The sequence below is a fragment of the Salvelinus alpinus genome, chromosome 3, assembly GCF_045679555.1.
Source record: "Salvelinus alpinus chromosome 3, SLU_Salpinus.1, whole genome shotgun sequence".
NCBI classification, from domain to species: Eukaryota; Metazoa; Chordata; class Actinopteri; order Salmoniformes; family Salmonidae; genus Salvelinus; species Salvelinus alpinus.
This window is the reverse complement of record NC_092088.1, coordinates 97,563,560-97,707,738: the sequence shown is the minus strand read 5'-3', so window position 1 is coordinate 97,707,738 and position 144,179 is coordinate 97,563,560. Positions and strand designations below refer to the sequence as shown.

Sequence of the window (144,179 nt, the reverse complement as noted above, 5' to 3'; positions counted from 1 at the left end):
AATGCTGTCATAGAGACTGAACCAGGGAGATACTGAACCAGGTAGAGACAGAATGCTGCCATAGAGACTGAACCAGGTAGAGACATAATGCTGTCATAGAGACTGAACCAGGTAGAGACATAATACTGTCATAGATACTGAACCAGGTAGAGACAGAATGCTGCCATAGAGACTGAACCAGGTTGCGACATAATGCTGCCATAGATACTGAACCAGGTAGAGACAAAATGCTGTCATAGAGACTGAACCAGGTAGAGACATAATGCTGTCATAGAGACTGAACCAGGTTGCGACATAATGCTGCCATAGAGACTGAACCAGGTAGAGACAGAATGCTGTCATAGAGACTGAACCAGGTAGAGACATAATGCTGTCATAGAGACTGAACCAGGTAGAGACATAATACTGTCATAGATACTGAACCAGGTAGAGACAGAATGCTGCCATAGAGACTGAACCAGGTTGCGACATAATGCTGCCATAGATACTGAACCAGGTAGAGACAGAATGCTGTCATAGAGACTGAACCAGGTAGAGACATAATGCTGCCATAGAGACTGAACCAGGTTGCGACATAATGCTGCCATAGAGACTGAACCAGGTAGAGACAGAATGCTGTCATAGAGACTGAACCAGGTAGAGACATAATGCTGTCATAGAGACTGAACCAGGTAGAGACAGAATGCTGTCATAGAGACTGAACCAGGTAGAGACAGAATGCTGCCATAGAGACTGAACCAGGTAGAGACTGAACCAGGTAGAGACCAGGTAGAGACTGAACCAGGTAGAGACATAATGCTGTCATAGAGACTGAACCAGGTAGAGACTGAATGCTGTCATAGAGACTGAACCAGGTAGAGACTGAACCAGGTAGAGACAGAATGCTGTCATAGAGACTGAACCAGGTAGAGACATAATGCTGTCATAGAGACTGAACCAGGTAGAGACATAATGCTGTCATAGAGACTGAACCAGGTAGAGACAGAATGCTGTCATAGAGACTGAACCAGGTAGAGACATAATGCTGTCATAGAGACTGAACCAGGTAGAGACATAATGCTGTCATAGAGACTGAACCAGGTAGAGACAGAATGCTGTCATAGAGACTGAACCAGGTAGAGACAGAATGCTGTCATAGAGACTGAACCAAGTAGAGACAGAATGCTGTCATAGAGACTGAACCAGGTAGAGACAGAATGCTGTCATAGAGACTGAACCAGGTAGAGACAGAATGCTGTCATAGAGACTGAACCAGGTAGAGACATAATGCTGTCATAGAGACTGAACCAGGTAGAGACAGAATGCTGCCATAGAGACTGAACCAGGGAGATACTGAACCAGGTAGAGACAGAATGCTGCCATAGAGACTGAACCAGGTAGAGACATAATGCTGTCATAGAGACTGAACCAGGTAGAGACATAATACTGTCATAGATACTGAACCAGGTAGAGACAGAATGCTGCCATAGAGACTGAACCAGGTTGCGACATAATGCTGCCATAGATACTGAACCAGGTAGAGACAGAATGCTGTCATAGAGACTGAACCAGGTAGAGACATAATGCTGTCATAGAGACTGAACCAGGTTGCGACATAATGCTGCCATAGAGACTGAACCAGGTAGAGACAGAATGCTGTCATAGAGACTGAACCAGGTAGAGACATAATGCTATCATAGAGACTGAACCAGGTAGAGACATAATACTGTCATAGATACTGAACCAGGTAGAGACAGAATGCTGCCATAGAGACTGAACCAGGTTGCGACATAATGCTGCCATAGATACTGAACCAGGTAGAGACAGAATACTGTCATAGAGACTGAACCAGGTAGAGACATAATGCTGTCATAGAGACTGAACCAGGTTGCGACATAATGCTGCCATAGAGACTGAACCAGGTAGAGACAGAATGCTGTCATAGAGACTGAACCAGGTAGAGACATAATGCTGTCATAGAGACTGAACCAGGTAGAGACAGAATGCTGTCATAGAGACTGAACCAGGTAGAGACAGAATGCTGCCATAGAGACTGAACCAGGTTGCGACATAATGCTGCCATAGATACTGAACCAGGTAGAGACAGAATACTGTCATAGAGACTGAACCAGGTAGAGACATAATGCTGTCATAGAGACTGAACCAGGTTGCGACATAATGCTGCCATAGAGTCTGAACCAGGTAGAGACAGAATGCTGTCATAGAGACTGAACCAGGTAGAGACATAATGCTGTCATAGAGACTGAACCAGGTAGAGACAGAATGCTGTCATAGAGACTGAACCAGGTAGAGACAGAATGCTGCCATAGAGACTGAACCAGGTAGAGACTGAACCAGGTAGAGACATAATGCAGCCCTAGAGACTGAACCAGGTAGAGACATAATGCTGTCATAGAGACTGAACCAGGTAGAGACAGAATGCTGCCATAGAGACTGAACCAGGTAGAGACTGAACCAGGTAGAGACTGAACCAGGTAGAGACAGAATGCTGTCATAGAGACTGAACCAGGTAGAGACATAATGCTGTCATAGAGACTGAACCAGGTAGAGACATAATGCTGTCATAGAGACTGAACCAGGTAGAGACAGAATGCTGTCATAGAGACTGAACCAGGTAGAGACATAATGCTGTCATAGAGACTGAACCAGGTAGAGACATAATGCTGTCATAGAGACTGAACCAGGTAGAGACAGAATGCTGTCATAGAGACTGAACCAGGTAGAGACAGAATGCTGTCATAGAGACTGAACCAAGTAGAGACAGAATGCTGTCATAAAGACTGAACCAGGTAGAGACAGAATGCTGTCATAGAGACTGAACCAGGTAGAGACAGAATGCTGCCATAGAGACTGAACCAGGTAGAGACTGAACCAGGTAGAGACATAATGCTGTCATAGAGACTGAACCAGGTAGAGACAGAATGCTGTCATAGAGACTGAACCAGGTAGAGACATAATGCTGTCATAGAGACTGAACCAGGTAGAGACAGAATGCTGTCATAGAGACTGAGCCAGGTAGAGACAGAATGCTGTCATAGAGACTGAACCAGGTTGCGACATAATGCTGCCATAGAGACTGAACCAGGTAGAGACATAATGCTGTCATAGAGACTGAACCAGGTAGAGACAGAATGCTGTCATAGACTGAACCAGGTAGAGACAGAATGCTGTCATATACACTGAACCAGGTAGAGACATAATGCTGTCATAGAGACTGAACCAGGTAGAGACTGAACCAGGTAGAGACAGAATGCTGTCATAGAGACTGATACAGGTAGAGACATAATGCTGTCATAGAGACTGAACCAGGTAGAGACAGAATGCTGTCATAGAGACTGAACCAGGTAGAGAAATAATGCTGTCATAGAGACTGAACCAGGTAGAGACATAATGCTGTCATAGAGACTGAACCAGGTAGAGACATAATGCTGTCATAGAGACTGAACCAGGTTGCGACATAATGCTGCCATAGAGACTGAACCAGGTAGAGACATAATGCTGTCATAGAGACTGAACCAGGTAGAGACATAATGCTGCCATAGAGACTGAACCAGGTAGAGACATAATGCTGTCATAGAGACTGAACCAGGTAGAGACAGAATGCTGCCATAGAGACTGAACCAGGTAGATACTGAACCAGGTAGAGACAGAATGCTGCCATAGAGACTGAACAAGGTTGAGACTGAACCAGGTAGAGACCGATGCTGCCCTGGAGACTGAACCAGGTAGAGACTGAACAAGGTAGATACTGAACCAGGTAGAGACAGAATGCTGCCATAGAGACTGAACAAGGTTGAGACTGAACCAGGTAGAGACTGAACCAGGTAGAGACAGAATGCTGCCCTGGAGACTGAACCAGGTAGAGACTGAACCAGGTAGAGACAGAATGCTGCCATAGAGACTGAACCAGGTAGAGACTGAACCAGGTAGAGACAGAATGCTGCCATAGAGACTGAACAAGGTTGAGACTGAACCAGGTAGAGACAGAATGCTGCCATAGAGACTGAACCAGGTAGAGACAGAACCAGGTAGAGACAGAATGCTGCCATAGAGACTGAACCAGGTAGAGACAGAATTCTTCCATAGAGACTGAACCAGGTAGAGACAGAATGCTGCCATAGAGACTGAACCAGGTAGAGACAGAATTCTTCCATAGATACTGAACCAGGTAGAGACAGAATGCTGCCATAGAGACTGAACCAGGTAGAGACTGAAACAGGTAGAGAAACATATTCTACTAGCATTGATTATCATTGTATATAACCAGTGAATGTTGTTCTCTTCACTCCACAGACAAGAGAACAGTTGCAAGCAGAGCTTATTCTCTACCAAACCAGAATACAGGACCTGGAGTGTGTTCTGTCCCAGCAAGGACAGGTGACTGGATCACACACACACAGACACACACACACACACACACACACACACACACACACACACACACACACACACACACACAGACACACACACACACACACACACACACACACACACACACACACACACACACACACACACACACACACACACACACACACACACACACACACACACACAGATACACACACACACACACACACACACACACACACACACACACACACAGACATAGACACACACAGACACAGACACAGACACACACACACACACACACACACACACACACACACACACACACACACACACACACACACACACACACACACACACACAGAGAGAGAGAGAGAGAGTTCTTTACCACTGATTCTCTGTGTGTTTGTAGGATATGAAGTGGATCGAGGAGAAACAAGCCCTGTATCAAAGAAATCAAGAACTCATAGAGAAGGTATAAAACTATTATCCATCATATTTACCTGAAGTCACATGTCATTCAGGTGTGATTGTGATTATATTTCCCCAGTGTATTTCTGTCTCTTAACAGATCAAGCGCATGGAAACAGAGGAGTCACGTTTAAAAAACGAATTTCAGGACGCCAGAGACCAGAATGAACTCCTGGAGTTCCGGATCCTTGAACTTGAAGTAAGAGCCATTTAACCCCTCACAACAACTGCTTCCACGGGCGTCGTGGTATGGCAGCCCCCCTGGCTCCATCCTCTCCATCCTCACGGGCGTCGTGGTATGGCAGCCCCCCTGGCTCCATCCTCTCCATCCCCACGGGCGTCGTGGTATGGCAGCCCCCCTGGCTCCATCCTCTCCATCCCCACGGGCGTCGTGGTATGGCAGCCCCCCTGGCTCCATCCTCTCCATCCTCACGGGCGTCTTGGTATGGCAGCCCCCCTGGCTCCATCCTCTCCATCCTCACGGGCGTCGTGGTATGGCAGCCCCCCTGGCTCCATCCTCTCCATCCTCACGGGCGTCGTGGTATGGCAGCCCCCCTGGCTCCATCCTCTCCATCCTCACGGGCTTCGTGGTATGGCAGCCCCCCTGGCTCCATCCTCTCCATCCTCACGGGCGTCGTGGTATGGCAGCCCCCCTGGCTCCATCCTCTCCATCCTCACGGGCGTCGTGGTATGGCAGCCCCCCTGGCTCCATCCTCTCCATCCTCACGGGCTTCATGGTATGGCAGCCCCCCTGGCTCCATCCTCTCCAATCTCTATGAGTTTCCACTGGACCTTGTATACAATTGCACAACAAAAATGTTTAATCTTAATGTTATTCGCGTTTTTGTAAATGTATTGTCAGTTGTAGCTGTACTCGTACATACTTTAGCTACTGAAAGACTACTGTAAGGCTTGATTAACTTGCCCATGGTCTCCAAGATGGGCCATCTAGTAATAATGTCTTCTATCACCGTCCAGGAGAGGGAGAGGAGATCTCCAGGAATCAACTTCCACCACATCCACTTCTGTGAAGGCATCAGTCCACTGCAGGTGTACTGTGAGGCCGAGGGAGTCACAGTGAGTCTATATCTATAATAATAATATCATATAAAAAGTGTTAGGGGGTAGAGGCTAGGAGCTAGGGGCTAGGAGAGTGTCTAGGGGCCTCAAATTCAAATATTGACCTCAAAGCCAGTTCCACTGCCTTTTTTCATTGTTCTCTTCTAATCAGGGGCTGATTTAGACCTGGGACACCAGGTGGGTGATAATAATGATCAGGGCCTGATTTAGACCTGTGACACCAGGTGGGTGATATTAATGATCAGGGCCTGATTTAGACCTGGGACACCAGGTGGGTGATATTAATGATCAGGGCCTGAATTAAACCTGAGACACCAGGTGGGTGATATTAATGATCAGGGCCTGATTTAGACCTGGGACACCAGGTGGGTGATATTAATGATCAGGGCCTGATTTAGACCTGGGACACCAGGTGGGTGATATTAATGATCAGGGCCTGATTTAGACCTGGGACACCAGGTGGGTGATATTAATGATCAGGGCCTGATTTAGACCTGGGACACCAGGTGGGTGATAATAATGATCAGGGCCTGATTTAGACCTGGGACATCAGGTGGGTGATATTAATGATCAGGGCCTGATTTAGACCTGGGACACCAGGTGGGTGATATTAATGATCAGGGCCTGATTTAGACCTGGGACACCAGGTGGGTGATATTAATGATCAGGGCCTGATTTAGACCTGGGACACCAGGTGGGTGATATTAATGATCAGGGCCTGATTTAGACCTGGGACACCAGGTGGGTGATATTAATGATCAGGGCCTGATTTAGACCTGGGACATCAGGTGGGTGATATTAATGATCAGGGCCTGATTTAGACCTGGGACACCAGGTGGGTGATATTAATGACCAGGGCCTGATTTAGACCTCGGACACCAGGTGGGTGATAATAATGATCAGGGCCTGATTTAGACCTGGGACACCAGGTGGGTGATATTAATGATCAGGGCCTGATTTAGACCTGGAACACCAGGCGGGTGATATTAATGATCAGGGCCTGATTTAGACCTGGGACATCAGGTGGGTGATATTAATGATCGGGGCCTGATTTAGACCTGGAACACCAGGTGGGTGATATTAATGATCGGGGCCTGATTTAGACCTGGGACACCAGGTGGGTGATATTAATGATCAGGGCCTGATTTAGACCTGGGACACCAGGTGGGTGATAATAATGATCAGGGCCTGATTTAGACCTGGGACACCAGGTGGGGTGATATTAATGATCAGGGCCTGATTTAGACCTGGGACACCAGGTGGGTGATATTAATGATCAGGGCCTGATTTAGACCTGGGACACCAGGTGGGTGATAATAATGATCAGGGCCTGATTTAGACCTGGGACACCAGGTGGGGTGATATTAATGATCAGGGCCTGATTTAGAGCTGGGACACCAGGTGGGTGATAATAATGATCAGGGACTGATTTAGACCTGGGACATCAGGTGGGTGATATTAATGACCAGGGCCTGATTTAGACCTGGGACACCAGGTGGGTGATATTAATGATCAGGGACTGATTTAGACCTGGGACACCAGGTGGGGTGATATTAATGATCAGGGCCTGATTTAGACCTGGGACACCAGGTGGGTGATATTAATGATCAGGGCCTGATTTAGACCTGGGACACCAGGTGGGTGATATTAATGATCAGGGCCTGATTTAGACCTGGGACACCAGGTGGGTGATATTAATGATCAGGGCCTGATTTAGACCTGGGACATCAGGTGGGTGATATTAATGATCAGGGCCTGATTTAGACCTGGGACACCAGGTGGGTGATATTAATGACCAGGGCCTGATTTAGACCTGGGACACCAGGTGGGTGATAATAATGATCAGGGCCTGATTTAGACCTGGGACACCAGGTGGGTGATATTAATGATCAGGGCCTGATTTAGACCTGGAACACCAGGCGGGTGATATTAATGATCAGGGCCTGATTTAGACCTGGGACATCAGGTGGGTGATATTAATGATCGGGGCCTGATTTAGACCTGGAACACCAGGTGGGTGATATTAATGATCGGGGCCTGATTTAGACCTGGGACACCAGGTGGGTGATATTAATGATCAGGGCCTGATTTAGACCTGGGACACCAGGTGGGTGATAATAATGATCAGGGCCTGATTTAGACCTGGGACACCAGGTGGGGTGATATTAATGATCAGGGCCTGATTTAGACCTGGGACACCAGGTGGGTGATATTAATGATCAGGGCCTGATTTAGACCTGGGACACCAGGTGGGTGATAACAATGATCAGGGCCTGATTTAGACCTGGGACACCAGGTGGGGTGATATTAATGATCAGGGCCTGATTTAGAGCTGGGACACCAGGTGGGTGATAATAATGATCAGGGCCTGATTTAGACCTGGGACATCAGGTGGGTGATATTAATGACCAGGGCCTGATTTAGACCTGGGACACCAGGTGGGTGATATTAATGACCAGGGCCTGATTTAGACCTGGGACACCAGGTGGGTGATATTAATGATCAGGGACTGATTTAGACCTGGGACACAAGGTGGGTGATAATAATGATCAGGGCCTGATTTAGACCTGGGACACCAGGTGGGGTGATATTAATGATCAGGGCCTGATTTAGACCTGGGACACCAGGTGGGTGATAATAATGATCAGGGCCTGATTTAGACCTGGGACACCAGGTGGGGTGATATTAATGATCAGGGCCTGATTTAGACCTGGGACACCAGGTGGGTGATAATAATGATCAGGGCCTGATTTAGACCTGGGACACCAGGTGGGGTGATATTAATGATCAGGGCCTGATTTAGACCTGGGACACCAGGTGGGGTGATATTAATGATCAGGGCCTGATTTAGAGCTGGGACACCAGGTGGGTGATAATAATGATCAGGGCCTGATTTAGACCTGGGACACCAGGTGGGTGATATTAATGACCAGGGCCTGATTTAGACCTGGGACACCAGGTGGGTGATAATAATGATCAGGGCCTGATTTAGACCTGGGACACCAGGTGGGTGATAATAATGATCAGGGCCTGATTTAGACCTGGGACATCAGGTGGGTGATATTAATGACCAGGGCCTGATTTAGACCTGGGACACCAGGTGGGTGATAATAATGATCAGGGCCTGATTTAGACCTGGGACACCAGGTGGGTGATATTAATGATCAGGGCCTTGATTTAGACCTGGGACACCCGGTGGGTGATATTAATGATCAGGGCCTGATTTAAATCTGGGACATCAGGTAGAACAGACACCCAGTAGTTGTCCTCGTAGGGTCAGAGTTGAATACCCTTGGTCTAGAGGGAGTGTTAAGGACTTTATTTGATTTGAAGTTTAACCTGATGTTCTTGTCTCTTCTCCCTGGCAGGACATCATCATCACAGAGCTAATGAAAAAGCTAGATATACTGGGGGATAATGCCGTAAGTGTATGTTCGTTTCCTATCTACATGTATGTACATGTATGTCTGCCTGTAGTAGGGTCCGCTCCAACCTCACTGGACTCATCACTCTGTCTATCAGTCTCCTCTGTGTTGATGGATCTGCTGTTTGCCTGTAGTAGGGTCCGCTCCAACCTCACCGGACTCATCACTCTGTCTATCAGTCTCCTCTGTGTTGATGGATCTGCTGTTTGCCTGTAGTAGGGTCCGCTCCAACCTCACCGGACTCATCACTCTGTCTATCAGTCTCCTCTGTGTTGATGGATCTGCTGTTTGCCTGTAGTAGGGTCCGCTCCAACCTCACCGGACTCATCACTCTGTCTATCAGTCTCCTCTGTGTTGATGGATCTGCTGTTTGCCTGTAGTAGGGTCCGCTCCAACCTCACCGGACTCATCACTCTGTCTATCAGTCTCCTCTGTGTTGATGGATCTGCTGTTTGCCTGTAGTAGGGTCCGCTCCAACCTCACCGGACTCATCACTCTGTCTATCAGTCTCCTCTGTGTTGATGGATCTGCTGTTTGCCTGTAGTAGGGTCCGCTCCAACCTCACCGGACTCATCACTCTGTCTATCTGTCTCCTCTGTGTTGATGGATCTGCTGTTTGCCTGTAGTAGGGTCCGCTCCAACCTCACCGGACTCATCACTCTGTCTATCAGTCTCCTCTGTGTTGATGGATCTGCTGTCTGCCTGTAGTAGGGTCCGCTCCAACCTCACCGGACTCATCACTCTGTCTATCAGTCTCCTCTGTGTTGATGGATCTGCTGTCTGCCTGTAGTAGGGTCCGCTCCAACCTCACTGGACTCATCACTCTGTCTATCAGTCTCCTCTGTGTTGATGGATCTGCTGTCTGCCTGTAGTAGGGTCCGCTCCAACCTCACCGGACTCATCACTCTGTCTATCAGTCTCCTCTGTGTTGATGGATCTGCTGTCTGCCTGTAGTAGGGTCCGCTCCAACCTCACTGGACTCATCACTCTGTCTATCAGTCTCCTCTGTGTTGATGGATCTGCTGTCTGCCTGTAGTAGGGTCCGCTCCAACCTCACCGGACTCATCACTCTGTCTATCAGTCTCCTCTGTGTTGATGGATCTGCTGTTTGCCTGTAGTAGGGTCCGCTCCAACCTCACCGGACTCATCACTCTGTCTATCTGTCTCCTCTGTGTTGATGGATCTGCTGTTTGCCTGTAGTAGGGTCCGCTCCAACCTCACCGGACTCATCACTCTGTCTATCAGTCTCCTCTGTGTTGATGGATCTGCTGTCTGCCTGTAGTAGGGTCCGCTCCAACCTCACCGGACTCATCACTCTGTCTATCTGTCTCCTCTGTGTTGATGGATCTGCTGTTTGCCTGTAGTAGGGTCCGCTCCAACCTCACCGGACTCATCACTCTGTCTATCTGTCTCCTCTGTGTTGATGGATCTGCTGTTTGCCTGTAGTAGGGTCCGCTCCAACCTCACCGGACTCATCACTCTGTCTATCTGTCTCCTCTGTGTTGATGGATCTGCTGTTTGCCTGTAGTAGGGTCCGCTCCAACCTCACTGGACTCATCACTCTGTCTATCTGTCTCCTCTGTGTTGATGGATCTGCTGTTTGCCTGTAGTAGGGTCCGCTCCAACCTCACCGGACTCATCACTCTGTCTATCTGTCTCCTCTGTGTTGATGGATCTGCTGTTTGCCTGTAGTAGGGTCCGCTCCAACCTCACCGGACTCATCACTCTGTCTATCAGTCTCCTCTGTGTTGATGGATCTGCTGTCTGCCTGTAGTAGGGTCCGCTCCAACCTCACCGGACTCATCACTCTGTCTATCTGTCTCCTCTGTGTTGATGGATCTGCTGTTTGCCTGTAGTAGGGTCCGCTCCAACCTCACTGGACTCATCACTCTGTCTATCAGTCTCCTCTGTGTTGATGGATCTGCTGTTTGCCTGTAGTAGGGTCCGCTCCAACCTCACCGGACTCATCACTCTGTCTATCTGTCTCCTCTGTGTTGATGGATCTGCTGTTTGCCTGTAGTAGGGTCCGCTCCAACCTCACTGGACTCATCACTCTGTCTATCAGTCTCCTCTGTGTTGATGGATCTGCTGTTTGCCTGTAGTAGGGTCCGCTCCAACCTCACTGGACTCATCACTCTGTCTATCTGTCTCCTCTGTGTTGATGGATCTGCTGTTTGCCTGTAGTAGGGTCCGCTCCAACCTCACTGGACTCATCACTCTGTCTATCAGTCTCCTCTGTGTTGATGGATCTGCTGTTTGTTTGATACGGAGTGTCTGAGTGTTGATGGATCTGCTGTCTGCTTGATACGGAGTGTCTGGGTGTTGATGGATCTGCTGTCTGCTTGATACTGAGTGTCTCAGTGTTGATGGATCTGCTGTCTGCTTGATACTGAGTGTTGATGGATCTGCTGTCTGCTTGATACTGAGTGTTGATGGATCTGTTGTCTGCTTGATACTGAGTGTCTCAGTGTTGATGGATCTGCTGTCTGCTTGATACTGAGTGTCTCAGTGTTGATGGATCTGCTGTCTGCTTGATACTGAGTGTTGATGGATCTGCTGTCTGCTTGATACTGAGTGTTGATGGATCTGCTGTCTGCTTGATACTGAGTGTCTCAGTGTTGATGGATCTGCTGTCTGCTTGTTACTGAGTGTCTCAGTGTTGATGGATCTGCTGTCTGCTTGATACTGAGTGTTGATGGATCTGCTGTCTGCTTGATACTGAGTGTCTGAGTGTTGATGGATCTGCTGTCTGCTTGATACTGAGTGTCTCAGTGTTGATGGATCTGCTGTCTGCTTGATACTGAGTGTTGATGGATCTGCTGTCTGCTTGATACTGAGTGTTGATGGATCTGCTGTCTGCTTGATACTGAGTGTTGATGGATCTGCTGTCTGCTTGATACTGAGTGTCTCAGTGTTGATGGATCTGCTGTCTCCTTGATACTGAGTGTCTGGGTGTTGATGGATCTGCTGTCTGCTTGATACTGAGTGTCTCAGTGTTGATGGATCTGCTGTCTGCTTGATACTGAGTGTTGATGGATCTGCTGTCTGCTTGATACTGAGTGTCTGAGTGTTGATGCATCTGCTGTCTGCTTGATACTGAGTGTCTGAGTGTTGATGGATCTGCTGTCTGCTTGATACTGAGTGTCTGGGTGTTGATGGATCTGCTGTCTGCTTGATACTGAGTGTCCCAGTGTTGATGGATCTGCTGTCTGCTTGATACTGAGTGTTGATGGATCTGCTGTCTGCTTGATACTGAGTGTCTGAGTGTTGATGGATCTGCTGTCTGCTTGATACTGAGTGTTGATGGATCTGCTGTCTGCTTGATACTGAGTGTCTGAGTGTTGATGGATCTGCTGTCTGCTTGATACTGAGTGTCTCAGTGTTGATGGATCTGCTGTCTGCTTGATACTGAGTGTTGATGGATCTTGTCTGCTTGATACGGAGTGTCTGAGTGTTGTGTTCTCCTTATGTGCCATGTACCACCCAGAACCTATCCAATGAGGAGCAGGTGGTGGTCATTCACGCCAGGACCGTCTTAACGCTAGCAGAGAGGGTATTTATATTTTCAGCAACTTACATTTCAAAAGGCTGTTCAATCTTTGTTTGTTTTGAATGCCAGCCTTGTCTTTGAATCCCTGTCGTACACTAGGCTTTGCATCATTGTGTTAATGAGATAAAATCATGTTTTATTCCCAGCTGAATATCCCAGTTTATTATCTTCTCCTTTCAGTGGCTTGAGAATATAGAGGTCACCAAAACAGCTTTAGCACAGAAAAGGATGGACATTGAAAGTGAGAAGGTAAATGGCTGATCTACATTTTATTTGAACCATTCTTATTTAGCATGTTGCTCAAGTTGTTTAATATGTTGCTGATGCATGGAAGTACGTGTTATATGTTTAAAGTGTATTGGCAACTGGCAATTTATTGTAGCCTGACCTACAGTATTTAACAGACATCTTATATGAATGAATGAATTAACAAATGAATGAATGAATGAAAGAAATAATGAATTATCAAATGAATGAATGAATGAAAGAAATAATGAATTAACAAACTAATTAATTAATTAAAGAAATGAATTAATTAATTAATTATCAAATGAATTAATGAAAGAGAGAGAATGAATGAATGAATGAATGAATGGTTTTATATGAATGAATGAATGAATGAATGAGTGGTATGAATGAATGAATGAATGGTTTTATATGAATGAATGAATGAATGGTTTTGTATGAATGAATGAATGAATGAATGAATGAATGGTTTTATATTAATGAATGAATGAATGAATGAATGGTTTTAAATGAATGAATGAATGAATGAATGGTTTTGTATGAATCTTCAGTAGGAGTTGGCTGGATGATCAGGATGTGTTGTGTGTTATGTGCAGCATGTGTTCAGTAAACAGAAAGGCTATCTGGATGAGGAGTTGGATTACAGGAAGCAGTCCATGGCTCAGGCTCACAAGGTGAGAACATTTCAAATGTTCCAGGAAATAAACTTGCCTTTGTAAAACTAACACTCTGGATAAAAGCATCCGTGCTTCTACACCTGCATTGCTTGCTGTTTTAGGCTGGGTTTCTGTACCGCACTTTGTGACATCAGCTGATGTAAGATGGGCTTTATAAATACATTTGATTGATATCTGCTAAATGACTAAAGTGAAAATATACACTGAGTGTACAAAACATTAAGAACACCTTCCAAATATTGAGTTGCACCCCCTTTTTGCCCTCAGGACAGACTCAATTCATCGGGGCAAGGTGTCAGAAGCGTTCCATAGGGATGCTGGCCCAATGCTTCCCATAGTTGTCAAGTTGGCTGGATGTCCTTTGGGCGGTGGACCATTCTTGATACACATGAAAAACCCGGCAGCGTTGTAGTTCTTGACTCAAACCGGTGCGCCTGGCACCTACTACCAGACCCCGTTCAAAGGCACTTAAATCTTTTGTCTTGCTTAAATCAATTGAGACGTGGATTGTGTATGGCACACGTACATAATCCATGTCTCAATTGTCTCAAGGCTTAAATCTTTCTTTAACCTGTCTCCTCCCCTTCATCTACACTGATTTGAAGTGGATTTAACAAGTGACATCAATAAGGGATCATAGCTTTCCCCTGGATTCACCTGGTCAGTCTATGTCATGGAAAGAGCAGGTGTTCTTAATGTTTTATATACTCAGTGTATATGTTTTTATAGAAAACATTGAGCCAGTGGATCACATTGTCCACCCACTGACTAGCTGCAGCTGTGCCCGCTTGTGGTTGTCAGGTGTAACACCAACTACCTTGCCATTCTCCTTCTTTCTCTCCCCTCTCTCACCATCCTTCCATCCCTCTCTCCCCTCCCTCCCTCCAGAGGATCTTGGAGCTAGAGGCGATGCTGTTTGATGCCCTGCAACAGGATGCGGGGGCCAAGATGTCGGAGATGCTGTCGGACGACGAGAGGGAGACACTGTGTCGGGCGGTGGAGCAGTGGAAGAGAGGGGTCATGATGGAGCTAAGAGAGAGGGACTCACAGATCCTCAGGGAGAGAATGGAAATGCTACAGCACTCACAGCAGGTGAGAGGATGGAGCTGGTAGAGGATGGAGGAGGATGGAGCTGGTAGAGGCTGGTGCTGGTAGAGGCTGGTGCTGGTAGAGGCTGGTGCTGGTAGAGGATGGAGCTGGTAGAGGATGGAGCTGGTAGAGGATGGAGCTGGTAGAGGATGGAGCTGGTTGAGGATGGAGCTGGTACTGGTAGAGGATGGAGCTGGTAGAGGGAGCTGGTAGAGGATGGAGCTGGTACTGGTAGAGGATGGAGCTGGTTGAGGATGGAGCTGGTACTGGTAGAGGATGGAGCTGGTACTGGTAGAGGATGGAGCTGGTAGAGGATGGAGCTGGTACTGGTAGAGGATGGAGCTGGTAGAGGATGGAGCTGGTACTGGTAGAGGATGGAGCTGGTAAAGGATGGCACTGGTAGAGGATGGAGCTGGTAGAGGATGGAGCTGGTAATGGTAGAGGATGGAGCTGGTAGAGGATGGAGCTGGTAGAGGATGGAGCTGGTACTGGTAGAGGATGGAGCTGGTACTGGTAGAGGATGGAGCTGGTAGAGGATGGAGCTGGTAGAGGATGGAGCTGGTAGAGGATGGAGCTGGTAGAGGATGGAGCTGGTAGAGGATGGAGCTGGTAGAGGATGGAGCTGGTAGAGGATGGAGCTGGTAGAGGATGGAGCTGGTAGAGGATGAAGCTGGTAGAGGATGGAGCTGGTAGAGGATGGAGCTGGTAGAGGATAGAGCTGGTAGAGGATGAAGCTGGTAGAGGATGAAGCTGGTAGAGGATGAAGCTGGTAGAGGATAGAGCTGGTAGAGGATGGAGCTGGTACTGGTAGAGGATGGAGCTGGTAAAGGATGGAGCTGGTACTGGTAGAGGATGGAGCTGGTAGAGGATGGAGCTGGTACTGGTAGAGGATGGAGCTGGTAGAGGATAGAGCTGGTACAACACACAGCAGGTGAGAGAAGAGACAGCTATCACTGTATCTACAGCCAGTAAAACAATGGACCATTACTGCTGAGTCTATTTAATACCAGGCAGAACAGGTGTGAGAAACAACGATTACTACTGTGTCAATCTATGACACACTGCAGGTAATGAGACAATATTGTTACTGTGTCTACCTACAGTATAACACATACTGCAGGTAATGAGACTGTCTACCTACAGTATAACACATACTGCAGGTAATGAGACTGTCTATCTACAGTATAACACATACTGCAGGTAATGAGACTGTCTATCTACAGTATAACACATACTGCAGGTAATGAGACTGTCTACCTACAGTATAACACATACTGCAGGTAATGAGACTGTCTACCTACAGTATAACACATACTGCAGGTAATGAGACTGTCTACCTACAGTATAACACATACTGCAGGTAATGAGACTGTCTACCTACAGTATAACACATACTGCAGGTAATGAGACTGTCTACCTACAGTATAACACATACTGCAGGTAATGAGACTGTCTACCTACAGTATAACACATACTGCAGGTAATGAGACTATGTCTATCTACAGTATAACACATACTGCAGGTAATGAGACTATGTTTTCCTACAGTATAACACATACTACAGGTAATGAGACAATATTGTTACTGTGTCTATCTACAGTATAACACATACTGCAGGTAATGAGACAATATTGTTACTGTGTCTATCTGCAGTATAACACATACCTGTCTAAAGGAGGTGAGAGAAAGGACCATTACTAGTGGGTCTCATTCCCCAGGGAGATTCTCCTTCCTCGGCTAACCTACAGTACATTCCCCAGGGAGATTCTCCTTCCTCAGCTACCCTACAGTACATTCCCCAGGGAGATTCTCCTTCCTCAGCTACCCTACAGTACATTCCCCAGGGAGATTCTCCTTCCTCAGCTACCCTACAGTACATTCCCCAGGGAGATTCCCTTCCTCAGCTACCCTACAGTACATTCCCCAGGGAGATCTCCTTCCTCGGCTACCCTACATTACATTCCCCAGGGAGATCTCCTTCCTCAGCTACCCTACAGTACATTCCCCAGGGAGATTATCCTTCCTCAGCTGCCCTACAGTACATTCCCCAGGGAGATTCTCCTTCCTCAGCTACCCTACAGTACATTCCCCAGGGAGATTCTCCTTCCTCACCTACCCTACAGTACATTCCCCAGGGAGATTCTCCCTCCTCACCTACCCTACAGTACATTCCCCAGGGAGATTCTCCTCCCTCAGCTGCCCTACAGTACATTCCCCAGGGAGATCTCCTTCCTCGGCTACCCTACAGTACATTCCCCAGGGAGATCTCCTTCCTCAGCTACCCTACAGTACATTCCCCAGAGAGATTATCCTTCCTCAGCTGCCATACAGTACATTCCCCAGGGAGATTCTCCTTCCTCAGCTACCCTACAGTACATTCCCCAGGGAGATTCTCCCTCCTCACCTACCCTACAGTACATTCCCCAGGGAGATTCTCCTTCCTCAGCTGCCCTACAGTACATTCCCCAGGGAGATTCTCCCTCCTCAGCTACCCTACAGTACATTCCCCAGGGAGATCTCCTTCCTCAGCTATCCTACAGTTCATTCCCCAGGGAGATTATCCTTCCTCATTTACCCTACAGTACATTCCCCACGGAGATTATCCTTCCTCATTTACCCTACAGTACATTCCCCAGGGAGATTCTCCTTCCTCACCCTACAGTACATTCCCCAGGGAGATTCTCCTTCCTCAGCTGCCCTACAGTACATTCCCCAGGGAGATTCTCCTTCCTCAGCTACCCTACAGTACATTCCCCAGGGAGATCTCCTTCCTCAGCTACCCTACAGTACATTCCCCAGGGAGATTATCCTTCCTCATTTACCCTACAGTACATTCCCCAGGGAGATTCTCCTTCCTCACCCTACAGTACATTCCCCAGGGAGATTCTCCTTCCTCAGCTACCATACAGTACATTCCCCAGGGAGATTCTCCTTCCTCAGCTACCCTACAGTACATTCCCCAGGGAGATCTCCTTCCTCAGCTACCCTACAGTACATTCCCCAGGGAGATTCTCCTTCCTCAGCTACCCTACAGTACATTCCCCAGGGAGATCTCCTTCCTCAGCTACCCTACAGTACATTCCCCAGGGAGATTCTCCTTCCTCAGCTACCCTACAGTACATTCCCCAGGGAGATCTCCTTCCTCAGCTACCCTACAGTACATTCCCCAGGGAGATCTCCTTCCTCAGCTACCCTACAGTACTTTCCCCAGGGAGATTCTCCTTCCTCAGCTACCCTACAGTACATTCCCCAGGGAGATTCTCCTTCCTCAGCTACAGTATAGCAATATTAAATATTTACTCTAATCTGATTCCACTTGTTCTCCACCTTATTGTTCATCCTGTTTTTCATGTCCAGAGAATCAAAGAGCTGGAGGAATGGATAGCAGCACAGAAAAGACAGATAAAGGAACTGGAAGAAAAGGTACATCCGGGTCAAATGGTCCCTTTAGAAACCAGTGACACTGTGTTGTATTGTTCCATTTATTTAGATGGAATCTGACATGGAGTATAAATGCTACAAATTGATGTTTTTTTCTGTCTGGCAAAAAAAATGACTCCTTTCTCTCTATTCTCTTCTTTTCAATTCGTTCAGTTTTTATTTTTATTTTTGTTTTTTTCTTTAGCCTTCATTCTTTGGTCATAGTTCTCCAGGGAAGCAAGAGCAAGTATGTATTTTTTTTATCTAAATGTCTGTTTTATTTAGCTATTCCAAATAATAAATGAGGCTATATACTGTGCATGATGTCATATTTTCATTTCAGTTCACAGGTTTCCAGAATGTCTTGTACATTGTGTTCAAGAGGACAGGATTTGGAATCCAAGATGGCTCCCAGAGTCCTGAAAGTCTTTTCGAAGACTTCTTCACACGAGAAACCAGTCAACTATGCTACAACACTGACTTTAGATAGAATACTATGACCGTGTTTTTTTTTAAAGACAAAAAAAACTGTTTTTTTTTAAAACTTCAGTAACCTTTTAAACCTGACTGCTGTCCCTCGTTAGTGATGATGATGTTGACGTCTCGATGGAAGACTCTATGGAGGACTTCCTCTCTATGGATGAAGACTTCAGTGGAATTGAAGAATTCTTAAATGGGAGTGTTTTGTGGGTTTTTTTCCCTGCTGAGCAGGTGGTGCTCTGGTCGCTTCCCTTTGGAAGCATGAAGAAGAAGAGTTTGATTGATTGATTGAAAACGAACTGTAGTGAAGTCAGGCGGTACTCCTGCTCGGGGCTTGAACCTGGATCTTTTCTGTCAACCCAACACTTTAGCCAAGAGATCCAAAACCTCTTGACGAGGTCACTAGGTGTTGGGTTATGTTAAACGACGGTGAAGTGAGACATTTTACCATAGTTCTTAACGTTCACACACACTCCACTGAAGCTGAGCGTTTCCTAAAATGGACACCATACCACTGTTTACACTATCTGACCACGCTGTTATTACACACACAGGGAGCTTGTCACAGAAAGAGGGCCCATCCCCGAACTTTAAAATGGTGAAAGCCTTCAATGATGCTGCCCACACTAAAACTGGCTTTGTGGCCAGTGTGTCCTCTATCTATCTCTATGGCCTCAGCCCTTCTCCTGTCTAGTCCAGACATGCTGTGGGACTCATTAACTCCTCAATCTCAGTGTTTGAAATGGAACCAGAAGCCAAACGGTGGTATTATTAGACATCATGTATTTTTGTATGTATGAAAAAAAAAAGGCAAAGATTTTAAAATACATTTCTCAAAAGAGGAATAAATAAAATGCTAAATTAGATTTTAAAAAATTGTTGATGAAGAATGAAGGAGCTTTCAATGATTTTAGAATTTTCCATTTGATCAGATTTATGTAAATCTGATCTTCCCCCTTGGTGCTTGGGAGAGGGTGTGTTTGTTTCAGATGGGGACCTTGGTTAGTTCTGTTTTGTCCTGATGGAGAGGGTGGGTTAGTTCTGTTATGTCCTGATGGAGAGGGTGGGTTTGTTCTGTTATGTCCTGATGGAGACAAATACCTCCCATTGAATCTTTATGACTCCATGTTAAAGCAGATTGTGTATGAAAGATGTATTTTATGCATTATGTTGCCATTAAATGGGATCAAGCCCCGCTTTTATGTACTACTGCACCTTCATAACCAAGCACACACACACACAGGAACGCAACGCACGCACACACACACACAGGAACGCAACGCACACACACACACACAGGAACGCAACGCAACGCACGCACACACACACCCACAGGAACACAACGCACGCACGCACACACACACCCACAGGAACACAACGCACACACACACCCACAGGAACACAACGCACACACACAGGAACGCAACGCAACGCACGCACACACACACCCACAGGAACACAACGCACGCACACACACACCCACAGGAACACAACGCACACACACAGGAACGCAACGCAACGCACGCACACACACACCCACAGGAACACAACGCACGCACACGCACACACACACCCACAGGAACACAACGCACACACACAGGAACGCAACGCACGCACGCACACACACACACACTCACACACAGAAGACTTGAAATGATAAACACTGGACATCACCAGCCATATCTGAATACTAGGATAGATGACATCTCTTCTGAAACCAAATAAGGAAAAGTCTCCACCACAAACTGAGGTAAGATTAATATTATATGAATGCTTTATGACACATCTGGAAATTGTTTCCCCTAGTGTAGATGCCATGTTTACCAGTGGTGCTGTTTCCCCTGGTGTAGATTCCATGTTTACCAGTGGTGCTGTTTCCCCTGGTGTAGATTCCATGTTTAACAGTGGTGCTGTTTCCCCTAGTGTAGATTCCATGTTTAACAGTGGTGCTGTTTCCCCTGGTGTAGATTCCATGTTTAACAGTGGTGCTGTTTCCCCTAGTGTAGATTCCATGTTTAACAGTGGTGCTGTTTCCCCTGGTGTAGATTCCATGTTTAACAGTGGTGCTGTTTCCCCTGGTGTAGATTCCATGTTTAACAGTGGTGCTGTTTCCCCTGGTGTAGATTCCATGTTTACCAGTGGTGCTGTTTCCCCTGGTGTAGATTCCATGTTTAACAGTGGTGCTGTTTCCCCTAGTGTAGATTCCATGTTTAACAGTGGTGCTGTTTCCCCTAGTGTAGATTCCATGTTTACCAGTGGTGCTGTTTCCCCTAGTGTAGATTCCATGTTTAACAGTGGTGCTGTTTCCCCTAGTGTAGATTCCATGTTTACCAGTGGTGCTGTTTCCCCTAGTGTAGATTCCATGTTTAACAGTGGTGCTGTTTCCCCTAGTGTAGATTCCATGTTTAACAGTGGTGCTGTTTCCCCTAGTGTAGATTCCATGTTTAACAGTGGTGCTGTTTCCCCTAGTGTAGATTCCATGTTTACCAGTGGTGCTGTTTCCCCTAGTGTAGATTCCATGTTTACCAGTGGTGCTGTTTCCCCTGGTGTAGATTCCATGTTTAACAGTGGTGCTGTTTCCCCTAGTGTAGATTCCATGTTTAACAGTGGTGCTGTTTCCCCTGGTGTAGATTCCATGTTTAACAGTGGTGCTGTTTCCCCTAGTGTAGATTCCATGTTTAACAGTGGTGCTGTTTCCCCTAGTGTAGATTCCATGTTTAACAGTGGTGCTGTTTCCCCTAGTGTAGATTCCATGTTTAACAGTGGTGCTGTTTCCCCTAGTGTAGATTCCATGTTTAACAGTGGTGCTGTTTCCCCTAGTGTAGATTCCATGTTTAACAGTGGTGCTGTTTCCCCTGGTGTAGATTCCATGTTTAACAGTGGTGCTGTTTCCCCTGGTGTAGATTCCATGTTTAACAGTGGTGCTGTTTCCCCTGGTGTAGATTCCATGTTTAACAGTGGTGCTGTTTCCCCTAGTGTAGATTCCATGTTTAACAGTGGTGCTGTTTCCTCTGGTGTAGATTCCATGTTTAACAGTGGTGCTGTTTCCTCTGGTGTAGATTCCATGTTTAACAGTGGTGCTGTTTCCTCTGGTGTAGATTCCATGTTTAACAGTGGTGCTGTTTCCTCTGGTGTAGATTCCATGTTTAACAGTGGTGCTGTTTCCTCTGGTGTAGATTCCATGTTTACCAGTGGTGCTGTTTCCCCTGGTGTAGATTCCATGTTTACCAGTGGTGCTGTTTCCTCTAGTGTAGATTCCATGTTTAACAGTGGTGCTGTTTCCCCTAGTGTAGATTCCATGTTTACCAGTGGTGCTGTTTCCCCTGGTGTAGATTCCATGTTTACCAGTGGTGCTGTTTCCCCTGGTGTAGATTCCATGTTTACCAGTGGTGCTGTTTCCCCTGGTGTAGATTCCATGTTTACCAGTGGTGCTGTTTCCCCTAGTGTAGATTCCATGTTTAACAGTGGTGCTGTTTCCCCTGGTGTAGATTCTATGTTTACCAGTGGTGCTGTTTCCCCTAGTGTAGATTCCATGTTTACCAGTGGTGCTGTTTCCCCTGGTGTAGATTCCATGTTTACCAGTGGTGCTGTTTCCCCTAGTGTAGATTCCATGTTTACCAGTGGTGCTGTTTCCCCTGGTGTAGATTCCATGTTTACCAGTGGTGCTGTTTCCCCTAGTGTAGATGCCATGTTTACCAGTGGTGCTGTTTCCCCTGGTGTAGATTCCATGTTTACCAGTGGTGCTGTTTCCCCTAGTGTAGATTCCATGTTTAACAGTGGTGCTGTTTCCCCTGGTGTAGATTCTATGTTTACCAGTGGTGCTGTTTCCCCTAGTGTAGATTCCATGTTTACCAGTGGTGCTGTTTCCCCTGGTGTAGATTCCATGTTTACCAGTGGTGCTGTTTCCCCTAGTGTAGATGCCATGTTTACCAGTGGTGCTGTTTCCCCTGGTGTAGATTCCATGTTTACCAGTGGTGCTGTTTCCCCTAGTGTAGATTCCATTCCAGATTACATGTTGCCATTAAATGGGATCAAGCCCCGCTTTTATGTACTACTGCACCTTCATAACCAAGCACACACACACACAGGAACGCAACGCACGCACACACACACACAGGAACGCAACGCACACACACACACACAGGAACGCAACGCAACGCACGCACACACACACCCACAGGAACACAACGCACGCACACACACACCCACAGGAACACAACGCACGCACACACACACCCACAGGAACACAACGCACACACACAGGAACGCAACGCAACGCACGCACACACACACCCACAGGAACACAACGCACGCACACACACACCCACAGGAACACAACGCACACACACAGGAACGCAACGCAACGCACGCACACACACACCCACAGGAACACAACGCACGCACACGCACACACACACCCACAGGAACACAACGCACACACACAGGAACGCAACGCACGCACGCACACACACACACACTCACACACAGAAGACTTGAAATGATAAACACTGGACATCACCAGCCATATCTGAATACTAGGATAGATGACATCTCTTCTGAAACCAAATAAGGAAAAGTCTCCACCACAAACTGAGGTAAGATTAATATTATATGAATGCTTTATGACACATCTGGAAATTGATTATTCTTATCAACCAATGTTCAATATTGTTTTATCATTTGATATATATATTTTTTTATATGCAAGTGTTATTGTTTGGTTGATTAAAGTTGAATGTGTAAAGTGAAGTGAGGCTCAGTTGTCTGTGCAGGATTTCAACAGTAGAGGGCGCTACGCTACAGAAAATGTCTGCCACAGACATGGCTGTTTCCATGCGTTTGTATGTGTTCCCAGTAGGAATAGACTATGGGGCCCTCAGCACTCTAGTCTGGATCGTTCCAATCTGGTTTGCTAAGGGTGAGCTAAATGTACGCTGAGCCTTCAAGTACCTGAAATACTTGATATTTAAGCACAAAAGTGTAAAAGTTCTCCATGCCACTCTTGGATATGATTATTAGAAGGCTGTAAAGTTCAATCCAAAACCATACACAACAGGGATTCATTTTGTAATCGTACTACAGTTGTAGAAAAGCAGAAGCTTCAAGCTAGAATCCTTAATGGTGAAACTGCGATATGATGTCATTAAACGCACATCAGAACAGCAGAAAATGTACAGCTTTTTTTTTTACCACGTTGCTCCTCACCTCCGCTTCCTCAACAAAACAATAACAACAGTGGTGGGGCGGACAGTGGTGCTGTTTCCCCTAGTGTAGATTCCATGTTTACCAGTGGTGCTGTTTCCCCTAGTGTAGATTCCATGTTTAACAGTGGTGCTGTTTCCCCTAGTGTAGATTCCATGTTTAACAGTGGTGCTGTTTCCTCTGGTGTAGATTCCATGTTTAACAGTGGTGCTGTTTCCTCTGGTGTAGATTCCATGTTTAACAGTGGTGCTGTTTCCTCTGGTGTAGATTCCATGTTTACCAGTGGTGCTGTTTCCCCTGGTGTAGATTCCATGTTTACCAGTGGTGCTGTTTCCTCTAGTGTAGATTCCATGTTTAACAGTGGTGCTGTTTCCCCTAGTGTAGATTCCATGTTTACCAGTGGTGCTGTTTCCCCTAGTGTAGATTCCATGTTTACCAGTGGTGCTGTTTCCCCTAGTGTAGATTCCATGTTTACCAGTGGTGCTGTTTCCCCTAGTGTAGATTCCATGTTTAACAGTGGTGCTGTTTCCCCTGGTGTAGATTCTATGTTTACCAGTGGTGCTGTTTCCCCTAGTGTAGATTCCATGTTTACCAGTGGTGCTGTTTCCCCTAGTGTAGATTCCATGTTTACCAGTGGTGCTGTTTCCCCTAGTGTAGATTCCATGTTTACCAGTGGTGCTGTTTCCCCTGGTGTAGATTCCATGTTTACCAGTGGTGCTGTTTCCCCTAGTGTAGATTCCATGTTTACCAGTGGTGCTGTTTCCCCTGGTGTAGATTCCATGTTTACCAGTGGTGCTGTTTCCCCTGGTGTAGATTCCATGTTTACCAGTGGTGCTGTTTCCCCTGGTGTAGATTCCATGTTTAACAGTGGTGCTGTTTCCCCTAGTGTAGATTCCATGTTTAACAGTGCTGTTTCCCCTAGTGTAGATTCCATGTTTACCAGTGGTGCTGTTTCCCCTGGTGTAGATTCCATGTTGAACAGTGGTGCTGTTTCCCCTGGTGTAGATTCCATGTTTAACAGTGCTGTTTCCCCTAGTGTAGATTCCATGTTTAACAGTGCTGTTTCCCCTAGTGTAGATTCCATGTTTACCAGTGGTGCTGTTTCCCCTAGTGTAGATTCCATGTTTACCAGTGGTGCTGTTTCCCCTAGTGTAGATTCCATGTTTACCAGTGGTGCTGTTTCCCCTAGTGTAGATTCCATGTTGAACAGTGGTGCTGTTTCCCCTGGTGTAGATTCCATGTTTAACAGTGCTGTTTCCCCTAGTGTAGATTCCATGTTTAACAGTGCTGTTTCCCCTAGTGTAGATTCCATGTTTACCAGTGGTGCTGTTTCCCCTGGTGTAGATTCCATGTTTACCAGTGGTGCTGTTTCCCCTAGTGTAGATTCCATGTTTACCAGTGGTGCTGTTTCCCCTAGTGTAGATTCCATGTTTACCAGTGGTACTGTTTCCCCTAGTGTAGATTCCATGTTTACCAGTGGTACTGTTTCCCCTGGTGTAGATTCCATGTTTAACAGTGGTGCTGTTTCCTCTAGTGTAGATTCCATGTTTACCAGTGGTGCTGTTTCCCCTAGTGTAGATTCCATATTTACCAGTGGTGCTGTTTCCCCTGGTGTAGATTCCATGTTTACCAGTGGTACTGTTTCCCCTAGTGTAGATTCCATATTTACCAGTGGTGCTGTTTCCTCTAGTGTAGATTCCATGTTTAACAGTGGTGCTGTTTCCTCTAGTGTAGATTCCATGTTTAACAGTGGTGCTGTTTCCCCTAGTGTAGATTCCATGTTTACCAGTGGTGCTGTTTCCTCTAGTGTAGATTCCATGTTTAACAGTGGTGCTGTTTCCCCTGGTGTAGATTCCATGTTTACCAGTGGTGCTGTTTCCCCTGGTGTAGATTCCATGTTTACCAGTGGTGCTGTTTCCCCTAGTGTAGATTCCATGTTTACCAGTGGTGCTGTTTCCCCTAGTGTAGATTCCATATTTACCAGTGGTGCTGTTTCCCCTAGTGTAGATTCCATGTTTACCAGTGGTGCTGTTTCCCCTAGTGTAGATTCCATGTTTACCAGTGGTGCTGTTTCCCCTGGTGTAGATTCCATGTTTACCAGTGGTGCTGTTTCCCCTAGTGTAGATTCCATGTTTACCAGTGGTGCTGTTTCCCCTGGTGTAGATTCCATCTCTATACCCTGATGAAGACAGCTTGTCTGGTCGAAACGTTGGATATCAGGTTATTCAATTATTACATCTGAGACCTTAAAGTGTGCGGCTCTCCTTTTAATTTTTCAACATTCCATCTTTAATTACAGGCCGTTAGCGGCATAGTGGGATGGAATCCACAGTACTAACACAGTACGTCCTCTAACATGAGAGAATCCACAGTCCTAACACAGTATGTCCTCTAACAGGAGAGAATCCACAGTCCTAACACAGTATGTCCTCTAATAGGAGAGAATCCACAGTCCTAACACAGTATGTCCTCTAATAGGAGAGAATCCACAGTCCTAACACAGTATGTCCTCTAACAGGAGAGAATCCACAGTCCTAACACAGTATGTCCTCTAACATGAGAGAATCCACAGTCCTAACACAGTATGTCCTCTAATAGGAGAGAATCCACAGTCCTAACACAGTATTACCTCTAACAGGAGAGAATCCACAGTCCTAACACAGTATGTCCTCTAACAGGAGATAATCCACAGTCCTAACACAGTATGTCCTCTACCAGGAGAGAATCCACAGTCCTAACACAGTATGTCCTCTACTATGAGAGAATCCACAGTCCTAACACAGTATGTCCTCTAACAGGAGTGAATCCACAGTCCTAACACAGTATGTCCTCTACCATGAGAGAATCCACAGTCCTAACACAGTATGTCCTCTAACAGGAGAGAAGCTAGTGGCGAGGAGGAGGAGGAGGAGGAGGAGTAGAGGGAGGCGGAGGAATGTTTTTGTTAAATGTAGGTCTCTGCCATAGGACATCTCAGAAACATGCAGACTCTCTCAGCCACACTGTGACCTCACATGCCCTAATGTCTAAGACTAATGTAGGTCTCTGCCATAGGGCATCTCAGAAACATGCAGACTCTCTCAGCCACACTGTGACCTCACATGCCCTAATGTCTAAGACTAATATGCAGTTACCCCACAGCCATGCCTGCTCTCTGTGATGTCTAAGACAAGGAAGTGTGTGTGTGTGCGTGTGTGTGTGCGTGCAGACATACGTCCATGCGTACGTGCGTGAAGGAGAAAATAAATAAATATTGAGCAATTACTGCCTGCCTTTTTTTGTTAGCTGTTGAGGCTGTGTCTACATGACTCTAACCCTCACCTTAGATGTTTGAATAGTTAGGTTGTTTACACAGGAATGCGAATTATCAAATAATGTTTGAATGTGGTATGTCAGGGATAGGCATCTTTGATGGGGGTGGGGCCACAAAGGTTGATATCAGGACGAATTAGCAACAGCAAGCTACAGTAACTAGCTAAATTGCCATAAATGTTTAATGCTTTTCGACCTGTCCATAAATGAATCTAATTGGTTCAGAGTTTGTTTTGATATTTCAACCTGCGTGTCCTGATCGTGTCTGGTGTGGATGGACAAAATTAACATGCGCGCGATGACGCACGCGTATGCGCCCGGTCTAGTCTGCATGTTAGACTTAAATTTGCTGCAATTCTACACTTTGCCATGGGGCATAGAGAAAATGTTGCAATCTTAAAGCAACTTTGCTGCAATTTTACATTGTTTCCCATGGGGCATTGAGAAGATTTAGCCATTTTATAACTCATTTCATGCAACTCTACTCATTTTGCTATTTGCAGAGAAAAATCTTTGCAGTTTAAAAAAATATATAATATCTGAGCGACTAACAAAATCAATGGTCGGTTATTTGACCATGATTACTAGAAGTTTAGATAGTCTAGCCAGCTAACTTAGTCTTTCATGTAAAACCAGTCATCCAGCGGGTCTACCACATTATAACTTCGTTCCCGGGCCACGGGGCAAAACACAACCTCATCCAGCGGGTCTACCACATTATAACTGCTCCCCGGGCCACGGGGCAAAACACAACCTCATTCAGCGTTAAGTGATCTGAGTGAGCATTCAAGTGTGTAGGCTAGCTACCCCCTCCCCCATTCTCAGACATTGGTGAATTATTATTCAACAAATGACAGTATGTCATCGTTTCCATTACAGTAATCAGCGTCTCGGTGTGGAAGTTGAAGAATCCCGATTGGATTCCACTGATGGCGATGAACCCATATGAACATTTCATGCCGATGTGAACAAGACCTCCCCTAGTTCCCTTAGTCGCCTGTCATATCTTTCTCCCAGTAAGAGTATTGTACTGTGGTTATTTCAGGACCACGCCCCAGTGGACAGCTCCTCTAGTCACTTGACTAACCAAGTCCTCTGCTATAGTAGGGCTTCTTAAAAGGGGAATTAACTCCTAGGTTTTACTTGGGTAGAAGTACCTTTTTCTTTGGTCTACTTTGGATATTTTTTCACAAACTTTTACATTTCTTTCTGAGAATAAGAATAGTTATTGGCCATGGCAGAGAGGAAACTTCTCCCAAGAGATAGTGACGATGAAGGGTCGTTGCTGTCTAGACTGGGGACAGACAGCCCGAAACCCAGAGTAAAATTCGGCGGCATGTTCTGCAACGTGGAAGGTGCTTATGAGAATAAAACTTTAAATTTTGAGTCGTACAACAGCAGCCCCCAGTCTGTGAGACGGCATGTTAAGATTAAGAACGAGGAGAAATGCTGGTCGGATACTTTCAGTGACACGGGGAGTGTGAGTAACTTCTCGTCAGTCAGTGAGACCAGACCAAGTGGAGACAGAGCTGTTGGGTCCGAAACCGGCTCCTCCCGGGGTCAAATCGTTTACCAGACAGTACCTGGACACAACCGTGAGCACAGTGGAAAACGGGAGGTAAATCCACGCCTCATAGATTTATTTTCCCCAGTGGAAGATCTTTTATATTGTGCGATGCCTAAATTGACAACATGTCAAAAGTCAATTTGCAAATCAGATATTTTTTTCTCTCCATGTTTTGAACGTATATCGTTATTGAGTAAGTTAACCTAACACAATTTAATTGATATGTAATTAATTGATAAAGTATAGGCCAGGCTATGTTCAGGTTATTCTACGCTAGATCAATGTTTTAGTCTATAGGAGCTGTCCCCAACGGGCATGGCTACTGAAATGACCATTATTCTGCCCATTGGTTGCCCATGGCCTAAAGAAAGATATCTCACGTTTGTATCTGTGATTTCAACACCTGGCTACTCCCACTGGTAATAGGCCCCGAGTTTTATCAAGAACACGAGTTTTAAGTGGCCACTAAATTATTGTGGCTGTGTAGGGCAAAAGCCTCCCTGCCTGCCTAGCCCCTATTAGCGGTAGGATGTGTGATGCCAGCCATTAGCCGGTAGGATGTGTGATGCCAGCCACGAGCCGGTAGGATGTAGTGTGTCTGGAATATTAAACGAGCAGATGGTGCGCGAGACAGCCGGATGTATTGTTGAAGGGAGGGCTCTGACTGGTGCGCGACAGCACTAACAAAGTAATAGTAACCTAGAGCATATTGTTTCTTTTATTTTGTATATTTCGATATTCACACGATCTGACCAGTAGGATAGTGTAAATTAGACTACAGAAATTGGCTCCGGTGGATCTTAAAGCGAGGAAATAGCGGTGATAAATCCGTTTCTCGTATTATTTGAAACGTCGGGAATCAAAGCTCTGCCTCCCAGTGAACCGCTACACCGGCCGGCATGTCTTACCAAGGCAAGAAGAATATCCCCCGTTTGTCGGTAGGCACTCCTCGTTCATCGGTAGGTATACATTGTTGCCCCACACACCGGTATTATTTATCGATTGCAACGACAAAATGGTAACTTAAATGGTGTGATAAATCGTATTTGAATCATCGTTCTTCTATACACCCTTCACACGCACGCAACAACCGGCTACTGCTTTAGCCTACAGACTTCACAATGTCAAAGCATCGAATATCTATTCCGTCCTGGTTATGTCATGACGTCGTATTGAACGCTACAAATAAACTGAAAACATACCGGCCATATAATGTAGGCTAACAATCAATTGTAGTGAATTGATCATGGCGGCGCCGGCTTCTATGGAATGATCAGAGAGCTGTCTGGCATTGTCGCATGTCCCCACATTTCAGTCAGTGATTATCAAATGACTGGCATGCAGAATTCGGCTAAATAATATATATTTGAATTGCATATAATATTGTCCAATAAATGTTTTCCATTGAAAAGACTCAACAAAGATCTCAAACGTCTCAGAGATGCATGTCTAAGTGCCCATGACAGCCTATATCGTTAACCATCAAACCATGGACATCTTGCAGCCTAAAGGGTCTGTCTGAGTCTCCGAAAGCCTCTATCTCTCCTGCTATTAAGGGGTTTCCCCTTGTCGTTAAAACGGGACAGATTCATCCATGCGGAGGAAGGGAGCACAGTTGAACGCTATAGCAACGGAGACAGGGCGTAGTTAGCGAGGTCACATTGAATCTTATTTTCCTCCGGGAAATTTGACACAGTGGTCTGACTGTTGCAAAGCCTACAGTACAGGGCCGCCCCTTTAACCAGCATGACCCACATTCTTCTCCTTTGGAATGATTCTCCCCGTTTTTGATGAGCAGCAGTTGAATATGAAGCCATTAGAAAGGCTACACGACTAAAATCAATACAGAGATGAAGACTGTCATAATTCCTAACTGAAACCAGGAGACCAGTGTGAGAGAAATTATAACTGTTCCCTGGTACGCTCTTTCTGTATGGGAGCCACTGATGGTAGCTTACTGTCTGTTCATCTGGGGCTGTGTCTGTCTGTCTGTCTGTCTGTCTCTGTCTGCCTGTCTATCTATCTATCTATCTATCTATCTATCTATCTATCTATCTATCTATCTATCTATCTATCTATCTATCTATCTATCTATCTATCTGTCTGTCTGTCTGTCTGTCTGTCTGTCTGTCTGTCTGTCTGTCTGTCTGTCTGTCTGTCTGTCTGTCTGTCTGTCTGTCTGTCTGTCTGTCTGTCTGTCTGTCTGTCTGTCTGTCTGTCTGTCTGTCTGTCTGTCTGCCTGCCTGCCTGCCTGCCTGCCTGCCTGCCTGCCTGCCTGCCTGCCTGCCTGCCTGCCTGTCTGTCTGTCTGTCTGTCTGTCTGTCTGTCTGTCTCTCTATCTGTCTCTCTATCTGTCTGTCGTTCTGTGTCTCTACCTGCCTGTCTGCATGTTTGCCTGTCTGCCCGTACGCCCATGTGTCTGTCCGTCTGTCCATCCGTCAGTCTGTCTACCAGCCACATTCTAAAAAAAATCTGCATTAAAAACAACACAGCACAGGGTAAAAATCAGACAATACACATGGTATTATTTTTGACCCAGCCAGTTGAGCACTTAGTTGGGTTATTGAGCTATGACCCACTGGGTCAGATCAGAAGACTGGAGGTATGGATTAGTAGGGGCGTGGCTTTCAGATAGTTATTTTAGGCCTCCCGTGAGAGTAAATGTCATTCCGATCAACTGTTCTGTTGTCTTGTCTACACGTATTTAGGTTAAGCACTGACACTTTTGTAGTTTAACGAGACAAACACAAAATGAGTGCCACAGGTGCATATGTATATCCCAATGTTGAAATAATCGTGTTATTAACTGTATATTAAAATATGTAATGTTAAAAAAATATTGAAGGACATTTTTTTATTAGCAGTGTACAAAACACAACATGATGAACAGGAATGACGTTTACTCCCACGGAATGGTCAACAAGACCTATCTGAAAGCAACGCCCCCAATAGGCCATACTTCCTGAAAATAGCATGACAATAAAAACCCAATCGATGTTTAAATTAACCCATGTTTAGGTAATCCAAAGGCATGGCCTATTAGGGGGGCATGGCTTTCAGAGTTATTTTTGGCCACCCGTAAATGTCATTCTTATTCGTCATGTTGAGTTTGTACACTGCAAATTTCAATTATCCTTCAATATTTTTGCCTATTACATATTTTATTATAAATTGAATTACATTATTACTTAAATATTTGAACAAGTCCGTAACAAGCCAGAGACACTTTAAGACCTCAGACGCTCTGGATAAGAGCGTCTGCTAAATGACCTAAATGTAAATGTAAATGTACTCTTGTGTAAGCCTTATTAAAGCCCGAGAAGTGTCAGTGCTCAACATTAACACGTGTTGACAAGACAACAGAACAGATGGACTGGAATGACATTTACTCTCCCAGTGTTCTGATCTGACCCGATGGATCACAGCTCAGGAACCCAGCATCAACAACCCAATCTGGTTCTTCTTAAAGAAAACAATTGGGTTTTTGTGACCCAACTGGCTGGGTCAAAATAACCCAAGGTGTGTTCTGTCCAATATTTACCCAATTTTAGTTGTTTTTATCCCAGCTATTTTTAGAGTGCAATGTTTTTTTTTGTCAACCAGCAGCAGCAGTAACTCTGAACCTAAACTGTGTAGTCCTAGAGTGTACTGTAGAGCCACATCCCTCTGGTGTCATGGCTCTCTGTTGATCTGTCACTTTACATTATGGCTTCACTGTTGTCTTTCCCTGCAGGGTCTCTCTGCCCCTAAACTCACTGAGAACATCCCTGTCTGTCTGTCTGGCTGGCTGGCTGTCTGGCTGTCTGTCTGTCTGGCTGGCTGTCTGGCTGTCTGTCTAAGCAGGGTCTCTCTACATCTAAACTCACTGAGAACCTCATTGTCAACAGGGTCTCTCTACATCTAAACTCACTGAGAACCTCATTGTCAACAGGGTCTCTCTGCCCCTAAACTCACTGAGAACCTCCCTGTCTGTCTGTCTGTCTGTCTGTCTGTCTGTCTGTCTGGCTGTCTGTCTGTCTGGCTGTCTGGCTGGCTTGCTTGACTATTGTCTTTCCAAGCAGGGTCTCTCTACATCTAAACTCACTGAGAACCTCATTGTCAACAGGGTCTCTCTACCTCTAAACTCATTGAGAACCTCATTGTCAACAGGGTCTCTCTACATCTAAACTCACTGAGAACCTCATTGTCAACAGGGTCTCTCTACATCTAAACTCACCGAGAACCTCATTGTCAACAGGGTCTCTCTACATCTAAACTCACCGAGAACCTCATTGTCAACAGGGTCTCTCTACCTCTAAACTCACTGAGAACCTCATTGTCAACAGGGTCTCTCTGCCCCTAAACTCATTGAGAACCTCATTGTTAACAGGGTCTCTCTACCTCTAAACTCACTGAGAACCTCATTGTCAACAGGGTCTCTCTGCCCCTAAACTCATTGAGAACCTCATTGTTAACAGGGTCTCTCTACATCTAAACTCACTGAGAACCTCATTGTCAACAGGGTCTCTCTACATCTAAACTCACCGAGAACCTCATTGTCAACAGGGTCTCTCTACATCTAAACTCACTGAGAACCTCATTGTTAACAGGGTCTCTCTACATCTAAACTCACTGAGAACCTCATTGTTAACAGGGTCTCTCTACATCTAAACTCACTGAGAACCTCATTGTTAACAGGGTCTCTCTACATCTAAACTCACTGAGAACCTCATTGTTAACAGGGTCTCTCTGCCCCTAAACTCATTGAGAACCTCATTGTTAACAGGGTCTCTCTACCTCTAAACTCACTGAGAACCTCATTGTCAACAGGGTCTCTCTGCCCCTAAACTCATTGAGAACCTCATTGTTAACAGGGTCTCTCTACATCTAAACTCACTGAGAACCTCATTGTCAACAGGGTCTCTCTGCCCCTAAACTCATTGAGAACCTCATTGTTAACAGGGTCTCTCTACATCTAAACTCACTGAGAACCTCATTGTTAACAGGGTCTCTCTACCTCTAAACTCACCGAGAACCTCATTGTCAACAGGGTCTCTCTACATCTAAACTCACTGAGAACCTCATTGTCAACAGGGTCTCTTTACCTCTAAACTCACTGAGAACCTCATTGTTAACAGGGTCTCTCTGCCCCTAAACTCACTGAGAACCTCATTGTCAACAGGGTCTCTCTGCCCCTAAACTCATTGAGAACCTCATTGTTAAACCCCCCTCTCTCCATCCACTGGTAAAGGATCCACCACTGCTAGGTCTATGGATCAGCTAGTTTACATCAGGCCTATATTATAATATTGTATTAGTGCTAACTAAAGCATTGTGCTACTGTTTATACACACTACGTTCACTCCCCGTTGACTTTGTCCTATGACTGATGTGATCATAGTGTAAACTGAGTGTCTGGTGGCAGCAGCAGAGGCAGTACTAGCTGGCAGAGGAACAGCCTTTAGAGAGGGCAATGTAGTTCCCCTCCCCTCATTTCAGATCCCCTTGCCAAGGGAGAGGAGAGAGGGGAGGGGAGAGAGTGACTAGGGCTAGAACTGGGGGAGAAGGGAGAGGAGAGAGGGGAGGGGAGAGAGTGACTAGGGCTAGAACTGGGGGAGAAGGGAGAGGAGAGATGAGAGAGGAGGGGAGAGAGTGACTGGGGGAGAAGGGAGAGGAGAGAGGGGAGGGGAGAGAGTGGGGTGGGGGTTTAGTGGGTCTGGTGGGTGGTGGGGGTCTGGTGGGTGGTGGAGGTCTGGTGGGTGGTGGAGGTCTGGTGGGTGGTGGAGGTATGGTGGGTGGTGGAGGTATGGTGGGTGGTGGAGGCTGGAGGTCTGGTGGGTGGTGGAGGTATGGTGGGTGGTGGAGGTCTGGTGGGTGGTGGAGGTCTGGTGGGTGGTGGAGGTCTGGTGGGTGGTGGAGGTCTGGTGGGTGGTGGGGGTCTGGTGGGTGGTGGAGGTCTGGTGGGTGGTGGGGGTCTGGTGGGTGGGTGGTGGTGGGAGGATGCTACTGATGATTGGTTATAATGAACTCAGCTGACTCCTGCAACATGCTGTTTTTTACTACCAGTGTAGCTTCTACAGTGTAGCTTCTACAGTGTAGCTTCTACAGTATGCAGTGTAGCTTCTGCAGTGTAGATTATACAGTGTAGCTTCTGCAGTGTTGCTTCTGCAGTGTAGCTTCTGCATTGTAGCGTTTGCAGTGTAGCTTATGCATTGTAGCTTCTGCAGTGTAGCTTCTATAGTGTAGCTTATGCAGTGTAGCATTTGCAGTGTCGCTTCTATAGTGTAGCTTATGCAGTGTAGCTTATGCAGTGTCACTTCTATAGTGTAGCGTATGCAGTGTGGCTTATGCAGTGTACGTATGCAGTGTCGCTTCTATAGTGTAGCTTATGCAGTGTAGCTTCTACAGTGTAGCTTATGCAGTGTAGCTTATGCAGTGTCACTTCTATAGTGTAGCGTATGCAGTGTGGCTTATGCAGTGTAGCGTATGCAGTGTCGCTTCTACAGTGTAGCTTATGCTGTGTAGCTTATGCAGTGTCGCTTCTATAGTGTAGCTTATGCAGTGTAGCTTCTACAGTGTAGCTTATGCAGTGTAGCTTATGCAGTGTCGCTTCTATAGTGTAGCTTATGCAGTGTAGCTTCTACAGTGTAGCTTATGCAGTGTAGCTTATGCGGTGTCGCTTCTATAGTGTAGCTTATGTAGTGTAGCTTCTACAGTGTAGCTTATGCAGTGTAGCTTCTATAGTGTAGCTTATGTAGTGTAGCTTCTACAGTATACTGTGTAGCTTCTGCGGTGTAGCTTCTATAGTGTAGCTTATGCAGTGTAGCTCATGCAGTGTAGCTTCTACAGTATACCGTGTAGCTTCTGCAGTGTAGCTTCTATAGTGTAGCTTATGCAGTGTAGCTTCTATAGTATACCGTGTAGCTTCTGCAGTGTAGCTTCTGCAGTGTACCCTACACTGTGTCATTTGTGTGTACAGTCAAATTCTGTACTCCCAGCACAGAGAGAAAAGCGTTATTTAACACTAACGACAGATGGAATTGATATGTGGCCAGTCAAACACAGATAACCCTGAGTCAAGTTGATGCTACGTCCCTTTGGATGTTACTGAATGCACTTTACATGTTATGCTGGGCAGCATTTCTCTCCTGGACTCATTGAACCCTCCATACGTACATGATAGCTGCTTTACTACACTGGTCTTGTCTTCGTAGCACTGTCCCTACTGATAGCTGCTTTATAACACTGGTCTTGTCTTCGTAGCACTGTCCCTACTGATAGCTGCTTTATTACACTGGTCTTGTCTTCGTAGCACTGTCCCTACTGATAGGTACTTTATTACACTGGTCTTGTCTTCGTAGCACTGTCCCTCCTGATAGCTGCTTTACTACACTGGTCTTGTCTTCGTAGCACTGTCCCTCCTGATAGCTGCTTTATTACACTGGTCTTGTCTTCGTAGCACTGTCCCTACTGATAGGTACTTTATTACACTGGTCTTGTCTTCGTAGCACTGTCCCTCCTGATAGCTGCTTTACTACACTGGTCTTGTCTTCGTAGCACTGTCCCTCCTGATAGCTGCTTTATTACACTGGTCTTGTCTTCGTAGCACTGTCCCTCCTGATAGCTGCTTTACTACACTGGTCTTGTCTTCATAGCACTGTCCCTACTGATAGCTGCTTTACTACACTGGTCTTGTCTTCGTAGCACTGTCCCTATTGATAGCTGCTTTATTACACTGGTCTTGTCTTCGTAGCACTGACCCTACTGATAGCTGCTTTATTACACTGGTCTTGTCTTCGTAGCACTGTCCCTACTGATAGCTGCTTTATTACACTGGTCTTGTCTTCGTAGCACTGTCCCTACTGATAGCTTCTTTATAACACTGGTCTTGTCTTCGTAGCACTGACCCTACTGATAACTGCTTTATTACACTGGTCTTGTCTTCGTAGCACTGTCCCTACTGATAGCTGCTTTACTACACTGGTCTTGTCTTCGTAGCACTGACCCTACTGATAGCTGCTTTATTACACTGGTCTTGTCTTCGTAGCACTGTCCCTACTGATAGCTGCTTTATAACACTGGTCTTGTCTTCGTAGCACTGACCCTACTGATAACTGCTTTATTACACTGGTCTTGTCTTCGTAGCACTGTCCCTACTGATAGCTGCTTTATTACACTGGTCTTGTCTTCGTAGCACTGTCCCTACTGATAGCTGCTTTATTACACTGGTCTTGTCTTCGTAGCACTGTCCCTACTGATAGCTGCTTTATTACACTGGTCTTGTCTTCGTAGCACTGACCCTACTGATAGCTGCTTTACTACACTGGTCTTGTCTTCGTAGCACTGTCCCTACTGATAACTGCTTTACTACACTGGTCTTCACTTCGTAGCACTGTCCCTACTGATAGCTGCTTTACTACACTGGTCTTGTCTTCGTAGCACTGTCCCTACTGATAACTGCTTTACTACACTGGTCTTGTCTTCGTAGCACTGTCCCTACTGATAGCTGCTTTATTACACTGGTCTTGTCTTCGTAGCACTGACCCTCCTGATAGCTGCTTTATTACACTGGTCTTGTCTTCGTAGCACTGTCCCTACTGATAACTGCTTTACTACACTGGTCTTGTCTTCGTAGCACTGTCCCTACTGATAGCTGCTTTACTACACTGGTCTTGTCTTCGTAGCACTGTCCCTACTGATAACTGCTTTACTACACTGGTCTTGTCTTCGTAGCACTGTCCCTACTGATAGCTGCTTTATTACACTGGTCTTGTCTTTGTAGCACTGACCCTCCTGATAGCTGCTTTATTACACTGGTCTTGTCTTCGTAGCACTGTCCCTACTGATAGCTGCTTTATTACACTGGTCTTGTCTTCGTAGCACTGTCCCTACTGATAGCTGCTTTATAACACTGGTCTTGTCTTCGTAGCACTGACCCTACTGATAACTGCTTTATTACACTGGTCTTGTCTTCGTAGCACTGTCCCTACTGATAGCTGCTTTACTACACTGGTCTTGTCTTCATAGCACTGACCCTACTGATAGCTGCTTTATTACACTGGTCTTGTCTTCGTAGCACTGTCTCTACTGATAGCTGCTTTACTACACTGGTCTTGTCTTCGTAGCACTGTCCCTCCTGATAGCTGCTTTATTACACTGGTCTTGTCTTCGTAGCACTGTCCCTACTGATAGCTGCTTTACTACACTGGTCTTGTCTTCGTAGCACTGTCCCTACTGATAACTGCTTTATTACACTGGTCTTGTCTTCGTAGCACTGTCCCTAATGATAGCTGCTTTATAACACTGGTCTTGTCTTCGTAGCACTGTCCCTACTGATAGCTGCTTTACTACACTGGTCTTGTCTTCGTAGCACTGTCCCTAATGATAGCTGCTTTATAACACTGGTCTTGTCTTCGTAGCACTGTCCCTACTGATAGCTGCTTTATTACACTGGTCTTGTCTTCGTAGCACTGTCCCTACTGATAGCTGCTTTACTACACTGGTCTTGTCTTCGTAGCACTGACCCTACTGATAACTGCTTTATTACACTGGTCTTGTCTTCGTAGCACTGTCCCTCCTGATAGCTGCTTTATTACACTGGTCTTGTCTTCGTAGCACTGTCCCTACTGATAGCTGCTTTATAACACTGGTCTTGTCTTCGTAGCACTGTCCCTACTGATAGCTGCTTTATTACACTGGTCTTGTGTTCGTAGCACTGTCCCTAATGAAAGCTGCTTTATTACACTGGTCTTGTCTTCGTAGCACTGTCCCTCCTGATAGCTGCTTTACTACACTGGTCTTGTCTTCGTAGCACTGTCCCTCCTGATAGCTGCTTTATAACACTGGTCTTGTCTTCGTAGCACTGTCCCTCCTGATAGCTGCTTTACTACACTGGTCTTGTCTTCGTAGCACTGTCCCTCCTGATAGCTGCTTTATTACACTGGTCTTGTCTTCATAGCACTGTCCCTACTGATAGCTGCTTTACTACACTGGTCTTGTCTTCGTAGCACTGTCCCTACTGATAACTGCTTTATTACACTGGTCTTGTCTTCGTAGCACTGTCCCTACTGATAGCTGCTTTACTACACTGGTCTTGTCTTCGTAGCACTGTCCCTACTGATAGCTGCTTTATTACACTGGTTTTGTCTTCGTAGCACTGACCCTCCTGATAGCTGCTTTATTACACTGGTCTTGTCTTCGTAGCACTGTCCCTACTGATAGCTGCTTTATTACACTGGTCTTGTCTTCGTAGCACTGTCCCTACTGATAGCTTCTTTATAACACTGGTCTTGTCTTCGTAGCACTGACCCTACTGATAACTGCTTTATTACACTGGTCTTGTCTTCGTAGCACTGTCCCTAATGATAGCTGCTTTACTACACTGGTCTTGTCTTCGTAGCACTGTCCCTACTGATAGCTGCTTTACTACACTGGTCTTGTCTTCGTAGCACTGTCCCTACTGATAGCTGCTTTATTACACTGGTCTTGTCTTCGTAGCACTGACCCTACTGATAGCTGCTTTATTACACTGGTCTTGTCTTCGTAGCACTGTCCCTACTGATAGCTGCTTTACTACACTGGTCTTGTCTTCATATCACTGTCCCTACTGATAGCTGCTTTATTACACTGGTCTTGTCTTCGTAGCACTGACCCTACTGATAGCTGCTTTATTACACTGGTCTTGTCTTCGTAGCACTGTCCCTACTGATAGCTGCTTTACTACACTGGTCTTGTCTTCATATCACTGTCCCTACTGATAGCTGCTTTATTACACTGGTCTTGTCTTCGTAGCACTGACCCTACTGATAGCTGCTTTATTACACTGGTCTTGTCTTCGTAGCACTGTCCCTACTGATAGCTGCTTTATTACACTGGTCTTGTCTTTGTAGCACTGACCCTCCTGATAGCTGCTTTATTACACTGGTCTTGTCTTCGTAGCACTGTCCCTACTGATAGCTGCTTTATTACACTGGTCTTGTCTTCGTAGCACTGTCCCTACTGATAGCTTCTTTATAACACTGGTCTTGTCTTCGTAGCACTGACCCTACTGATAACTGCTTTATTACACTGGTCTTGTCTTCGTAGCACTGTCCCTACTGATAGCTGCTTTACTACACTGGTCTTGTCTTCGTAGCACTGACCCTACTGATAGCTGCTTTATTACACTGGTCTTGTCTTCGTAGCACTGTCTCTACTGATAGCTGCTTTACTACACTGGTCTTGTCTTCGTAGCACTGTCCCTCCTGATAGCTGCTTTATTACACTGGTCTTGTCTTCGTAGCACTGTCCCTACTGATAGCTGCTTTACTACACTGGTCTTGTCTTCGTAGCACTGTCCCTACTGATAACTGCTTTATTACACTGGTCTTGTCTTCGTAGCACTGTCCCTAATGATAGCTGCTTTATAACACTGGTCTTGTCTTCGTAGCACTGTCCCTACTGATAGCTGCTTTACTACACTGGTCTTGTCTTCGTAGCACTGTCCCTAATGATAGCTGCTTTATAACACTGGTCTTGTCTTCGTAGCACTGTCCCTACTGATAGCTGCTTTATTACACTGGTCTTGTCTTCGTAGCACTGTCCCTACTGATAGCTGCTTTACTACACTGGTCTTGTCTTCGTAGCACTGACCCTACTGATAACTGCTTTATTACACTGGTCTTGTCTTCGTAGCACTGTCCCTCCTGATAGCTGCTTTATTACACTGGTCTTGTCTTCGTAGCACTGTCCCTACTGATAGCTGCTTTATAACACTGGTCTTGTCTTCGTAGCACTGTCCCTACTGATAGCTGCTTTATTACACTGGTCTTGTCTTCGTAGCACTGTCCCTAATGAAAGCTGCTTTATTACACTGGTCTTGTCTTCGTAGCACTGTCCCTCCTGATAGCTGCTTTACTACACTGGTCTTGTCTTCGTAGCACTGTCCCTCCTGATAGCTGCTTTATAACACTGGTCTTGTCTTCGTAGCACTGTCCCTCCTGATAGCTGCTTTACTACACTGGTCTTGTCTTCGTAGCACTGTCCCTCCTGATAGCTGCTTTATTACACTGGTCTTGTCTTCATAGCACTGTCCCTACTGATAGCTGCTTTACTACACTGGTCTTGTCTTCGTAGCACTGTCCCTACTGATAACTGCTTTATTACACTGGTCTTGTCTTCGTAGCACTGTCCCTACTGATAGCTGCTTTACTACACTGGTCTTGTCTTCGTAGCACTGTCCCTACTGATAGCTGCTTTATTACACTGGTCTTGTCTTCGTAGCACTGACCCTCCTGATAGCTGCTTTATTACACTGGTCTTGTCTTCGTAGCACTGTCCCTACTGATAGCTGCTTTATTACACTGGTCTTGTCTTCGTAGCACTGTCCCTACTGATAGCTTCTTTATAACACTGGTCTTGTCTTCGTAGCACTGACCCTACTGATAACTGCTTTATTACACTGGTCTTGTCTTCGTAGCACTGTCCCTAATGATAGCTGCTTTATAACACTGGTCTTGTCTTCGTAGCACTGTCCCTACTGATAGCTGCTTTACTACACTGGTCTTGTCTTCGTAGCACTGTCCCTACTGATAGCTGCTTTATTACACTGGTCTTGTCTTCGTAGCACTGACCCTACTGATAGCTGCTTTATTACACTGGTCTTGTCTTCATATCACTGTCCCTACTGATAGCTGCTTTATTACACTGGTCTTGTCTTCGTAGCACTGACCCTACTGATAGCTGCTTTATTACACTGGTCTTGTCTTCGTAGCACTGTCCCTACTGATAGCTGCTTTACTACACTGGTCTTGTCTTCATATCACTGTCCCTACTGATAGCTGCTTTATTACACTGGTCTTGTCTTCGTAGCACTGACCCTACTGATAGCTGCTTTATTACACTGGTCTTGTCTTCGTAGCACTGTCCCTACTGATAGCTGCTTTACTACACTGGTCTTGTCTTTGTAGCACTGTCCCTACTGATAACTGCTTTATTACACTGGTCTTGTCTTCGTAGCACTGTCCCTACTGATAACTGCTTTACTACACTGGTCTTGTCTTCGTAGCACTGTCCCTACTGATAACTGCTTTACTACACTGGTCTTGTCTTCGTAGCACTGTCCCTACTGATAACTGCTTTATTACACTGGTCTTGTCTTCGTAGCACTGTCCCTACTGATAGCTGCTTTACTACACTGGTCTTGTCTTCGTAGCACTGTCCCTACTGATAACTGCTTTACTACACTGGTCTTGTCTTCGTAGCACTGTCCCTACTGATAGCTGCTTTATTACACTGGTCTTGTCTTCGTAGCACTGACCCTCCTGATAGCTGCTTTATTACACTGGTCTTGTCTTCGTAGCACTGTCCCTACTGATAACTGCTTTACTACACTGGTCTTGTCTTCGTAGCACTGTCCCTACTGATAGCTGCTTTACTACACTGGTCTTGTCTTCGTAGCACTGTCCCTACTGATAGCTGCTTTATTACACTGGTCTTGTCTTCGTAGCACTGACCCTCCTGGTAGCTGCTTTATTACACTGGTCTTGTCTTCGTAGCACTGTCCCTACTGATAGCTGCTTTATTACACTGGTCTTGTCTTCGTAGCACTGTCCCTACTGATAGCTGCTTTATTACACTGGTCTTGTCTTCGTAGCACTGACCCTACTGATAACTGCTTTATTACACTGGTCTTGTCTTCGTAGCACTGTCCCTACTGATAGCTGCTTTACTACACTGGTCTTGTCTTCGTAGCACTGTCCCTACTGATAGCTGCTTTATTACACTGGTCTTGTCTTCATAGCACTGTCCCTACTGATAGCTGCTTTACTACACTGGTCTTGTCTTCGTAGCACTGACCCTACTGATAGCTGCTTTATTACACTGGTCTTGTCTTCGTAGCACTGACCCTACTGATAGCTGCTTTACTACACTGGTCTTGTCTTCGTAGCACTGACCCTACTGATAGCTGCTTTATTACACTGGTCTTGTCTTCATAGCACTGTCCCTACTGATAGCTGCTTTACTACACTGGTCTTGTCTTCGTAGCACTGTCCCTACTGATAGCTGCTTTATTACACTGGTCTTGTCTTCGTAGCACTGACCCTACTGATAGCTGCTTTATTACACTGGTCTTGTCTTCATAGCACTGTCCCTACTGATAACTGCTTTATTACACTGGTCTTGTCTTCGTAGCACTGTCCCTAATGATAGCTGCTTTATAACACTGGTCTTGTCTTCGTAGCACTGTCCCTACTGATAGCTGCTTTACTACACTGGTCTTGTCTTCGTAGCACTGTCCCTAATGATAGCTGCTTTATAACACTGGTCTTGTCTTCGTAGCACTGTCCCTACTGATAGCTGCTTTACTACACTGGTCTTGTCTTCGTAGCACTGTCCCTACTGATAGCTGCTTTACTACACTGGTCTTGTCTTCGTAGCACTGACCCTACTGATAACTGCTTTATTACACTGGTCTTGTCTTCGTAGCACTGTCCCTCCTGATAGCTGCTTTATTACACTGGTCTTGTCTTCGTAGCACTGTCCCTACTGATAGCTGCTTTATAACACTGGTCTTGTCTTCGTAGCACTGTCCCTACTGATAGCTGCTTTATTACACTGGTCTTGTGTTCGTAGCACTGTCCCTAATGATAGCTGCTTTATTACACTGGTCTTGTCTTCGTAGCACTGTCCCTCCTGATAGCTGCTTTACTACACTGGTCTTGTCTTCGTAGCACTGTCCCTCCTGATAGCTGCTTTATTACACTGGTCTTGTCTTCGTAGCACTGTCCCTCCTGATAGCTGCTTTACTACACTGGTCTTGTCTTCGTAGCACTGTCCCTCCTGATAGCTGCTTTATTACACTGGTCTTGTCTTCATAGCACTGTCCCTACTGATAACTGCTTTATTACACTGGTCTTGTCTTCGTAGCACTGTCCCTACTGATAGCTGCTTTACTACACTGGTCTTGTCTTCGTAGCACTGACCCTACTGATAGCTGCTTTATTACACTGGTCTTGTCTTCGTAGCACTGTCCCTACTGATAGCTGCTTTATTACACTGGTCTTGTCTTCGTAGCACTGACCCTCCTGATAGCTGCTTTATTACACTGGTCTTGTCTTCGTAGCACTGTCCCTAATGATAGCTGCTTTATAACACTGGTCTTGTCTTCGTAGCACTGTCCCTACTGATAGCTGCTTTACTACACTGGTCTTGTCTTCGTAGCACTGTCCCTACTGATAGCTGCTTTACTACACTGGTCTTGTCTTCATATCACTGTCCCTACTGATAGCTGCTTTATTACACTGGTCTTGTCTTCGTAGCACTGACCCTACTGATAGCTGCTTTATTACACTGGTCTTGTCTTCGTAGCACTGTCCCTACTGATAGCTGCTTTACTACACTGGTCTTGTCTTCATAGCACTGTCCCTACTGATAACTGCTTTATTACACTGGTCTTGTGTTCGTAGCACTGTCCCTACTGATAGCTGCTTTATTACACTGGTCTTGTCTTCGTAGCACTGTCCCTACTGATAGCTGCTTTATAACACTGGTCTTGTCTTCATAGCACTGTCCCTACTGATAGCTGCTTTATTACACTAGTCTTGTCTTCATAGCACTGTCCCTACTGATAGCTGCTTTATTACACTGGTCTTGTCTTCATAGCACTGTCCCTACTGATAGCTGCTTTATTACACTGGTCTTGTCTTCGTAGCACTGTCCCTACTGATAGCTGCTTTATTACACTGGTCTTGTCTTCGTAGCACTGTCATAACTGATAGCTGCTTTATTACACTGGTCTTGTCTTCATAGCACTGTCCCTACTGATAGCTGCTTTATTACACTGGTCTTGTCTTCATATCACTGTCCCTACTGATAGCTGCTTTATTACACTGGTCTTGTCTTCGTAGCACTGTCCCTACTGATAGCTGCTTTATTACACTGGTCTTGTCTTCGTAGCACTGTCCCTACTGATAGCTGCTTTATTACACTGGTCTTGTCTTCGTAGCACTGTCCCTACTGATAACTGCTTTATTACACTGGTCTTGTCTTCGTAGCACTGTCCCTACTGATAGCTGCTTTATTACACTGGTCTTGTCTTCGTAGCACTGTCCCTACTGATAGCTGCTTTATAACACTGGTCTTGTCTTAGTAGCACTGTCCCTACTGATAGCTGCTTTATTACACTGGTCTTGTCTTCGTAGCACTGTCCCTACTGATAGCTGCTTTATTACACTGGTCTTGTCTGCGTAGCACTGTCCCTACTGATAACTGCATTATTACACTGGTCTGGTCTTCGTAGCACTGTCCCTACTGATAGGTACTTTATTACACTGGTCTTGTCTTCGTAGCACTGTCCCTACTGATAGGTACTTTATTACACTGGTCTTGTCTTCATAGCACTGTCCCTACTGATAGCTGCTTTATTACACTGGTCTTGTCTTCATAGCACTGTCCCTACTGATAGCTGCTTTATTACACTGGTCTTGTCTTCGTAGCACTGTCCCTACTGATAGCTGCTTTATTACACTGGTCTTGTCTTCGTAGCACTGTCATAACTTATAGCTGCTTTATTACACTGGTCTTGTCTTCATAGCACTGTCCCTACTGATAGCTGCTTTATTACACTGGTCTTGTCTTCATATCACTGTCCCTACTGATAGCTGCTTTATTACACTGGTCTTGTCTTCGTAGCACTTTCCCTACTGATAGCTGCTTTATTACACTGGTCTTGTCTTCGTAGCACTGTCCCTACTGATAGCTGCTTTATTACACTGGTCTTGTCTTCGTAGCACTGTCCCTACTGATAACTGCTTTATTACACTGGTCTTGTCTTCGTAGCACTGTCCCTACTGATAGCTGCTTTATTACACTGGTCTTGTCTTCGTAGCACTGTCCCTACTGATAGCTGCTTTATAACACTGGTCTTGTCTTAGTAGCACTGTCCCTACTGATAGCTGCTTTATTACACTGGTCTTGTCTTCGTAGCACTGTCCCTACTGATAGCTGCTTTATTACACTGGTCTTGTCTGCGTAGCACTGTCCCTACTGATAACTGCTTTATTACACTGGTCTGGTCTTCGTAGCACTGTCCCTACTGATAGGTACTTTATTACACTGGTCTTGTCTTCGTAGCACTGTCCCTACTGATAGGTACTTTATTACACTGGTCTTGTCTTCGTAGCACTGTCCCTACTGATAACTGCTTTATTACACTGGTCTGGTCTGCGTAGCACTGTCCCTACTGATAGGTACTTTATTACACTGGTCTTGTCTTCGTAGCACTGTCCCTACTGATAGCTGCTTTATTACACTGGTCTTGTCTGCGTAGCACTGTCCCTACTGATAGGTACTTTATTACACTGGTCTTGTCTTCGTAGCACTGTCCCTACTGATAGCTGCTGTATTACACTGGTCTTGTCTTTGTAGCACTGTCCCTACTGATAACTGCTTTATTACACTGGTCTTGTCTTCGTAGCACTGTCCCTACTGATAGCTGCTTTATTACACTGGTCTTGTCTTCGTAGCACTGTCCCTACTGATAGCTGCTTTATAACACTGGTCTTGTCTTAGTAGCACTGTCCCTACTGATAGCTGCTTTATTACACTGGTCTTGTCTTCGTAGCACTGTCCCTACTGATAGCTGCTTTATTACACTGGTCTTGTCTGCGTAGCACTGTCCCTACTGATAACTGCATTATTACACTGGTCTGGTCTTCGTAGCACTGTCCCTACTGATAGGTACTTTATTACACTGGTCTTGTCTTCGTAGCACTGTCCCTACTGATAGGTACTTTATTACACTGGTCTTGTCTTCATAGCACTGTCCCTACTGATAGCTGCTTTATTACACTGGTCTTGTCTTCATAGCACTGTCCCTACTGATAGCTGCTTTATTACACTGGTCTTGTCTTCGTAGCACTGTCCCTACTGATAGCTGCTTTATTACACTGGTCTTGTCTTCGTAGCACTGTCATAACTTATAGCTGCTTTATTACACTGGTCTTGTCTTCATAGCACTGTCCCTACTGATAGCTGCTTTATTACACTGGTCTTGTCTTCATATCACTGTCCCTACTGATAGCTGCTTTATTACACTGGTCTTGTCTTCGTAGCACTTTCCCTACTGATAGCTGCTTTATTACACTGGTCTTGTCTTCGTAGCACTGTCCCTACTGATAGCTGCTTTATTACACTGGTCTTGTCTTCGTAGCACTGTCCCTACTGATAACTGCTTTATTACACTGGTCTTGTCTTCGTAGCACTGTCCCTACTGATAGCTGCTTTATTACACTGGTCTTGTCTTCGTAGCACTGTCCCTACTGATAGCTGCTTTATAACACTGGTCTTGTCTTAGTAGCACTGTCCCTACTGATAGCTGCTTTATTACACTGGTCTTGTCTTCGTAGCACTGTCCCTACTGATAGCTGCTTTATTACACTGGTCTTGTCTGCGTAGCACTGTCCCTACTGATAACTGCTTTATTACACTGGTCTGGTCTTCGTAGCACTGTCCCTACTGATAGGTACTTTATTACACTGGTCTTGTCTTCGTAGCACTGTCCCTACTGATAGGTACTTTATTACACTGGTCTTGTCTTCGTAGCACTGTCCCTACTGATAACTGCTTTATTACACTGGTCTGGTCTGCGTAGCACTGTCCCTACTGATAGGTACTTTATTACACTGGTCTTGTCTTCGTAGCACTGTCCCTACTGATAGCTGCTTTATTACACTGGTCTTGTCTGCGTAGCACTGTCCCTACTGATAGGTACTTTATTACACTGGTCTTGTCTTCGTAGCACTGTCCCTACTGATAGCTGCTGTATTACACTGGTCTTGTCTTTGTAGCACTGTCCCTACTGATAGCTGCTTTATTACACTGGTCTTGTCTGCGTAGCACTGTCCCTACTGATAGCTGCTTTATTACACTGGTCTTGTCTTCGTAGCACTGTCCCTACTGATAGCTGCTTTATTACACTGGTCTTGTCTTCTTAGCACTGTCCCTACTGATAGCTGCTTTATTACACTGGTCTTGTCTTCGTAGCACTGTCCCTACTGATAGCTGCTTTATTACACTGGTCTTGTCTTCGTAGCACTGTCCCTACTGATAGCTGCTTTATTACACTGGTCTTGTCTTCGTAGCACTGTCTCTACTGATAGCTGCTTTATTACACTGGTCTTGTCTTCGTAGCACTGTCCCTACTGATAGCTGCTTTATTACACTGGTCTGGTCTTCGTAGCACTGTCCCTACTGATAGCTGCTTTATTACACTGGTCTTGTCTTAGTAGCACTGTCCCTACTGATAGCTGCTTTATTACACTGGTCTTGTCTTCGTAGCACTGTCCCTACTGATAACTGCTTTATTACACTGGTCTTGTCTTCATTGCACTGTCCCTACTGATAGGTACTTTATTACACTGGTCTTGTCTTCGTAGCACTGTCCCTACTGATAGCTGCTTTATTACACTGGTCGTTATGTGACTGAGATATGTGGTTGTCTCCCCAAGCTACCTGAAGGTGATGGTACTAACTGTCCGTTCTTCTGGATAAGAGTGTCTGCTCAATGACTAACGTGTAAATGTGTATTTGTGTTCCTCACTGCTGTTGATGGTTCCTGTGTCTCCAGACTGATCGCCTCATTATCAAAGGAGGAAAGATCGTTAATGACGACCAGTCTTTCTACGCAGACATCTATGTGGAGGATGGCACCATCAAGTAAGATGTTACTGGTAACACACACACAGATACACAGACACACACACAGATACACACACACACACACACACACACACACACACACACACACACACACACACACACACACACACACACACACACACACACACACACACACACACACACACACACACACACACAGATACACAGACACACACACAGATACACAGACACACACACAGATACACACACACACACACACACACACACACACACACACACACACACACACACACACACACACACACACACACACACACAGATACACAGACACACACACAGATACACAGACACACACACAGATACACAGACACACACACACACACACACACACACACACACACACACACACACACACACACACACACACACACACACACACACACACACACACACACACACACACACACACAGATACACAGACACACACACAGATACACAGACACACACACAGATACACACAGATACACAGACACACACACAGACATACACAGACACACACACAGACACACACACACAGATACTCAGACACACACTCACAGATACACAGACACACACACAGATACACAGACAGATACACAGACACACACACAGACATACACAGACACACACACAGACACACACACACAGATACACAGACACACACACACAGATACACAGACACACACACAGATACACAGACAGATACACAGACACACACACAGATACACAGACACACACACACACAGACAGATGGACACACAGACAGACTGAAACACACACACAGACTGAAACACACACACAGACACACATACAGACAGATTGACACACACACAGACAGATAGATTGACACACATACATACAGACAAAGACACAGACAGAGACACAGAGGCAGACGGACATATAGACATAGGCAGACGGACATATAGACATAGGCAGACAGACAGGCAGACAGAGAGGCAGACAGAGGGGCAGACAGAGAGGCAGATGGACATATAGACACAGGCAGACAGACAGGCAGACGGAGAGGCAGACAGACATATAGACATAGGCAGACAGAGAGGCAGACAGACATATAGACACAGGCAGACAGACAGGCAGACAGAGAGGCAGACAGACATTTAGACACAGGCAGACAGAGAGGCGGACAGACATATAGACACAGGCAGATAGAGAGACAGGCAGACAGACAGGCAGACAGAGGGGCAGACAGAGAGGCAGACAGACATATAGACACAGGCAGACAGACAGGCAGACAGAGAGGCAGACAGACACACACACACACACACACACACACACAAACTGTTGTTGCTGTTAAAATGTGACCATTGTCCTGTACCATGGCCTGTGTCCTCCTCACCAGGCAGATCGGTGAGAACCTTTTAGTTCCAGGAGGGGTGAAGACGGTTGATGCCTACGGACACATCGTGATCCCCGGGGGCGTCGACGTGAACACCAGCCTCCAGACCTCCCAGCTGGGCATGACCCCTTCAGATGACTTCTACCACGGGACCAAGGCTGCCCTGGCAGGGGGCACCACCATGATCAGTAGGGTTCCTCTGTTATACTGCTGACCCTAACCTTAACTAACCTTAACTAACCATAACTAACCCTAACCCACCATGATCAGTAGGGTTCCTCTATTATACTGCTGACCCTAACCCTAACTAACCCTAACTAGCCTTAACCTTAACTAACCTTAACAAACCCTAACTAACCCCAACTAACCCTAACTAACCCTAACCCTAACTAACCTTAACTAACCCTAACTAGCCTTAACCCTAACTAACCTTTACTAACCCCAACTAACCCCAACTAACCTTAACTGGAGGAAGGTGGAACAGGGAGAGGGGTGGAGGGAGGTGGTACAGGGAGAGAGATGGAGGAGGTGGTACAGGGAGAGGGAGGGAGGGACGTGGTACAGGGAGAGAGATGGAGGAGGTGGTACAGGGAGAGGGGTGGAGGGAGGTGGTACAGGGAGAGAGATGGAGGAGGTGGTACAGGGAGAGGGAGGGAGGGACGTGGTACAGGGAGAGAGATGGAGGAGGTGGTACAGGGAGAGGGGTGGAGGGAGGTGGTACAGGGAGAGAGATGGAGGAGTTGGTACAGGGAGAGGGAGGGGGGGGGGGGTGGTACAGGGAGAGAGATGGAGGAGGTGGTACAGGAAGAGGGAGGGAGGGACGTGGTACAGGGAGAGAGATGGAGGAGGTGGTACAGGGAGAGGGGTGGAGGGAGGTGGTACAGGGAGAGAGATGGAGGAGGTGGTACAGGGAGAGAGAGGGGGGGGGGGGGTGGTACAGGGAGAGGGAGGGAGGGGGGTGGTACAGGGAGAGGGGTGGAGGGAGGTGGTACAGGGAGAGAGATGGATGAGGTGGTACAGGGAGAGGGAGGGGGGGGGTGGTACAGGGAGAGAGATGGAGGAGGTGGTACAGGGAGAGGGAGGGAGGGACGTGGTACAGGGAGAGAGATGGAGGAGGTGGTACAGGGAGAGGGGTGGAGGGAGGTGGTACAGGGAGAGAGATGGAGGAGGTGGTACAGGGAGAGGGAGGGGGGGGGGGGGGTGGTACAGGGAGAGGGATGGAGGAGGTGGTACAGGGAGAGGGATGGAGGAGGTGGTACAGGGAGAGGGAGGGGTAGGGCAGCTGCCTCTGGATCAGATCAGAGGGAGACAATTTGTGTTCCTTTGTGGCAGCGAGTGAGACAGGCTGAGAGGGAATCTCTCTGAGCGGTTAGAGACACGGGGGGAGAAACAGGGGGAGACGGAGGAGAGCTGGAGGAGAGGAGAGGATGTCTGAGTGCTGCAGTTAGATCATCTGAAACAGGGTCACGCTGTCCCAGCCTGTCAGAGAGACTTTACTCTGATCTCTTTACCCTCAAACCGTCCTCCAGCTTCTATTGGATCTGTCTAAACAGCAGCACAGACAGCCTCCAGCCTCCAGCTTCTATTGGATCTGTCTAAACAGCAGCACAGACAGCCTCCAGCCTCCAGCTTCTATTGGATCTGTCTAAACAGCAGCACAGACAGCCTCCAGCCTCTATTGGATCTGTGTAAACAGCAGCACAGACAGCCTCCAGCCTCTATTGGATCTGTGTAAACAGCAGCACAGACAGCCTCCAGCCTCCAGCCTCGATTGGATCTGTGTAAACAGCAGCACAGACAGCCTCCAGCCTCTATTGGATCTGTGTAAACAGCAGCACAGACAGCCTCCAGCCTCCAGCCTCTATTGGATCTGTGTAAACAGCAGCACAGACCCCCACAGGGCTGTTATGTGAGCTGTGATGTTAGGGATGTAACATTGGAGGTAATATCAGTCTGATGTTTTTAATGAATACTTCTGTGACTTTGCGTCGTCTACGTTATTCGTGGATCGTCTTCGATCTTGAAAGAGCGAAACTGAGTTGAAGTCCTCTGCTCAGTGTGTGTTTCCTCGCTCCCCTGTCAGTCCCATAGTTGACCTGGTCCTCTTCTTCTCTCCTGTCCTATAGTTGACCTGGTCCTCTTCTTCTCTCCTGTCCTATAGTTGACCTGGTCCTCTTCTTCTCTCCTGTCCTCTAGTTGACCTGGTCCTCTTCTTCTCTCCTGTCCTCTAGTTGACCTGGTCCTCTTCTTCGCTCCTGTCCTATAGTTGACCTGGTCTTCTTCTTCTCTCCTGTCCTCTAGTTGACCTGGTCCTCTTCTTCTCTCCTGTCCTATAGTTGACCTGGTCCTCTTCTTCTCTCCTGTCCTCTAGTTGATCTGGTCCTCTTCTTCTCTCCTGTCCTATAGTTGACCTGGTCTTCTTCTTCTCTCCTGTCCTATAGTTGACCTGGTCCTCTTCTTCTTCTCTCCTATAGTTGACCTGGTCCTCTTCTTCTCTCCTGTCCTATAGTTGACCTGGTCCTCTTCTTCTCTCCTGTCCTATAGTTGACCTGGTCCTCTTCTTCTCTCCTGTCCTATAGTTGACCTGGTCCTCTTCTTCTCTCCTGTCCTATAGTTGACCTGGTCCTCTTCTCTCCTGTCCTATAGTTGACCTGGTCCTCTTCTTCTCTCCTGTCCTATAGTTGACCTGGTCCTCTTCTTCTCTCCTGTCCCATAGTTGACCTGGTCCTCTTCTTCTCTCCTGTCCTATAGTTGACCTGGTCCTCTTCTTCTCGCCTGTCCTATAGTTGACCGGGTCCTCTTCTTCTCTCCTGTCCTATAGTTTATCTGGTCTTCTTCTTCTCTCCTGTCCTATAGTTGACCTGGTCCTCTTCTTCTCTCCTGTCCTATAGTTGACCTGGTCATCTTCTTCTCTCCTGTCCTATAGTTGACCTGGTCCTCTTCTTCTCTCCTGTCCTATAGTTGACCTGGTCCTCTTCTTCTCTCCTGTCCTATAGTTGACCTGGTCCTCTTCTTCTCTCCTGTCCTCTAGTTGACCTGGTCCTCTTCTTCTCTCCTGTCCTATAGTTGACCTGGTCCTCTTCTTCTCTCCTGTCCTATAGTTGACCTGGTCCTCTTCTTCTCTCCTGTCCTATAGTTCACCTGGTCCTCTTCTTCTCTCCTGTCCTATAGTTCACCTGGTCCTCTTCTTCTCTCCTGTCCTATAGTTCACCTGGTCCTCTTCTTCTCTCCTGTCCTATAGTTGACCATGTGGTCCCTGAGCATGGTGCCAGCCTCCTGGGGGCCTACGACCAGTGGAAGGACATAGCAGACAGGGGGTCCTGCTGTGATTACTCCCTCCACATGGACATCACCCGCTGGCACGACGGACTCTTTGAAGAGATGGAGCGTCTGGTGAAGGATAAAGGTATTGTTTCAGGATGTTCAGGATCTACCTGTGTTTGTCTTCAAATCTCAGTCTGTCTGACACAAAACCACCCAATATGACTCTTAAATCGTTTCCCTACCATATAACTACTAGATGAGAATACATCAGATGATATTACCAAAAATAACATTGAAAGAGGTCATGTCCAGCTGTTAATGGTGTTGTGATAATGTGTCTGATACTCTGTTGTGATAATGTGTCTGATACTCTGCTGTTAATGGTGTTGTGGTAATGTGTCTGATACTCTGCTGATAATGGTGTTGTGATAATGTGTCTGATACTCTGCTGATAATGGTGTTGTGATAATGAGTCTGATAGTCTGCTGTTAATGGTGTTGTGATAATGTGTCTGATACTCTGTTGTGATAATGTGTCTGATACTCTGCTGTTAATGGTGTTGTGATAATGTGTCTGATACTCTGCTGTTAATGGTGTTGTGATAATGTGTCTGATACTCTACTGTTAATGGTGTTTTGATAATGTGTCTGATACTCTGTTGTGATAATGTGTCTGATACTCTGCTGTTAATGGTGTTGTGATAATGTGTCTGATACTCTGCTGTTAATGTTGTTGTGATAATGTGTCTGATACTCGGCTGTTAATGGTGTTGTGATAATGTGTCTGATACTCTGTTGTTAATGGTGTTGTGATAATGTTTCTGATACTCTGCTGTTAATGGTGTTGTGATAATGTGTCTGATACTCTGCTGTTAATGGTGTTGTGATAATGTGTCTGATACTCTGCTGTTAATGGTGTTGTGATAATGTGTCTGATACTCTGCTGTTAATGGTGTTGTGATAATGTGTCTGATACTCTGCTGTGATAATGAGTCATATACTCTGCTGTTAATGGTGTTGTGATAATGTGTCTGATACTCTGCTGTTAATGGTGTTGTGATAATGTGTCTGATACTCTGCTGTTAATGGTGTTGTGATAATGTGTCTGATACTCTGCTGATAATGGTGTTGTGGTAATGTGTCTGATACTCTGCTGTTAATGGTGTTGGGATAATGTGTCTGATACTCTGCTGATAATGGTGTTGTGGTAATGTTTCTGATACTCTGCTGATAATGGTGTTGTGATAATGTGTCTGATACTCTGCTGATAATGGTGTTGTGGTAATGTTTCTGATACTCTGCTGTTAATGGTGTTGTGATAATGTGTCTGATACTCTGCTGATAATGGTGTTGTGATAATGCGTCTGATACTCTGCTGTTAATGGTGTTGTGATAATGTGTCTGATACTCTGCTGTTAATGGTGTTGTGATAATGTGTCTGATACTCTGCTGATAATGGTGTTGTGATAATGTGTCTGATACTCTGCTGTTAATGGTGTTGTGATAATGTGTCTGATACTCTGCAGATAATGGTGTTGTGATAATGTGTCTGATACTCTGCTGTGATAATGTGTCTGATACTCTGCTGATAGGAGAATACAGTGGTGTAGTTTTACTTTGAATTCCCCATGGGTCTCATGAAGAGCTGCTTTCTGCTGCTCTGCCTCTCACACACACACACACACACACACACACACACACACACACACACACACACACACACACACACACACACACACACACACACACACACACACACACACACACACACACACACACACACACACACACACACCTGTGTCCGTGCAGCTAGAGGATTACTGCAGGTGACAACACAACACTAGAGACACATACTGTACATGAGATGCTGCTCACACTCACTAGTCCATACAGACAGCCAGGCAGCCCACCAACTCTCTCTCACCCAGCTGAGCTACAGTCACTAATCCATACAGACAGCCAGGCAGCCCAATAACTCTCTCTCACCCAGCTGAGCTACAGTCACTAATCCATACAGACAGCCAGGCAGCCCACCAACTCTCTCTCACCCAGCTGAGCTACAGTCACTAATCCATACAGACAGCCAGGCAGCCCACCAATTCTCTCTCACCCAGCTGAGCTACAGTCACTAATCCATACAGACAGCCAGGCAGCCCACCAGCTCTCTCTCACCCAGCTGAGCTACACTCACTAATCCACACAGACAGCCAGTCAGCCCACCAGCTCTCTCTCACCCAGCTGAGCTACAGTCACTAATCCACACAGACAGCCAGGCAGCCCACCAGCTCTCTCTCACCCAGTTGCACTCTCAAACTCACTCATGCACTAACACACACACACACACAACCACACAACCATATGCACACACAGGAGTGCACAGACATATACACACATCTGCACATGCCTGTGATTTTCAAATGCGAGAAATTAAATTCCTTGAAATCGTTTGACATGTGTTACGTTTGAATTTTTCCAGGAGTCAATTCCTTCTTGATCTTCATGGCTTACAAGGACAAATTCCAGAGCTCAGATAGTCAGGTAAGTTTTATTTCTTCAAACTATTTATTCAGACGTCTCTAAAATGTAATGTAAACAATAACCTTGGGTGTTTCTCAATATGCATACTACCGTGCTCCGTACTCTCATGCTCCAAGTGTATTTTCCGAGGACGTTCTCTTGAGTAAAACATTCCATTTGGGCAGCACTCCCCCTACTGTATTACCTCATGCTGAGCAGGACTCCCCCTACTGTATTACCTCACGCTGAGCAGCACTCCCCCTACTGTAGTACCTCACGCTGAGCAGCACTCCCTCTACTGTATTACCTCACGCTGAGCAGCACTCCCCCTACTGTATTACCTCACGCTGAGCAGCACTCCCCCTACTGTATTACCTCACGCTGAGCAGGACTCCCCCTACTGTATTACCTCACGCTGAGCAGCACTCCCCCTACTGTAGTACCTCACGCTGAGCAGCACTCCCCCTACTGTATTACCTCACGCTGAGCAGGACTCCCCCTACTGTATTACCTCACGCTGAGCAGCACTCCCCCTACTGTATTACCTCACGCTGAGCAGGACTCCCCCTACTGTATTACCTCACGCTGAGCAGCACTCCCCCTACTGTAGTACCTCACGCTGAGCAGGACTCCCCCTACTGTATTACCTCACGCTGAGCAGCACTCCCTCTACTGTATTACCTCACGCTGAGCAGCACTCCCCCTACTGTATTACCTCACGCTGAGCAGCACTCCCCCTACTGTATTACCTCACGCTGAGCAGGACTCCCCCTACTGTATTACCTCACGCTGAGCAGCACTCCCCCTACTGTAGTACCTCACGCTGAGCAGCACTCCCCCTACTGTATTACCTCACGCTGAGCAGCACTCCCCCTACTGTATTACCTCACGCTGAGCAGCACTCCCCCTACTGTATTACCTCACGCTGAGCAGGACTCCCCCTACTGTATTACCTCACGCTGAGCAGCACTCCCCCTACTGTAGTACCTCACGCTGAGCAGCACTCCCTCTACTGTATTACCTCACGCTGAGCAGCACTCCCCCTACTGTATTACCTCACGCTGAGCAGGACTCCCCCTACTGTATTACCTCACGCTGAGCAGCACTCCCCCTACTGTAGTACCTCACGCTGAGCAGCACTCCCTCTACTGTATTACCTCACGCTGAGCAGCACTCCCCCTACTGTATTACCTCACGCTGAGCAGGACTCCCCCTACTGTATTACCTCACCCTGAGCAGCACTCCCTCTACTGTATTACCTCACGCTGAGCAGCACTCCCCCTACTGTATTACCTCACCCTGAGCAGCACTCCCCCTACTGTATTACCTCACGCTGAGCAGCACTCCCTCTACTGTATTACCTCACGCTGAGCAGCACTCCCCCTACTGTAGTACCTCACGCTGAGCAGCACTCCCCCTACTGTAGTACCTCACGCTGAGCAGCACTCCTCCTACTGTATTACCTCACGCTGAGCAGCACTCCCCCTACTGTATTACCTCACGCTGAGCAGCACTCCCCCTACTGTAGTACCTCACCCTGAGCAGCACTCCCCCTACTGTATTACCTCACGCTGAGCAGCACTCCCCTTACTGTATTACCTCACGCTGAGCAGCACTCCCCCTACTGTATTACCTCACGCTGAGCAGCACTCCCCCTACTGTATTACCTCACGCTGAGCAGGACTCCCCCTACTGTATTACCTCACGCTGAGCAGGACTCCCCCTACTGTATTACCTCACCCTGAGCAGCACTCCCCTTACTGTATTACCTCACGCTGAGCAGCACTCCCCCTACTGTATTACCTCACCCTGAGCAGCACTCCCCCTACTGTATTACCTCACGCTGAGCAGGACTCCCCCTACTGTATTACCTCACGCTGAGCAGCACTCCCCCTACTGTATTACCTCACGCTGAGCAGCACTCTCCCTACTGTATTACCTCACGCTGAGCAGCACTCCCCCTACTGTATTACCTCACGCTGAGCAGCACTCCCTCTACTGTATTACCTCACGCTGAGCAGGACTCCCCCTACTGTATTACCTCACGCTGAGAAGCACTCCCCCTACTGTATTACCTCACGCTGAGCAGCACTCCCCCTACTGTATTACCTCACGCTGAGCAGGACTCCCCCTACTGTATTACCTCATGCTGAGCAGCACTCCCCCTACTGTATTACCTCACGCTGTGCAGGACTCCCCCTACTGTATTACCTCACACTGAGCAGCACTCCCCCTACTGTATTACCTCACGCTGAGCAGGACTCCCCCTACTGTATTACCTCACGCTGAGCAGCACTCCCCCTACTGTATTACCTCATGCTGAGCAGGACTCCCCCTACTGTATTACCTCATGCTGAGCAGCACTCCCCCTACTGTATTACCTCACGCTGAGCAGGACTCCCCCTACTGTATTACCTCACGCTGAGCAGCACTCCCCCTACTGTATTACCTCATGCTGAGCAGCACTCCCCCTACTGTATTACCTCACGCTGAGCAGGACTCCCCCTACTGTATTACCTCACGCTGAGCAGCACTCCCCCTACTGTATTACCTCACGCTGAGCAGGACTCCCCCTACTGTATTACCTCACGCTGAGCAGCACTCCCCCTACTGTATTACCTCACGCTGAGCAGCACTCCCTCTACTGTATTACCTCACGCTGAGCAACACTCCCCCTACTGTATTACCTCACGCTGAGCAGCACTCCCTCTACTGTATTACCTCACGCTGAGCAACACTCCCCCTACTGTATTACCTCACGCTGAGCAGCACTCCTCCTACTGTATTACTTCACGCTGAGCAACACTCCCCCTACTGTATTACCTCACGCTGAGCAGCACTCCCTCTACTGTATTACCTCACGCTGAGCAACACTCCCCCTACTGTATTACCTCACGCTGAGCAGCACTCCCTCTACTGTATTACCTCACGCTGAGCAACACTCCCCCTACTGTATTACCTCACGCTGAGCAGCACTCCCCCTACTGTATTACCTCATGCTGAGCAGCACTCCCCCTACTGTATTACCTCACGCTGAGCAGCACTCCCCCTACTGTATTACCTCACGCTGAGCAGCACTCCCCCTACTGTATTACCTCACGCTGAGCAGGACTCCCCCTACTGTATTACCTCACGCTGAGCAGCACTCCCCCTACTGTATTACCTCACGCTGAGCAGCACTCCCTCTACTGTATTACCTCACGCTGAGCAACACTCCCCCTACTGTATTACCTCACGCTGAGCAGCACTCCCTCTACTGTATTACCTCACGCTGAGCAACACTCCCCCTACTGTATTACCTCACGCTGAGCAGCACTCCCCCTACTGTATTACCTCACGCTGAGCAACACTCCCCCTACTGTATTACCTCACGCTGAGCAGCACTCCCTCTACTGTATTACCTCACGCTGAGCAACACTCCCCCTACTGTATTACCTCACGCTGAGCAGCACTCCCTCTACTGTATTACCTCACGCTGAGCAACACTCCCCCTACTGTATTACCTCACGCTGAGCAGCACTCCCTCTACTGTATTACCTCACGCTGAGCAACACTCCCCCTACTGTATTACCTCACGCTGAGCAGCACTCCCCCTACTGTATTACCTCATGCTGAGCAGCACTCCCCCTACTGTATTACCTCACGCTGAGCAGCACTCCCCCTACTGTATTACCTCACGCTGAGCAGCACTCCCTCTACTGTATTACCTCACGCTGAGCAGCACTCCCCCTACTGTATTACCTCACTCTGCACCTCCACATTCACCGAACCTTCTTCCAGCCAGGACAATGGAAACCAAACAATAGAAACCAAACAAGAGAATGTACTCAAGAGAACGTACTCAAGAGAACGTACTAAAGAGAACGTACTCAAGAGAACGTACTCAAGAGAACGTACTCAAGAGAACGTACTCAAGAGAACGTACTCAAGAGAATGTACTCAAGAGAATGTACTCAAGAGAACGTACTCAAGAGAACGTACTCAAGAGAATGTACTCAAGAGAACGTACTCAAGAGAATGTACTCAAGAGAATGTACTCAAGAGAACGTACTCAAGAGAACGTACTCAAGAGAATGTACTCAAGAGAACGTACTCAAGAGAACGTACTCAAGAGAACGTACTCAAGAGAACGTACTCAAGAGAACGTACTCAAGAGAACGTACTCAAGAGAATGTACTCAAGAGAATGTACTCAAGAGAATGTACTCAAGAGAATGTACTCAAGAGAATGTACTCAAGAGAATGTACTCAAGAGAACGTACTCAAGAGAACGTACTCAAGAGAACGTACTCAAGAGAACGTACTCAAGAGAATGTACTCAAGAGAATGTACTCAAGAGAACGTACTCAAGAGAACGTACTCAAGAGAACGTACTCAAGAGAACGTACTCAAGAGAACGTACTCAAGAGAACGTACTCAAGAGAACGTACTCAAGAGAACGTACTCAAGAGAACGTACTCAAGAGAACGTACTCAAGAGAACGTACTCAAGAGAACGTACTCAAGAGAAGGTACTCAAGAGAATGTACTCAAGAGAATGTACTCAAGAGAATGTACTCAAGAGAATGTACTCAAGAGAATGTACTCAAGAGAACGTACTCAAGAGAACGTACTCAAGAGAATGTACTCAAGAGAATGTACTCAAGAGAATGTACTCAAGAGAACGTACTCAAGAGAACGTACTCAAGAGAACGTACTCAAGAGAATGTACTCAAGAGAACGTACTCAAGAGAACGTACTCAAGAGAACGTACTCAAGAGAACGTACTCAAGAGAACGTACTCAAGAGAACGTACTCAAGAGAACGTACTCAAGAGAATGTACTCAAGAGAACGTACTCAAGAGAACGTACTCAAGAGAAGGTACTCAAGAGAATGTACTCAAGAGAATGTACTCAAGAGAACGTACTCAAGAGAACGTACTCAAGAGAACGTACTCAAGAGAACGTACTCAAGAGAACGCATTTAGAGGAGGAGAGTGTGGAGCACGGTAGTATGCATTTTGAGAAACACTCATACTCCAACCTTCCCGTGCTCCAATTTGCGTCCTCGGAGCACGGTAGTATGCATTTTGAGAAACACCCCCTGTCTCTATCTCTTTCCCATGCCAGATGTATGAGATTTTTGGTGTCATTAGAGACCTGGGTGCCATCGCTCAGGTTCACGCTGAGAACGGAGACATCATTGACGAGGTAGGCTACTGTCCTGTTGACTTGAAAGACTTATTTTACTACTGGCCTTTGACAGTGACTGGGCATATCTCTCCTGGGCAAAGGACATCTTCAGTTGTCTTACCCCTTCTATCTATATAGGAGCAGAATAAACTTCTGTCTTTGGTTGCACCATGTGAAGTGTAGTTTCCGTCTTTCCCCTTCTATCTATATAGGAGCAGAAGCGACTACTGGAGCTGGGGATCACTGGGCCTGAGGGACATGTGCTGTGTCACCCAGAGGAGGTAGGGACTTCCTGTCTCTGTATAAACAATAGCCTCATTTACATGATCACACAACAGTATCTTGTTATGAGCCAGTGTAACTGTTAGTGCCAGAGTGGTTTGAAACCGGGAGACTAGACATGCCATCGCTTGTTGAAAATACCTTGTGGATGAATTTGCCACTCTCCCATTGATGCAATAATGGAAAGGAGACTGAATATTGTAATGTCAATCAATCAAATGTATTTTATTAAAGCCCTTTTTACATCAGCTGTAGTCACAAAGTACTAAACCCCAAACAGCAAGCAATGTTGATGTAGAGACACGGTGGCTAGGAAAAACCTTCTAGAAAGGCAGGAACCTAGGAAGAAACCTAGAGAGGATCCAGGCTCTGAGGAGTGGCCAGTCCTCTTTTTAATAAAAATAAATAAATCTTTATTTAACTAGGCAAGTCAGTTAGGAACATATTGTTATTAACAATGACCAGGCTGAGTATGTGTGTCCCGAGCCTTTCAGGTAGAGATTGACTTTACCATATTCCACCTACGTTAGGAGAGCCAAGGTCATGGTCTGAGCATTTTTATTAGTTGATTTAAAAAAATCTAACCTTTATTTAACTAGGCAAGTCAGTTAAGAACAAATTCTTATTTACAATGACAGCCTACCCCCGGCCAAACCACAGACAACACTGGGCCAATTGTGTACCGCCCTATGGGACACCCAATCATGGGCAGTTGTGATACAGTCTGGAATGGAACCAGAGTCTGTAGTGACGCCTCTAGTACTGAGATGCAGTGTCTTAGACCGCTGTGATACAGTCTGGAATGGAACCAGGGTGTCTGTAGTGATGCCTCTAACACTGAGATGCAGTGCCTTAGACCACTGTGATACAGCCTGGAATAGAACCAGGGTCTATAGTGACGCCTCTAACACTGAGATGCAGTGCCTTAGACCGCTGTGATACAGTCTGGAATGGAACCAGGGTCTGTAGTGACACCTCTAGTACTGAGATGCAGTGCCTTAGACCACTGCGCCTCTCGGGAGTGGTAGTGTTACCCAAGTGATTTGCGGTCGTCACTAGTTACCACAGCCACAAAGTCTTAAACTTATTTCTACCATTTCTCTTCTAAAAATCTGATTTTAAACCTAGGCCTACACTCTTGGAAAAAAAGGTGTTATCTAGAACCTTAAAGGGTTCTTCGGCTGTCCCGACTGCCGTGTAACTATTTTTGGTTCCAGGTAGAACATTTTTGGTTCCAGGTAGAACCCTTTTCGGTTCCAGGTAGAACCCGTTCTACAGAGGGTTTTACATGGAACCCAAAAGAGTTATACCTGGAACAAAAAAGGGTTCTACCTGGAATCAAAACTTAACAACACTGCAAACCTTATGCCTAAACCTAACCTTAAATAAATTTTAAAAAATCGACATAGTCATTTTTGACTTTGTGGCTGTTGTAACTAGTGGAAACCGTGATTTGGGGCGGCAGGTAGTCTCGTGGTTAGAGCGTTGGGCCAGTAACCGAAAGGTTGCTATATTGAATCCCCGAGCTGACAAGGTAAAAAATGAACTGCTGACAAGGCAGTTAACCCACTGTTCCTAGGCCGTCATTGTAATTAATAATTTGTTCTTTAACTGAAAAATATATAAAAAATTGTTGGTTGAGGTGCTACAGTAAGGTGTTTATATTTGTGACCACTAGGTGGAGACAGAGGCAGTGTACCGGGCCATCACCATCGCCAAGCAGGCCAACTGTCCTCTCTACATCACCAAGGTGATGAGCAAGTCGGCTGCTGATGTCATTGCCAACGCCAGGAAGAAGGGTGAGACTGGGTTTAGCGATTCAATATCAACTTTATTTTGGAAATCGTTTCTGTGTCATACATTCTTTGTTAACTTTGATGGCTGTAAACAACATTTGTTGTTGACCTGGCAAAAATGTTTCTGAAAAACTGATATTTCTTGTACAAATACCTCGTCTTTTTTCATTGGATGATTTTCAGGCATGGTGGTTTATGGCGAGCCAATCACAGCCAGCCTTGGGACAGACGGATCACACTATTGGAGTAAGAACTGGGCTAAGGCTGCAGCGTTCGTCATGTCCCCGCCCCTCAACCCAGACCCCAGCACCCCTGACTACCTCAACTCCCTGCTTTCCTGGTGAGAACACGTCATCTGTGTTTACACAGGCAGCGCCATTCTGATCTTTCCCATTTATTGACAAAAGATCTGATTTGATTGGTCAAAAATACAATTTTGTGGCAAAAGATCAGAATTGGGCTGCCTGTGTAAACGCAGCCATAGAGACACAGACACTAGAATGAAGACAGAACATTTCTGAATTATATCTGAATTACTTTGTCTGCATCTAGCACATACTTCAAAGCTCTCCCCCCGACCCTGTTCGACGCGCTCACGGACACCGTTGAAAGCTCTCACGGACACCGTTGAAAGCTCTCACGGACACCGTTCGACGTGCTCACGGACACGCTCTCACGGACACCGCTCGCTGCTTTCACAGACACCGTTCGACGTGCTCACGGACACGCTCTCACGGACACCGCTCGACGCTCTCACGGACACCGTTGAAAGCTCTCACGGACATTGTTCAACAAAGAAAAAGTGGATTCACCCTAAAACAACCAGAAAACAGATTATTAATTAGTGAATCAGCTTCTGTGGTCTCAGTCATCCCTGATGGTGACTCACTGTGCTGTTCCCTTAGTCATCCCTGATGGTGACTCACTGTGCTGTTCTCTTAGTCATCCCTGATGGTGACTCACTGTGCTGTTCTCTTAGTCATCCCTGATGATGACTCACTGTGCTGTTCTCTTAGCCATCCCTGATGATGACTCACTGTGCTGTTCTCTTAGCCATCCCTGATGATGACTCACTGTGCTGTTCTCTTAGCCATCCCTGATGGTGAGTCACTGTGCTCTTCTCTTAGCCATCCCTGATGATGACTCACTGTGCTGTTCTCTTAGTCATCCCTGATGGTGACTCACTGTGCTGTTCTCTTAGTCATCCCTGATGGTGACTCACTGTCCTGTTCTCTTAGTCATCCCTGATGGTGACTCACTGTGCTGTTCTCTTAGTCATCCCTGATGGTGACTCACTGTGCTGTTCTCTTAGTCATCCCTGATGGTGACTCACTGTGCTGTTCTCTTAGTCATCCCTGATGGTGACTCACTGTGCTCTTCTCTTAGCCATCCCTGATGATGACTCACTGTGCTGTTCTCTTAGTCATCCCTGATGGTGACTCACTGTCCTGTTCTCTTAGTCATCCCTGATGGTGACTCACTGTCCTGTTCTCTTAGTCATCCCTGATGGTGACTCACTGGCCTCTTCTCTTAGTCATCCCTGATGATGACTCACTGTGCTGTTCTCTTAGTCATCCCTGATGGTGACTCACTGTGCTGTTCTGTTGGTCCACAGTGGTCTGATTGTCCTATTCTCTTGGTCCACAGTGGTCTAACTGTCCTGTTCGCTTGGTCCACAGTGGTCTGACTGTCCTGTTCTCTTGGTCCACAGTGGTCTGACTGTCCTGTTCTCTTGGTCCACAGTGGTCTGACTGTCCTGTTCTCTTGGTCCACAGAGGTCTGATTGTCCTATTCTCTTGGTCCACAGTGGTCTAACTGTCCTGTTCGCTTGGTCCACAGTGGTCTGACTGTCCTGTTCTCTTGGTCCACAGTGGTCTAACTGTCCTGTTCTCTTGGTCCACAGTGGTCTGACTGTCCTGTTCTCTTGGTCCACAGTGGAGACCTTCAGGTGACGGCCAGTGGCCACAGCACCTTCTCGACGGCCCAGAAGGCTGTTGGGAAAGACAACTTCACCCTCATCCCCGAGGGAACTAACGGCATCGAGGAGAGGCTCGCCATCGTCTGGGAGAAGGCTGTGGTATGTTATCTTTTGTTGTTTCTTTTTTAAAGGTTTCTTTTTTGGGCGTTGTATGCTTTTACAGTGGGAAATAAAGAGTTTTTGCAGTTGGCCTGATTCAAAGCGATGCTGCAGCTGTATATATGATCTGGAGGCAGCAGTTTAGACAGCTAGACCACCGTGGGACACACCTGTTGTTGTTACTGTTGTTGCTTCTTCTTCTTCTTCACTGGTTTTCACAATGATGCGATATGTCCTTAACAGTAACGTCTTTGCATTGTTGTATAAAAGACAGCTCTTTCCTTGATCGTGAAGAGGTTGTTTTTGTTCCGTATTCCCCAGGCGACAGGCAAGATGGATGAGAATGAGTTTGTTGCGGTGACGAGCACCAACGCTGCCAAGCTGTTCAACCTGTATCCTCGTAAAGGAAGGATCGCCGTGGGGTCAGACGCAGACATCGTGATCTGGAACCCCAAGGAGACCAAGACCATCTCAGCCGCGACCCACGCACTGGTACACACACACACACACTGGTACACACACGCACTGGTACACACACACACACGCACTGGTACACACTAACGCACACGCACTGGTACACACACACACACACACACACACGCACTGGTACACACACACACACACACACTGGTACACACACTGGTACACACACACACGCACTGGTACACAACACACACGCACGCACGCACACACTGGTACACACACACACACGCACTGGTACACACACACACACACGCACTGGTACACACACACACACGCACACACGCACACACTGGTACACACACACACACGCACTGGTACACACACACACACACGCACTGGTACACACACACACACACGCACTGGTACACACACACACACACGCACTGGTACACACACACACACACGCACTGGTACACACACACGCACTGGTACACACACACACACACTGGTACAGACACACACACACGCACTGGTACACACGTACACGCACTGGTACACACACACGCACACACACACAACTCTCTTTCACAGTCAACCTCCAGACATAATTCAGACAACCCTCTCCAATGTGTCTGTCTGTCTATCTGCCTGTCTCTCTGTCAGGGAGGAGTTTTGTCCGTCTGTCTGTAAGGGAGGAGTTTTGTCCATCCGTCTGTCAGGGAGGAGTTTTGTCCGTCTGTCTGTCAGGGAGGAGTTTTGTCCGTCTGTCTGTCAGGGAGGAGTTTTGTCCGTCTGTCTGTCAGGGAGGAGTTTTGTCTGTCTGTCTGTCTGCCTGTCTCTCTGTCAGGGAGGAGTTTTGTCTTTCTCTCTGTCAGGGAGGAGTTTTGTCTGTCCGTCTGTCAGGGAGGAGTTTTGTCCGTCTGTCTGTCAGGGAGGAGTTTTGTCCGTCTGTCTGTCAGGGAGGAGTTTTGTCCTCCTCTCCACCCTCTCCGAGTTGGGCATCTCCGGCGCGGCCCACGCTTGGATTGCGTCCTACCTGACAGGTCGCTCCTACCAGGTGGCGTGGCGAGAATCTGTCTCCGCACCACGTGCTCTCACCACTGGTGTCCCCCAGGGCTCTGTTCTAGGCCCTCTCCTATTCTCGCTATACACCAAGTCACTTGGCTCTGTCATATCCTCACATGGTCTCTCCTATCATTGCTATGCAGACGACACACAATTAATCTTCTCCTTTCCCCCTTCTGATAACCAGGTGGCGAATCGCATCTCTGCATGTCTGGCAGACATATCAGTGTGGATGACGGATCACCACCTCAAGCTGAACCTCGGCAAGACGGAGCTGCTCTTCCTCCCGGGGAAGGACTGCCCGTTCCATGATCTTGCCATCACGCTTGACAACTCCATTGTGTCCTCCTCCCAGAGCGCTAAGAACCTTGGCGTGATCCTGGACAACACCCTGTCGTTCTCAACCAACATCAAGGCGGTGACCCGTTCCTGTAGGTTCATGCTCTACAACATTCGCAGAGTACGACCCTGCCTCACACAGGAAGCGGCGCAGGTCCTAATCCAGGCACTTGTCATCTCCCGTCTGGAGTACTGCAACTCGCTGTTGGCTGGGCTCCCTGCCTGTGCGATTAAACCCCTACAACTCATCCAGAACGCCGCAGCCCGTCTGGTGTTCAACCTTCCCAAGTTCTCTCACGTCACCCCGCTCCTCCGCTCTCTCCACTGGCTTCCAGTTGAAGCTCGCATCCGCTACAAGACCATGGTGCTTGCCTACGGAGCTGTGAGGGGAACGGCACCTCCGTACCTTCAGGCTCTGATCAGGCCCTACACCCAAACAAGGGCACTGCGTTCATCCACCTCTGGCCTGCTCGCCTCCCTACCTCTGAGGAAGTACAGCTCCCGCTCAGCCCAGTCAAAACTGTTCGCTGCTCTGGCACCCCAATGGTGGAACAAACTCCCCCACGACGCCAGGTCAGCGGAATCAATCACCACCTTCCGGAGACACCTGAAACCCCACCTCTTTAAGGAATACCTAGGATAGGATAAAGTAATCCTTCTAACCCCCCCCTCCCCCCTTAGAGTTAGATGCACTATTGTAAAGTGGTTGTTCCACTGGACATCATAAGGTGAATGCACCAACTTGTAAGTCGCTCTGGATAAGAGCGTCTGCTAAATGACTTAAATGTAATGTAAATGTAAATGTTTTGTCTGTCTGTCTGTCTGCCTGTCTCTCTGTCAGGGAGGAGTTTTGTCTTTCTCTCTGTCAGGGAGGAGTTTTGTCTTTCTCTCTGTCAGGGAGGAGTTTTGTCTGTCCGTCTGTCAGGGAGGAGTTTTGTCCGTCCGTCTGTCAGGGAGGAGTTTTGTCTGTCCGTCTGTCAGGGAGGAGTTTTGTCCGTCTGTCTGTAAGGGTGTGATGATGATGATGATGATGATGATATCATGTCTGAGCTGGATGTTCATTATTCTGTCCTTGTGTGTGTTTCCAGACAGTGGAGATGAACATCTTTGAGGGCATGGAGGTGCGGGGAGCCCCGGTGGTGGTGATCAGCCAGGGGAAGATCGTCCTGGAGGGGGGCAAGCTGAACGTCACAGAGGGCTCTGGACGCTTCGTACCCAGGAAAGCTTACCCTGACTACGTCTACAAGAGGATCAAAGCACGCAGCAAGGTAAGAGAAGAAAGATGAAGGCTAACCAGGGTAAGAGCTAGGGGCTAATGCTTGCAGGGTAAGAGCTAGGGCCTAATGCTTGCGGGGTAAAAGCACAGCAGGGTGGGAGCTAGCGGCTAATGCTATCAGGGTAAGAGCTAGTGGCTAATGCTAGCAGGGTAAGAGCTAGCGGCTAATGCTAGCAGGGTAAGAGCTAGGAGCTAATGCTAGCAGGATAAGAGCTAGGGGCTAATGCTTGCAGCGTAAGAGCTAGGGGCTAATGCTTGCAGGGTAGAAGCACAGCAGGGTGGGAGCTAGCTGCTAATGCTATCAGGGTAAGAGCTAGGGGCTAATGCTTGCAGGGTAAAAGCACAGCAGGGTAAGAGCTAGGGGCTAATGCTAGCAGGGTAAGCGCTAGGGGCTAATGCTTGCAGGGTAAAAGCACAGCAGGGTAAGAGCTAGGGGCTAATGCTAGCAGGGTAAGAGCTAGGGGCTAATGCTTGCAGCGTAAGAGCTAGGGGCTAATGCTTGCAGGGTAAAAGCACAGCAGGGTGGGAGCTAGCTGCTAATGCTATCAGGGTAAGAGCTAGGGGCTAATGCTTGCAGGGTAAAAGCACAGCAGGGTAAGAGCTAGGGTCTAATGCTATCAGGGTAAGAGCTAGGGGCCAATGCTAGCAGGGTAAGAGCTAGGGGCTAATGCTAGCAGGGTAAGAGCTAGGGGCTAATGCTAGCAGGGTAAGCGCTAGGGGCTAATGCTTGCAGGGTAAAAGCACAGCAGGGTAAGAGCTAGGGTCTAATGCTAGCAGGGTAAGAGCTAGGGGCCAATGCTAGCAGGGTAAGAGCTAGGGGCTAATGCTAACAGGGTAAGAGCTGATGAGAAAATTGACATACAGTACCAACAAAAAAGAGGAGCAGGTGGGATAAATTACAGAAGCAGGGTGAGAGCTAGGAGCTAACGGCTAATACAAATTAGATTGGATTAATGTAGCGCCTTTTTACCTACTGAGGTACTCAAAGAGCTTTACATAGTAAGGGAGAACTCACCTCATCCACCACCAATGTGTGGCATCCACTTAAGTAGTTCATGTGACCATTTTGTGCCAAAAGGTTTACCAATCATCAGCTAACATGGTGTAGTGGTGAGGAGTGATATACCCCAATTAGGAACGAAGGGGATGATTAGGTGGCCATGATGGAATGGGGCCAGGTTGGGAATTGAATGGGCTATTGAGGACACAGATGTTCTGTCCAAAAAGAGGAGCAGTAGGGGTGTTAAATGTCCTTGTCATTATCGTGTTGCAGATCTCACTTGAAGCAAGAGGGACATTTCATTGTGTTAAAGCTTTTGCCACCATTCAGTTGTGTAATTTCTCAAAGCCCGCAGCAGAGTAAGAGATGAAATCAGAGAACCAGTGAAGGGTAAGAGCTGAGAGCTAAAGAGGAACAAGAACAATCCATCCCTAAATGGCCCTGTCACCTAATGCGAGAGGTACACTTTACAGACAGAGGCCTGAAACTCTACCACATTAGGTTTTAAAGAAACTGTGCTTTTGAAGTGCACTTGCAGCAATTTAAACGCTAACGGATAACGGCTAACGGCTAACGGCTACGCAGAGTAACATAGTGTGATAGTATAAAAGTCCATCGCAACTTGTGCTTTGACAAATGTGGCATAACTCTCTTCCCACTCTTTACTTACTGTATATTATACAGTAAATCCCTTTTTAAATGGTGACCAAATGTTTTATGATGAAGGCTACATTATCCTCTTAATTACATTATCCTTTACATGACATTCTCTCCAGATGGTTGATGATTTAAATGATCCTTTACATGACATTCTCTCCAGATGGCTGGTGATTTACATTATCCTAAGATGACATTCTCTCCAGATGGCTGGTGATTTACATTATCCTAAAATGACATTCTCTCCAGATGGTTGATGATTTACATGATACTAACTTGACATTCTCTCCAGATGGTTGATGATCTACATTTTCCTTAACATGACATTCTCCTCCCTCTTCAGATGGCTGATGCCCGTGGCGTCCCCCGAGGGAACTATGATGGACCGGTCCATGACGTCATCAGCATGACTAAGTCAGTGCTGGCCACTCCCTCCAGCAGGGGGCCCCAGTGCCCAGGGAAGGGCCCCCTCGACCCCACCAGGGACCTGCACCGGTCTGGTTTCACTCTATCCGGTATGGGTAAGCTTTGTCTACTCTTTACTGGGTGTGGATGTTTCTCCTCACTTTTTACATTTAACCTTTATTTATACAGGGTTCTTCTCATTAAGATCATATCTCTTTCACTCCCTGGAAGTACCAGACAGGAAACTGTCTCCTTTTGTCTTGCTGTCAGGGTTGTATTATTTAATTATTTCTTTGTCCTTCCTTTTCTCTCAGTGTCTCTGTCTATAAGCATCCTAATCTCTCTCTCCCCCTTCTCACTCTCTCTCCCCCCCATCTCTCTCTCTTCCACGCTCTCCGTCTTCCTCCCCTCTCTCTCCCTTCTCACTCCCCCCCCCCCATCTCCCTCTCTTCCACGCTCTCTGTCTTCCTCCCCTCTCCCTCCTTCTCTCTCTCTCTCCCCCCCATCTCCCTCTCTTCCACGCTCTCCGTCTTCCTCCCCTCTCCCTCCTTCTCTCTCACTCTGACCATCTCACTCCCATTCCCTTGTTTCAGCCAATCATCTTTCTAATTGGGAGTCCTGTCTATCCTGTCAGTCTTATAACGGTCTAACTTCTAGCTCTGTTTACTGTCTCTGTTGAACCACTCAGGACCAATTATAGCCATAGCTACATTATAGAGGTAGTTACATCTAAGGTCAGGGATTTGGGAAGCTGTACAATGGTTATTTCAAATCCTAGTTATACTGCCTTACCCCTATCAGAACACAAAATGTACTCAATTGTTTGTAACGGGTCTTTGTTCTTGTTCTCCGAAACAGGAACTCAGATTGACGACCACATCCCCCGACGCTCAGCACAGAGGATCGTGGCGCCACCCGGTGGCCGCTCCAATATCACCACCCTGTCGTGAACCCGGGAGCTCCTTGCTCCTCTCGCGTCTGCTGTAGGGAGAACGATACATCAACTACTGTAGCAACAACCAACTACCATCAATCAAAACAAATCTCACCTGGCTTCCAGAACTCAACTCAACAGTGAAACCTGAACATGCAATCTTCTTCTCAGATACAACTGTAAAACAGTATACAGCGTAGAACTACAATTACCACTAGTAGTTACCAGTCATTCTATGTCTATGGTAGACACACCAACTTAGTACTTTGATCTGTTATCCCTTATCAATATTGTGATCAATTCCTCAATCAATTTATCTCATCACCCATCAATAGTCAACTGTCCCCTGTCAGATCTCCGTAGCATGCACCTTAAACAGTCTCTGTCTCCTCAGCCAGATAACCGTCTCTCTCTCTCATCTCCTCGGCTTCACTATAGCTTTACTAACATGGTGATAAACGAGTCCTAGATGAAAGTAGTTTTCTTTGGACCACAGAATGCCTCTCAGCTCTCTCTCTCGTCCTTAGTGATGCCTGCTTCTGCTTTCGCTTCAGTGCTTCTAAGAAACTCTGTAGTTGAGTCCCACATGGCACTCTATTCCCTAGATAGCGCACTACTTTTGTCCTCTAGTGCACTATCTAGGGTATTAGAGTGCCATTTCAGACTAACGCCAACTTGTTGTCTCTCTCTCTCTGCTGTTATTTAGTCATGGCTGTAGGCTATTTAGGCTTCATCTTACCGTCTCTTACTGTTATGCATGACTTTTTCCTCTTCATCGTTACTCATTACAAATACAACAAGGAAAATAAGTGTGTATTACTGTTACTGTGAACAGACTGTAGGGACAGTCCTCTAGTCACACTTGTCTTACTATTATTATGATCGTTTTATCCCAATGCAGGTGCGCTAACTTTGCTTCCATGGTATATTCAGTCAGTCAGAATAAGAACTTCACCAATCCTTCTATTCAGTCAGTCAGAATAAGAACTTCACCAATCCTTCTATTCAGTCAGTCAGAATAGGAACTTCAACAATCATTCTATTCAGTCAGTCAGAATAGGAACTTCACCAATCATTCTATTCAGTCAGTCAGAATAGGAACTTCACCAATCCTTCTAGTCAGTCAGTCAGAATAAGAACTTCACCAATCCTTCTATTCAGTCAGTCAGTCAGAATAGGAACTTCACCAATCCTTCTATTCAGTCAGTCAGTCAGAATAGGAACTTCACCAATCCTTCTATTCAGTCAGTCAGTCAGAATAGGAACTTCACCAATCCTTCTATTCAGTCAGTCAGTCAGAATAAGAACTTCACCAATCCTTCTATTCAGTCAGTCAGTCAGAATAGGAACTTCACCAATCCTTCTATTCAGTCAGTCAGTCAGAATAAGAACTTCACCAATCCTTCTATTCAGTCAGTCAGAATAGGAACTTCACCAATCCTTCTATTCAGTCAGTCAGAATAGGAACTTCACCAATCCTTCTATTCAGTCAGTCAGAATAAGAACTTCACCAATCCTTCTATTCAGTCAGTCAGAATAAGAACTTCACCAATCCTTCTAGTCAGTCAGTCAGAATAAGAACTTCACCAATCCTTCTAGTCAGTCAGTCAGTCAGAATAGAAACTTCACCAATCCTTCTAGTCAGTCAGTCAGTCAGAATAGAAACTTCACCAATCCTTCTATTCAGTCAGTCAGAATAAGAACTTCACCAATCCTTCTGTTCAGTCAGTCAGAATAAGAAGTTCACCAATCCTTCTAGTCAGTCAGTCAGAATAAGAACTTCACCAATCCTTCTATTCAGTCAGTCATTTAGAATAAGAACTTCACCAATCCTTCTACTCAGTCAGTCAGAATAAGAACTTCACCAATCCTTCTAGTCAGTCAGTCAGAATAGGAACTTCACCAATCCTTCTATTCAGTCAGTCAGTCAGAATAAGAACTTCACCAATCCTTCTATTCAGTCAGTCAGTCAGAATAGGAACTTCACCAATCCTTCTATTCAGTCAGTCAGAATAAGAACTTCACCAATCCTTCTGTTCAGTCAGTCAGAATAAGAAGTTCACCAATCCTTCTATTCAGTCAGTCAGAATAAGAACTTCACCAATCCTTCTAGTCAGTCAGTCAGAATAAGAAGTTCACCAATCCTTCTATTCAGTCAGTCAGAATAGGAACTTCACCAATCCATCTATTCAGTCAGTCAGAATAAGAACTTCACCAATCCTTCTGTTCAGTCAGTCAGAATAAGAACTTCACCAATCCTTCTATTCAGTCAGTCAGAATAAGAACTTATTCAATCATTTTATTCAGTCAGTCAGTCAGAATAGGAACTTCACCAATCCTTCTATTCAGTCAGTCAGAATAAGAACTTATTCAATCCTTTTATTCAGTCAGTCAGTCAGAATAGGAACTTCACCAATCCTTCTAGTCAGTCAGTCAGAATAAGAACTTATTCAATCCTTTTATTCAGTCAGTCAGAATAAGAACTTATTCAATCCTTTTATTCAGTCAGTCAGTCAGAATAGGAACTTCACCAATCCTTCTACTCAGTCAGTCAGAATAGGAACTTCACCAATCCTTCTACTCAGTCAGTCAGAATAAGAACTTCACCAATCCTTCTAGTCAGTCAGTCAGAATAGGAACTTCACCAATCCTTCTACTCAGTCAGTCAGAATAGGAACTTCACCAATCCTTCTACTCAGTCAGTCAGAATAAGAACTTCACCAATCCTTCTAGTCAGTCAGTCAGAATAGGAACTTCACCAATCCTTCTAGTCAGTCAGTCAGTCAGTCAGAATAAGAACTTCACCAATCCTTCTAGTCAGTCAGTCAGAATAAGGACTTATTTAATCCTTCATGTCTATATAGGAGTTACAGGGAAGCCCATATCATCTGTATACTGGATCTGTGTTTTTGTCTTTATAGCACAGCCATGTTCCACTGTCATCGTGTGACTTTTATATTTTTGTATATAAAGACGAAACATCTGGTGCTTTGAAACCCTAGCCTGGTTAAGCCATACTGAATGCTCCACTGACTTGGTGAAACAGAGCATAGCGGTCAGGATTCCAGGCTATTGAACACCCACGTTGTAGCCAAGACACACAGGGATACGTGGAGCTGTGAACAATAAACAGTGGTTTTAAAAGTCTTTAGCTTTTTTAAAACCTGACTCTTATTTGTAATGATTTTATTTAATTTTCTACCATTTCCTTTCTCTTTTGTAGACTTTCACGTTTGTACTTTTACATGGTCCGGTTGAGAAAGCGGACATTTTGTTTTGTCGCCCAAATAGACCGACAACATTAAGGTTGTTCTTGTTCAACTCTCTTGTTCAACAGTGTTGTAACTCGGTATACTCAGTCAGTCTTTGGAACGGTTGTTTACATTCGTTAAGTGGTCATATAAAAAAGGGCAAATGAAGTGGTCAATTAAGTCTTTTTCTACTGTTTCTGTGTCCAATGGAAATATGATTTGTGTCCCGAAAGCTAATGTACGCATGTCCTGAATAAAGTTTGAGGGGGAAAAGTGTAATTGGTTTATATTTGTTATTTGTAATGACAATGTCATAACATGTCTTATATACAGTTTAAGTCGGAAGTTTACATACACTTAGGTTGGAGTCATTAAAAGTCGTTTTTCAACCACTCCACAAATATCTTGTAAACAAACTAGAATTTTAGCAAGTCGGTTAGGACATCTACTTAGAGCATGACACAAGTCATTTTTCCAACATTTGTTTACAGACAGATTATTTTACATACACTAAGTTGACTGTGCCTTTAAACAGCTTCCAGAAAATGATGTCATGGCTTTAGAAGCTTCTGATAGGCTAATTGACATAATTTGAGTCAATTGGATGTGTACCTGTGGATTTATTTCAAGCCTACCTTCAAACTCAGTGCCTCTTTGTTTGACCTCATGGGAAAATCAAAAGAAATCAGCCAAGACCTCAGAAATGGTAGACCTCCACAAGTCTGGTTCATCCTTTGGAGAAATGTCCAAATACCTGAAGGTACCACGTTCATCTGTACAAACAATAGTACGCAAGTATAAACACCATGGGACCACGCAGCCATCATACCGCTCAGGAAGGAGACACGTTCTGTCTCCTAGAGATTAACTTACTTTGGTGTGAAAAGTGCAAATCAATCCCAGAACAACAGCAAAGGACCTTGTGAAGATGCTGGAGGAAACGGGTACAAAGTTATCTATATCCACAGTAAAACGAGTCCTATATAGACATAACCTGAAAGGCCGTTCAGCAAGCAAGCAGCCACTGCTCCAAAACCGCCATAAAAAAGCCAGACTATGGTTTGCAACTGCAAATGGGGACAAATATTGTACTTTTTGGAGAAATGTCCTCTGTTCTGATGAAACAAAAATAGAACTGTTTGGCCATAATGACCATCATTATGTTTGGAGGAAAAAGGGGGAGGCTTGCAAGCCGAAGAACACCATCCCAACCGTGAAGCATGGGGGTGGCAGCATCATGTTGTGGGGGTGCTTTGCTGCAGGAGGGACTGGTGTACTTCACAAAATAGATGGCATCATGAGGTAGAAAAATTATGTGGATATATTGAAGCAACATCTCAAGACATCAGTCAGGAAGTTAAAGCTTGTTCGCAAATGGGTCTTCCAAATGGACAATGACCCCAAGCATACTTCCAAAGTTGTGGCAAAATGGCCTAAGAACAACAAAGTCAAGTTATTGGAGTGGCCGTCACAAAGCCCTGACCTCAATCCTATAGACAATTTGTCGGCAGAACTGAAAAAGCGTGTGCGAGCAAGGAGGCCTACAAACCTGACACAGTTACGCCAGCTCTGTCAGGAGGAATGGGCCAAAATTCACCCAACTTATTGTGGGAAGCTTGTGGAATGCTACCCAAAACGTTTGACCCAAGTTAAACAATTTAAAGGCAATGCTACTAAATACTAATTGAGTGTATGTAAACTTCTGACCCACTGGGATTGTGATGAAAGAAATAAAAGCTGAAATAAATCATTCTCTCTACTATTATTCTGCCATTTCACATTCACATTAAAATAAAGTGGTGATCCTAACTGACTGAAGACAGGGAATTTTTGCTAGGATTAAATGTCAGGAATTGTGAAAAACTGAGTTTGAATCTATTTGGCTAAGGTGTATGTAAACTTCCGACTTCAACTGTAGATCCAATATGACTCTGCACAAATCAAGTCGGTCTCTTACATGTCTCTCTGTTGTTTCTGACATCTCCATTGGTACATAGTTAACTCATCTGAGTGTGTGTGTCTGTGTGTCTGTATCTGTGTCTGTGTCAGTCTGTGTGTGTGTCTGTGTGCGTGTGACTGTATGTGTTCCTGTGTGTGTGACTGTGTGTGCGTGAGTGTGTGTGTGTGTGTGTGTGTGTGTGTGTGTGTGTGTGTGTGTGTGTGTGTGTGTGTGTGTGTGTGTGTGTGTGTGTGTGTGTGTGTGTGTGTGTGTGTGTGTGTGTGTGTGTGTGTGAGTGAAAGGTTAAGAACATGGCTGCGTGCCAACGAGCCTCTACTCTGGAGGGCTGGAGGATCCAGTTCCCTCTGTAAGGAGTCACGTGACGTAGGGGCTCTGGTCTGACACACCCACACAAACCAGACAGACAGAAACAGGTGGCATGTCATCCCAGGCTTATAATGTGTTGTGTAACAGCTGGGGTATGGTACATGTGATCTGAAAGGTTACGCTCCATCACTCTGCTCTGAAAGGTTACGCTCCCTCACTCTGCTCTGAAAGGTTACTCTCCCTCACTCTGCTCTGAAAGGTTACACTCCATCACTCTGCTCTGAAAGGTTACTCTCCCTCACTCTGCTCTGAAAGGTTACGCTCCCTCACTCTGCTCTGAAAGGTTACTCTCCCTCACTCTGCTCTGAAAGGTTACGCTCCATCACTCTGCTCTGAAAGGTTACACTCCCTCACTCTGCTCTGAAAGGTTACGCTCCATCACTCTGCTCTGAAAGGTTACTCTCCCTCACTCTGCTCTGAAAGGTTACTCTCCCTCACTCTGCTCTGAAAGGTTACGCTCCATCACTCTGCTCTGAAAGGTTACTCTCCCTCACTCTGCTCTGAAAGGTTACACTCCATCACTCTGCTCTGAAAGGTTACTCTCCCTCACTCTGCTCTGAAAGGTTACGCTCCCTCACTCTGCTCTGAAAGGTTACACTCCATCACTCTGCTCTGAAAAGTTACACTCCATCACTCTGCTCTGAAAGGTTACGCTCCATCACTCTGCTCTGAAAGGTTACGCTCCATCACTCTGCTCTGAAAGGTTACACTCCATCACTCTGCTCTGAAAGGTTTCACTCCATCACTCTGCTCTGAAAAGTTACACTCCCTCACTCTGCTCTGAAAGGTTACACTCCATCACTCTGCTCTGAAAAGTTACACTCCATCACTCTGCTCTGAAAAGTTACACTCCCTCACTCTGCTCTGAAAGGTTACACTCCATCACTCTGCTCTGAAAAGTTACACTCCATCACTCTGCTCTGAAAAGTTACACTCCCTCACTCTGCTCTGAAAGGTTACACTCCATCACTCTGCTCTGAAAGGTTACACTCCCTCACTCTGCTCTGAAAGGTTACGCTCCATCACTCTGCTCTGAAAGGTTACACCCCCTCCATCACTCTGCTCTGAAAGGTTACACTCCATCACTCTGCTCTGAAAAGTTACACTCCCTCACTCTGCTCTGAAAGGTTACACTCCATCACTCTGCTCTGAAATGTTACACCCCCTCCATCACTCTGCTCTGAAAGGTTACACTCCATCACTCTGCTCTGAAAGGTTACGCTCCATCACTCTGCTCTGAAAGGTTACGCTCCATCACTCTGCTCTGAAAAGTTACACTCCATCACTCTGATCTGAAAGGTTACACTCCATCACTCTGCTCTGAAAGGTTACGCTCCATCACTCTGCTCTGAAAGGTTACGCTCCATCACTCTGCTCTGAAAAGTTAAACTCCATCACTCTGCTCTGAAAGGTTACGCTCCATCACTCTGCTCTGAAAGGTTACACCCCCTCCATCACTCTGCTCTGAAAGGTTACACTCCATCACTCTGCTCTGAAAGGTTACACTCCATCACTCTGCTCTGAAAGGTTACACTCCATCACTCTGCTCTGAAAGGTTACCCTCCATCACTCTGCTCTGAAAGGTTACACCCCCTCCATCACTCTGCTCTGAAAGGTTACACTCCCTCACTCTGCTCTGAAAGGTTACACTCCATCACTCTGCTCTGAAAGGTTACGCTCCATCACTCTGCTCTGAAAGGTTACACATCCTCCCTCACTCTGCTCTGAAAGGTCACACGCTCCATCACTCTGCTCTGAAAGGTTACACTCCATCACTCTGCTCTGAAAGGTTACACTCCATCACTCTGCTCTGAAAGGTTACACTCCATCACTCTGCTCTGAAAGGTTACTCTCCCTCACTCTGCTCTGAAAGGTTACACTCCATCACTCTGCTCTGAAAGGTTACGCTCCCTCACTCTGCTCTGAAATGTTACACTCCATCACTCTGCTCTGAAAGGTTACGTTCCCTCACTCTGCTCTGAAAGGTTACGCTCCATCACTCTGCTCTGAAAGGTTACACATCCTCCCTCACTCTGCTCTGAAAGGTCACACGCTCCATCACTCTGCTCTGAAAGGTTACGCTCCATCACTCTGCTCTGAAAGGTTACGCTCCATCACTCTGCTCTGAAAGGTTACTCTCCCTCACTCTGCTCTGAAAGGTTACGCTCCATCACTCTGCTCTGAAAGGTTACTCTCCCTCACTCTGCTCTGAAAGGTTACACTCCATCACTCTGCTCTGAAAGGTTACGCTCCCTCACTCTGGTCTGAAAAGTTACACTCCATCACTCTGCTCTGAAAGGTTACACTCCATCACTCTGCTCTGAAAGGTTACACTCCATCACTCTGCTCTGAAAGGTTACACTCCATCACTCTGCTCTGAAAGGTTACGCTCCATCACTCTGCTCTGAAAGGTTAAGCTCCATCACTCTGCTCTGAACGGTTACGCTCCCTCACTCTGCTCTTAAAGGTTACACTCCATCACTCTGCTCTGAAAGGTTACACTCCATCACTCTGCTCTGAAAGGTTACGCTCCATCACTCTGCTCTGAAAGGTTACCCTCCCTCACTCTGCTCTGAAAGGTTACACTCCATCACTCTGCTCTGAAAGGTTACGCTCCATCACTCTGCTCTGAAAGGTTACCCTCCCTCACTCTGCTCTGAAAGGTTACACTCCATCACTCTGCTCTGAAAAGTTACACTCCCTCACTCTGCTCTGAAAGGTTACTCTCCATCACTCTGCTCTGAAAGGTTACACTCCATCACTCTGCTCTGAAAGGTTACACTCCATCACTCTGCTCTGAAAAGTTACACTCCCTCACTCTGCTCTGAAAGGTTACTCTCCATCACTCTGCTCTGAAAGGTTACACTCCATCACTCTGCTCTGAAAAGTTACACTCCCTCACTCTGCTCTGAAAGGTTACTCTCCATCACTCTGCTCTGAAAGGTTACACTCCATCACTCTGCTCTGAACGGTTACACTCCATCACTCTGCTCTGAAAGGTTACTCTCCATCACTCTGCTCTGAAAGGTTACACTCCATCACTCTGCTCTGAACGGTTACACTCCATCACTCTGCTCTGAAAGGTTAAGCTCCATCACTCTGCTCTGAAAGGTTACGCTCCATCACTCTGCTCTGAACGGTTACACTCCATCACTCTGCTCTGAAAGGTTACTCTCCATCACTCTGCTCTGAAAGGTTACACTCCATCACTCTGCTCTGAACGGTTACACTCCATCACTCTGCTCTGAAAGGTTACTCTCCATCACTCTGCTCTGAAAGGTTACACTCCATCACTCTGCTCTGAACGGTTACACTCCATCACTCTGCTCTGAAAGGTTAAGCTCCATCACTCTGCTCTGAAAGGTTACGCTCCATCACTCTGCTCTGAAAGGTTACGCTCCATCACTCTGCTCTGAAAGGTTACGTTCCCTCACTCTGCTCTGAAAGGTTACTCTCCCTCACTCTGCTCTGAAAAGTTACACTCCATCACTCTGCTCTGAAAGGTTACGCTCCATCACTCTGCTCTGAAAGGTTACGTTCCCTCACTCTGCTCTGAAAGGTTACTCTCCATCACTCTGCTCTGAAAGGTTACTCTCCATCACTCTGCTCTGAAAGGTTACGTTCCCTCACTCTGCTCTGAAAGGTTACGCTCCATCACTCTGCTCTGAAAGGTTACACATCCTCCCTCACTCTGCTCTGAAAGGTCACACGCTCCATCACTCTGCTCTGAAAGGTTACGCTCCATCACTCTGCTCTGAAAGGTTACTCTCCCTCACTCTGCTCTGAAAGGTTACTCTCCCTCACTCTGCTCTGAAAGGTTACTCTCCCTCACTCTGCTCTGAAAGGTTACGCTCCATCACTCTGCTCTGAAAGGTTACTCTCCCTCACTCTGCTCTGAAAGGTTACGCTCCATCACTCTGCTCTGAAAGGTTACACTCCATCACTCTGCTCTGAAAGGTTACACTCCATCACTCTGCTCTGAAAGGTTACGCTCCATCACTCTGCTCTGAACGGTTACACTCCATCACTCTGCTCTGAAAGGTTACACTCCATCACTCTGCTCTGAAAGGTTACGCTCCATCACTCTGCTCTGAAAGGTTACACTCCCTCACTCTGCTCTGAAAGGTTACGCTCCCTCACTCTGCTCTGAAAGGTTACCTTCCCTCACTCTGCTCTGAAAGGTTACACATTCTCCCTCACTCTAATCTGAAAGGTCACACGCTCCATCACTCTGCTCTGAAAGGTTACGCTCCATCACTCTGCTCTGAAAGGTTACTCTCCCTCACTCTGCTCTGAAAGGTTACGCTCCATCACTCTGCTCTGAAAGGTTACACTCCATCACTCTGCTCTGAACGGTTACACTCCATCACTCTGCTCTGAAAGGTTACACTCCATCACTCTGCTCTGAAAGGTTACGCTCCATCACTCTGCTCTGAACGGTTACACTCCATCACTCTGCTCTGAAAGGTTACACTCCATCACTCTGCTCTGAAAGGTTACGCTCCATCACTCTGCTCTGAAAGGTTACACTCCCTCACTCTGCTCTGAAAGGTTACGCTCCCTCACTCTGCTCTGAAAGGTTACCTTCCCTCACTCTGCTCTGAAAGGTTACACATTCTCCCTCACTCTAATCTGAAAGGTCACACGCTCCATCACTCTGCTCTGAAAGGTTACGCTCCATCACTCTGCTCTGAAAGGTTACTCTCCCTCACTCTGCTCTGAAAGGTTACGCTCCATCACTCTGCTCTGAAAGGTTACTCTCCATCACTCTGCTCTGAAAGGTTACGCTCCATCACTCTGCTCTGAAAGGTTAAGCTCCATCACTCTGCTCTGAACGGTTACGCTCCCTCACTCTGCTCTTAAAGGTTACACTCCATCACTCTGCTCTGAAAGGTTACACTCCATCACTCTGCTCTGAAAGGTTACACTCCATCACTCTGCTCTGAAAGGTTACACCCCCTCCATCACTCTGCTCTGAAAGGTTACACTCCATCACTCTGCTCTGAAAGGTTATGATCCATCACTCTGCTCTGAAAGGTTACTCTCCCTCACTCTGCTCTGAAAGGTTAAGCTCCATCACTCTGCTCTGAAAGGTTACACTCCATCACTCTGCTCTGAAAGGTTACACTCCCTCACTCTGCTCTGAAAGGTTACACCCCCTCCATCACTCTGCTCTGAAAGGTTACACTCCATCACTCTGCTCTGAAAGGTTACACTCCATCACTCTGCTCTGAAAGGTTACACTCCATCACTCTGCTCTGAAAGGTTACTCTCCCTCACTCTGCTCTGAAAGGTTAAGCTCCATCACTCTGCTCTGAAAGGTTACACATTCTCCCTCACTCTAATCTGAAAGGTCACACGCTCCATCACTCTGCTCTGAAAGGTTACACTCCATCACTCTGCTCTGAAAGGTTACTCTCCCTCACTCTGCTCTGAAAGGTTAAGCTCCATCACTCTGCTCTGAAAGGTTACACTCCATCACTCTGCTCTGAAAGGTTACACTCCCTCACTCTGCTCTGAAAGGTTACACCCCCTCCATCACTCTGCTCTTAAAGGTTACACTCCATCACTCTGCTCTGAAAGGTTACACTCCATCACTCTGCTCTGAAAGGTTACACTCCATCACTCTGCTCTGAAAGGTTACACCCCCTCCATCACTCTGCTCTGAAAGGTTACACTCCATCACTCTGCTCTGAAAGGTTATGCTCCATCACTCTGCTCTGAAAGGTTACTCTCCCTCACTCTGCTCTGAAAGGTTAAGCTCCATCACTCTGCTCTGAAAGGTTACACTCCATCACTCTGCTCTGAAAGGTTACACTCCCTCACTCTGCTCTGAAAGGTTACACCCCCTCCATCACTCTGCTCTGAAAGGTTACACTCCATCACTCTGCTCTGAAAGGTTACACTCCATCACTCTGCTCTGAAAGGTTACACTCCATCACTCTGCTCTGAAAGGTTACGCTCCCTCACTCTGCTCTGAAAGGTTACACTCCATCACTCTGCTCTGAAAGGTTACGCTCCCTCACTCTGCTCTGAAAGGTTACGCTCCCTCACTCTGCTCTGAAAGGTTACACTCCATCACTCTGCTCTGAAAGGTTACACTCCATCACTCTGCTCTGAAAGGTTACACTCCATCACTCTGCTCTGAAAGGTTACACTCCATCACTCTGCTCTGAAAGGTTACACTCCATCACTCTGCTCTGAAAGGTTACGCTCCATCACTCTGCTCTGAAAGGTTACACTCCATCACTCTGCTCTGAAAGGTTACACTCCCTCCATCACTCTGCTCTGAAAGGTTATTCTCCCTCCCTCTGCTCTGAAAGGTTACACTCCATCACTCTGCTCTGAAAGGTTACACTCCATCACTCTGCTCTGAAAGGTTACACTCCATCACTCTGCTCTGAAAACCACTGACACACATCCATAACAGATCCAATGCCTTTATATGTCTTAATGTTCGTTCATATGGACAAGCTGTGGACAGGTCAACAGCCTAATGATCACATTGTCAATCAAAAAATAGGTTTTAAAACAGTTGTATGTTTCATTTTAACATTGTTACAGTACTTCAGGCCTGCCTAACTACAATCATTTTTGTGCAAAAATTCTCCTGAAAGCACGAGAGAGGAAAACAAGCTAAACCTTTTATTCAAACAATACAGTGTATATCAAAAGTTACAAAAGCCTTTTATACTGTCCCCTGTCATAGAAACCATATACTGTCCCCTGTCATAGAAACCATATACTGTCCCCTGTCATAGAAACCATATACTGTCCCCTGTCATAGAAACCCTATACTGTCCCCTGTCATAGAAACCATATACTGTCCCCTGTCATAGAAACCATATACTGTCCCCTGTCATAGAAACCATATACTGTCCCCTGTCATAGAAACCATATACTGTCCCCTGTCATAGAAACCATATCCTGTCCCCTGTCATAGAAACCATATACTGTCCCCTGTCATAGAACCCATATACTGTCCCCTGTCATAGAAACCATATCCTGTCCCCTGTCATAGAAACCATATACTGTCCCCTGTCATAGAAACCATATACTGTCCCCTGTCATAGAAACCATATACTGTCCCCTGTCATAGAAACCATATACTGTACCCTGTCATAGAAACCATATACTGTCCCCTGTCATAGAAACCATATACTGTCCCCTGTCATAGAAACCATATACTGTCCCCTGTCATAGAAACCATATACTGTCCCCTGTCATAGAAACCATATACTGTCCCCTGTCATAGAAACCATATACTGTCCCCTGTCATAGAAACCATATACTGTCCCCTGTCATAGAACCCATATACTGTCCCCTGTCATAGAAACCATATACTGTCCCCTGTCATAGAAACCATATACTGTCCCCTGTCATAGAAACCATATACTGTACCCTGTCATAGAAACCATATACTGTCCCCTGTCATAGAAACCCTATACTGTCCCCTGTCATAGAAACCATATACTGTACCCTGTCATAGAAACCATATACTGTCCCCTGTCATAGAAACCATATAATGCACCACATTGCTACTGTTAAATGACATGAGTGCAAATCACATGGAGGTCATTCAAGCCCTGCATTCATACCCTCTGATGGAAAGACTAAAGATCTTTTATAGCATGCATGTTTACATCGCGGCACAAGTCAGTAATGATCTATTTAGATTAGAACCCAGAGAGAGAGAGAGATTATCTATTTAGATTAGAACCCAGAGAGAGAGAGAGATTATCTATGGAGATTAGAACCCAGAGAGAGAGAGAGATTATCTATGGAGATTAGAACCCAGAGAGAGAGAGAGATTATCTATGGAGATTAGAACCCAGAGAGAGAGAGAGATTATCTATGGAGATTAGAACCCAGAGAGAGAGAGAGAGATTATCTATGGAGATTAGAACCCAGAGAGAGAGAGAGATTATCTATGGAGATTAGAACCCAGAGAGAGAGAGAGATTATCTATGGAGATTAGAACCCAGAGAGAGAGAGAGAGATTATCTATGGAGATAAGAACCCAGAGAGAGAGAGAGATTATCTATGGAGATTAGAACCCAGAGAGAGAGAGAGATTATCTATGGAGATTAGAACCCAGAGAGAGAGAGAGAGATTATCTATGGAGATTAGAACCCAGAGAGAGAGAGAGATTATCTATTGAGATTAGAAACCAGAGAGACAGAAAGCAGTCAAGTAGCTGCATAAAAAAAGTGACTTTTTCAAAATGCCTTTGTGGCAGCAGAGGTGCATCCACTTTGAAGCAAATGTTTTTACCTGTTCTGCAGCAACAGCTTTTTAATGTCCCTAACTGTAGGTTTACCAAATCAGCTCTTAATTAATAAACCAAGCTACTCCGCTGTCACTGACACCTTCCCGGCGGAGATCCTCAGAGGATGTCTCTTGCAGGTGTTGGAGAAGTAAGGGAACACTCTCTGGGTGAACTTGTGTTGGAACTTGTAGATGAGCGTGTTGTCTGAGGCGTCGGAGAAGATGACCCTGCCTCTGTCCCAGTCCAGCTGCACTCTGACCTCCAGGGGCCTTCTCTTCAGGACCAGGGGGGTGGCGCTGGCCGTGCGGGCGCGGTATTCACCTCCATAGTAACAGATGGTCCACAGGCCCCTCTCTAGAATAGAATGCAATAGAATGGAATAGAATGCAATAGAATAGAATGCAATAGAATAGAATGCAATAGAATAGAATGGAATAGAATATAATGCAATATAATAGAATGGAATAGAATGGAATAGAATAGAATGCAATAGAATAGAATATAATGCAATAGAATAGAATGGAATAGAATATAATGCAATATAATAGAATGCAATAGAATAGAATGGAATAGAATAGAATGCAATAGAATAGAATGGAATAGAATAGAATGCAATAGAATAGAATAGAATGCAATAGAATATAATGGAATAGAATAGAATGGAATAGAATAGAATAGAATCCAATAGAATATAATGGAATAGAATAGAATGCAATAGAATGCAATAGAATAGAATGCAATAGAATAGAATGGATTAGAATAGAATGCAATAGAATAGAATGGAATAGAATAGAATGGAATAGAATATAATGGAATAGAATAGAATGGAATAGAATAGCATGCAATAGAATAGAATAGAATGCAATAGAATAGAATGCAATAGAATATAATGGATTAGAATAGAATGCAATAGAATAGAATGGAATAGAATAGAATGGAATAGAATAGAATGGAATAGAATAGAATGCAATAGAATATAATAGAATGCAATAGAATATAATGCAATAGAATAGAATGCAATAGAATAGAATGGATTAGAATAGAATGCAATAGAATAGAATGGAATAGAATAGAATGGAATAGAATATAATGGAATAGAATAGAATGGAATAGAATAGCATGCAATAGAATAGAATAGAATGCAATAGAATAGAATGCAATAGAATATAATGGATTAGAATAGAATGCAATAGAATAGAATGGAATAGAATAGAATGGAATAGAATAGAATGGAATAGAATAGAATGCAATAGAATATAATAGAATGCAATAGAATATAATGCAATAGAATAGAATGCAATAGAACAGAATGCAATAGAACAGAATGCAAAAGAATAGAATGCAATAGAATAGAATGCAATAGAATAGAATGCAATAGAATAGAATGGAATAGAATGCAATAGAATAGAATGGAATAGAATAGATTATATATATATATATATATATTATTTATTTAACTAGGCAAGTCAATTAAGAACAAATTCTTATTTACAATGACGGCCTACCCCAGCCAAACCAATAGATACTTTATTGTCCATTTGAGAAAAGGTTGATTTTTTGCACATTCACAACGATTGGCACAGGGTCAGCCACAGAGCAGCGCCTCTGGACGGAGAGCTGTGGAAGTTATGTGCCTTGCTCAATGGCACAATGGCAGGAGACAGTACCTGGGCTCGGGGGGAACCACTCCTTCCTCGAGACCGTCTCCCGTGCCACGCCCACGGCCCACTCGCTGTTCACGCCCACCTCCACGTCCCAGGTGTGTCGTCCGGAGTTGAAGCCCTCGGAACCCAGAACACACTCATAGTAACAGAACCTCTCTGGGTTGTCAGGGAGTCTCTCCTCCTCCTCTGTGTACCGCAGGCTGGTCAGATCATCAGACAGAGACAGGCAGGTATCAGCCGTGTTGGGGTCCAGAGTCACAGGAGCTGGGAGGGAGGGAGGGAGGGAGGGAGGGAGAGAGAGAGAGAGAACATTGAGTTATCATTCCTACAATACTCAAAACACGTATTGTGTGTATTGTGATGTATTGTATTGTATTGTGATTGTGTATTGTATTGTGATCTTATCGTCTCCCTCTACTCACTGTATGTAATGACGTCCTGCATCTTCTCCCAGACTCTGTAGTTGAGACAGCCCAGGTGTTTGGCGACGTCCAGCAGAGCTCCTGCCACCTCCTCTGGCTCCTGTACTGTCACCTGAGTCCTGTCAGAAGAAGGTTCATGTCTCAACAGGTTTACAAAATGTATAATCTCTTGTGACAGACAGACAGAGGTAGCCCATACAAAATTTGGTTATAGGTGAGATTTGGTTGTAGCTGAGATTAGGTTATTGGTGAGATTAGGTTGTAGGTGAGATTAGGTTGTAGGTGAGATTTGGTTGTAGGTGAGATTAGGTTACAAGTGAGATGTGAGATTAGGTTATATGTGAGATTAGGTTATAGGTGAGATTAGGTTATAGGTGAGATTAGGTTATAGGTGAGATTAGGTTGTAGGTGAGATTTGGTAAAGGTGAGATTAGGTTATAGGTGAGATTAGGTTGTAGGTGAGATTAGGTTATAGGTGAGATTAGGTTGTAGGTGAGATTAGGTTGTAGGTGAGATTAGGTTATAGGTGAGATTAGGTTGTAGGTGAGATTAGGTTATAGGTGAGATTAGGTTATAGGTGAGATTAGGTTATAGGTGAGATTAGGTTATAGGTGCTGAGATTACAAGATGCACAACTACGAAGGAAAAGAATAGAGCAACACACCCACCTCTCAGAGGTCCTCTTGAAGTTCTAATGGAAAAGATGACGTCTTACTTGAAAGGCAAACAATAATATCCTTATATTACAACCTCTTTTCATATCGTAATCTTGTTCTCTGATGAGTCCGTACCTTGAGGAAGGATATGTCATCACCAGTGTCCATGGCCTCCACCGTCGCCTCAATGGCCTCAGCTAGAGAGTTGATCTGGTCTGTTGTTCTGTCTATCCGGTCCCTCATCCTCTGGGTCTTCTCCTGCTCCTCTTCCTTCAGAGCAGAGATCACAGCAGCTTCCTCGTCTCGGAGGAACTGGTGCAGCTTCTCAAACTGCTGCTGCACCAGGCGCTCGGTCTGCTGTGCCTGGCTCTGCAGGGGTAAACGGGGATTAGGGGACAACAGGATAAAGAAGGAATGAAAAGAGGAGATACAGGAGATGGAGGGAATATCAGAATCGGAATGACCTCATCTCTATCAATACTTCAGCAGTTTATCAAGTGGGATTAGGAGCTCAGGAAATGATGTCAATGATAATGTATTCTACTGGAACTACTGTCTGATATCAGTGATAATGTACTTTGACTGGATCTACTGTCTGATATCAATGATAATGTATTCTACTGGATCTACTGTCTGATATCAGTGATAATGTACTTTGACTGGATCTACTGTCTGATATCAATGATAATGTATTCTACTGGATCTACTGTCTGATATCAATGATAATGTATTCTACTGGATCTACTGTCTAATATCAATGATAATGTATTCTACTGGATCTACTGTCTGATATCAATGATAATGTATTCTACTGGATCTACTGTCTAATATCAATGATAATGTATTCTACTGGATCTACTGTCTGATATCAATGATAATGTATTCTACTGGATCTACTGTCTAATATCAATTATAATGTACTTCTGCCGTATCTACTGTCTGATATCAATGATAATGTACTGCTGCTGTATCTACTGTCTGATATCAATGATAATGTACTTCAACTGGATCTACTGTCTGATATCAATGATAATGTACTTCTACTGTATCTACTGTCTGATATCAATGATAATGTACTTCAACTGGATCTACTGTCTAATACCAATGATAATGTATTCTACTGGATCTACTGTCTGATATCAATGATAATGTATTCTACTGGATCTACTGTCTAATATCAATGATAATGTATTCTACTGGATCTACTGTCTGATATCAATGATAATGTATTCTACTGGATCTACTGTCTAATATCAATGATAATGTATTCTACTGGATCTACTGTCTGATATCAATGATAATGTATTCTACTGGATCTACTGTCTAATATCAATTATAATGTACTTCTGCCGTATCTACTGTCTGATATCAATGATAATGTACTGCTGCTGTATCTACTGTCTGATATCAATGATAATGTACTTCTACTGTATCTACTGTCTGATATCAATGATAATGTACTTCAACTGGATCTACTGTCTAATACCAATGATAATGTACTTCTGCTGTATCTACTGTCTGATATCAATGATAATGTACTTCTGCTGTATCTACTGTCTGATATCAACGATAATGTACGTCAACTGGATCTACTGTCTGATATCAATGATAATGTACTTCAACTGGATCTACTGTCTGATATCAATGATAATGTACTTCTGCTGTATCTACTGTCTGATATCAATGATAATGTATTCTGCTGTATCTACTGTCTGATATCCATGATAATGTACTCCGACTGGATCTACTGTCTGATGTCAATGATAATGTATTCTACTGGATCTGCTGTCTGATATCAATGACAATGTACTTCTGCTGTATCTACTGTCTGATATCAATGATAATGTACTTCAACTGGATCTACTGTCTGATATCAATGATAATGTACTCCGACTGGATCTACTGTCTGATATCAATGATGATGTACTTCAACTGGATCTACTGTCTATCAATTATAATGTATTCTACTGTATCTACTGTCTGATATCAATGATAATGTACTTCAACTGGATCTACTGTCTGATATCAATGATAATGTACTTCGACTGGATCTACTGTCTGATGTCAATGATAATGTACTTCGACTGGATCTACTGTCTGATATCAATGATAATGTATTCGACTGGATCTACTGTCTGATGTCAATGATAATGTATGCAACTGGATCTACTGTCTGATATCAATGATAATGTATTCTACTGGATTTACTGTCTAATATCAATTATAATGTACTTCTGCCGTATCTACTGTCTGATATCAATGATAATGTACTGCTGCTGTATCTACTGTCTGATATCAATGATAATGTACTTCAACTGGATCTACTGTCTGATATCAATGATAATGTACTTCTACTGTATCTACTGTCTGATATCAATGATAATGTACTTCAACTGGATCTACTGTCTAATACCAATGATAATGTACTTCTGCTGTATCTACTGTCTGATATCAATGATAATGTACTTCTGCTGTATCTACTGTCTGATATCAACGATAATGTACGTCAACTGGATCTACTGTCTGATATCAATGATAATGTACTTCAACTGGATCTACTGTCTGATATCAATGATAATGTACTTCTGCTGTATCTACTGTCTGATATCAATGATAATGTATTCTGCTGTATCTACTGTCTGATATCCATGATAATGTACTCCGACTGGATCTACTGTCTGATGTCAATGATAATGTATTCTACTGGATCTGCTGTCTGATATCAATGACAATGTACTTCTGCTGTATCTACTGTCTGATATCAATGATAAGGTACTTCAACTGTATCTACTGTCTGATATCAATGATAATGTATTCTACTGGATCTACTGTCTGATATCAATGATAATGTACTTCTGCTGTATCTACTGTCTGATATCAATGATAATGTACTTCGACTGTATCTACTGTCTGATATCAATGATAATGGACTTCTGCTGTATCTACTGTCTGATATCAATGATAATGTACTTCGACTGTATCTACTGTCTGATATCAATGATAATATACTTCTGCTGTATGATATTAATAATGTATTTTGACTGAGTCTACTGTTTCAACATCAATCCCAGTTATTGTGCTGTTACCATGTCACAGTCCTGATGGAAGTATATTTGATCAATGGTATGACACACAACTAGTCACATTCAAACCCAGAAATGATCCATCGTTCTGTCTATCGGATGGATCTGACGCCTTTTGACCCCCCCCTAACCTTGATGTGTTCAGCTGACTCCCCGCAGGTCTGTTTGACAGTGTTCAGAGCCTCCAGCTTCTCCTGTAGAGGTCTCAGGGCAGACGTCAGCTCCCTCTGGGGTCAGAGGTCAATGGTTAGAGAGAGGTCAGGGGTCAGTCAACATAAACATATGTGTGACAGTGATCAACCAAAGATTGTCTCCATCTCACTTGGTTAGGGTTTCTAACAGCCACGTCAGATCTGTATTGTACTGTAGGGGAGAGTGGGGTAAATTGAGCCAAAGGGGTAAGTTGAGACAACCTTGTTTCTAGGAAATGATACAAAAATGTATAATTTTACAGTATATTTAGGAAGAGGTCCTAATTTCATGGAGTCTGTGAAGGAAGAAACCACGTGGGAAAAGTGATAAGGAAGAGGTCCAAAAAACTTGTTTTCATGAAGTTTTGTATCTAAACCAAAGTAGATCATATTAAGATTGTTCTATACATCAGCTGGGGTCTCTATCAGCGTCAATATGAGGTCCTAAACATGGCATGAAAGTGCATCCTTGTAGCTGTGTGGGCTAATATAGTCAAAATGTTTTCCTTGGGGTTAAGTTGAGCCACTGGTTGAGCCAATGGCAATTTGAGCAAATTGAAGTGTTTTCTTCCCAGGCGTAATTCAAGGCATTATATCTGGGATATGAGGTAACAACAGGGCCTGGCCCGTGTTAAAAGTGTTTTCAAAAGTACAAAGTGTTTGTTAGGTGTTAAGCCTGAGTTCAAAGATGCTTAAAATGTTTTTTTTTTTAAGTGACTGTGATTTGGGAGAAAAAAAAATGGACATGTTTTTAACAAGGTAGTGGTAAAATTTAATTCAGTTCATAAATTTGTAGGCGGCTTAACTTACCCTGTCCGTGGCTCAAACTTACCTCATACGTAGGGTAAGGTGTGCCAAGAGACCACTTTATTTTGGACAAGCTATATTTTCAAAACTGTAATGTTTACATGAATTCTGATTATATTCGTGGAGCCGTGTTGGTTGGGAGTGTTGGGATGGCGTGTGGCTGGGCTGTGCTTCCCCCGATGAGCAGTTGTAGCTATGTCACAATTGGCCAGTCAACTATTGCAGCTCTGCGTTTGTGGACTCTGAATTCCGCTTTCGTCTCTGAGTATCTGTGTAGGTAGTCAGTCACACAACTCTCACCTTGCAGTCGTGCACAGCCTCCTCCGTGGGACGACACTCGTGGTCGTCGTGCTCCTCGCTCTGACACTCCACACACACCATCTCCTTGTCCTCCACACAATACAATGTCAGCCTCTCCCCATGCAGAGGACACATCTCCCTGTCCCCGTCCTCTACCCCTCCATCCCTGGCCCGCCGCGGCTGCCCTTGGAACAGGGAGTCCAGCAGTCTCTTCAGGACGCAGTCCAGCAGGTCTTTGCCGTAGCAGATCGTACAGCCCCCCTGGCCCAGCTCGCCCTCACACAGTCCCAGGCAGGCCTCACACAGGCTGTGGCCACACGGCAGGACCAGGGGCCCTGATCCCTGACAGCCCGGGCACACGGCCTCTTCCCTGGGGAGAGAGGGCTCATCACCCCCTTGCTGCTCAGACGCCATGGAAACAGATTGATCTCTCCTTGATCACTGGATCTTTGATAGGTGCCTCTTGCTACAGTATTATGGTCTGTTGCTCTGCTACTCTCTGCAGCAGCTTGCTTAATGTTTAATGCGTAGCAATGATTACACAATCACCGGTGCTGTTTGGCCACAACAGGAAACCCCCCTGGTGGCTATTTATAGTCTGGTGTTACTGTTTTTAGACAGACGGACGGACAGCGCTCAATGGCTAGTCTCAGAAACCCGACCCCTTAAGAGGAAATGTCAAAATGTTTCAACTACGTATTCATCATTTCCAGCACCACCCCAACATCAACATCTGGGTAAACTATGTGTTTCTATGTTTTCTAGTAAACAAGATAGAGGAAGATACAGCAAAACATTCTGAAAGTTTTCAGACTTTTTTCCCACATTTTGTTACGTTACAGTTTTATTCCAAAATAGATTAAATAACAAAATGTCTTCATAAATCTACACACAATAGCCCTTAATGACATCACAATACCCCCATAATGACATCACAATAGCCCTTAATGACATCACAATACCCCCATAATGACATCACAATACCCCCATAATGACATCACAATACCCCCATAATGACATCACAATACCCCCATAATGACAAAGCTAAAATAGGTTTTTAGAAATGTATTAAAAACATAAATACCTTATTTATATAAGTATTCAGACCCTTTGCTATGAGAATCGAATTTGAGCTCAGGTGCATCCTGTTTCCATTGATCATCCTTGAGATGTTTCTACAACTTGATTGGAGTCCACATGCAGTAAATTCAATTGATTGGACATGATTTGCAAAGGTACACACCTGTCTATATAAGGTCCCACAGTTGACAGTGCATGTCAGAGCAAAAACCAAGCTATGAGTTCGAAGGAATTGTCCATATAGCTCCGAGACAGGATTGTGTCGTGGCACAGATCTGGGGAAGGGTACCAAAACATTTCTGCAGCATTGAAGGTCCCCAAGAACACAGTGTCCTCCAACGTTCTCAAGTGGAAGAAGTTTGGAACCACCAAGACTCTTCCTAGAGCTGGCCGCCCGGCCAAACTGAGCAATCGGGGGAGAAGGGCCTTGGTCAGGGAGGTAACCAAGAACCTAATGGTCACTCTGACAGAGCTCCTCTGTGGAGATGGGAGAACCTTCCAGAAGGACAACCATCTCTGCAGCACTCCACCAATCGGGCCTTTATGGAAGAGTGGCCATACGGAAGCCACTCCTCAGTAAAAAGAACATGAAAGCCCGCTTGTAGTTTTCCAAAAGGCAACTAAAGGACTCTCAGACTATGAGAAACAAGATTCTCTGGCCTGATGAAACCAAGATTGAACTCTTTGGCCTGAATGCCAAGCTTCACGTCTGGAGGAAACCTGGCACCATCCCTACGGTGAAGCATGGTGGTGGCAGCATCATGCTGTTGGGATGTTTTTCAGCGGCAGGGACTGGGAGACTAGTCAGGATAAAGGGAAAGATGAACGGAGAAAAGTACAGAGAGATCCTTGATGAAAACCGCAACAAACTGCAGCAAACACTCAAACTGGACAGTTTTATCTCAATCTCTTCATTCAAAGACTCAATCATGGACACTCTTACTGACAGTTGTGGCTGCTTTGCGTGATGTATTGTTGTCTCTACCTTCTTGCCATTTGTGCTGTTGTCTGTGCCCAATAATGTTTGTAACATGTTTTGTGCTGCTACCATGTTGTTGTCATGTTGTGTTGCTTCCATGCTGTGTTGTCATGTGTTGCTGCCATGCTATGTTGTCATCTTAGGTCTCTCTTTATGTAGTGTTGTGCAGTCTCTCTTGTCGTGATGTGTGTTTTGTCCTATATTTCTATTGAATTGATTTGTATTTTTAATCCCCCGTCCCCGCAGGAGGACTTTTGCCTTTTGGTAGGCCGTCACCGTAAATAATATATTTTTCTTAACTGACTTGCCTAGTTAAATAAAGGTTACATTTAAAAAAGATATGAACTTAGAGTAGTCTCTCTAGACATCCAGGTTGCCTCCCATAGTGTTCTAACATGAAGAGAACTTTCTGAAATGTTCAACAGCACCATCTCAACGTAATGATGCTACCTGAGGTGGGGAAACGGTGTGTTTCTATGTTTTGTAGTAATGAAGATAAAGGAAGATAAGTTTCCAATGACATCATCAGTGTGCATGATGTGATTTTAAGCAGTTGCCTACTAAAATCGCCTACCTATCCTACCTGTCTACCAATTGGTTGATGATGCCATTGGAAACACTTACAGTGGATTTGGAAAGTATTCAGACCCCTTGACTTTTCCCACATTTTGTTACATTACAGCCTTATTCTAAAAAATTATTAAATAGTTTTTTCCCCTAATCAAAATACACACAATATCCCATAATGACGAAGCACAAACATGGTTTTGTTTTGAAATATCACATTTACATAAGCATTCAGACCCTTTACTCAGTACTTTGTTGAAGCACCTTTGGCAGAGATTACAGCCTCGAGTCTTCTTGGGTATGATGCTACAAGCTTGGCACACCTGTATTTGGGGAGTTTCTCCCATTCTTCTCTGCAGATCCTCTCAAGCTCTGTCAGGTTGGATGGGGAGCATCGCTGCACAGCTATTTTGAGGTCTCTCCAGAGATGTTAGATCGGGTTCAAGTCCGGGCTCTGGCTGGGCCACTCAAGGACATTCAGAGACTTGTCCCGAAGCCATTCCTGCGTTGTCTTGCCTGTGTGCTCAGGGCCATTGTTTTGTTGGAAGGTGAATCTTCGCCCCAGTCTGAGGTCCTGAGTGCTCTGGAGCAGGTTTTAATTTAATATATTTTTTATTTAACCTTTATTTAACTAGGCAAGTCAGTTAAGTACAAATGTTTATGTACAATGAACAGTGGGTTAACTGCCTTGTTCAGGGGCAGAATGACAGATTTTTACCTTGTCAGCTCAGGGATTCAATCCAGCAACCTCTCGGTAACTGGCCCAACGCTCTAACCACTAGGCTACCTGCCACCCCCTCTAACCACTAGGCTACCTGCCCCCCCCTCTAACCACTAGACTACCTGCCACCCCAGTATCCACCACTGTGTTGATGAGTGTTTGGGGTTAGATATGTGCTCTGCAACACATTTTTTCCCAAGCTCTCCCTGGTAAACTGCCATTGACACTGTAACTGAATCATGTAACACTGGCAAATACCTGATATATTTGCCAACTTATTCAAGGAGGGAAATCTCTTATTCAAAACGAGTAAAGACAGATCAGAGCAGAGGCGTCTGGTTCACATGCTAGCACAGTACTCAAGGCTATGTTTATTGAATCTCAAAATAACAATGCACGCACACTGCAGAAAAATAGCTTACAAAAATCGCATTAACAATTCAGATGAAAAAGTACTTAATGAATTTATGTTCACATACATTCAGTAGGCCGACCTACATTCACTGTGCATTGAAATGTTTCTATATATATTTATGTTCTAATACATGCTTCAGCTGACGTACACTGAGTGGACAAAACATTATGAACACCTTCCTGATATTGAGTTGCCCCCCCTTTTGCCCTCAGAACAGCATCAATTAGTCAGGGCATGAACTCTACAGAGTGTCGAAAGCGTTCCACAGGGACTCTTATCCAGAGTGACTTGAGTTAAGTGCCTTGATCAAGGGCACATCGACAGATTTTTCCCCCTAGTCTGCTAGGGGATTCAAACCAGTGACCTTTCAGTTACTGGCCCAACGCTCTTAAGCGCTAGGCTACCTACAGTACCACCCTATGCTTCTCCCAGTTGTTCTCAAGTTGGCTGGATGTCCTTTGGGTGGTGGGCCATTGTTGATATACACGGGAAACTGTTGAGCCTGAAAAACCCAGCAGCGTTGCATTTCTTGACACAAACCGGTGCGCCTGGAACGTTATGGGCGGTAGGCGTTATGGTCCGGAACTAGGGGGGCTGGCCCGCCCTTACCTACGTCCTTGACCGTCTAATAAAATATTGAAATATTGAACATTTATTTGACCAAGACGCGCGCCGACAAAAAGACGCATCAATCTCAGATAAATCATTCGAGCGAGCGAAAAAGCGTCTCCGTATGTGATGCTGTCTGGACAAAAGCAGTATGGCATGTAGTACTTTTTCCTGCCAGATAGCATCAGATACATGGTCTACACCTCAGGAAACAGAGGGGCGCTGTTTCTCTCGCTAGTTTCAGCACAGAGGATTAGGGGAAGCGAGAGGGCTCCCTCTCGCCAAAATATATCCTGTATTATTAACCTAATGCGTTTCTATGGGTATGATATGCAGACCTAAGCTTGTAGCCTACATTCCCGCCTTTGGGACGACTCACATTGTTAGGGCGGAGACATCAGCATCTCATCATTATATATATTTATCTCTGGTTTCAGCCTACTTGCGAATTAGAAAGGAAAATTAGCGGGTGCACGGTGCACTGTTCAGATGCTGGCTTCCCCTAAAGTAATTGATCTTTTACCAACATTATAGAATTACTCCTGTCTAAATAAAATAATTCTAAATTCTTTACCAGAGAGCTTAACTTAGCCACAGAGCATCATAAGCGGCAGGTAGCCTATGGCAACAGGCCTAGCTGATTATTGAGTTATGGCTGCCAGTGATAAACATCTCACATGTGTGAAGATAATGTGTCTTCCAGACTAATTTAAAATGTCGCAACAAGAAGAAGGGGAGGGATGTGTGGCGAAGATATGGGTGTCTCTCTCCATTATGCATGCTCTCAGCTCTCCAGAATGTTCCCTCAGCTCTCCAGAATGCATGCTCTCAGCTCTCCAGAATGTTCCCTCAGATCTCCAGAATGCATGCTCTCAGCTCTCCAGAATGTTCCCTCAGATCTCCAGAATGCATGCTCTCAGCTCTCCAGAATGTTCCCTCAGATCTCCAGAATGCATGCTCTCAGCTCTCCAGAATGTTCCCTCAGCTCTCCAGAATGCATGCTCTCAGCTCTCCAGAATGTTCCCTCTGCTCTCCAGAATGTTCCCTCTGCTCTCCAGAATGTTCCCTCTGCTCTCCAGAATGTTCCCTCTGCTCTCCAGAATGTTCCCTCTGCTCTCCAGAATGTTCCCTCTGCTCTCCAGAATGTTCCCTCAGCTCTCCAGAATGCATGCTCTCAGCTCTCCAGAATGTTCCCTCAGCTCTCCAGAATGCATGCTCTCAGCTCTCCAGAATGTTCCCTCAGCTCTCCAGAATGCATGCTCTCAGCTCTCCAGAATGTTCCCTCAGCTCTCCAGAATGCATGCTCTCAGCTCTCCAGAATGTTCCCTCAGATCTCCAGAATGCATGCTCTCAGCTCTCCAGAATGTTCCCTCAGCTCTCCAGAATGCATGCTCTCAGCTCTCCAGAATGTTCCCTCTGCTCTCCAGAATGTTCCCTCTGCTCTCCAGAATGTTCCCTCTGCTCTCCAGAATGTTCCCTCTGCTCTCCAGAATGTTCCCTCTGCTCTCCAGAATGTTCCCTCAGCTCTCCAGAATGCATGCTCTCAGCTCTCCAGAATGTTCCCTCAGCTCTCCAGAATGCATGCTCTCAGCTCTCCAGAATGTTCCCTCAGCTCTCCAGAATGCATGCTCTCAGCTCTCCAGAATGTTCCCTCAGCTCTCCAGAATGCATGCTCTCAATTCTCCAGAATGTTCCCTCAGCTCTCCAGAATGCATGCTCTCAGCTCTCCAGAATGTTCCCTCTGCTCTCCAGAATGTTCCCTCTGCTCTCCAGAATGTTCCCCCTGCTCTCCAGAATGTTCCCTCTGCTCTCCAGAATGTTCCCTCTGCTCTCCAGAATGCATGCTCTCAGCTCTCCAGAATGTTCCCTCTGCTCTCCAGAATGTTCCCTCAGCTCTCCAGAATGTTCCCTCAGCTCTCCAGAATGCATGCTCTCAGCTCTCCAGAATGTTCCCTCAGCTCTCCAGAATGCATGCTCTCAGCTCTCCAGAATGTTCCCTCAGATCTCCAGAATGCATGCTCTCAGCTCTCCAGAATGTTCCCTCAGCTCTCCAGAATGCATGCTCTCAGCTCTCCAGAATGTTCCCTCAGCTCTCCAGAATGCATGCTCTCAGCTCTCCATAATGTTCCCTCAGCTCTCCAGAATGTTCCCTCAGCTCTCCAGCATGTTCCCTCAGCTCTCCAGAATGTTCCCTCAGCTCTCCAGAATGTTCCCTCAGCTCTCCAGAATGTTCCCTCAGCTCTCCAGAATGCATGCTCTCAGCTCTCCAGAATGTTCCCTCAGCTCTCCAGAATGTTCCCTCAGCTCTCCAGAATGCATGCTCTCAGCTCTCCAGAATGTTCCCTCAGCTCTCCAGAATGCATGCTCTCAGCTCTCCAGAATGTTCCCTCAGATCTCCAGAATGCATGCTCTCAGCTCTCCAGAATGTTCCCTCAGCTCTCCAGAATGCATGCTCTCAGCTCTCCAGAATGTCCCCTCAGCTCTCCAGAATGCATGCTCTCAGCTCTCCATAATGTTCCCTCAGCTCTCCAGAATGTTCCCTCAGCTCTCCAGAATGTTCCCTCAGCTCTCCAGAATGTCCCCTCAGCTCTCCAGAATGTTCCCTCAGCTCTCCAGAATGCATGCTCTCAGCTCTCCAGAATGTTCCCTCAGCTCTCCAGAATGTTCCCTCAGCTCTCCGGAATGTTCCCTCAGCTCTCCGGAATGTTCCCTCAGCTCTCTGGAATGTTCCCTCAGCTCTCCGGAATGTTCCCTCAGCTCTCCAGAATGTTCCCTCAGCTCTCCGGAATGTTCCCTCAGCTCTCCAGAATGTTCCCTCAGCTCTCCAGAATGCATGCTCTCAGCTCTCCAGAATGTCCCCTCTGCTGTCTCCTGGCAATTCTTGCACTTTCATTGTTGTGAATTGTTTGCTCTTCGATTGTTTGTTTTGTTCCATTCTCCATTATATATGTAGCCAGTAGGCATAGTAGATGTACCGTTCATCTCATCATGTGGTTACATTCATATTAATGCATGTATTACAGTCATTTACCGTTCTCCTTCCCGGAGTGGAAACGTTCACAACCTGATACACTTGTGAGAAACAACAAGTACCGGGTTTATTTTTCTATCCAACTGAGAGAGCAAAGAGCATGTATGTGGTTTCTCTGTCCTGACAACGTTGAGTCAGAGATCAAGTCAAGACAGAGAGACTGAGTAGAGAGATTCATGAGAACCTGCACTTTCATCAGGATGTTTTACTGTTTTTATTTGTCGGCTTTAGAACTATGATTTGACTGTTTTTATTTGTCGGCTTTAGGCCTATGTATTTTACTGTGTTAAGGTGTTCTTAACGTTTCGTATACTCAGTGTATGTTTATACAGTAAAATCATGAAAGCAGTTTCTCTATGTCTGATCCATAGAGGAGAGATGGAGGTCAGGGGTTAGTCCTGGGGGGTGTCTAGGGTCTCCAGCGTCAGCCACAGCCCCCCCTCGGCCCTGAGCACCAGCTGGGGTAGCCTCCTCACCTCCACCCCCCCAGGGGTCAAACGGAACCTCCTCAAGGTCAGCGCCACCACCACACGCAGCTCCGCCATGGCAAACTTCTGACCTATACAGTTCCTATAGCACAGAATGATCGTGACGGTTAATACTGGTCTCCGGATCTGTTTGGACTGTCATGTCAGCACAAACGGATCAGGGAACAGGTTATAAACATTAGGCTATGCCTGAGCTGTGATGACGATGTGTATAAAGATAATGTAAATTAGAATCCATACCTAGGTCCTGAAGAGAAGGGTATGAAGGCATGGGATGAACGGTCCTTTGAGTTCTCAGGGTCAAAGCGCATGGGGTTGTAGACCTGGAGAGGAGAAGAGTGAAATGCCGTCAGACTAAAGTGAGCCTGTCAGCGGCCCTGTGAGAGGATATATTAGGAGCTCGTCAGAGCCCTGAGTGTAGATGTTGTAAACTGTACTAACGTCTGGGTCAGGCCAGATCTCAGGGTTGTGATGGGTCCCATAGATGCTCACCATACAGATGCTACCTGAGGTAGAAAAAGACATAAGCCAAAAGACATTAGTATTAGCAATGCACATGCTCCGCCCACCTGCGGATCTGTCTCGTTCAGCTATCTATTTCCTGTGTTTACGTTGCCTTTCCGTTTAGTCTATAAGAACGCTAAAGCTTGGTCAGGGATGTAACGCACCGTCTCCACACGTACAGTACCAGTCAAAAGTTTGGACACACCTACTCATTACAGGGTTTTCCCTCTTTGCTTATTTGAGCTGTTCTTGCCATAAAAAGGACTTGGTCTTTTACCAAATAGGGCTATCTTCTGTATACCACCCCTACCTTGTTACAACACAACTGATTGGCTCAAACGCATTAAGGAAAGGAATTCCACAAATTCACTTTTAACAAGGCACACCTGTTAATTGAAATGCATTCCAGGTGACTACCTCATGAAGCTGGTTGAGAGAATGCCAAGCGTGTGCAAAAAAACTGTCATCAAGGCAAAGGGTTGCTACTTTGAAGAAACTCAAATATAAAATATATTTTGATTTGTTTAACACTTTTTTGGTTACTACATGATTCCACGTGTTATTTCAAAATGTTGATGTCTTCACTCTATTCTACAGTGTAGAAAATAGTAAAAATAAAGAAAAACCCTTGATTGAGTAGGTCTGTCCAAACTTTTGACTGGTAGTGTATGTCATAAGAAAGAGAATACATTTTTCGTGGAATTTAAAAAAGTTACAATTTAATATAGTTGAAATGTTTACAAATTAGATCCGCTGAAATGAAAGCATCTTCGGAAAATGAACACTCGTATTGTATAAGTAAAGCATGTTTAGATAGGTGTAAATCTAGACCCAAGAGTGTTGATTTCTAATCAGAGTGTATACTGCTAACACGTTTGTTGAATTATGCAAGAGAACGTGACAACAACAGTAATTCATGAGGTAGACAGAGCAGGTAGGGTAGGTAGGGTAGACAGAGAAGGTAGGGTAGACAGAGCAGGTAGGGTAAACGGAGCAGGCAGTCTAGACAGAGCAGGCAGTCTAGACAGAGCAGGTAGGGTAGACAGAGCAGGTAGGGTAGACAGAGAAGGTAGGGTAGACAGAGCAGGTAGGGTAGGTAGGGTAGACAGAGCAGGTAGGGTAGACAGAGAAGGTAGGGTAGGTAGGGTAGACAGAGAGGGTAGGGTAGGTAGGGTAGACAGAGAGGGTAGGGTAGACAGAGAAGGTAGGGTAGACAGAGCAGGTAGGGTAGACCGAGCAGGTAGGGTAGGTAGGGTAGACAGAGCAGGTAGGGTAGGTAGGGTAGACAGAGCAGGTAGGGTAGACAGAGCAGGTAGGGTAGGTAGGGTAGACAGAGCAGGCAGGGTAGGTAGGGTAGACAAAGCAGGTAGGGAAGACAGAGCAGGTAGGGTAGACAGAGCAGGTAGGGTAGACAGAGCAGGTAGGGTAGACAGAGCAGGTAGGGTATGTAGGGTAGACAGAGCAGGTAGGGTAGACAGAGCTGGTAGGGTAGGTAGGGTAGACAGAGAAGGTAGGGTAGACAGAGCAGGTAGGGTAGGTAGGGTAGACAGAGCAGGTAGGGTAGGTAGGGTAGACAGAGCAGGCAGGGTAGTTGGGTAGACAGAGCAGGTAGGGTAGGTAGGGTAGACAGAGCAGGTAGGGTGGACAGAGCAGGTAGGGTAGACAGAGTAGGTAGGGTAGGTAGGGTAGACAGAGAAGGTAGGGTAGACAGAGCAGGTAGGGTAGGTAGGGTAGACAGAGCAGGTAGGGTAGGTAGGGTAGACAGAGCAGGTAGGGTAGACAGAGCAGGTAGGGTACACAGAGAAAGTGTTTGGTGGTTGTAGCCCTGTTCCTCCCCTTTATGTTAATGTATTTAAATATGCAAATACACCCTGTGGTATGACCCGTCCCCCTCCCCTCACCCTGTGGTATGACCCGTCCCCCTCCCCTCACCCTGTGGTATGACCCGTCCCCCTCCCCTCACCTTGTGGTATGACCCGTCCCCCTCCCCTCACCCTGTGGTATGACCCATCCCCCTCCCCTCACCCTGTGGTATGACCCGTCCCCCTCCCCTCACCCTGTGGTATGACCCGTCCCCCTCCCCTCACCCTGTGGTATGACCCGTCCCCCTCCCCTCACCCTGTGGTATGACCCGTCCCCCTCCCCTCACCTTGTGGTATGACCCGTCCCCCTCCCCTCACCCTGTGGTATGACCCGTCCCCCTCCCCTCACCTTGTGGTATGACCCGTCCCCCTCCCCTCACCCTGTGGTATGACCCGTCCCCCTCCCCTCACCTTGTGGTATGACCCGTCCCCCTCCCCTCACCCTGTGGTATGACCCGTCCCCCTCCCCTCACCCTGTGGTATGACCCGTCCCCCTCCCCTCACCCTGTGGTATGACCCATCCCCTTCCCCTCACCCTGTGGTATGACCCGTCCCCTTCCCCTCACCCTGTGGTATGACCCATCCCCTTCCCCTCACCCTGTGGTATGACCCATCCCCTTCCCCTCACCCTGTGGTATGACCCGTCCCCCTCCCCTCACCCTGTGGTATGACCCATCCCCCTCCCCTCACCCTGTGGTATGACCCGCCCCCCTCCCCTCACCCTGTGGTATGACCCGTCCCCCTCCCCTCACCTTGTGGTATGACCCATCCCCCTCCCCTCACCCTGTGGTATGACCCGTCCCCCTCCCCTCACCTTGTGGTATGACCCATCCCCCTCCCCTCACCCTGTGGTATGACCCGTCCACCTGGCACCGTGATGTCCTTAGTGTATCGTCTGGTGACAGCAGACACGGGGGAGTGCAGTCTCAGAGACTCTTTGATACACATGGTGGTGAAGGGGAGGCTGCTCAGGTCCTCCCTGCAGAAACACAACACACCAGTCACTCTTTTATGGATCATTCACACACACAGAAAGGACTGGTCTGTTTTGGGAGTCTTGGCCTACAGAGATACCAGACTCCTCTTATTAAAGTGGTATCCTCTCTGTGGTTTGGGAGTCTTGGACTACAGAGATACCAGACTCCTCTTATTAAAGTTGTATCCTCTCTGTGGTTTTGGGAGTCTTGGACTACAGAGATACCAGACTCCTCTTATTAAAGTTGTATCCTCTCTGTGGTTTTGAGAGTCTTGGCCTATAGAGATACCAGACTCCTCTTATTAAAGTGGTATCCTCTCCTTTTATCTAGTCCTGTAAAGAACTAGACAGATGAGAACACATTCCTGCCATGTTGAGATGAAGTAACTTTACATTATTACAAATTTGCCCTATTTGGGAAAAGCCTGTTGTATGACCCGTCCCCCTCCCCTCACCCTGTGGTATGACCCGTCCCCCTGCCCTCACCCTGTGGTATGACCCGTCCCCTCACCCTGTGGTATGACCCGTCCCCCTCCCCTCACCCTGTGGTATGACCCATCCCCCTCCCCTCACCCTGTGGTATGACCCGTCCCCCTCCCCTCACCCTGTGGTATGACCCGTCCCCTCACCCTGTGGTATGACCCGTCCCCCTCCCCTCACCCTGTGGTATGACCCGTCCCCCTCCCCTCACCCTGTGGTATGACCCGTCCCCCTCCCCTCACCCTGTGGTATGACCCGTCCCCCTCCCCTCACCCTGTGGTATGACCCGTCCCCCTCCCCTCACCCTGTGATATGACCCGTCCCCCTCCCCTCACCCTGTGGTATGACCCGTCCCCCTCCCCTCACCCTGTGGTATGACCCGTTCCCCTCATCTCACCCTGTGGTATGACCCGTTCCCCTCCCCTCACCTTGTGGTATGACCCGTCCCCCTCCCCTCACCCTGTGATATGACCCGTCCCCCTCCCCTCACCCTGTGGTATGACCCGTTCCCCTCCCCTCACCCTGTGGTATGACCCGTCCCCCTCATCTCACCCTGTGGTATGACCCGTCCCCCTCCCCTCCCCCTGTGGTATGACCCGTCCCCCTCCCCTCACCCTGTGGTATGACCCGTCCCCCTCACCCTGTAGTATAACCCATCCCCCTGACAGGCAAGCAGACAGACAGACAGACAGGTGCTGACCAGTTTAAGTCCTCTGTCTTTCGGTCTTGTAGCAGGTCGTTGACCTCGGCTCTACAGCGGTCCTGGTAGTCCTGATGCTGAGACAGGTTATACAGCACCCAGCTGATCCCGCTGGCCGTGGTGTCATGACCTGAGAGAGAATAAAGTCTCAAATTAAGTGGTTTATGATAGGATATACTGCCAGGGTATATACAGTAGTTTATGATAGGATATACTGCCAGGGTAAATACAGTAGTTTATGATAGGATATACTGCCAGGTTAAATACAGTATTTGTGATAGGATATACTGCCAGGTTAAATACAGTAGTTTATGATAGGATATACTGCCAGGGTAAATACAGTAGTTTATGATAGGATATACTGCCAGGGTAAATACAGTAGTTTGTGATAGGATATACTGCCAGGGTAAATACAGTAGTTTATGATAGGATATACTGCCAGGGTAAATACAGTAGTTTATGATAGGATATACTGCCAGGGTAAATACAGTAGTTTATGATAGGATATACTGCCAGGGTAAATACAGTAGTTTATGATAGGATATACTGCCAAGGAAAATACAGTAGTTTGTGATAGGATATACTGCCAGGTTAAATACAGTAGTTTATGATAGGATATACTGCCAGGTTATATACAGTAGTTTATGATAGGATATACTGCCAGGTTAAATACAGTAGTTGTGATAGGATATACTGCCAGGGTAAATACAGTAGTTGTGATAGGATATACTGCCAGGGTAAATACAGTAGTTTATGATAGGATATACTGCCAGGGTAAATACAGTAGTTTATGATAGGATATACTGCCAGGTTAAATACAGTATTTGTGATAGGATATACTGCCAAGGTAAATACAGTATTTGTGATAGGATATACTGCCAGGTTAAATACAGTAGTTGTGATAGGATATACTGCCAGGGTAAATACAGTAGTTTGTGATAGGATATACTGCCAGGGTAAATACAGTAGTTATGATAGGATATACTGCCAGGTTAAATACAGTAGTTGTGATAGGATATACTGCCAGGTTAAATACAGTAGTTTATGATAGGATATACTGCCAGGTTAAATACAGTAGTTATGATAGGATATACTGCCAGGGTAAATACGGTAGTTTATGATAGGATATACTGCCAGGTTAAATACAGTAGTTGTGATAGGATATACTGCCAGGGTAAATACAGTAGTTCATGACAGGATATACTGCCAGGGTAAATACAGTAGTTGTGATAGGATATACTGCCAGGTTAAATACAGTATTTGTGATAGGATATACTGCCAGGGTAAATACAGTAGTAAAGGATAGGGTGGATCTAAACACTCGAGGATCACCTCCAAACATGAAAGTGTCTGCCTCTGCTTTTATCTCCTCATCTGTGAGACCATGGCCTTCCTCGTCCTTTGACAGCAGTAACAAATCAATGAAGTCTGCTACTCTTTTCCTCTTCTCCTCCCCTCTTGTGGTGTCAGTGTGGCTCTCTGGCTCCCCCTGGTGGAGAAGCTGTGCTCTGCGCTCCTGGACAACAGTCCTGGTGAACCTGTGTATAGGGTTGTAAGAATTTGATTTACTTTCTGAAAATTCCCAAGTATTCCAGAAATCCTGTTCGGAGGAATCTTGGATTTCCAGCTTCCAGGAATCTTCCAAAAGGAATTTCAGGAAAACCTCAGAATTTCAGGGAGATCTTCAGCCAATTCCTACCTGTGTACTACACTGCAGGCCTGTTTGAAGCGCTGTCCCTCTGGGGACCTCCAGTACAGCCAGTCCCAGTGGTGCTGGATACGTCCTCTCCGCTCGATCACCAAGGTGCTCAGCTCAAAAATGGCTGCTATGTACTCACTGGAGCTCCTGGACGAAAGGAGCCATCAGACATCAGAGTTAGATAGAGGAGGAGGGTAGAGGGGAGTATGGAGACAGAGATAGATAGAGGAGGAGGGTAGAGGGGAGTATGGAGACAGAGTTAGATAGAGGAGGAGGGTAGAGGGGAGTATGGAGACAGAGTTAGATAGAGGAGGAGGGTAGAGGGGAGGAGGATAGTCATATTAAACATAGACTACTCACTACTTCTGTACCAGTCATATTAAACATAGACTACTCACTACTTCTGTATCAGTCATATTAAACATAGACTACTCACTACTTCTGTATCAGTCATATTAAACATAGACTACTCACTGCTTCTGTATCAGTCATATTAAACATAGACTACTCACTGCTTCTGTATCAGTCATATTAAACATAGACTACTCACTACTTCTGTATCAGTCATATTAAACATAGACTACTCACTGCTTCTGTATCAGTCATATTAAACATAGACTACTTCTGTATCAGTCATATTAAACATAGACTACTCACTGCTTCTGTATCAGTCATATTAAACATAGACTACTCACTACCTTCTGTATCAGTCATATTAAACATAGACTCCTCACTACTTCTGTATCAGTCATATTAAACATAGACTACTTCTGTATCAGTCATATTAAACATAGACTACTCCTGTATCAGTCATATTAAACATGGACTACTCACTGCTTCTGTATCAGTCATATTAAACATAGACTACTCACTGCTTCTGTATCAGTCATATTAAACATGGACTACTCACTGCTTCTGTATCAGTCATATTAAACATAGACTACTCACTGCTTCTGTATCAGTCATATTAAACATAGACTACTCACTGCTTCTGTATCAGTCATATTAAACATAGACTACTCACTGCTTCTGTATCAGTCATATTAAACATAGACTACTCACTGCTTCTGTATCAGTCATATTAAATATAGACTACTCACTACTTCTGTATCAGCCATATTAAACATAGACTACTCACTGCTTCTGTATCAGTCATATTAAATATAGACTACTCACTACTTCTGTATCAGCCATATTAAACATAGACTACTCACTACTTCTGTATCAGTCATATTAAACATGGACTACTCACTACTTCTGTATCAGTCATATTAAACATGGACTACTCACTACTTCTGTATCAGTCATATTAAACATAGACTACTTCTGTATCAGTCATATTAAACATAGACTACTCACTGCTTCTGTATCAGTCATATTAAACATAGACTACTTACTGCTTCTGTATCAGTCATATTAAACATAGACTACTCACTGCTTCTGTATCAGTCATATTAAACATAGACTACTCACTGCTTCTGTATCAGTCATATTAAACATAGACTACTCACTACTTCTGTATCAGTCATATTAAACATAGACTACTTCTGTATCAGTCATATTAAACATAGACTACTCACTGCTTCTGTATCAGTCATATTAAACATAGACTACTTCTGTATCAGTCATATTAAACATGGACTACTCACTACTTCTGTATCAGTCATATTAAACATAGACTACTCACTGCTTCTGTATCAGTCATATTAAACATGGACTACTCACTACTTCTGTATCAGTCATATTAAACATAGACTACTCACTGCTTCTGTATCAGTCATATTAAACATAGACTACTCACTGCTTCTGTATCAGTCATATTAAACATGGACTACTCACTCCTGGCAGTTGCTGTTGTAGCTGAAGGTACATCTGAGCAGACTGTCCAGAGTCATCAGGCTGATGTGACTGAACATCTCCTGGCGGCTCTCTCCCTCGGCCACCAGGCGGCGCCACTTAGACTGACGCCAACCAACAGGGGAGAGACCATAGAGTTAGTTAGAGGAGTCATCTTTGTATCTGTCCCATTAAGGTGTCTGTGATAGCCTCAGTGACGCTGCCCGTGCTATCTCCATTTTGAAGTAGTCCATTTTCTTATTTCTTAGTGTTTTTAAAAAGCATAAAGCTAATATTGGTGATTTACAGCCACCTGCAGTGCTGGAGTCCTGAATCATCATTCATTTATTGTGGCCACTAGATGGCAGTAATATAGCTTAAATCCATTTACAAACAATGCAACCAGGCGACAATGCTCTGATATTTGGCTGATCACTTAGAACTAATAGGAGTCCCCACCAAGTTCACTTCTTTAAAATGGTGGAATCCCTCAATGGCAGTGTACATGCTAAAACGGGTTATGTCCATGATGAGTCCTCCAACTAACTCTATATGGGAGACATTTTTGTTGCCTACCTCACCACATCGCCAGACTACCTCTTACATTCTTACACCAGGTGAGGCTGGTGGGAGGAGCTATAGGAGGACGGGCTCATTGTATTGGCTGGAATGGAATCGACATAGCTCCTCCCACCAGCCGCCTCTGTCTGACACACTGTATCAATTAATAAGTTTAAAAACAATAATTTGCTCTCACAAATTGCAAAAGCGTAGACATGTAAACGTTCCTAAATGTCCCTTTTTTGTAACTGTGTCAAAGCTTCTACACTCATGTAGAAGTGCTTAGAAACATGTTCTATTCTTATATACAACAAAAGTGACCACAAAATGACACGATATATTATTTACCATTCATTTCTATTGGGCACAAAATAATCTGAAACCCAACCAAAACAAAAAGCAAATGCATCCAACTAATTTGATGTAGTCATTGTGTGTTATGAACACGGGACCAAATACTTCACTTTTTACTAGTTTGCTCCCCTAAAATGGGAGGACGATGTACAAAAAACTGCTGTAATTTCTAAACGCTTCACCCGATACGGATCCAAAGTTTTCAAGTATAAGAGCCAAAAGAAGTAAAAATGCTTCACTATCACAATACTTACACAGGGCAGTTTAAAAACAGAGAAGCTGCTGCAAAAAAAAGAACTTGTAAACTATACACCTTGTTTCTCTAACATATTTAATGTTACGGGCCAAATTAGTTTACTTGATTGCTACTCAAATGAACCCACGTAATCGCGGCTGTTGCTCCATAGACTCACATGCATGACGTCAGAGGAGTGGTTGAAGATCTTCACATAGTTCTTGAGGATGTCGAAGTGGAAGGCAGGAGTGAGTAGACGTCTACGACGAGACCAGTCCTCTCCGTTACTCAGGAGAAGACTCTGTCCTGTATGACAATATTACTGTAACTGTGACCAGGATAGACAGTCTGAAAGTACTGTATATAGCATAGGAAATATTACTGTAACTGTGACCAGGATAGACAGTCTGAAAGTACTGTATATAGCATAGGAAATATTTCTGTAACTTTGACTAGGATAGAGGAGCCTAAAGTACTGTATATGGTATAGGACATATTATTGTCACAAGGACAGAGGATCTGAAAGTACTGTATATGGTATAGGAAATATTACTGTGACTGTGAGAGAGGATTTGATTTGAGAGTGTATTGTATAGTCCTGGGTAAAGTAAATGGAAGGTGTTCATGTTTTGTACTTACCCAGCCATGGTCTCAGGAACCCATAGAACAGCTCATCTTTGACTGTGATGGAAGCTGCAAGGATGGACAAATGGTGAAGGCAATTCAGAAAAATAGTCACTGTAGGTCTACTTGCTAGGGAGAAAAGCAGACAGCATGGCAGCAGGAAGTAGGGGTGCAGAGGGCGCGGCAGCACCACCTGGTGGTGAGATGGTAAAACCATGCAAGGGAGTTCTTTTTTCCACAAGCCTTTTTCTCATGACAAATTAACTAAACTGTAAACACACTGGCTAGCTAGCACACTAGAGCAAGTAGCACAATGGACAACCAAATCACATGTTTAGACCTATCTTCTCTGTCTAAACCGACACATTTAAGCCTAATTGAGATGTGAGGATGTTAGAAAAAATTGGCGTTGACTGATCAGATCAAATGATGACATAAAGAGCATTGTGTTGAACACTGTGCGATGTTTAACAGTGAGGATCGCAGAATGGTGAACTCACTAAATGACTGAGAGTTTGACTGTGTGATATTAGGTTGCTTCTGGTGTAAATATTTTCCTTCTGGATTTTAATGATTTGATCTGCAAGAGTCAATTGAGCCGCGACTCGCGCTCCCGAAACAAGTGAGTTTTTCTCATCAACATCACTGTTGACACTAGCAACCTATTCTAAATGACACACTAGCAGTTAGGGGGGGTTATAACTTATTTTAAATGACACACTAGCAGTTATGGGGGGTCTAAATGACACACTAGCAGTTAGGGGGGCTATAACCAATTCTAAATGACACAGTAGCCATTAGGGGGGTTATAACCTATTCTAAATGACACAGTAGCCATTAGGGGGGTTATAACCTATTCTAAATGACACAGTAGCCATTAGGGGGGTTATAACCTATTCTAAATGACACAGTAGCCATTAGGGGGGTTATAACCTATTCTAATTGACAAACTAGCAGTTAGGGGGGTTATAACCTATTCTAAATGACACAGTAGCCATTAGGGTGGTTATAACCTATTCTAAATGACAAACTAGCGGTTAGAGGGGGTTATAACCTATTCTAAATGTCACACTAGCAGTTGGGGGGGGGGTTTAACCTATTCTAAATGACACACTAGCAGTTAGGGAGGTTATAACCTGTTCTAAATGACACACTAGCAGTTAGGGGGGGGGTTATAACCAATTCTAAATGACACAGTAGCCGTTAGGGGGGCTATAACCAATTCTAAATGACACAGTAGCGGTTAGGGGTGGTTATAACCTATTCTAAATGACAAACTAGCTGTTAGGGGGGGGTTATAACCTATTCTAAATGACACAGTAGCCATTAGGGGGGTTATAACCTATTCTAATTGACAAACTAGCGGTTAGGGGGGTTATAACCTATTCTAAATGACACAGTAGCCATTAGGGTGGTTATAACCTATTCTAAATGACAAACTAGCGGTTAGAGGGGGTTATAACCTATTCTAAATGTCACACTAGCAGTTGGGGGGGGGTTAACCTATTCTAAATGACACACTAGCAGTTAGGGAGGTTATAACCTGTTCTAAATGACACACTAGCAGTTAGGGGGGGGGGTTATAACCTATTCTAAATGACACAGTAGCCGTTAGGGGGGCTATAACCAATTCTAAATGACACAGTAGCGGTTAGGGGTGGTTATAACCTATTCTAAATGACAAACTAGCTGTTAGGGGGGGGGTTATAACCTATTCTAAATGACACAGTAGCCATTAGGATGGTTATAACCTATTCTAAATGACAAACTAGCGTTTAGGGGGGGGGTTATAACCTATTCTAAATAACACAGAAGCCATTAGGGTGGTTATAACCTATTCTAAATGACAAACTAGAGGTTAGGGGGGTTATAACCTATTCTAAATGACACACTAGCAGTTATAACCTATTCTAAATGACACACTAGCGGTTAGGGGGGTTATAACCTATTCTAAATGACACACTAGCGGTTAGGGGGGTTATAACCTGTTCTAAATGACACACTAGCAGTTCGTAAAAAAGGATAAACTAGACGAGATGCATATTTTATTCCAAAACTTGAGCTGGTGATTGGAACACACATTTCCCTACTTTAATCAATCAGTACATTTTGAATGTGTGATAAGGCTGTCGTGATGTGGCAAGAAATGTAGCTTGTCCTGTTTGTGTATCCCATCCGTGTGTTTTTGTAGACAGTCATGTCTGTAGGCCTAATGGGAGTGTGGGTGAGCAGGACGGGTGTGTGTATGGGAGCGATCAGCACCCCCCCTACACAAAACATGTTGCCGCGGCTACGACAGACAGCCTATTAGTCTATGGGCCAGTGGAAAAAATGGATCCACTTTATAGTGGCAAAGCTTTGATGGTATTCAAGCCCCTGATCAAATTAATATATAACCTCTCCAAAAAAATATAGTTTTTCACATATTTATATATCTTGTTGAATGTGGGTCTGAAATGTTTGAAGGCTGATTAAAGAATGTTGAAGAGAAGTTGGAGCGTTGACATGCCCATTGAAAATGACTGCATCAAACAGCAATGGATCCTCCTATTGGATGGATGTTATGTTAAAAACCATGGGATTGGTCCATGTTTGGCTGTTGTATCTGATGATTTACCTCGACTGATTCACCATTGAAATAACAGTGTTTCAAATAGCAGAACAACATGGTCCATGTTTGGCTGTTGTATCTGATGATTTACATCGACTGATTCACCATTGAAATAACAGTATTTCAAATAGCAGAACAACATACTTGTTTTAGGGAAGTTGGTCATGGAAATAAGTTGAAGAGATACAGATCTGTTGTTTTTATAGTTGTCGCAATACTCTGTTGTATATTAATACCCAGCATGCTGACATGAAAGGTGTGATCTGTAAGATACCACAATACTCTGTTGTATATTAATACCCAGCATGCTAACATGAAAGGTGTGATCTGTAAATATTACCCACAGACATGGACCTTACTGAAAATCGTTGTTAGACTTTGCCACCCCAAAGTAGACAAATATGTGAAATGTGGTCCTCTGGACTAAATGAAGTGGTATTCTGTATACAGGGCGCACTGTTCATTAGGGCACACAAGTAAAAACGTTTAGCAATGGGAAATGAAAATTAGCACTTCTTATTGGACAATTCCAGTTAGTCCCTCCCCGGTTTCAGTTGGTTTTCTTCAGTTTGGTGCCCTAATGAACATGACCCAGGAGGGAAAGATGTATGTACCTGGTGCCAGCAGCAGAGGCTTGATGTAGTCAGGGTGGAAGAGTCGTACCAGGGAGTAGAAGGGGCCCAGAAACCAGGAGCAGGAGTGGCTGTAGGTTCTTACCAGCTGATCTACTGCCTGCAGACCTTCCTCCGTGCTCCGCATCTACACACACACACACACACACACACGCACACGCACACGCACACGCACACGCACACGCACACGCACACGCGTAGGTAGAAACACGCACGCATGCGCACACGCAGACACACATTTTGTTTGTAATATATGAAAGATAAAGATAGTATATTTCATGAGTGAAACAAAGAAAGGCCTACAGTGAAGGCAACATTAGGGAGGCTGCGGAGGGGGGTGGGTTCCTCCAGCATTGGGAAATTTGAAGGTAATGTTTCATGCTGTACTATTGCTGAAACCAAACTTCCCTGTGCAATATCCAGTTACGGGTGTCACCAAAACACACTGCTGAAACAACCGCAGGACTGATACAAAGCTGCTCCTTCATAACCACAGGACTGATACAAAGCTGCTCCTTCATAACCACAGGACTGATACAAAGCTGCTCCTTCATAACCACAGGACTGATACAAAGCTGCTCCTTCATAACCACAGGACTGATACAAAGCTGCTCCTTCATAACCACAGGACTGATACAAAGCTGCTCCTTCATAACCACAGGACTGATACAAAGCTGCTCCTTCATAACCACAGGACTGATACAAAGCTGCTCCTTCATAACCACAGGACTGATACAAAGCTGCTCCTTCATAACCACAGGACTGATACAAAGCTACTCCTTCATAACCACAGGACTGATACAAAGCTGCTCCTTCATAACCGCAGGACTGATACAAAGCTACTCCTTCATAACCGCAGGACTGATACAAAGCTGCTCCTTCATAACCACAGGACTGATACAAAGCTGCTCCTTCATAACCGCAGGACTGATACAAAGCTGCTCCTTCATAACCGCAGGACTGATACAAAGCTGCTCCTTCATAACCGCAGGACTGATACAAAGCTGCTCCTTCATAACCGTAGGACTGATACAAAGCTGCTCCTTCATAACCACAGGACTGATACAAAGCTGCTCCTTCATAACCACAGGACTGATACAAAGCTACTCCTTCATAACCACAGGACTGATACAAAGCTACTCCTTCATAACCACAGGACTGATACAAAGCTGCTCCTTCATAACCACAGGACTGATACAAAGCTGCTCCTTCATAACCACAGGACTGATACAAAGCTGCTCCTTCATAACCACAGGACTGATACAAAGCTGCTCCTTCATAACCACAGGACTGATACAAAGCTGCTCCTTCATAACCACAGGACTGATACAAAGCTGCTCCTTCATAACCACAGGACTGATACAAAGCTGCTCCTTCATAACCACAGGACTGATACAAAGCTACTCCTTCATAACCACAGGACTGATACAAAGCTACTCCTTCATAACCACAGGACTGATACAAAGCTGCTCCTTCATAACCACCAGGCTGGGAGAGAGTGGTGTGGAATGAGTTGCCAATAAAGACTTTAGAAGGAGATGTATTGTACTGTAAAGGGCAGGACGACTGCAGTAAAGACTGACTTTAGTTTTCACTGTTGACAACTGGAGTTGTAAAAGTCTGATTTTAGTTTTCAGTGTTGACAACTAGAGTTGTAAAAGACTGACTTTAGTTTTCAGTGTTGACAACTGGAGTTGTAAAGACTGACTTTAGTTTTCAGTGTTGACAACTAGAGTTGTAAAAGACTGACTAGTTTTCAGTGTTGACAACTAGAGTTGTAAAAGACTGACTAGTTTTCAGTGTTGACAACTAGAGTTGTAAAAGACTGACTAGTTTTCAGTGTTGACAACTAGAGTTGTAAAAGACTGACTTTAGTTTTCAGTGTTTGTGGTGGAAGGGACACTTACAGTAGCTTACACTTCTGAACCACAGGAAGAACCTTTTCCTGTAAAAAAAGCACTGTTGCCTAACAGTCAGCTTCACTAGTCTAATACAAAATGGTGGTCACTGAGACTTAAAACATCCACTGAATTCACAAAAAAAATATTTCCTTTCCCTGGAGCAACATACGTTTAAATTAATTAGCTTTAAATTAATTAGCTTTATTAACCAAAGTCAATTTTTTTTCAGCTCAACATGCAGGTTGTAGTGTAGGGGTCCTATCAATTCCATCCATTAATTCAGTCTGTACACACACACACACACACACACACACACACACACACACACACACACACACACACACACACACACACACACACACACACACACACACACACACACACACACACACACACATACACACATACACACATACACACATACACACACACACACACACAGAGAGAGTGTGTTTTCTCACCTCTCCTAGGTGTCCCATTAGCCAGTTTTGTGTGGGGGGCTTACTGAAGCACCGGAGACGTCTGGTGAACTGAGCATGGCTCCACAGCAGACAGACGACACGGAGGGACAGGACGAGGAGGACAACCAGAGCCGAGAGCTGGAGGAGAACAAAGAGGGAGCAGAGAGGAGACAGGAGACGACCCAGACCCAGGAGTCCATCTAGCAGACGATCCAGCACTGCATCAATAACAGCCATCCTGTATAGAAACAACACCATCAACCTTAAATCAAATAAAGCTATTCTATTCTACTGTTTTCTTTTCTACTGTTTTCTTTTCTACTCTACTGTTTTCTATTCTACTGTTTTCTATTCTACTCTATTCTACTGTTTTCTATTCTACTCTATTCTACTGTTTTCTATTCTACTCTATTCTACTGTTTTCTACTCTATTCTGTTCTACTCTACTCTAGTCTAATCCATCCTGTATGATAGAGAGTAGAGACACAACAAGGGTTGAGAACACATAGAAAGCCGTCCCGCTTGGTCGACAGAAACAGCAGCTCTTCAACACGATGTATCTCAACTGATGTAGTACTGTGCTCATAGAATCACTTGAATCAGTGAATAACAATATATCCTAAACCAACTTAGTACTCTCGGTATGATGGCTTTTCTCACGTCAACACATAAAGACTGACATCTATAGCAGTCCTAATTATAGCTGGTAGTCTGCTCACATAGATACTTGCCTTTCTTAGAAGATCTGACTGGCTTGTTTTAGTTCCTCTCGTGCTCTGAGACAGTCTCACCCCAGCACCCGTTCAACATCTCTTTATCTTAACCTCTAACACCACAGACTGACTCAACACACAACAGGAACTGACAACAGGAACCTACATGCTCTAACCCCATGGGCCCTGGTCAAAAGTAGTGCACTATAAAGGGAATAGGGTGTCATTTGGGAGACAGGCCTGGAAAGCAGAGAACCACTGTCACCATGTGGGTGTTGATATTTTAATGGATGTGTTGCACTGTATGGTTACATTATACAGTTACATTGCATACTGTAGGCTATTGTTTTACCACTGGCCTCCTTAAAACTACAACTCCCATATAGCCTACTCTGTGATTCTCCACTGCTCTCCCACACTAGAGGAGGTTTACCTTCAAGCTACCCGACTGGTCATTCTGACCCCAGAGGCATCATTTTTATCATAGCCCAAAGGTGGTTTATTCAATTCTTCCAATGTTTCATGACTTTTGCCAATCAACTTGTTCATAACAAAACGGAATAATTGTTTCATGTTTTTGTATCAATATGGACTTTTAAAAAAAATCGCTTTGGGGTCATCTTAATTCCACTTATAGTAATTTCATGAATATAAACTTTATTTCAATCTCGGTTTCTCTGGATGTCATGCCCGCTCTTCCCTCCAGGCTCCCCAGCATTACGCACTCCAGCCACCATCATCACGAACACCTGCCCGCCCCCGTCACGCGCATCACGATTATTGGACTCACCTGGACTCAATCACAATCTGCTTCTCATCTCCAGCGTCAGTCCTTACAGAATGTTGAAGCCACCAAACGAAGCATCCGGGAATGCTTGTTTTCCGGTTAGTGGTGACGTCGGGGGGCCCGCCACCGATGGAACCGGGGATGTAAGCAAGCGCGCCGGGCTGTCACGCCCTAGCTGGCTCGGGAGGTTTCTTACCACGGTTGGCTCGGAAGGCGCCCATCCCACGCCAGTCCTCAGCCGGATCGTCAGGTTTTTACGCCCAGCCGGCTCGTCGCTACGCCTCCACGGGTGTTGTCGCCCCCCCCGCCGCCAGAATTCGCCCCTTCACGTGGACGCGCACACACTCAATTCTTCACTGTTGCGACTTGCTTGCTAGTTGAGGTTTCTGCTCTTCACTCCGTTGTCAGTTCAGCCTACATTTCACTGATCTTAGTAGCAGAAAGCATGTTTTATTTGTTTCCTTCAAGGCAGCTGTCAATGATAATGTTAGGCTGCGTTTCATACGAGGCACAAGTAATGTCTGCGGTTTTCGGTTTGGCTATTTGTTTTTAAGTTTATTAGTCTATAAATCTCTTTGCCACAATTAGTCATCTCGCCCATGTCTTATTTGACTAGTAGTTCTAAAATGTTTATTGCTTGCCTACATTTTACTCCCTCTGTTTAATATAACACATACTTTGATGAATTTCAGTTGCCTATCCTGACTGAAGTTTGTTCTGTAGAAAGCATTTGACTGTGTGCCACAGAAAGTATGACTCTGGTGACAAAATTAAGTTAATTACGGGGTGGGATTTTGGCAAGGCCATTTATATTTTTTTGTAGCTGTTTACATACCACCACAGTCAGAGGCACTAAGATAGCATTGAATGAACTGTATTCAGCCATAAGCAAACAAGAAAACGCTCACCCAGAGGCGGCGCTCCTAGTAGCCGGAGACTTTAATGCAGGGAAACTTATATCAGTTTTACCAAATTTCTATCAGCATGTTAAATGTGCAACCAGAGGGAAAAGAACTCTGGACCACCTATACTCCACACACAGAGATGCAAACAAAGCTCTCCCTCGCCCTCCATTTGGCAAATCTGACCATAATTCCATCCTCCTGATTCCTGCTTACAAGCAAAAATTAAAGCAGGAAGCACCAGTGACTAGATCAATAAAAAAAGTGGTCAGATGAAGCAGATGCTAAGCTACAGGACTGTTTTGCTAGCAGACTAGAATGTGTTCCAGGATTCCTCCGGTGGCATTAAGGAGTACACCACATGTCATTGGCTTCATCAATAAGTGCATCGATGACATCGTCCCCACAGTGACCGTACGTACATACCCCAACCAGAGGCCATGGATTACAGGCAGCATCTGCACTGAGCTAAAGGCTAGAGCTTCCGCTTTCAAGGAGCGGGACTCAAACCCGGAAGCTTATAAGAAATCCCGCTATGCCCTCCGACGAACCATCAAACAGGCAAAGCGCCAATACAGGACTAAGATCCAGTCATACTACACCAGCTCTGATGCTCATCGGATGTGGCAGGGCCTGCAAACCATTACAGACTACAAAGGGAAGCACCGCCGAGAGCTGCCCAGTGACACGAGCCTACCGGATGAGCTAAACTACTTCTATGCTCGCTTCGAGGCAAATAACACTGAAACACGCATGAGAGAACTAGCTGTACCAGAAGACTGTGTGATCACACTCTCCGCAGCCAATGTGAGTAAGACCTTTAGACAGGTCAACATTCACAAGGCCGCAGGGCCAGACGGATTACCAGGATGTGTACTGCGAGCATGGCCTGACCAAATAGCAAGTGTCTTCACTGACATTTTCAACCTCTCCCTGTCCGAGTCTGTAATACCAAACATGTTTTATTAAGCAGACCACCATAGTGCCTGTGCCCAAGAACACCAAGGTAACCTGCCTAAATGACAACCGACCCGTAGCACTCGCGTCTAGCCATGAAGTGCTTTGAAAGGCTGGTCATGGCTCACATCAGCACCATCATCCCAGAAACCCTAGCCCCACTCCAATTTTCATAACGCCCCAACTGATCCACAGATGATGCAGTCTCTATTGCACTCCACACAGCCCTTTCCCACCTGGACAAAAGGAACACCTATGTGAGAATGCTATTCATTGACTACAGCTCAGCGTTCAACACCATAGTGCCCTCAAAGCTCATCACTAAGCTAAGGACCCTGGGACTAAACACCTCCCTCTGCAACTGGATCCTGGACTTCCCGATGGGCCGCCCCCAGGTGGTAACAACACATCCGCCACACTGATCCTCAACACAGGGGCCCCTTTAGGGGTGCGTGCTCAGACCCCTCCTGTACTCCCTGTTCACTCATGACTGCACGGCCAGGCACGAGTCCAACACCATCATTAAATTTGTAGATGACACAACAGTGGTAGGCCTGATTACCGACAACGACGAGACAGCCTATAGGGAGGAGGTCAGAGACCTGGCCGTGTGGTGCCAGGACAACAACCTCTCCCTCAACGTGATCAAGACAAAGGAGATGATTGTGGACTACAGGAAAAGGAGGGCCGAACAGGCCACCATTCACATCGACGGGGCTGTAGTGGAGCAGGTTGAGATTTTCAAGTTCCTTGGTGTTCCTTGCTGTCAACATCACCAACAAACGATCATGGTCCAAACACACCAAGACAGCTGTAAAGAGGGCACATCAAAGCCTATTCCCCCTCAGGAGACTGAAAAGATTTGTCATGGGTCCTCAGATCCTCAAAAAGTTCCACAGCTGCACCATCGAGAGCATCCTGACTGGTTGCATCACTGCCTGGTATGGCAACTGCTCAGCCTCCGACCGCAAAGGCATTACAGAGGGTTGTCAAAGACTCCAGCTACGCTAGTCATAGACCGTTCTCTCTTCTACCAGCTAATCAAATGGCTACACAGACTATTTGCATTGCCCCCCCCCCCCCCCCCCTTCACGCTGATGCTACTCTCTGTTTATAATCTATGCATAGTTACTTTAATAACTCTACCTGCATGTACATATTACCTCAATTATCTCGACTAACCGGTGTCCCTGCATATTGACTCTGTACCGGTACCCCCTGTATATAGCCTCGCTACTGTTATTTTACTGTTACTTTTATTTTTTTATTTTTTATTAACACTTATTTTTCATAAAACTGCATTGTCTTAAGGATCTGCCCGTTTCAATTTTCACCTAAAAAGGACATACCCAATTCTAACTGCCCTGTAGCTCAGGACCTGAAGCAAGGATATGCATATTCTTGAAACCAATTGAAAGGAAACACTTTGAAGTTTGTGGAAATGTGAAATTAATGTATGAGAATATAACACATTAGATCTGGCAAAAGAGAATACAAAGAAAAAAACATGCGTTTAAAAAAAATATATTGTACCGTCATATTTGAAATGCAAAAGAAAGGCCATAATGAATTGTTCTAGCCCAGGTGCAACTTAGATTTTGTCCACTAGATGGCAACAGTGTATGTGCAAAGTTTTAGACTGATCCAATGACATATTGTATATCTATTAAAAATGTTGTATCAAGACGGCCCAAATGTGCCTAATTGCTTTATTATTACATGTTCAAGTTCATGATTGTGCACTCTCCTCAAACAATAGCATGGTATTATTTCGCTGTAGTAGCTACTGTAAATTGGACATTGCAGTTAGTTTAACAAGAATTTAAGCTTTCTGCCCATATCAGATATGTCTATGTCCTGGGATTTTTTTTTCTTTCTTACAACCTCATGCTAATCGCATTAGCCTACGTTAGCTCAACTGTCCCGAGGATGGGACACCGGTCCTGTAGATGTTAACCTGTTTGGGATAGGGGGCAGAATTTTCACGTTCGGATGAAAAGCGTGCCCCGAGTAAACTTCCTGCTACTCAGGCCCAGAAGCTAATATACAGTGGGGAGAGCAAGTATTTGATACACTGCCGATTTTGCAGGTTTTCCTACTTACAAAGCATGTAGAGGTCTGTAATTTTTATCAAAGGTACACTTCAACTGTGAGAGACGGATTCTAAAACAAAAATCTTTTTTAAATGATTTTTAAGTAATTAATTTGCATTTTATTGCATGACATAAGTATTTGATCACCTACCAACCAGTAAGAATTCCGGCTCTCACAGACCTGTTAGTTTTTCTTTAAGAAGCCCTCCTGTTCTCCACTCATTACCTGTATTAACTGCAACTGTTTGAACACCTGTCCACACACTCAATCAAACAGACTCCAACCTCTCCACAATGGCCAAGACCAGAGAGCTGTGTAAGGACATCAGGGATAAAATTGTAGACCTGCACAAGGCTGGGATGGGCTACAGGACAATAGGCAAGCAGCTTGGTGAGAAGGCAACAACTGTTGGCGCAATTATTAGAAAATGGAAGAAGTTCAAGATGATGGTCAATCACCCTCGGTCTGGGGCTCCATGCAAGACCTCACCTCGTGGGGCATCAATGATCATGAGGAAGGTGAGGGATCAGCCCAGAACGACACGGCAGGACCTGGTCAATGACCTGAAGAGAGCTGGGACCACAGTCTCAAAGAAAACCATTAGTAACACACTACGCCGTCATGGATTAAAATCCTGCAGCGCACGCAAGGTCCGCCTGCTCAAGCCAGCGCATGTCCAGGCCCGTCTGAAGTTTGCCAATGACCATCTGGATGATCCAGAGGAGGAATGGGAGAAGGTCATGTGGTCTGATGAGACAAAAATAGAGCTTTTTGGTCTAAACTCCACTCGCCGTGTTTGGAGGAAGAAGAAGGATGAGTACAACCCCAAGAACACCATCCCAACCGTGAAGCATGGAGGTGGAAACATCATTCTTTGGGGATGCTTTTCTGCAAAGGGGACAGGACGACTGCACCGTATTGAGGGGAGGATGGATGGGGCCATGTATCGCGAGATCTTGGCCAACAACCTCCTTCCCTCAGTAAGATCATTGAAGATGGGTCGTGGCTGGGTCTTCCAGCATGACAACGACCCGAAACACACAGCCAGGGCAACTAAGGAGTGGCTCCGTAAGAAGCATCTCAAGGTCCTGGAGTGGCCTAGCCAGTCTCCAGACCTGAACCCAATGGAAAATCTTTGGAGGGAGCTGAAAGTCCATATTGCCCAGCGACAGCCCCGAAACCTGAAGGATCTGGAGAAGGTCTGTATGGAGGAGTGGACCAAAATCCCTGCTGCAGTGTGTGCAAAACTGGTCAAGAACTACACGAAACGTATGATCTCTGTAATTGCAAACAGAGATCAAATATAAAGTTCTGCTTTTCTGATGTATCAAATACTTATGTCATGCAATAAAATGCAAATGAATTACTTAAAAATCATACAATGTAATTTTCTGGATTTTTGTTTTAGATTCCGTCTCTCACAGTTGAAGTGTACCTATGATAATAATTACAGACCTCTACATGCTTTGTAAGTAGGAAAACCTGCAAAATCGGCAGTGTATCAAATACTTGTTCTCCCCACTGTATGCATATTATTAGTAGATTTGGATAGAAAACACTCTGAAGTTTCTAAAACTGTTTGAATGATGTCTGGTGAGTATAACAGAACTCATATGGCAGGCGAAAACCTGAGAAAAATCCAACCAGGAAGTGGGAAATCTGAGGTTTGTAGTTTTTCAACTCATTGCCTTTCTAATATACAGTGTAAATGGGGTCATATTGCATTTCCTAAGGCTTCCACTATATGTCAACAGTCTTTAGAACATTGTTTCAGGCTTCTACTGTGATGGGGGAGAGAATGAGAGCTGTTTCAACCAGGTGTCTGGCAGAATGCCATGAGCTGGTCACGCGCGTGGCCGTGAGAGCGACCTGCGTTCCATTGCATTTCTAAAGACAAAGGAATTGTTCGGTTGAAATATTATTGAAGATTTATGTTAAAAACATCCTAAACACTGATTCTATACATCGATTGACATGTTTCTACGAACTGTAATATAACTTTTTTGACTTTTTGTCTGAACTTTCGCCTGGACTTGCCTGCGCCTCGTGAGTTTGGATTTGTGAACTAAACGCGCTAACAAAAAGGAGGTATTTGGACATAAATATGAACTTTATCGAACAAACATACATGTATTGTGTAACATGAAGTCCTATGAGTGCCATCTGATGAAGATCATCAAAGGTTAGTGATTCATTTTATCTCTATTTCTGCTTTTTGTGACTCCTCTCTTTGGCTGGAAAATGGCTGTATGTTTTTTGTGACTCTGACCTAACATAATCGTATGGTGTGCTTTCGCTGTAAAGCCTTTTTGAAATCGGACACGATGGGTAGATTAACAAGAAGTTAAGCTTTTACTTTTAATTTGGTGTATTGCACTTGTGAATGTATGAAAGTTAAATATTTCTAAAAAATATTTTTTAGAATTTCTTTTAGAACTTTGAATTTCGCGCTCTGCCTTTTCAGCGGATGTTGTCGAGGGGTTCCGCTATTAAGATGGTGAGGAAAGCACTTTTAAAGAGCAACCAGGCATCCCCTACTGACGGGATGAGGACAATATTCTTCCAGGATACCCGGGCCAGGTCGATTAGAAAGGCCTGCCCACTAAAATGATCTCCTGCCGTACTTTGAGGAGGCTCTGGCCGTCTAAATTTTGTTTTCTATGATTGGGACTGGGATTGGGACTAATGTCTACATGATGTATATCTATGAGTGGGACTGGGAATGGGACTAATGTTTACATATTGTATATCTATGAGTGGGACTGGGAATGGGACTAATGTTTACATATTGTATATCTATGAGTGGGACTGGGAATGGGACTAATGTTTACATATTGTATATCTATGAGTGGGACTGGGAATGGGACTAATGTTTACATATTGTATATCTATGAGTGGGACTGGGAATGGGACTAATGTTTACATGTTGTATATCTATGAGTGGGACTGGGAATGGGACTAATGTTTACATATTGTATATCTATGAGTGGGACTGGGAATGGGACTAATGTTTACATATTGTATATCTATGAGTGGGACTGGGAATGGGACTAATGTTTACATATTGTATATCTATGAGTGGGACTGGGAATGGGACTAATGTTTACATGTTGTATATCTATGAGTGGGACTGGGAATGGGACTAATGTTTACATATTGTATATCTATGAGTGGGACTGGGAATGGGACTAATGTTTACATATTGTATATCTATGAGTGGGACAGGGAATGGGACTAATGTTTACATATTGTATATCTATGAGTGGGACTGGGAATGGGAATAATGTTTACATATTGTATATCTATGAGTGGGACTGGGAATGGGACTAATGTTTACATATTGTATATCTATGAGTGGGACTGGGAATGGGACTAATGTTTACATATTGTATATCTATGAGTGGGACTGGGAATGGGACTAATGTTTACATGTTGTATATCTATGAGTGGGACTGGGAATGGGACTAATGTTTACATATTGTATATCTATGAGTGGGACTGGGAATGGGACTAATGTTTACATGTTGTATATCTATGAGTGGGACTGGGAATGGGACTAATGTTTACATATTGTATATCTATGAGTGGGACTGGGAATGGGACTAATGTTTACATGTTGTATATCTATGAGTGGGACTGGGAATGGGACTAATGTTTACATATTGTATATGTATGAGTGGGACTGGGAATGGGATTAATGTTTACATGTTGTATATCTATGAGTGGGACTGGGAATGGGACTAATGTTTACATATTGTATATGTATGAGTGGGACTGGGAATGGGACTAATGTTTACATATTGTATATCTATGAGTGGGACAGGGAATGGGACTAATGTTTACATATTGTATATCTATGAGTGGGACTGGGAATGGGACTAATGTTTACATGTTGTATATGTATGAGTGGGACTGGGAATGGGACTAATGTTTACATGTTGTATATCTATGAGTGGGACTGGGAATGGGACTAATGTTTACATATTGTATATCTATGAGTGGGACAGGGAATGGGACTAATGTTTACATGTTGTATATGTATGACTGGGAATGGGACTAATGTTTACATGTTGTATATGTATGAGTGGGACTGGGAATGGGACTAATGTTTACATATTGTATATCTATGAGTGGGACTGGGAATGGGACTAATGTTTACATGTTGTATATCTATGAGTGGGACTGGGAATGGGACTAATGTTTACATATTGTATATCTATGAGTGGGACAGGGAATGGGACTAATGTTTACATATTGTATATCTATGAGTGTGACTGGGAATGGGACTAATGTTTACATGTTGTATATCTATGAGTGGGACTGGGAATGGGACTAATGTCTACATATTGTATATCTATGAGTGGGACTGGGAATGGGACTAATGTTTACATATTGTATATCTATGAGTGGGACTGGGAATGGGACTAATGTTTACATGTTGTATATCTATGAGTGGGACTGGGAATGGGACTAATGTTTACATATTGTATATCTATGAGTGGGACAGGGAATGGGACTAATGTTTACATATTGTATATCTATGAGTGGGACTGGGAATGGGACTAATGTTTACATATTGTATATCTATGAGTGGGACAGGGAATGGGACTAATGTTTACATATTGTATATCTATGAGTGGGACAGGGAATGGGACTAATGTTTACATGTTGTATATCTATGAGTGGGACAGGGAATGGGACTAATGCTTTACATATTGTATATCTATGAGTGGGACAGGGATTGGGACTAATGCTTTACATATTGTATATCTATGAGTGGGACAGGGAATGGGACTAATGTTTACATATTGTATATCTATGAGTGTGACTGGGAATGGGACTAATGTTTACATATTGTATATCTATGAGTGGGACAGGGAATGGGACTAATGTTTACATATTGTATATCTATGAGTGGGACTGGGAATGGGACTAATGTTTACATATTGTATATGTATGAGTGGGACTGGGAATGGGACTAATGTTTACATGTTGTATATCTATGAGTGGGACTGGGAATGGGACTAATGTTTACATGTTGTATATCTATGAGTGTGACTGGGAATGGGACTAATGTTTACATATTGTATATCTATGAGTGGGACTGGGAATGGGACTAATGTTTACATATTGTATATCTATGTGTGGGACTGGGAATGGGACTAATGTTTACATATTGTATATCTATGAGTGGGACTGAATGGGACTAATGTTTACATATTGTATATCTATGAGTGGGACTGGGAATGGGACTAATGTTTACATATTGTATATCTATGAGTGGGACTGAATGGGACTAATGTTTACATATTGTATATCTATGAGTGGGACTGGGAATGGGACTAATGTTTACATATTGTATATCTATGAGTGGGACAGGGAATGGGACTAATGTTTACATATTGTATATCTATGAGTGGGACTGGGAATGGGACTAATGTTTACATATTGTATATCTATGAGTGGGACTGGGAATGGGACTAATGTTTACATATTGTATATCTATGAGTGGGACTGGGAATGGGACTAATGTTTACATATTGTATATCTATGAGTGGGACAGGGAATGGGACTAATATTTACATATTGTATATCTATGAGTGGGACAGGGAATGGGACTAATGTTTACATATTGTATATCTATGAGTGGGACTGGGAATGGGACTAATGTTTACATGTTGTATATCTATGAGTGGGACAGGGAATGGGACTAATGTTTACATATTGTATATCTATGAGTGGGACTGGGAATGGGACTAATGTTTACATATTGTATATCTATGAGTGGGACAGGGAATGGGACTAATGTTTACATATTGTATATCTATGAGTGGGACTGGGAATGGGACTAATGTTTACATGTTGTATATCTATGAGTGGGACTGGGAATGGGACTCATGTTTACATATTGTATATCTATGAGTGGGACAGGGAATGGGACTAATGTTTACATATTGTATATCTATGAGTGGGACTGGGAATGGGACTAATGTTTACATATTGTATATCTATGAGTGGGACTGGGAATGGGACTAATGTTTACATATTGTATATCTATGAGTGGGACAGGGAATGGGACTAATGTTTACATATTGTATATCTATGAGTGTGACTGGGAATGGGACTAATGTTTACATATTGTATATCTATGAGTGGGACAGGGAATGGGACTAATGTTTACATATTGTATATCTATGAGTGGGACTGGGAATGGGACTAATGTTTACATATTGTATATGTATGAGTGGGACTGGGAAGGGGACTAATATTTACATGTTGTATATCTATGAGTGGGACTGGGAATGGGACTAATGTTTACATGTTGTATATCTATGAGTGTGACTGGGAATGGGACTAATGTTTACATATTGTATATCTATGAGTGGGACTGGGAATGGGACTAATGTTTACATATTGTATATCTATGAGTGGGACTGGGAATGGGACTAATGTCTACATATTGTATATCTATGAGTGGGACTGGGAATGGGACTAATGTTTACATATTGTATATCTATGAGTGGGACTGAATGGGACTAATGTTTACATATTGTATATCTATGAGTGGGACTGGGAATGGGACTAATGTTTACATATTGTATATCTATGAGTGGGACTGAATGGGACTAATGTTTACATATTGTATATCTATGAGTGGGACTGGGAATGGGACTAATGTTTACATATTGTATATCTATGAGTGGGACAGGGAATGGGACTAATGTTTACATATTGTATATCTATGAGTGGGACTGGGAATGGGACTAATGTTTACATATTGTATATCTATGAGTGGGACTGGGAATGGGACTAATGTTTACATATTGTATATCTATGAGTGGGACTGGGAATGGGACTAATGTTTACATATTGTATATCTATGAGTGGGACAGGGAATGGGACTAATATTTACATATTGTATATCTATGAGTGGGACAGGGAATGGGACTAATGTTTACATATTGTATATCTATGAGTGGGACTGGGAATGGGACTAATGTTTACATGTTGTATATCTATGAGTGGGACTGGGAATGGGACTCATGTTTACATATTGTATATCTATGAGTGGGACAGGGAATGGGACTAATGTTTACATATTGTATATCTATGAGTGGGACTGGGAATGGGACTAATGTTTACATATTGTATATCTATGAGTGGGACTGGGAATGGGACTAATGTTTACATATTGTATATCTATGAGTGGGACAGGGAATGGGACTAATGTTTACATATTGTATATCTATGAGTGGGACTGGGAATGGGACTAATGTTTACATATTGTATATGTATGAGTGGGACTGGGAATGGGACTAATATTTACATGTTGTATATCTATGAGTGGGACTGGGAATGGGACTAATGTTTACATGTTGTATATCTATGAGTGTGACTGGGAATGGGACTAATGTTTACATATTGTATATCTATGAGTGGGACTGGGAATGGGACTAATGTTTACATATTGTATATCTATGAGTGGGACTGGGAATGGGACTAATGTCTACATATTGTATATCTATGAGTGGGACTGGGAATGGGACTAATGTTTACATATTGTATATCTATGAGTGGGACTGAATGGGACTAATGTTTACATATTGTATATCTATGAGTGGGACTGGGAATGGGACTAATGTTTACATATTGTATATCTATGAGTGGGACTGGGAATGGGACTAATGTTTACATGTTGTATATCTATGAGTGTGACTGGGAATGGGACTAATGTTTACATATTGTATATCTATGAGTGGGACTGGGAATGGGACTAATGTTTACATATTGTATATCTATGAGTGGGACTGGGAATGGGACTAATGTCTACATATTGTATATCTATGAGTGGGACTGGGAATGGGACTAATGTTTACATATTGTATATCTATGAGTGGGACTGAATGGGACTAATGTTTACATATTGTATATCTATGAGTGGGACTGGGAATGGGACTAATGTTTACATATTGTATATCTATGAGTGGGACTGGGAATGGGACTAATGTTTACATGTTGTATATCTATGAGTGTGACTGGGAATGGGACTAATGTTTACATATTGTATATCTATGAGTGGGACTGGGAATGGGACTAATGTTTACATATTGTATATCTATGAGTGGGACTGGGAATGGGACTAATGTCTACATATTGTATATCTATGAGTGGGACTGGGAATGGGACTAATGTTTACATATTGTATATCTATGAGTGGGACTGAATGGGACTAATGTTTACATATTGTATATCTATGAGTGGGACTGGGAATGGGACTAATGTTTACATATTGTATATCTATGAGTGGGACTGAATGGGACTAATGTTTACATATTGTATATCTATGAGTGGGACTGGGAATGGGACTAATGTTTACATATTGTATATCTATGAGTGGGACAGGGAATGGGACTAATGTTTACATATTGTATATCTATGAGTGTGACTGGGAATGGGACTAATGTTTACATATTGTATATCTATGAGTGGGACAGGGAATGGGACTAATGTTTACATATTGTATATCTATGAGTGGGACTGGGAATGGGACTAATGTTTACATATTGTATATGTATGAGTGGGACTGGGAAGGGGACTAATATTTACATGTTGTATATCTATGAGTGGGACTGGGAATGGGACTAATGTTTACATGTTGTATATCTATGAGTGTGACTGGGAATGGGACTAATGTTTACATATTGTATATCTATGAGTGGGACTGGGAATGGGACTAATGTTTACATATTGTATATCTATGAGTGGGACTGGGAATGGGACTAATGTCTACATATTGTATATCTATGAGTGGGACTGGGAATGGGACTAATGTTTACATATTGTATATCTATGAGTGGGACTGAATGGGACTAATGTTTACATATTGTATATCTATGAGTGGGACTGGGAATGGGACTAATGTTTACATATTGTATATCTATGAGTGGGACTGAATGGGACTAATGTTTACATATTGTATATCTATGAGTGGGACTGGGAATGGGACTAATGTTTACATATTGTATATCTATGAGTGGGACAGGGAATGGGACTAATGTTTACATATTGTATATCTATGAGTGGGACTGGGAATGGGACTAATGTTTACATATTGTATATCTATGAGTGGGACTGGGAATGGGACTAATGTTTACATATTGTATATCTATGAGTGGGACTGGGAATGGGACTAATGTTTACATATTGTATATCTATGAGTGGGACAGGGAATGGGACTAATATTTACATATTGTATATCTATGAGTGGGACAGGGAATGGGACTAATGTTTACATATTGTATATCTATGAGTGGGACTGGGAATGGGACTAATGTTTACATGTTGTATATCTATGAGTGGGACTGGGAATGGGACTCATGTTTACATATTGTATATCTATGAGTGGGACAGGGAATGGGACTAATGTTTACATATTGTATATCTATGAGTGGGACTGGGAATGGGACTAATGTTTACATATTGTATATCTATGAGTGGGACTGGGAATGGGACTAATGTTTACATATTGTATATCTATGAGTGGGACAGGGAATGGGACTAATGTTTACATATTGTATATCTATGAGTGTGACTGGGAATGGGACTAATGTTTACATATTGTATATCTATGAGTGGGACAGGGAATGGGACTAATGTTTACATATTGTATATCTATGAGTGGGACTGGGAATGGGACTAATGTTTACATATTGTATATGTATGAGTGGGACTGGGAATGGGACTAATATTTACATGTTGTATATCTATGAGTGGGACTGGGAATGGGACTAATGTTTACATGTTGTATATCTATGAGTGTGACTGGGAATGGGACTAATGTTTACATATTGTATATCTATGAGTGGGACTGGGAATGGGACTAATGTTTACATATTGTATATCTATGAGTGGGACTGGGAATGGGACTAATGTCTACATATTGTATATCTATGAGTGGGACTGGGAATGGGACTAATGTTTACATATTGTATATCTATGAGTGGGACTGAATGGGACTAATGTTTACATATTGTATATCTATGAGTGGGACTGGGAATGGGACTAATGTTTACATATTGTATATCTATGAGTGGGACTGGGAATGGGACTAATGTTTACATGTTGTATATCTATGAGTGTGACTGGGAATGGGACTAATGTTTACATATTGTATATCTATGAGTGGGACTGGGAATGGGACTAATGTTTACATATTGTATATCTATGAGTGGGACTGGGAATGGGACTAATGTCTACATATTGTATATCTATGAGTGGGACTGGGAATGGGACTAATGTTTACATATTGTATATCTATGAGTGGGACTGAATGGGACTAATGTTTACATATTGTATATCTATGAGTGGGACTGGGAATGGGACTAATGTTTACATATTGTATATCTATGAGTGGGACTGGGAATGGGACTAATGTTTACATGTTGTATATCTATGAGTGTGACTGGGAATGGGACTAATGTTTACATATTGTATATCTATGAGTGGGACTGGGAATGGGACTAATGTTTACATATTGTATATCTATGAGTGGGACTGGGAATGGGACTAATGTCTACATATTGTATATCTATGAGTGGGACTGGGAATGGGACTAATGTTTACATATTGTATATCTATGAGTGGGACTGAATGGGACTAATGTTTACATATTGTATATCTATGAGTGGGACTGGGAATGGGACTAATGTTTACATATTGTATATCTATGAGTGGGACTGAATGGGACTAATGTTTACATATTGTATATCTATGAGTGGGACTGGGAATGGGACTAATGTTTACATATTGTATATCTATGAGTGGGACAGGGAATGGGACTAATGTTTACATATTGTATATCTATGAGTGGGACTGGGAATGGGACTAATGTTTACATATTGTATATCTATGAGTGGGACTGGGAATGGGACTAATGTTTACATATTGTATATCTATGAGTGGGACTGGGAATGGGACTAATGTTTACATATTGTATATCTATGAGTGGGACAGGGAATGGGACTAATATTTACATATTGTATATCTATGAGTGGGACAGGGAATGGGACTAATGTTTACATATTGTATATCTATGAGTGGGACTGGGAATGGGACTAATGTTTACATGTTGTATATCTATGAGTGGGACTGGGAATGGGACTCATGTTTACATATTGTATATCTATGAGTGGGACAGGGAATGGGACTAATGTTTACATATTGTATATCTATGAGTGGGACTGGGAATGGGACTAATGTTTACATATTGTATATCTATGAGTGGGACTGGGAATGGGACTAATGTTTACATATTGTATATCTATGAGTGGGACAGGGAATGGGACTAATGTTTACATATTGTATATCTATGAGTGTGACTGGGAATGGGACTAATGTTTACATATTGTATATCTATGAGTGGGACAGGGAATGGGACTAATGTTTACATATTGTATATCTATGAGTGGGACTGGGAATGGGACTAATGTTTACATATTGTATATGTATGAGTGGGACTGGGAATGGGACTAATATTTACATGTTGTATATCTATGAGTGGGACTGGGAATGGGACTAATGTTTACATGTTGTATATCTATGAGTGTGACTGGGAATGGGACTAATGTTTACATATTGTATATCTATGAGTGGGACTGGGAATGGGACTAATGTTTACATATTGTATATCTATGAGTGGGACTGGGAATGGGACTAATGTCTACATATTGTATATCTATGAGTGGGACTGGGAATGGGACTAATGTTTACATATTGTATATCTATGAGTGGGACTGAATGGGACTAATGTTTACATATTGTATATCTATGAGTGGGACTGGGAATGGGACTAATGTTTACATATTGTATATCTATGAGTGGGACTGAATGGGACTAATGTTTACATATTGTATATCTATGAGTGGGACTGGGAATGGGACTAATGTTTACATATTGTATATCTATGAGTGGGACAGGGAATGGGACTAATGTTTACATATTGTATATCTATGAGTGGGACTGGGAATGGGACTAATGTTTACATATTGTATATCTATGAGTGGGACTGGGAATGGGACTAATGTTTACATATTGTATATCTATGAGTGGGACTGGGAATGGGACTAATGTTTACATATTGTATATCTATGAGTGGGACAGGGAATGGGACTAATATTTACATATTGTATATCTATGAGTGGGACAGGGAATGGGACTAATGTTTACATATTGTATATCTATGAGTGGGACTGGGAATGGGACTAATGTTTACATGTTGTATATCTATGAGTGGGACAGGGAATGGGACTAATGTTTACATATTGTATATCTATGAGTGGGACTGGGAATGGGACTAATGTTTACATATTGTATATCTATGAGTGGGACAGGGAATGGGACTAATGTTTACATATTGTATATCTATGAGTGGGACTGGGAATGGGACTAATGTTTACATGTTGTATATCTATGAGTGGGACTGGGAATGGGACTCATGTTTACATATTGTATATCTATGAGTGGGACAGGGAATGGGACTAATGTTTACATATTGTATATCTATGAGTGGGACTGGGAATGGGACTAATGTTTACATATTGTATATCTATGAGTGGGACTGGGAATGGGACTAATGTTTACATATTGTATATCTATGAGTGGGACAGGGAATGGGACTAATGTTTACATATTGTATATCTATGAGTGTGACTGGGAATGGGACTAATGTTTACATATTGTATATCTATGAGTGGGACAGGGAATGGGACTAATGTTTACATATTGTATATCTATGAGTGGGACTGGGAATGGGACTAATGTTTACATATTGTATATGTATGAGTGGGACTGGGAATGGGACTAATATTTACATGTTGTATATCTATGAGTGGGACTGGGAATGGGACTAATGTTTACATGTTGTATATCTATGAGTGGGACTGGGAATGGGACTAATGTTTACATATTGTATATCTATGAGTGGGACTGGGAATGGGACTAATGTTTACATATTGTATATCTATGAGTGGGACTGGGAATGGGACTAATGTCTACATATTGTATATCTATGAGTGGGACTGGGAATGGGACTAATGTTTACATATTGTATATCTATGAGTGGGACTGAATGGGACTAATGTTTACATATTGTATATCTATGAGTGGGACTGGGAATGGGACTAATGTTTACATATTGTATATCTATGAGTGGGACAGGGAATGGGACTAATGTTTACATATTGTATATCTATGAGTGGGACTGGGAATGGGACTAATGTTTACATATTGTATATCTATGAGTGGGACTGGGAATGGGACTAATGTTTACATATTGTATATCTATGAGTGGGACTGGGAATGGGACTAATGTTTACATATTGTATATCTATGAGTGGGACAGGGAATGGGACTAATGTTTACATATTGTATATCTATGAGTGGGACTGGGAATGGGACTAATGTTTACATATTGTATATCTATGAGTGGGACTGGGAATGGGACTAATGTTTACATATTGTATGAGTGGACTCACCCTCTGTGCCGTCTGGCTCGGCCTGCTCCTCACGCTGCTTCTGCTTGAATTTCAAGTTGCCATGGTGCAGTACAGCTCCTGTCAGCTTGTAGATGTTCATCTTTTCATCATTACTGAAGCCCAGGACTGTAATGGCATCCTGGCATTAGACAGGAAGTACAACAGTGATGAACTGAACGGTAGTTATCTCACATACAGTACACTACAGTTCTGTTCTGTCAGCAGAACAAATGGGATGGATCCATTTGACTGGCTTCTCAGATCCACGTGATTACACTTGGCCAACACTAGTTGACGACAGAACAACATACATTTTACACAGTTCCACAGGAACTTAGTGACACTCTCTTGTGGATGTCTTACATGTACAGTATGGGCCTCAATGAAGTTCATGAAGAGTTCTTGAGGCACATGCCTAACTAACAATAAGGCAGAATGGTTGAAACTGCCAACCAAGCAAAAGTTAATTATGGACCGCTCTGGTAAAGGAAATGGATTGGATGAGAGACCTCTGTATTTCTGTGTCTCACTAGCGCCACCAACTTGCAGGAGAACCACACTCCAATTACATGACTTTTTAATGCAATATTTATCTCTAAATTGAATTGAGTTAACATCAATAAGAGATGTCATTACTAATAATTATGACAGTATCAAAAGTTTGAGGTATCAGATTGACTCCAATGTTTCTACCATTGCCCCTGAAATACTGTAATGGAGTTCCTGTTAACCCAAACCCATTAAAAACATTTCAGAATAATCTCACCTTATTTAATTCAATTTTAGTTACATTCATCTTTATCAACAACTTAATATTTGTATTTTGACCGATTTAAAAAAAAATGTATTTTGCTTGTAAACAAATCTGAGCTGTCTCCTCAGTCTCCTCATACTTGTGATCTATCATATTAAATACATATTTAAAAGTTCTGGTGGCAGGTAGCCTAGTGGTTAGAGCGTTGGACTAGGAACTCAAAGGTTATTAGATCGAATCCCCGAGCTGACAAGGTAAACATCTGCAGTTAACCCACTGTTCCTAAGCTGTCATTGTAAATAAGAATTTGTTCTTAACTGACTTGCCTAGTTAAATAAAAAATAAGTAAAAGCTACAACAGAAACATTTAGGCTTTCAGTTACAACTCATAAAAGTGTTAAATCAACTGTGTAGTTATTTATCTACAGTATGATCTATTGACGATGCTGCAGGAGCTTTAAAGCGTCTCACATTTCAGTTGTCTAAAACAGTCCAGGAGGTTTACATACATAACATCAGTACAGTATTTAAATCATCTTATCCACTCATATTTCTGACAGGCATGTAGCTGCCTCAAACTTGTATTACACTCTGAAGTAAACCGTTTAGCAGCTGGCTTCTATAAAACCGCTTTAAAATGAATAGGGGATAGTTACAATAAAGTAACAGATTCCTTTCCATTTCCATTACATTTTAATTAATCCTTTACAATACAGTTTTAATATCTTTCTAACAGACAGCTCTATCAAATCAAATCAAATTGCATTGGTCACATACTGTACACGTGGTAAGCAGATGTTGTTGCTGGTGTAGCGAAATGCTTGTGCTTCTAGTTCCCGACAGTGCAGCAATATCTAACAATTTCACAACAATACACCCAATACAACTTGTGGGAAGAGACGCCATCAGCCGAGGCATTGCTTTCAATTCTGTTTAATACATGTATTTGATCAAGGTCTTCTTTATGGACAGGCATTTCACATTCTTCGATCTCTATCAAATCTTTTGTGTTTCAAAACCTCTGGATTTAATATTCGTTTAAATGTTCTTTGTGTCTAATATGGTTCCAGCTACATGAATTTTCAATAGGGTGAATCCGTACATAAAGTTCAGACAGAAAGGTATTGTGGAGAACATATTTGACCGTCTGTCAGGTAGAAAAGCAAATCACGTCAGCTCTATTCAATACGTTTCTATCAGCAATGTTCAGAACACTTCACTTTAATACACCCTGTTTGTTCAGTGAGCAGTGTCCACCCAGCACATCAGTACCAGAAGCCCCATAGCGGGGAGCTGCTGGATGCACTAGTTGAGCAGGGCTGCTGACCATCTGGGTTGATCATCAAGGCCTTTTAATTCCTTGGACTGTGCTCTCGTCTTCACTGGTATATCTGCCAACTCTTCCTAAATCTGGCACCGATGCCACTGTTATTAGACAGAATATATTTACTTGGCGTGTTTGTGGGTGGAGAGAACATCAACACCATGCAGACTAAGAGTTTATGACATTCAAAGTTATTTTAATGCGCAAAGATCTGGCATGACATTCGACCTGTGTTTTGTATCAGATGGACATAGTGTCGGTGTGGAATAAGAGCCTGCACACCATGCAGATGGGCTGTCCAGAACAGGAGTTCTGCAGGCTTCTGACATACTGTTAACTGCCAGATGTCATGAAACCGTTGAGTAAACTGTCATTATAAAACTGTCATTGTACATATTTAACATATTTTGGCAGGACCTTGGGAGGATCAGACAATAACTCTTGATCCCAAGACATTTTAATGGTGCTTTCAACGACTTAGGCTCGCAAAGTAGTTTAATCACCACAGAGTTCGCCTGAGACAACAGAGACACCCAAGAGGCTTGGCACTTTTAACATGATTCAATCCATTAAAATGTCACAGCCAGTCAAAATCTATATCTGGATATGACATGTCACATGCTGTGGCATGGATCCACAAAACAAGCCAAGCTGGATTCGATTCCTTCAGCTCTTATTCAGATCTCAATTATCTCACTGTCGATCTATTATGGGTTGCCAGTGTCAGCAATGTGAGGACCTAATCGACTAATAAGGTCTAGATAATGTGCTGTTCTGTAGCGGATCTCTCTGTGGTCCACATTACAGGTTATGAGGTCTTTTCAGCCTGCAGTGTGAAGTCAATGGAGGGCTAAATGTAATATTCATCTCAGACATTTACAAGGAAAAAACACATGGATCAAATAGCTGTTGTGTTTTTCTAGCGAGCTTTACAGACCTTTAGACAAACATACAACATGTTACAAGAAGTAGTCCAGATAATTACCCCCCTGTCAGTGAACCTCTCCAGCCAATGGGCACGTTCCAAAACTGGGTGTCACAATTACATGCAGCCGAAAGCCGTTTTGGAATGTGACCCTCTGACATAGAAATGTCAAAGTATCAAATCCCAACTGCTGAGCTGTTGTTGACACTCCAATTTCATCCCATACAGTCGATGGCAGAGTTACAGGAAGTAGACCAAAGCAACAGATGATTTACGAGCCCAATATGGCCATGTTCAGTGTCAGAAATACATCCAGCTTCCACAGCAATCTCTAAGGTCATTTAGCATTGCTTCATTGCTTTGTTGGCAGATCTGCTGCCATTTGAGCCGTGTTCCAGAGGATACAACCCGCTTCTTTATGGACCGCTTTATTTTTACACTCACCAACTTGTTCATGGAATTAGGATCAGGCCACACTGTCCCCGCTCTCATCCTCCCAGAGCATGCCAACCTGTACACAGACACAGGGGAAATACTGGGCATTTAATGGTAAAACCCTGCCCCACTCTAACATCTAGCACCTGGAAATAATCACAGTAGGTGACGCATGTCACACAGAGAACATACATAAAACTGGGAATCCCACACACATAAGAGTGGGGAAGCAGGGGACTCGTCCTAGCCAGGCCTTTAGAAGAGTCAGGACAAGTGACAGCCCAATCCACTAGATGGCCCGAGGCCAATGATCAACGTTTACAAGTGAAACACTTCACATCCAGGCACACTATTTGGAAGACTGATTTAAATAATGGGGGAAATGGAAAGTGTTCCTGTCTGCATTTTCTCAACAGTCTTGAAGAAAATTCCCATATGCTGAGCACTTGTTGGCTGCTTTTCCTTCCCTCTGCAGTCCAACTCATCCCAAACCATCTCAATTGGGTTGGGTCGGTGATTGTGGAAGTCAGGTCATCTGATGCAGCACTCCATCACTCTCCTTCTAGGTCAAATAGCCCTTACACAGCCTGAAGGTGTGTTTTGGGTCATTTTGTCCTGTTGAAAAACAAATGATAGTCCCAATAAGCGCAAACCAGGTGGGATGGCGTATCGCTGCAGAATGCTGTGGTAGCCATGCTGGTTAAGTGTGCCTTGAATTCTAAATAAATCACAGACAGTATCACCAGCAAAGCACACCCACACCATAACACCTCCCCCTCCATGCTTTACCGTGGGAAATACACATGCAGAGATCATCCGTTCACCCACACTGTGTCTCACAAAGACACGGCGGTTGGAACCAAAAATCAAAAATTTGGACTCATCACACCAAAGTCTCTTCTCCTTCTTTTTGGTGTCCTTAAGTTGTGGTTTCTTTGCAGCAATTCGACCATGAAGGCCTGATTCACACAGTCTCCTCTGAACTGTCGATGTTGAGATGTGTCTGTTACTTGAACTCTGTGAAGCATTTATTTGGGCTGCAATTTTTGAGAATGGCAACTCTATTGAAGTTATCCTCTGCAGCAGAGGTAACTCTGGGTCTTCCTTTCCTGTGTTGGTCCTCATGAGAGGCAGTTTCATCATAGCGCTTGATGATTTTTTGCGACTGCACTTGAAGAAAATTTCAAAGTTCTTGAAATGTTCCGGATTTACTGACTTTCATGTCTTAAAGTAATGATGGACTGTCGTTTCTCTTTGCTTATTTGAGCTGTTCTTGCCATAATATGGACTTGGTCATTTACCAAATAGGGCTATCTTCTGTATACCACCCCTACCATGTCACAACACAACTGATTGCCTCAAATGCATTAAGAAGGAAAGAAATTCCACAAATTAACTTTTAACAAGGCACACCTCTTAATAATTGAAATGCATTCCAGGTGACTACCTCATGAATCTGGTTGAGAGAAATGCCAAGAGTGTGCAAAGCTGTCATCAAGGCTGTCATAGTTTTGATGTCTTCACTATTATTCTACAATGTTGAAAATAGTAAAAATAAAGAAAAACCCTTGAATGAGTTGGTGTCCAAACTTTTGACTGGTACTGTATATCTTAAATGAGCACATTTTCATGAATTTGTCGATGTAGTGGGGTGGTAGACACCTAGTCTCCATTATGGCTCTAATCTGATAGTGGTAGTGGGGTGGTAGATACCTAGTCTCCATTATGGCTCTAATCTGATAGTGGTAGTGGGGTGGTAGATACCTAGTCTCCATTATGGCTCTAATCTGATAGTGGTAGTGGGGTGGTAGATACCTAGTTTCCATTATGGCTCTAATCTGGTAGTGGTAGTGGGGTGGTAGATACCTAGTCTCCATTATGGCTCTAATCTGATAGTGGTAGTGGGGTGGTAGATGCCTAGTGCCTTCATGGCTCTAATCTGATAGTGGTAGTGGGGTGGTAGATACCTAGTCTCCATTATGGCTCTAATCTGGTAGTGGTAGTGGTGTGGTAGATACCTAGTCTCCATTATGGCTCTAATTTGGTAGTGGTAGTGGGGTGGTAGATACCTAGTCTCCATTATGGCTCTAATCTGATAGTGGTAGTGGGATGGTAGATACCTAGTCTCCATTATGGCTCTAATCTGATAGTGTTAGTGGCGTGGTAGATGCCTAGTGCCTTTATGGCTCTAATCTGATAGTGGTAGTGGGGTGGTAGATGCCTAGTGCCCTTATGGCTCTAATCTGATAGTGGTAGTGGGGTGGTAGATACCTAGTCTCCATTATGGCTCTAATCTGATAGTGGTAGAAGGGTGGTAGATGCCTAGTGCCTTTATGGCTCTAATCTGATAGTGGTAGTGTGGTGATAGATGCCTAGTGCCCTTATGGCTCTAATCTGATAGTGGTAGTGGGGTGGAAGATACCTAGTTCCCTTATGGCTCTAATCTGATAGTGGTAGTGGGGTGGGAGATACCTAGTCTCCATTATGGCTCTAATCTGATAGAGGTAGTGGGGTGGTAGATACCTAGTCTCCATTATGGCTCTAATCTGATAGTGGTAGTGGGGTGGTAGATGTCTAGTGCCCTTATGGCTTTAATCTGATAGTGGTAGATGTCTAGTCTCCATTATGGCTCTAATCTGACAGTGGTAGTGGGGTGATAGATACCTAGTCTATATTATGGCTCTAATCTAATAGTGGTAGTGGGGTGGTAGATGCCTAATGCCTTTATGGCTCTAATCTGATAGTGGTAGTGGGGTGGTAGATGCCTAGTGCCCTTATGGCTCTAATCTGATAGTGGTAGTGGGGTGGTAGATACCTAGTCTCCATTATGGCTCTAATCTGATAGTGGTAGTGGGGTGGTAGATGCCTAGTGCCTTTATGGCTCTAATCTGATAGTGGTAGTGGGGTGATAGATGCCTAGTGCCCTTATGGCTCTATTCTGATAGTGGTAGTGTGATGATAGATGCCTAGTGCCCTTATGGCTCTAATCTGATAGTGGTATTGGGGTGGTAGATACCTAGTCTCCATTATGGCTCTAATCTGATAGTGGTAGTGGGGTGGGAGATACTTAGTCTCCATTATGGCTCTAATCTGATAGATGTAGTGGGGTGGTAGATACCTAGTCTCCATTATGGCTCTAATCTGATAGTGGTAGTGGGGTGGTAGATGTCTAGTGCCCTTATGGCTCTAATCTGATAGTGGTAGATGTCTAGTCTCCATTATGGCTCTAATCTGATAGTGGTAGTGGGGTGGTAGATACCTAGTCTCCATTATGGCTCTAATCTGATAGTGGTAGTGGGGTGGGAGATACTTAGTCTCCATTATGGCTCTAATCTGATAGAGGTAGTGGGGTGGTAGATACCTAGTCTCCATTATGGCTCTAATCTGATAGTGGTAGTGGGGTGGTAGATGTCTAGTGCCCTTATGGCTCTAATCTGATAGTGGTAGATGTCTAGTCTCCATTATGGCTCTAATCTGATAGTGGTAGTGGGGTGATAGATACCTAGTCTCCATTATGGCTCTAATCTAATAGTGGTAGTGGGGTGGTAGATGCCTAGTGCCTTTATGGCTCTAATCTGATAGTGGTAGTGGGGTGGTAGATGCCTAGTGCCCTTATGGCTCTAATCTGATAGTGGTAGTGGGGTGGTAGATACCTAGTCTCCATTATGGCTCTAATCTGATAGTGGTAGTGGGGTGGTAGATAACTAGTCTCCATTATGGCTCTAATCTGATAGAGGTAGTGGGGTGGTAGATGCCTAGTGCCTTTATGGCTCTAATCTGATAGTGGTAGTGGGGTGGTAGATGCCTAGTGCCCTTATGGCTCTAATCTGATAGTGGTAGTGGGGTGGTAGATACATAGTCTCCATTATGGCTCTAATCTGATAGTGGTAGTGGGGTGGTAGATACCTAGTCTCCATTATGGCTCTAATCTGATAGTGGTAGTGGGGTGGTAGATACCTAGTCTCCATTATGGCTCTAATCTGATAGTGGTAGTGGGGTGGAAGATACCTACTCTCCATTATGGCTCTAATCTGATAGAGGTAGTGGGGTGGTAGATACCTAGTCTCCATTATGGCTCTAATCTGATAGTGGTAGTGGGGTGGTAGATACCTAGTCTCCATTATGGCTCTAATCTGATAGTGGTAGTGGGGTGGTAGATACCTAGTCTCCATTATGGCTCTTATCTGATAGTGGTAGTGGGGTGGTAGATACCTAGTTTCCATTATGGCTCTAATCTGGTAGTGGTAGTGGGGTGGTAGATACCTAGTCTCCATTATGGCTCTAATCTGATAGTGGTAGTGGGGTGGTAGATACCTAGTCTCCATTATGGCTCTAATCTGATAGTGGTAGTGGGGTGGTAGATGCCTAGTGCCTTTATGGCTCTAATCTGATAGTGGTAGTGGGGTGGTAGATGCCTAGTGCCCTTATGGCTCTAATCTGATAGTGGTAGTAGGCTGTTAGATACCTAGTCTCCATTATGGCTCTAATCTGATAGTGGTAGTGGGGTGGTAGATGCCTAGTGCCTTTATGGCTCTAATCTGATAGTGGTAGTGGGGTGATAGATGCCTAGTGCCCTTTTGGCTCTAATCTGATAGTGGTAGTGGGGTGGTAGATACCTAGTCTCCATTATGGCTCTAATCTGGTAGTGGTAGAGGGGTGGTAGATACCTAGTCTCCATTATGGCTCTAATCTGATAGTGGTAGTGGGGTGGTAGATACCTAGTCTCCATTATGGCTCTTATCTGATAGTGGTAGTGGGGTGGTAGATACCTAGTTTCCATTATGGCTCTAATCTGGTAGTGGTAGTGGGGTGGTAGATACCTAGTCTCCATTATGGCTCTAATCTGATAGTGGTAGTGGGGTGGTAGATACCTAGTCTCCATTATGGCTCTAATCTGATAGTGGTAGTGGGGTGGTAGATGCCTAGTGCCTTTATGGCTCTAATCTGATAGTGGTAGTGGGGTGGTAGATGCCTAGTGCCCTTATGGCTCTAATCTGATAGTGGTAGTAGGCTGTTAGATACCTAGTCTCCATTATGGCTCTAATCTGATAGTGGTAGTGGGGTGGTAGATGCCTAGTGCCTTTATGGCTCTAATCTGATAGTGGTAGTGGGGTGATAGATGCCTAGTGCCCTTTTGGCTCTAATCTGATAGTGGTAGTGGGGTGGTAGATACCTAGTCTCCATTATGGCTCTAATCTGGTAGTGGTAGAGGGGTGGTAGATACCTAGTCTCCATTATGGCTCTAATCTGATAGTGGTAGTGGGTTGGTAGATACCTAGTCTCCATTATGGCTTTAATCTGATAGTGGTAGTGGGGTGGAAGATACCTACTCTCCATTATGGCTCTAATCTGATAGAGGTAGTGGGGTGGTAGATACCTAGTCTCCATTATGGCTCTAATCTGGTAGTGGTAGTGGGGTGGTAGATACCTAGTCTCCATTATGGCTCTAATCTGATAGTGGTAGTGGGGTGGTAGATACCTAGTCTCCATTATGGCTCTAATCTGATAGTGGTAGTCGGGTGGTAGATGCCTAGTGCATTTATGGCTCTAAACTGATAGTGGTAGTGGGGTGGTAGATACCTAGTGCCCGTATGGCTCTAATCTGATAGTGGTAGTGGGGTGGTAGATACCTAGTCTCCATTATGGCTCTAATCTGATAGTGGTAGTGGGGTGGGAGATACCTAGTCTCCATTATGGCTCTAATCTGATAGAGGTAGTGGGGTGGTAGATTTCTAGTCTCCATTATGGCTCTAATCTGATAGTGGAGGTGGTTTGGTAGATGTCTAGTACCCTTATGGCTCTAATCTGATAGTGGTAGGTTTCTAGTCTCCATTATGGCTCTAATCTGATAGTGGTAGTGGGGTGGTAGATGTCTAGTACCCTTATGGCTCTAATCTGATAGTGGTAGATGTCTAGTCTCCATTATGGCTCTAATCTGATAGTGGTAGTGGGGTGGTAGATACCTAGTCTCCATTATGGCTCTAATCTGATTGTGGTAGTGGGGTGGTAGATACCTAGTCTCCATTATGGCTCTAATCTGATAGTGGTAGTGGGGTGGTAGATACCTAGTCTCCATTATGGCTCTAATCTGGTAGTGGTAGTGGGGTGGTAGATACCTAGTCTCCATTATGGCTCTAATCTGATAGTGGTAGTGGGGTGGTAGATGCCTAGTCTCCATTATGGCTCTAATCTGATAGTGGTAGTGGGGTGGTAGATACCTAGTCTCCATTATGGCTCTAATCTGATAGTGGTAGTGGGGTGGAAGATACCTAGTCTCCATTATGGCTCTAATCTGATAGTGGTAGTGGGGTGGTAGATACCTACTCTCCATTATGGCTCTAATCTGATAGTGGT

General features: G+C 44.7%; 4 protein-coding genes across 23 annotated transcripts in view; 2 read left to right on the top strand and 2 right to left on the bottom strand.

Moving 5' to 3' along the window:
- The window catches only part of jakmip3 (Janus kinase and microtubule interacting protein 3), an 84,567-nt gene extending 64,584 nt beyond the window's left edge, over positions 1-19,983 (top strand). For 7 of the 17 annotated variants that reach the window (XM_071394626.1, XM_071394624.1, XM_071394622.1 and 4 more), the window contains 12 exons: positions 4,294-4,377; positions 4,763-4,825; positions 4,922-5,020; positions 5,800-5,898; positions 9,270-9,329; positions 12,814-12,879; positions 13,057-13,125; positions 13,719-13,796; positions 14,688-14,891; positions 18,246-18,311; positions 18,514-18,555; positions 18,652-19,983. In XM_071394626.1, the coding sequence (XP_071250727.1) occupies positions 4,294-4,377; positions 4,763-4,825; positions 4,922-5,020; positions 5,800-5,898; positions 9,270-9,329; positions 12,814-12,879; positions 13,057-13,125; positions 13,719-13,796; positions 14,688-14,891; positions 18,246-18,311; positions 18,514-18,555; positions 18,652-18,798 (1,077 nt within the window). In that variant the 3' untranslated portion in view covers positions 18,799-19,983. Of the gene's footprint in view, positions 1-4,293; positions 4,378-4,762; positions 4,826-4,921; positions 5,021-5,799; positions 5,899-9,269; positions 9,330-12,813; positions 12,880-13,056; positions 13,126-13,718; positions 13,797-14,687; positions 14,892-18,245; positions 18,312-18,482; positions 18,556-18,651 lie in introns of all 17 variants that reach the window. The other 10 variants (XM_071394630.1, XM_071394628.1, XM_071394621.1 and 7 more) reach the window with 3 other exon arrangements.
- An 8,538-nt stretch (positions 19,984-28,521) lies between these two features.
- dpysl4 (dihydropyrimidinase like 4) lies at positions 28,522-74,637 on the top strand. 3 transcript variants are annotated; one of them, XM_071394611.1, is made up of 14 exons: positions 28,522-28,920; positions 48,455-48,543; positions 49,907-50,091; positions 53,145-53,309; positions 55,643-55,704; positions 60,791-60,871; positions 61,066-61,134; positions 62,814-62,934; positions 63,115-63,271; positions 64,867-65,008; positions 65,330-65,500; positions 67,924-68,103; positions 70,112-70,283; positions 71,032-74,637. In XM_071394611.1, exons 1-14 carry the CDS (start codon positions 28,537-28,539, stop codon positions 71,121-71,123), a joined length of 2,070 nt encoding a protein of 689 aa, XP_071250712.1. In that variant the 5' UTR covers positions 28,522-28,536; the 3' UTR covers positions 71,124-74,637. The 3 variants fall into 3 exon arrangements, with proteins under 3 accessions (XP_071250712.1, XP_071250711.1, XP_071250713.1); XM_071394610.1 differs by having other exon boundaries at positions 70,112-70,289; XM_071394612.1 differs by lacking the exon at positions 28,522-28,920 and adding an exon at positions 29,467-29,828 and having other exon boundaries at positions 70,112-70,289.
- An 8,478-nt stretch (positions 74,638-83,115) lies between these two features.
- Positions 83,116-94,653, bottom strand: LOC139571601 (zinc-binding protein A33). Its single transcript, XM_071394608.1, has 7 exons — positions 92,077-94,653; positions 90,910-91,005; positions 87,831-88,064; positions 87,708-87,730; positions 87,040-87,158; positions 86,621-86,881; positions 83,116-85,307 (listed from the first exon to the last, which is right to left on the bottom strand). Exons 1-7 carry the CDS (start codon positions 92,488-92,490, stop codon positions 85,033-85,035), a joined length of 1,422 nt encoding a protein of 473 aa, XP_071250709.1. The 5' UTR covers positions 92,491-94,653; the 3' UTR covers positions 83,116-85,032.
- Positions 94,654-95,762: 1,109 nt separating this feature from the next.
- cyp4f3 (cytochrome P450, family 4, subfamily F, polypeptide 3) lies at positions 95,763-117,468 on the bottom strand. Of its 2 annotated transcripts, none has more exons than XM_071394607.1 (13): positions 116,906-117,468; positions 115,403-115,640; positions 113,023-113,167; positions 109,813-109,866; positions 109,352-109,479; positions 108,027-108,148; positions 106,188-106,334; positions 105,821-106,026; positions 104,489-104,618; positions 103,178-103,311; positions 100,408-100,472; positions 100,207-100,289; positions 95,763-100,048 (listed from the first exon to the last, which is right to left on the bottom strand). In XM_071394607.1, exons 2-13 carry the CDS (start codon positions 115,637-115,639, stop codon positions 99,871-99,873), a joined length of 1,629 nt encoding a protein of 542 aa, XP_071250708.1. In that variant the 5' UTR covers position 115,640; positions 116,906-117,468; the 3' UTR covers positions 95,763-99,870. The 2 variants fall into 2 exon arrangements, with proteins under 2 accessions (XP_071250708.1, XP_071250707.1); XM_071394606.1 differs by lacking the exon at positions 116,906-117,468 and adding an exon at positions 116,134-116,294.
- Positions 117,469-144,179: the final 26,711 nt, after the last annotated feature.

Coding starts and splice junctions, on each gene's coding strand:
- dpysl4 (XM_071394610.1), top strand. CDS start 28,537: ATGGCAGAGAGGAAACTTCTCCCAAGAGATAGTGACGATGAAGGGTCG. Junction 48,544..49,906: donor GTGGAGGATGGCACCATCAA/GTAAGATGTTAC, acceptor CCTCCTCACCAG/GCAGATCGGTGAGAACCTTT. Junction 62,935..63,114: donor TGCCAACGCCAGGAAGAAGG/GTGAGACTGGGT, acceptor GATGATTTTCAG/GCATGGTGGTTTATGGCGAG.
- LOC139571601 (XM_071394608.1), bottom strand. CDS start 92,490: ATGGCGTCTGAGCAGCAAGGGGGTGATGAGCCCTCTCTCCCCAGGGAA. Junction 87,159..87,707: donor TTCAAGAGGACCTCTGAGAG/GTGGGTGTGTTG, acceptor TTCTTCTGACAG/GACTCAGGTGACAGTACAGG. Junction 85,308..86,620: donor GTGGTTCCCCCCGAGCCCAG/GTACTGTCTCCT, acceptor ATTCTATTCTAG/AGAGGGGCCTGTGGACCATC.
- cyp4f3 (XM_071394607.1), bottom strand. CDS start 115,639: ATGGCTGTTATTGATGCAGTGCTGGATCGTCTGCTAGATGGACTCCTG. Junction 106,027..106,187: donor GCCTGCAGTGTAGTACACAG/GTAGGAATTGGC, acceptor CCCTATACACAG/GTTCACCAGGACTGTTGTCC. Junction 104,619..105,820: donor AGACACTTTCATGTTTGGAG/GTGATCCTCGAG, acceptor ATTCTCTCTCAG/GTCATGACACCACGGCCAGC.